At 27.9% G+C, this 144,179-nt stretch overlaps 1 protein-coding gene across 1 annotated transcript; it reads right to left on the minus strand.

Annotated features, from left to right (window-relative positions):
- Window positions 1–4,136: 4,136 nt before the first annotated feature.
- On the minus strand, window positions 4,137–97,103 carry LOC107452961 (cell adhesion molecule Dscam1). Its single transcript, XM_043045027.2, has 27 exons — window positions 96,938–97,103; window positions 75,426–75,746; window positions 58,438–58,599; window positions 57,318–57,464; window positions 52,972–53,265; window positions 47,185–47,457; window positions 44,757–45,167; window positions 43,084–43,251; window positions 41,907–42,197; window positions 37,705–37,824; window positions 36,426–36,599; window positions 34,721–34,868; window positions 31,775–31,923; window positions 30,477–30,608; window positions 30,235–30,396; window positions 28,173–28,243; window positions 20,698–20,932; window positions 20,489–20,587; window positions 18,176–18,361; window positions 14,044–14,337; window positions 13,031–13,198; window positions 11,811–12,040; window positions 10,645–10,708; window positions 9,034–9,139; window positions 7,324–7,436; window positions 6,213–6,321; window positions 4,137–4,345 (listed from the first exon to the last, which is right to left on the minus strand). Exons 1-26 carry the CDS (start codon window positions 96,987–96,989, stop codon window positions 6,251–6,253), a joined length of 4,641 nt encoding a protein of 1,546 aa, XP_042900961.1. The 5' UTR covers window positions 96,990–97,103; the 3' UTR covers window positions 4,137–4,345; window positions 6,213–6,250.
- Between the last annotated feature and the right edge of the window lie 47,076 nt (window positions 97,104–144,179).

Below are 144,179 nucleotides of genomic sequence, written 5' to 3' on the forward strand. Positions count from 1 at the left end.
AAACAGGTGCCTCAGTTGCCGATGCCGCTCTCTAGCTTTCATAAAATGATATATTTTATTTTATTTTTATTATACAGTACATCTTACGAAAAAGTATATTTCCTTTTAAAAGTATTTTACCAGTATTTTCTTTATTTGGCGTTTAAAACTTATCAAGAAAGATGAAAAGAAAGATAAAACAAAGAAACATTATAGACATATAAAAAGGGAGGGGGAAATAATAAGTAAAAAAATAACAAACAACAGTTTAAAAAAAAAAAACAAAGAAGAAGAAAAAAGGATGAAATTTTATTTAAAAAACCGGAAAAAAAATATAATCTCTTCATCAGCCCACACGATTATATCCGCAAAACAGAGTGCTTTCTGATATTGTATCAATAAAGCCAAAGCAAAATATATTAATACAGTAGTGTGAGGAGCACTCAAAATTTTTTTATAAAAATTACAACAAATGAAATAGAACACAAAAAGTAAAACTTTTACTTTTTTTTACTTTTTGTGTTCTATTTTATTTGTTGTAATTTATATATATAATATATATATAATATATATTGTCAAATTTCGATCCATCGTTCAGCCTATTTCATTTTCCTGTATGTGTCGTATTGTTTCAACGGTTCGATCGCAAATGACAATATCCTATAATGATAATCATATCCACTTAGNTATATATATATAAATTGCGAGAGGGCCAATTTTTTAATCGAAATGGTAAATTTCTGTACAAATAAGTTACTAGTATATAAAACTGCTGAGAACTAGATGATTTTTAATGAAAGTGTCAAATGCATGCATTTCTGAATTTTATAAGAAAAAGTAATTAAACATGATACACATCTTTTCTTATTATAAGATTAAGAATAAATTTACGAGCACGCTTTTATGGCTCCAATAAATACTCGTAAACAAAGAAATTCATTGCCTTTCTTTTCCCAATTTAAAAAAAGCTCACTTTGTCACTTGCTTTGTACTAAATAATGATCTTTTTTTCCCTATTTCCTTCTAATTTATTGAAATCTTTCTCACAAAAAAGGACAATTTTATTAAAAAATTATTCTTTTCTAGTAACTACGAAGAAGGTACTTTAAATTTTGTATGCAGTTTGTTAACGTTAAAATGGAATTTTATTAATTTAGCGACTTCCATACAATGATGACAGGCGTTTTCTTTTTCCCTGTAAGGAACGAAACGTCAATTTGTTTAAAAATTTCTACCCTTAACGAATGTCATACGAAATCAATTATCGTTCTTATGAGGAAATAAATCTTTCATTTTTAATTTACTTAAAAATTCCCATTATTTAAAGCTTTGTAATATTTAATATCACTTCCTTGTTTTTATTCCTTTTAGTTCTTAGGTTTTAGTTTTCCTTGTTTTTTTAATAATGGTCATTATTTATATTTATAGATGTTTTGCTTTTTTTGTATTCAACGCCATTTAAAAGTAATTTCGTATACAAATTTGTCCTTTTTTTATATATTTTTTGTGATTTGTAAGCGATAATTGATAAATAAATTTTCGTTTGATTTTATTCTTTAAAGAGAAATATAATTAAGAAAAACCATAAATCGCAGATAAATACCAAACAAAATTAATTTTTCTAATAGAACACATCCAGTAAGTAATAATTAATGCAAAAAAAAAAGATTTTAGAAAGAAGTCCCTCACTCGTTTTTAATAAGAAAATGTATTTTTCTAATTTGTAAACGATAATTGATAAATCAATTTTTGTTTATTATTCTTTAATAAGAAACATGATTATGAAAAATCCTACATCATAGATAATAAAAAATTATTACTTAACAAAGAAAATAAATTTCTCTATTAGTACATATTCAGTAAGTAATGTAATGTTTAATGCAAATTAAGATTTTAGAAAGAAGTCACTTACTCGTTTATAATAAGAAATGGAACAACAAGTTTTAGTTATTGAAATAAAAATGTTATTGTTCGTTTTTAATGCCTAATTTAATTATCCTTATATAAGTGATTCTGTATTAACAGAATCACCTATATAAGGATAATTAATGAATTTAAAGAATTTAAAGAATTATTTTCAGCAGAGAGCAAATGAAAGAAATTAAAAAAAAAATTTAAAATTTGAAAATATAATTGAATTGAAAAATTTATTGATATGAAAGAATATTTTAATGAATTATTCGCTTACATTTTCAGAAATAAATTCAGAGATTGAACCAATAAATCAATAAATATAAAAAAAAATTAAATTAATAAATCTTAACATTTTTGCGTAAAGTTTAAATATTTAATGTGATAGTGTTTCTTGTAAAAGTGTCACGAAGCAACATTTAATCATTAAGACGTTTCTTAATGATTAAATGTAGGTAAAAACAAATAACGTAATTCCAGTAAATAAAACCAATTAATTACTCTTTACCTAAAATAGTAATATTTATTTTATATTTTCCAATGCATATGTATATTTCTATTAAGTTCATACTCTAATAAATATTTTCGAAGGCTACTTGGAAGAATACCTGTATATCATTATTTAACATTTATTCCTAATATTACCTTCTTCTTTTATCTTTAAAACGAGAAAAAATTACCCAACCAATTTATGAAAAAAGTAGTTGTAATCTAGTATCTAAACACTTCGTATATGTCAAGAGGAAAAGATTTGTTTCTTACAAATTTTACTGAATGCTAAATTTTTGATGATGCCCCTTTCATTTTGTTTCAGTTCTAACTCAGAAATGCAGTGCATTAAATTGATTTCCGATAAGCAAGTTGTTGTCAATTGCAGGTGTTTTAAACTACACTGTAATGCTTTTCATGATTTCGATCGACTCAACCATTTTTTTTTTCTTTTATGAGTATAAACGAAGTAAAAAGGATACAAGTATTTGAAAGAATATATTAAGAAACATTTTTTTATCTATAGATAAAAAACAGTCTCGATTGTGTATAAACAGCAATATTATGAATCGTTATTTTTGTATTCATTTATCTTAATTTAACTAAAAATAAATTTGTAAATTTGTAAAAATATATTTGTTTTTAAAATTTAACTTCGTTGTGAAATGCATATTTAATTTTTTTTCCAATAAAGATGTAACCTGTCATTTTTTTTTAAACACATAAAATAATTTTTACCTTAATTAAATTTATACTGCATTTTGCTTAGACATTTTGTAGCCAACTTTAAACTTCAGACTTGACCTCAAACTTTCAGAAACTTTTGACTAATAATGTTTTATATATAGTGCTATTAGATTAATTTAAAAATTTAATCACAAAGTATAAATTCAAAATTTTTATAAAATTCGACATTTTTTATACAATCTGCAAATAAAAGATACATATTTGTATTATTGGGTGTTAATCATTCGAAATTTAACAAAACCACTGAGCAAAAAGTGGGGTAAAATTGCCAAAGTATGTTAAAATTTAGCGTTTTTCGGACTATAGGGGAACACGGCAATTTTTCCTGAAGCACTTTGGCAATGATTTTTGTAAAATTAACAAAAAAGGGCTTTATTTGGCGAAATAGGAGAAAAATTTGTCAAAGGTGGAAAACTTCGGTAACTTTCTCATGAGTTTTAGAGCATGGCATAAAAATCATTCAATCGGTAAAATTTACTTTTCAGTTTAGCATTTTTAACTATTTAAGCATTTAAGCATTTTTAACTAAATGATAATAGAATTTCTGGTATTTGAATACTTCATTTTGTCATAAGTACAAGAAAATATAATAAATGATACTTTTAATAGCGAAAATAACAATAACGAAATATATTTAATATTTGCAAAACTCGTATTTCATTAAAACTAGAAATAAAGATCCGAAAATAAAAGATTCGAAAATTGTCAAAACCGTCAAAAAATATTCGAAAATTGTATTTTTTGTTTAATTATAATGTAACATCGTATATAGTTTATTATGATAAATTATAATGCATAAACTGGCATAGTTTAAACAAAAGTTTAGTTATTGAAATTCAGACTCCTCTTTTATTTAATTACTGATTGATACTGATTAATTAGTGCAGTAAAGCTTCAGAATTCAAAAACGAAATGTAAACCTAGATATTTAAATTTAATACCTTACAGTAAATTAAAATGTCAATAATTTTCAACAACATTTTGGCTTCATACAGTTATGAAACTCAATATAAATTTTGTAACATTTATTAAAATCCTTTTGTACAGAATATCACAAATTCAACATGATTACTTCCACTGGAATTTTAATTAATGCCTCACAGACGTAATCATGCATTAATCCAATACATCTGCATATTTGGCTGATAAAATCAAGATTTCGAGGAAGAAAACTTTTGAAGAGGAAATTAATAAGCTCCCATATCAGACTTCCCATTTCCTAAAATGGAAAAAAATTATTATAATTTAAATATGAAGGTAATTGTAATATGTAATAAAACACATTTCAAACTAAATATTTGATAAATATTGATAAATGTTTGAGTTTATATAAACAAATATGAAGTTAGTTTCATGCAAAATAGATTTTTTTTTGTTTTAAAGCTACACTCTGTTGGAATTTTCATTCTAAAATTACAATAAAATTTCCGGCAGCAGTCTGTCCATCAGATTAAAATTTATGGTTGAAAATATTTTTTACCTATACGGGTTGGAAACAGTTTAGAACTGGTACAGTCACAAACTACTAGAACTGTTACCGTGGTTACAAAACTACTCGTGTTTGTAACCATTTACAACTAGCATAGTTTCTAAAACTTAACGGGACATTAGAGCTCTGTGGATGCTGGGTCATTTATGCGTGAATGATAGTTTTACTCTAATAGACCTGGATTCTGGAAATACCTCATGTATAGAAGAAATGAAATGCACATAGGTTTGAATGTAACGCTGGGATTTGAACTCCTATTTACCCGGTCATGAGATTGCGAGATTAGCCTTCTCAATATGGACAATATATACCCTGTTACATGGAGCAAAATGGCTTTATAAGGTGGGCCTAACTGGTGCGGATGGAATTCTGATTGTTTATCCGTATTATGAAGAAAAAAAACAGTCAATAAACGCTTTTCTTCACACTTAACAGTTTTAATATCATCTTCCTTATGGTTATTTGAATGTTTTGGTCGGCTTTTTTTTTAAAGTCCTCCAATTAACACAGTAAATATATTTTTGGAAGTGAAAAATGCGATTGTATGTCGTAGTTTGTTTTGAATATCAATCTGCGATTTCTTCTTAACAAACATTTAGATTTATTATATTATGAATATTTAGATTTTAATATTGACAAGCTAAGGATAAGAGGAGGTATTTCAGGTTCGACCACTATTATTTTACAATTAAGAGAAAAATAAGATAACACCTTATACCTTTTTTTAACATCAAACTGTGAATTTTTCTTTCCAAATAATTAGATGATTATATAGTGTAACTTCTTACTTAAATAGGATATAGTTCATACGTAAGTTGACACGAGGATATTTTTGGTTCGGTCACTATTTTTCTAAAATTAAGTGAATAATGAGATTACTTTTGTAGTTTATTTTTAACATCAAGCTGTGAATTTTTCTTTCCAAATAGTTAGATGATCATCTAGTGTAACTTTCTACTTGAATAGGATATAGTTTATACACAGGTTTACACGGGTATATTTTAGGTTTGGTCACTATTTTTTTCATAATTAAGTGAAAAATAAGATGACGTGTTGCAATTTATTCATTGGTTGATATGGGGTATTTATGTTTAGTTAATATTCCCCCATAATTAAAATATGAATAAATCCTAAATAGAGTATTTATAGTGAACACCAAGAAAATTTTAAAAATATTTTAAATGGTTTATGAATTGTAATAAGACACTTTGAAGTAATGATTTTTTTTATTTCAATTATTTTATTAAAGAGGCATGTTTTTCCTCTGAATGAATTAGCATCATTACAAGCTATATATTTTTCACTTAAAAGCTACTGCTGCTCATTCACAGCAAACGAAAAGCTTTAAATATATTAAACATTATTTGCTTAAATAGTCCTTTCAATTATTACCTAGTGCATTATTATTAAAATATATACATCAGTGAACCTGATATCAATAATTTTCGTGAATATAACAGTAAACTAACTATGAAAAAAATTCTTAAAATTACTATTTTAAGCATATTATGTGGTAAAATAACATAAATATATATTTCTTTAATTTTTAAAAGCGTTTTGTTGTGTCTCATATTTACAATAATACCAGTAACATTACCTCTTCCAAATGAAATCAGTCTAAATTTTATCATTTGTTTATGCAAGAGCTGTATGCTCTACGGACCACCTTTTATTGCTTTCGTAACAAGTGGCTTCATATGTTTTCCCTGTAAAAAAATAAGTAGTATAAGAAAATAAACTACATGTTTTTATGAATATATATTAAATAGAATAATTCTATCATTTTCTTAAAATCATTCATATTAATAAGGATATTTTTATTTAGTGTTTAATTGCTAAAGCTCATGATGAAGTGCGTTGTATACATATCAGAAAGAATTGCAAAGTAATTTCCATTTTTCTAATGAGAAGATAAAATTCCTTTTTTGTAGAATTTCAACAGAGCTTTTAAAATATGCAGCTGCATTTGCATTTTCAAAAAATTCTAAACATTTAAAAGCTGATAAAATTATATTTTAATACAAGTGTCGAAAAAAAATTTCAAATGCAGCCAACACACTGAAAAAATTCCTTACTGAATCACGGTTAAAATGTTCTACTAACCTGAGTGCAACACACAAAACATCCATTTAAACATAAAATTCAGTTTTATTATAAAATTACCTATCTTACTTTTTTCTATAACATTTATTTAATTACAGTGATTCAGTGATTTTAGAGTAAATATTACGGTTTATCAGATCATTTGTTTCATAAAATTTTACGATTAAAATTACTAGTGCAGGTGCTTTCATAATTTGATCCGTAATTTTTTGCAGCTCATGACTAACATAAAACGCCACTATAGGTACTTGATTAAGTAAAAAAAAATATTCGATGCAAAGCCAATATTGTTTGTAGTTAGTCCCTTTATGTGCCTATACATTTCCTTATTGAAAGGTAGAAGCTATGTAGGTTTGACAAAGTATCTAGGTTTGAAACAATAAAATTTAGATAGCAAGTTAGCACAGAAATCCAAAAATCACAGTAACATTTCAGTCATCAACATACGCTATTGACCCAGAAATCCAAAAATTTTAAAATAGTGAACATTTTGCTACGTGAAATGTTTGATACGAAAAAATGGGTAGGTGGATGTACACTGTAATGAAGCAAATATACTGATTAGTACATATGTGACCCAGATTTTATGCTTATGGTTTACATACACAGTCTATCACATTCTGTTTCTGACTCTCTTGCTTCTTCACAGATCACTTGATCATTTCGTGATTGAAGGGTATATAATAACTCAGCGCCTTCGGAACCTGAGCTTGAGTCCCTAGAACAAAAGAGTAAAACAGTTTTACTATTATTTTCAAAGAAATAAATATAATATATGCAATAATACGAATAACATGCATAATAAAAAATTGGCAAACTTAATTTTAAAACGATTTAAAAAAATAAATTGATTTTATTTTAGTGATGCAATAATTTCAGAATCCATTTTATCGAAAAAAAATTAGCGATTTTTCTGTTACTGTATTCTTGTTGAGATTCTTATTGTATAATGAATAAACCGCATAAAGCACAAGAAATACTTGTTTGATTAAAAAAAGGAGACAACAAGGAAGGAAACAGTTTTAGAATTATTATGCTAGTAAAAATGGCCATGTTAGATATAAAATATTTTTGAAAAATTTATTTTAAGATTGATTTGAAAAAACTAAGATTTTATGCAGGAAATGTATTGTTAGAATTAAAAAAATAATTCTAACATCAAAAATCAAACTGTACAGTATTTTAATGATGTAAATCTTTCCTTTATATGGTAATGTTTTCCAGTCAATACAAAAATTAAAAAAAATGTTGACCGCATAAATGGTTTTTATGCCATGCTCTATGGTATCATGATAAAATGACCACAATCACAAAATTTTATCACATATTATAAAATTATAATTTATTGTTAATTTTACCAAACTCATTACGAAAGCACTTCAGTAAAAATTACCGAGCCTTTTGATGAACCCATAGACCCAAAAATACGATAACTTTTACTACATTCTGGTATTTTATACAATATTTTTTTCCTGTGTGTGTCTAATGACGTAATAAACATTGCATGAAGCTCAAATAAGTAAGTAAATATAGCGAAACTGTAGTTATAATGTTATAGACAAGAACCTGATCTCAAAATTGTCCTATACCACAGTACTTGCTATTTTACTATTCGTTTGCCACTTTAACATTTTTATTTGCGCAACATAAATTGTCTCCTAATTAATATCAATAATTTCGAAGCAAATTAAACTTTTATAACAGTATGAAAAATATTTTCATCTTCACCGCTGTTAATAAAGTAGACAATATGCAGGGTTATAATTGAACCGCAAAATTTTATTCATATTTTTTTTACAAAATAAATAGAAACGTTTTTAATTTGGAAATTTTAAAAAAAATTTAAACTTGTATCTGGATTTAAAAGTTTTTATATTTGTATGCTTTGTATTGATAAAATTTTAATTAAAGATGCATACATGTTTAAAAAAAAATTAGTTCGTTGTAAAAATTTAGTGTATGTTTTTAAGTATACACAAGAACATAAACTATCATTTGAATATTATAAATTGAAAAAAACTACCTTTGCTTTTCGTTTCCAATTAAGTGAAGTCATATTTGGCTTAAATATTTACGAATTTAACTATCCTCATATCAAGGAAACTTTCTTACATACTATTTTAAATCCTTAAAATCTATTTACATAGAAAAATTTGGGCTTGGTTAATTAATGAGAAAATTAGTTAATGTGTTTGTATGCATTTTTTAACTCAATATCTAGGTGTGTTTAATTCACTGTGTGAACATCGAAATCAATCATTAGATAAACAATTTTAATTTATATCCTGATTTAGCTAAAAGTGATGTTTATTTACCCATCACCCGATTCTCTCCAAAGTCTTGCTGTGTTGTGAACTTTTAATCTTGCTCTATCTGGTTCTTCATAAATAGGATGCTCTCTTAGAGTTTGCATTTCTATACCTGCAAAAATAGTTAAATTTTCTTTAACGCTATTATTTTGAAAAAAGAAATATTATTGTGAAATGTAATTCAAAGTTAAATTTACTATAAAGGACTTCTATGTTTAACATAGATTATTGTAAAGTTTTTAAACTCTATAAACTACGTAAAATTAAGTTTGCTTCTCTAATAAGATCAAAGTACGCTACTAAAATCTCAGAAATCAGCTAAAAATTGTTCTTACACTGTATCTTGACACATAATTTGTAAAGTAATAAAAAAAATGAAAAACAAATGAAAGGAAATATGAACTTATTCAATGATAAGGAAGTAGTTGTTTGAAAACTATCAGATTCATTTCTATTTTTTAACACTTTATTAAAAAAGACTCACACATAGACAAAATCAATGCCAAAAGATATCTTATAAAAACCATTGCCAGTTTAAGATCCGGACATTTCAGGGGCATGAAAATCAACAAAGGTGGAGTAAGAATTTTTCGACCTTGTAACAATTGCCCTGATACGCCACTAACTCCTTTCCACGTCTTAGACTGACCTGCAATTTCATGCCCCCTGGCTCCCCTTTGGGAATTCTCTCCATTTGACGTAGAACGACTCCCTTCGAACAAGATCACCGAGATTGCTGCCTATGGGCTTTCAACCCATGGGAATATCTAATCTTCACTGCACACGACGACACCACCAACACTTTATTAAAATGTTTCATGCGCTATTTCTTTTACTTTAACAAAATGTTGCACCAAAAACTATGATAGTGAAATAATGTCTTACTCAAACAATTTAATTAGTCAGCAATCAGATTGATGAACTTTATAAAATTTTGAAATAAAAGATTTTATTACTTTTATCTTAAACTGAACATCTAAATATAGTAGCTGCGAAGTCCAAAGAACAGATATGTATACAATTCAAATTACTCCTCTGAATAAAATTATCACATTAATGAATGTTTACACTTTATTTAATCCATAATATTTTCATATGAGAAACATTAAACATAAACATTTGGAACGGTCATTTAAGTATAACACTTTTCAACTCATCAAGCAATACCAAATATTTTTGAAGATATTATGTCTTACTTAAAAAGTTGAAGATTCTTCAAGAAAATTCTGGAAACAATTTTATATTGTTGAAGGAAAACCTCATATATTATCATCACACCGTCATTGCAAGTTTTACATGGAGCGCAATAGCATACGCTAAATTTGCCAAATACTATATAAGAAGAAATATTAATAAAAAATTTGAGGCGGGATGTAAACAGCAATTAATCAAAAATCAATACGATTCTCCCAATTGTTTTTAAAAATATATACAATTTTTGTTAGCTTAGTGTGTTTTATAAAGTTGTCTTCATGAAGTTTCTGCCTGAAGATTATTATCAATATCTAGGTATACTTTTAAATAGTTATAGAATTTTTTTATAATAAAAATTATTATTTTCTTTCAGATTTTGTTACACAATACATACAGCAAAAATTCAAATTAAATATTCTTTACCTGTTTGTCTGTATCCTGAAATGTATATCATTGGAGATTCGTAAACACATTCAGCTTTTTCAGCCTAAAATTGCAAGATAAGCTTGTTTTGTAATTTGAAACGGATAAACAATCTATTCATTAAAATGTCAGAAATACTTTTATGGTTTATTTTTTTCAATGAAATATCAAAGTCAACAGTTATTCATTAGACTAATTTTAGCTACCGTCAACAGTGCTCTGAAATTGAATCCCTTATTCTTCGAAGAAAATATCAATTTAAAGAGAACGTTTTTTTTTCGCTTCATTTTAAACTCGAATATATTTTTTTTTTAATTTTTTGATATTGTAAATGAGAACAAGCAAAGAAAACGATGTCAAAAATCAATACTTAATATTCATGCAGATTCTTCGAACATAAAAATGGTATCGAAAAATTGTTAAATTAATTTAACAGAAGTAAAATTAAGTTTTTTGCAATTAATATAGCTTTTTAATATGTATAATACTCACACTGCTATACAAACACTGAAATAAGGTCTGAAGAGCAGTCATTCTAAATTTTTAATTGTAAGTCCATTAGATTATGCCATAGAGGTCCTTAAACACGAAAAATACTACTAAAATAAGTTATGTCACCGTCATTACATCATTTTCTTAAAAATGATCATAATTGCACATTCATTTGTTCAAAAGAATTTGACGTTATTGTAGTTGTTTTTTCCTAGTTTTTTCATGATCTTTTTCGAACATTTATTTGGCGCTGCTCAAAGTTTCAAACCGAGGTTTAAGTCCTTTTTTTAGTTTCTAACAACAGTTATATTTCTTAATTATTTCTCTAGCCCTACCATTCGTAGTAGGAAATTCATTTCTTATCCAGTTACTTTAAATTTATGAATTATTTACTTTTTTCTTCAATTTTTATCGTATTGTGCTAATGTCATTTGTAAATTGTTGTGGTTCAAGTAACTAAAGAAAACAAGCAAAGGAAAACCTTTCAGTGATAAAATGAAAGCACTTTAAAAAAATAAGATCAATTAAATTAGATTTTTAATTTCTTTTATAAATAAACTGAAATTTGTTTCGCATTCAGATTAATCTGTTAAGAAAAGGAAAATAATGAAAATAAAATTTGCCCTTGAAGTTTTCAGACATTCGCGCGAAATTCTGAAAATTGATAAACTTACTCGACGGATTTGATGTGAAGAACTATAATTGAAGCTACTTCTTATGCTCCCAAGCGTTCCAACATTTTGTTCATTATCATTTCCTGGAAGAATACAATGTTTTCTGTTGCCTCCTGTGCCCCGACTAGAAGCGTATGGAGTTGGTAAATAAGTTGGCTCATGTGTAACATCGTAAGTTACAGACAAGGGAAAATTTTCAGATTTGATGGGATCTCGATTTTCTCCATCAGCTAAAAAGCACACAAAATACGTATTATTGCATGTTAATATTTGTGTATGTTCAACAAAAACACTGTAAACAATTCCGGATCTAATTCCGGTAAAAAATATTTTTTTTTCCAAATATTTAAATTGAGTAAAAACGTCAAAGGAAAAGAACTGCATTTCAATATCTCCTACGTACTCTCACACATTTATGAGCCTCGTATGACCGTAAAAATAGGCTTTTAAAAATATTCATGAAATAGGTAATTACACTGTAAAAATTCCGGAATGAATTCAAGTAAAAGGTGCCGACACTTAGAGTACTGGTACTATTTGCCGTAAAATCCATTTTTACCGGAACATGTTACGGAAAAAAAGGTTTATGGTAAACCGTAATTTTTACAGTAAGTTATCGTGAAATTGCTAAATCACTCTAATTAAATAAATATTACTGTAAAAAATACGGTACAATATTTTACAGAAAAATTAGATTTTACGGATGCTGCACCTAAATTGCCTGTACTTTATTCCATAATTTGATTCGTAATTTCTAACAGTGTACTTACCGAAAATAGATAATAGGGAATATGCAGATGATACATTTTTAAGAAGCTCGGGATTTATTTAAACACATTCTAATCGTCATGTGCAATAGGTAAGTCAAAGGTGAAGAAGGTTAATGCGATTAAATAAGTTAAGGATATTAGAAGAAATAAAATATTATTTTATAACAATGAATGTAAATGGACATTATAGTAATTTTTTATGAAAATCTTGAATTTCTCTAACCAATAGAATAAAAGAAGCTTCTGGAAATATAAAATTTAAAAAAATATATTCAAATGATTAGGAAAATTTAAAAGACTATATTTTTTTAAATAGTAAGCTATAAATTTTCCATTAATTTTCTTTTAAAAATATTACTTGATTTTTTTACTTTCTATAAGATATTGTTACTTTCTAGACAAGGAATAAACTGGTTTTAAATAAGTAATGGTATAGAAAATTTTACCAACCATTTAAATTTCTTGCATTATCTGATGAGCGTCGTCTCGTAATGAAACACACCGCGCAGAGAACCACCATCAGAACTATAATTGAACTTAACACTGGAGCCGTTATTGTCAAGTGACGATAAAGTGATCCACTAATATCACTTACTTTTGAAGGCCTTGGAGGATATTCTATTAAATTCAAAATTAAAAACATTTACTTCTTCAAATATATTTCAATCATTGAACATAAAGTATAAGCTAACACGGAGAGAAAAAAATTCTGGCAAAATAACCGTACTGTATGGTATTGACATTTCTGGTTAAAAAAAATATAATTATTTTTTATAAAACTAAAATATAAGGTATTAAAATATTACATTTGATAGTTGTTCTACTCATATGGTAATAGTTAACAAGAAATTCTGGTTTCACAAACTTTGGATCTTATTGCTATACATGTAGCAAAAAATACAAAACTGGAAAATAAATTTAACTGAATAAATGGTTTCTATGCCATGTTTTTTTTCTTCGTATGCCTGTTTAGGCAGTGGGGTTACGATTGCTCATGTCTTTCAGTGGCGCCATCTATGGTCAGGAATTCGACTTCTGCAACGCCATTCACACAACCACAACCCGCTTATAGGGCGGGTCTCATTCACACACATTCACACACAAAATAGAAAAGACATAGAACACACACAGAGAGAAAGAAACATCCATGCCTTGTCCTGTATTCGAACCCAGGACCTTTCTGGTGCAAGGATAGCTCCCTACACAGGCTGGTCGGCTCTATGCCATGTTCTAAGGCAGTATAATAAAACTAGCAAAATTTACCATATCTGCCAAATTTTATAACAGATAAAAGAATTTTACCAAAATCATTACCAAAGAACTTCGGTAAAAATTACTGGTGTTCCCATAGTGCCAGAAATACAGAAAATTTCAACATAATATTCTGATGTTTTGACGGTACTTTTTTTCTCAGTGTAGAATGTGAAAACTGTCTATATATGAGCAATTTAAATAATATTTACCTCCTGACGGTGTTAAAGTAGCAAAAATATACTCTGCATCAGTTGAACCGGCATCGTTTTTCGCAGTTATCAGCATTGAGTACCAAGAACCAGGACTCAAATCAGTTATTGTGATATTCCCTTGCTCCGGGATAATATTGTTGCTAACTAAAGTCCATTCTTGCAGACCATTCGGCTTGTACTGGATTATGAAAACACTGATTGGACAACCTCCGTTATGCCAACTGTTTAAATTAATATTTACTGAGGTCGAGTTTACCGAGAGCATGAGACGTTTGTCAGGTGCTCTAGGTGCTGCAAAAAAGATGATTGAAATGTTTTTAAAAAGTTTATTTTTATATAAGTCAAAAAAAATGTTGAAATAACTCAGGACTTGTGATAAAAAATGGTTGAAAAGTAAATTATTAAATGTATTGTCTATTATCTACCCTTTCCTAATTTCTTAGGCTTACCTTGTATGGACCTTAATATCTTACTTTAACATTTTTCTTGTTACTTTAAGGTGCAATAAAATTTTGTTTCCTTGTAATTTCAAATTTTTTTTTACATATTTCACATGAGTGTTTATTCAGTAAAGCACCAAATAAGCATTTTCAAATATTCCAGACCATAATATCTTACTTTAAGATCGTCCTCGCCAATTTAAGGTGCAATAAAATTTGTTTCATTGTAATTTCATAAAAAAGTATACACTTTTTTGACATGGGTATTTATTCAGCACTGTACCAAATAAGCATCTTCAAAGATTCCAGCAAATTAGGTTGAATCCCCCGTAAAACCAACTTCACCTTGAAATCCATTTTTGCCTAAATTTTTACTGCATTGGTTTTTTTATTAGAGTAATTCAGTGATTTTACGGTAATTATTACTGCAAAGATTAATGAATATCAACGTTTTTGCAGCATAACATGTTAAGGTAAAAATGAAATTTACGGTAAAAAAAAACTGCTCCCTGATCTGAAAGTTCGGAATTAAGTTACAGTACTTTTTACTGTAATTTTATCTGGAAATTTTCACAGTGTTGAGATGCTTAGTTTAATGTTAATATGAGCTGAAAAAGGTACGGGTTTTTATTCGTAGAAAAAAAAATTAAAGATCAATTCAAACGCTGCGAAGGATTCCATTAAAATTAATTTTACTAAATTCAATTATAATGTCCCGCTAAGATTGTGTTATAACTCAATATAAAATACGCTTTAATAGAACAAATTTAGAGATTCGTTATGAAAGTTTGGGAGCTTGTACTTATGATACTCGATTATTTTTCAAGAAACCCATTTCTTTTATTTTAGCTAGGGGCTGAGAATGAGCCTAAAGGTATATTTTCCTCTCTTTTTTTTTGACATACAAATTCTTTTTATAATAGATTTTACATCTCGGGAGAGCGTACGATTTCCGATTTTTCGTTCCATATAAAAATATAAGAGTAATGGATGCTTCCATACTTTTTAGCTACATCCTGTGAAGACATTGATAAACGATAGTAATATATTTCTTTATATCCAAATCATCCTCTTTCTTCAGTACTAAATCCCAGTACAAATCCCATAAGTGACTCAGACGAGAATTGTTCTTTTCTCAGAATCGAGATAAGAATAAGAGAATATAATATGAAACTCCTTTTATTTTATAACCTAGTTTCTGTTCTACGATATTCGAAATAAGCTTAAGTGATGTATTGCGAGTGAAGTTTTTTTTTTATTCGATTTAAGGATTTAAAGACAAATCAGTTCTCCGCGATTCCAGTTATTTATAGTTTCAGGAATTACTTTTTATATTATATTAAGAAAGTATTTTGTTCTTATCTTCTTAAAATTTATATATAACAAAAATGAGAGAAAATAAGAATTAGGCAATTTATTGAAAGTTTCTGTTTTGTGTTAGATATTAGCAATATTATCGGTCATTTCTTTATTATTATACTGCACATTTCATTTAAATGTTTTGAGAATATTCTCAAAATATTTACAAGGTATATTTAAATATGATTCAAAAATGTACTCTGTCCTTTTCTTTTTACATCATTGCAATATTCATTGAAATGTTATTGAATTAGGGAAGCATAATGCTAAAGAAAATGTGAAGTGCAAGTGTTGTTCGTACGCGAGGGTTATAATTTATTTTATTTTTTTTTAATTTCATAATGCGTGTATCCCTTATTTCTGTTTTATATCCGGCAGTTATTCTCAGTTTACAGCTATCAATGTTTAACTCCGTAGCCTTGTAATTTCGAAGCCCAACCAGACGTCTTGGATGACGGATCTCACGGATTAAGTTCTGAGACCGATTAACCTTTGAGGAAAAATTTTCGTTTTAACGAACCGAAATATACTTTACATGGAGAGGAAAACCCCGAAAACTTTCCATTGTTAGTCCGACGGCATAGGAATTCGATACCAGGATCCGTCTATTACTGAGGATATTTATATCTAACACTGAGCACCCGGCTCAGCCCCGTGATCAGGGTGAACTGGTAAACAGAATTTTTAACAACCAGCCACCGCTAGGATTCGAACCTGAGCACACCTCTCTCCCCTGAACCTCAGCGGCCACGTGAGGGTAATACGTTAAATTTATTCGCAGCTATCATTTTATTTGTTTTTATTAACACTAGATTGCCTAAGGAAATCATTTTGACTGCTTTTAATTTCAATTCGAGGAACAATGATGTATATAATGACACAATTTCTTAGAATTTTGTACAACATATAATTTTTTTAGTGTTAATATTTACTAATAACTTGTTATATAACTGTAAATAATATAAAAACATTAAAAATTAGTTTTAAGCAAATTTCTTTACACATTATTTACACTTTTATAATTCAGTCATTTTGACTGCTTTTGGGCAATATAGATAGACTAAATTTCAGTCTAGTGTTAAGTGAATTCAACAGTCAACATAGGTACAAATTCTAATTCAATCACTCTCGGCATGGTTGCACTTAAATTCCATTGATATGAACCATCGAGAAACTAAAATTTTCATTGTCGAACAATATTTCAATTATATCAAAAATATAGTTAGAACATACGGATGCTGGGGAGAAAATTAGCAATCGGGAAAATTAGCAATGCATTTAGCCTTGAACGAGCTTGGTGAGAGGCGGCTCAGCTGTATTTCTGTCCAACATAAGGCAAACCTTAGTTCAACATACCACTAAGCAGCAATCACTGAAGTTGACGAGGAACCAAAATTCAATTGCACTCTATTATGAATGAATACTTCAAATAATATTCCAAATGAATTATACAAGTAATTTTTTTTCTGTGTGTGCTTTTCGAAAGATGTTTCCTCAACGAGTAAAATTCGAATTTTTAATGAAATTTTTAACCTGTGAATCTAAAAACGAAACATTCAGGACTTTAAATAGTTTCTCTAGAAAAGCGTTCAATGAACATTTGTGATCGTGATATCTCGATGAAAAAAATTTTTTACCTAAACTTCCATAACTCACTACCTCGAATTTTTTAATTTCAAATTTTTAGTATTTTTCAATTAAAAAAATCCGCATAAAATTCATTTAAACCGTATAAAATCCATTTTGTTATAGAATTCATTTTCACCCCAAAATATTATAACAGAAATTTAACTGTTATATTAATTTAATAAGGTATTTTATGGTAATTCAGTTAATTTATGGTAATTCAGGTAATTTATGGTAATTCAGGTATTTTATGGTAATTCAGGTATTTTATGTTAATTCAGGTATTTTATGTTAATTCAGGTATTTTATAGTAATTCAGATATTTTATGGTAATTCAGATATTTTATTGTAATTTATTGCTATAAAAATCACGATATATCTAAGTTTTTGTTCTGTATCATGTTCCGGTAAAAATGAATTTTACTGTAAAAAGTACCGGCACCCTTAGTTGCGATATTTTTTTATCGTATTTTTTTCGGAATTTTTTACACTGCATATTTAAATTAGAAATATAAAAAAATATATACAAATGACTTCCCGACCCACTAAAATAAAAGGGAGCTATGAAACATGTGACTCAAGTGGAAAATCATTTGTATAAAATTCTGTCAACACAATCATATATTTCAAATGAAACTTTTAAATAAAATACGAAATTTTTAATGAGTATCAAATTGAAATACAAAATAATATTTTATACTTACGACCACCGTCTGTTTTTGCTGACATAATATCACTATTATTCCCACTACCAGCGCTATTGAAAGCAACGAGATAAAAAGAATAACTTGTTCCACATTGTAAATCATGAAGAGTATAGGATGATTTTTCGCCTGTTAAATGTGTTTCTGACCATTCCTGACCATCCATTTTGTAGTGTAATATATAACCTAAAATATTTTACAGTAATATGGTAATATAATATACAATAAATGGTAACATATAACCTAAAATATATTACCATTTGAAGTTAACGAAATCCAAGAAAAATTTTTAATGGAATGAGTGTTCAAAAGTCAAATCTAGACATAATACTCAAATCTAGATAAAATTTTAAAATAAAATAAGTATTTGCTGATCTTTATAATGCTAAAAAAACAAACGCATTTTAAGAAATAAAAATCGAGATCTTTTTCATCATTTGCTCTAGTTTTTTTAAATGCAAAATAATAATAATAATAATAATTAGTATCCTTAGTAAAATAAAAAAAGACAATTATAATTTCTATTTTGATAAGAAATTGTGTAGCTTAGTATACATTATTTTTATACATTTTTACTGACAATTACTCGGGTTTAAAAAATAAATGCTCTTTTAAACAGCATGATGTATGCTAATTTAAAAATTTCATATATGTGCCAATAATTGTTTTAGAAAATATTGGTGTAAGAAATATTTAATCTAAGCATGCCTTAAAAATACATTTAATCGTGTTCCTCATATAATACATAAACTTGAATACTTTATAATGATAAATGAAATTACAGATGATTATTTAACATTCCCTTCCTTGTCAATCAAATACCACAAAATTTAAATTTGTACTTCAAAGCAATAAACTTACGACTTGCAAATTGAGTGATAATACATTAACTAATGATTCTTTATTCGGCAAACTAGGGCAATTAATTATCCCATTGTTTTGTATGAAGGCAAATTGGAATTTTACGAAAATAAACTTTCACCGAAAGGGAGTGAAAATATTGAGTCAAAAGCAAAATTAATACTTCGTCGAAATCCATGACTATTTAATAAAATAAAACTGGTGTTTTCGACTTATATCATTTAAGCCATCTTGTTGTAGTTAGTATCTTTCCAGTTGTTTCAAATAAACGTTTATTTCGTGATTAATATTTTATTAATTTATAAATATACAATTGACTTCTTGCTATTTGTCTTACAACTTATAAAGGCTCGTTTTACAAGTTCCGGGAAAAAGGCATTAAATAACCAAAGAATTAAAAATGATAAATGATTTTTTTTCCTCCTAAGTAAACAGCTAATACTGTCTAATCAAACTTTTACTATTTTGATCTGAAAGTAAAAGAAAATAGGACGTAATACTTCTCTTTTTGAATTCTTTGTTTTTGAAACTATTTTCTTAGTATTGCATCATTATTCGTCCATGTTATTATTATTATTATTATTGATATCCTTGTATGCTTTAAAAATATTTATAAATTTTTATAATACTGTTTTTTAAAGTTAACCAGTATTTTTGGACCACTGCATATGTAAAATTTTGTATGAATAAAATATTTTGTTTAAGCCGTCTAAACTTCTAATCTACTCTTAAATGGTTAAAACATATTTTAAGTGATTTCCTTTCCTTATTTTTTAAGTACTTGACAATAAAGTGAATTGCTCAATGTCATAACATTTTAGCGCGCTTTATATTTTCAACCAAGCAAAATTTTTATGGTATTAGAAGATCAAGCACGGAACTTTACGAAGCATATAAAGAATCTGATGTCATTAAATTTATCAAAATTCAAAGGATTAAATGGGCAGGCCACATTATAAGAATGGAGGATAGCAGGACAACCAAAAAAGTTTTCAGTGCCAGGCCAACAGGTACAAGAAAAAGAGGACGACCAAACCTAAGATTTTTTGACTGCCTTGAAAAGGACCTACAATTCTTAAAGATAATAAACTGGAGAACCTTGGCTAAAGGAAGAATGTCTTGGCATAGGCTTGTTGAGAAAGCCATGGCCCATCCTGAGCTGTCGTGCCAATGAGAAGAAGAAGAAGTATTTTTGGACCACATCATATGTATAATTTTGTATGAATCAAATATTTTGTTTAAACCTTCTAAACTTCTAATCTTCTCTCAAATGGTATAAACATTTTTTAGTGATTTCATTTCCTTATTTTTTAAGTACCTTATTTTTAGAGTAAATTGCTCAATATCATAACATTTCAGCACGCTTTATATTTTCAACCAAACGAAATTTTTATGGTATTACGCAATTAATATTTTTATGTCACAGAAAGTTACTTTACTTATTCAACGTACCTGAAACCGGTGCATTATGATGAATCCTGGGGTCCCAAGACAACTTCAAAGTTCTAGAGGTCGCAAAGTAAGTACGTAATATTGGGGCACTTGGCCTATCTAAAAATCATTTGATTTTATTTACTAATATTGGTAAAAATTTAAGGGAAAATGTTTTGAAATCAATGCATACTGCATACATGTCAAGAAGGTAATTTATAAAAACTTACCGAATTCTAATGTTCGTACATACACTTCTTCTGAGGGAGGCCCGGCTCCTCGACTGTTATAAGCTTGAACTACTATACTGTATTCTGAATTACGGTTTAAATCTGTAATTGCAAAATGGTGTAAATGACCCTGTTGATAGCTCGTTGGTTTAAAAGTATAAGGTTCTGGATTTCTCGAATTCTTGTAGCCAACATAAAATCCATCCATGCTGCTTTTCCCAGTTTCCACGGGAACCTGTAGATTAAAAAATTTACAGTAATACTTTTTGTTAAAACCTTTGAATAGATGAGAGTCTATTTAAAGTCAGTGGAAAATATTTGTCACGTAAGAGTTGAGTCAATTCACTCGTCTAGAAGTTCATTCAAATTAGTGTCCAAATTATAATTCCTTCCAAGTTATCTTAACTTGCTATCGCAGAAGTCGAAAAAAACCATGATGAAATTCAATACTTTATAAGTATTTTAGTTCTTAGTAATAAGTAGTTTAATTATTTATAGTTCGTTTATTTTAGAGTTAATTTTTAATTTTTCATCACATATTATAAAATTTTTGTCATCCTTTCACATTTCAGTTTAAAAAAGATCTATTCAAAAACGTTCTTAAAACTATTTAAACTTGGTAACAGGAAATGTTTTAACTGACGTGCTCTTAAATTTATACATGTAGATGATAAATATACCGGTTTTGTAGATATTAATAATGCAAGTTATCAATTTATTCCCAATTTTAAAACTCCATCCATATTTTCTTTGTACCAAACTCTAAATATCTTCCTCGCGAATAAATTTGCTACTGCGAGATAAAGGCATGTTCAGTTCACTATGAAACTAAATCTCTGAATAACGACTGTAGTTTCATTTTAATTTTGAATAATATCAGGAAAAAATATTCACTCTCCTTTGAAAAATATCACTTAAACACAAAAGCCTCTCTGTCAGCTAACGTAATTTGTGTTATTATTGTTTACCCATTTGTCATTTCGACTTGTTAGAAACAGATGTATATGCATATATATGTACACTGAGGTGACATAACAAAAGTCACAGAATAACAATATACAAATACACAGATAGCAGTAGTCACGCATAAAATGTATGTATGGGTAGTGCACTGATAGGACTTTTATTTGAGTTCAAGTTATTCATCTGAAAATGTTTCTGATTTAATGTGAGATCAAGACGAGAATAAATGGATTTTAACAGTGGAATTTGTAGTAGGAGCTCGATGCATAGGAGATTGAATTTTGATAATTGGGGGGGGGGTATTCAAAATTCCTAGATCTTTAACTTAAAACGTGTCCCGAGAATATATAATTTCAGGCATAACCTCACACTGCGGACAAAATAGTGTTTAAGCGCCTACATTTAATGACCAAGACCGCCAACGTTTACTTATTATTAATTGTGTAAGCAAGTAATAATGCATTAAATAACCGCAAATATCAGTTTGGGACGTGAAGTAGACGTGTCCGATAGGAGAGTGAGACGAAATATGTATGTAATTGGATATGACAACAGAATATTGACTCGACTGACTTTATTAGCAGAACAACATAATGTTCAGCACTTCTCCCGGGCGTGTGACCATGTGGACCCTAGACGGTAGGAAAAATATAGCTTGGTCAGATTAGTCACGATATCAGCTGCCTGCTGCAGACCCATGAGGTCAAGGATCCCACGCTGTCAACAAGGCACTATACAATCAGCTGGTTGCTCCATAAGAATCTAGGCTGCTTTTTCATGGCATGAATTGGGTCTTATAGTTCGAGTGCATCGATCTTTGAGTGGATATGGTTATGTTCGGTTATTTGGAAACACATCACTTACAGCGATTAATAGATTCCATGTACCCTAACAGCGATAGAATATTTATGGAAGACAATGCGAAATGTAACCGGGCCTTAATAGTTCGTGACTTGTTTTAAGAATATTCTGGCCAATTCCAGCGATTTATTTGGCTGCTTATATTACCCGATATGAATCCCATTTAACATTTGTCGTTGTTGTCTTGCATATGGAAGTGATAAATATTCTAAAAACATCGATCATTTATGAAATATAATTGAGAGAGCTCAAAATCCTGCAACCGCAACTCTTTCGCAATTAAATATTTCTAAAGAGATTGCATGTCTCACTATTCCTCCTAGAGGCTTCCAACTACTTGTTCATGCACTTCGTATAGCTAGACACGGTATTAAGAGATATTTCATGACTTTTGCTTCATCTGTGTGTATATTAGACAAAATCTGCATTCATTTTAATAGAATTTTGTTCATATTTAAAATTTTGTATTTATATTCATTAATTTGGAGTATTCCTTTAATATACATTAAGTGGGTATACATCTGAAATTGACTAAGTAACAATATTAGCCTTATATACATGGGATGGGAAAACGAAAAAAAACAATATTAAAATGATTTTTTTCTCGGCGTTTTTTTTTCCTTCATAGTTTAGAACAAGATTCTCATACAGAAATTCCTTAACAAAAATACTTTTAGACAACTTACTACCGAAATTTCAGTTTTTCTAGGCCGCATAAGCCCTCCTGATAGTATTCCTGCGATTAGTTACAAATGACACTATTATTGAGAAACGTAACTAATAACACTTTACTGTTCGACTCTTTTCATTTATGTTTCCGTTGGAATAACTTGTCAATGTACTTACCATTGAAAGTTAAACATTATTTTCAAATTTTTTTACTAGATTTTCAGTTTAATTGTAAAATAAATTATATTTTCCCGTAGTCTTTTTATATTTACATTATAATTTTGAAAAATATTCTCTCTTATTTCATTTTCCACAACTGCTTTTTACTGTAAAACTAATTAGACCAGCCACTAGAAGACCAATAGACATTTTTTTTTTAAAAAGTGTCAGAAAAATACATGATTAATTAAATTTTTCACTCATGAATTATTTTTTAGCAATAATTCTGACATTTATCTGCATTTCAGTCTATATCTAGAAAGACAAAACTGTGAAAACATAGCTCAACGATATCTACCTCACTTTAGCAATGCAAACTACTCTCGTAAGACAAAACAGAACAACTCACTGATATTCTTTTTTAGTTTAAATTTTGTAAAAAATCAATATGCGTTAAAAATTTTGGTTTCTTTATTAAAAAAAACTGTATTGATTTATATTTCATTAACAAATTTGTTAAAACTAATTTCTTAATTGTTAAACATCTAAATTTTCTTAAAACCTTTAAAATGATGAATAATATAAAGGTTTCAATATATATTTTATACTTAATAGTGAAACCATTATTTGCAAAGGTATATCAATCGATAAAATCATTCCAATTTATAATATCAATTATAATAAATATGTTACATTTGTAACCAATTTATATTTTCTTCTCCACTGGAGGTTAATTGCGGTCAGTGTGGACATATAACTATTTGCCCCATTTAACATTTGTACCATAGCCCCTGTTTGTTTAGGCTCAATGCAGATTGAAACTTTTCGGAGCAGTAGTTAAAACTAAAATAGGTAAAAATCATATACTACCTTATTACCATTTTTTGCTGAAATTGAAATAATTAAAACTGCTAACAATAGAGTGGATAGAAAATTTAAGAGCTACTTAGCAACAAAAATTTTTTGATCACAAATTCATAGTAGAACATTTAAAGGTATATCACATAACTTCGCGTTTAAGTGCGCTGAAAATCGACAATGGACCACTCGGAATAACTTTTGATGTAATGATCGGATCTTCACGTTCCAGCAAATATTCATATTGGTTCGAAAGGGTGATTTCAAATGTGCTAATTAATTTTTGTAGACGATATTTTAATTTACGAAATCAGACACAGAAACGTACTTTCTCTGAATCGACATACCTTTTATCCAACTGATTCAATTTTCTTAACCCTAAAATGTAGGGGATAGCCGTGATCTAGGAAATATGATCCCCATTGGACAGGAGCGTGATCTAATGCATAGACCTTAATTTTGATTTTATTTTTTGCGCATTTCACCTTATAATGAGAAATTTGTAAGTGAATTGAAAAATTTTGTATACAATTATAACAATCCTTTATTCAACGATTCGATAATGATATCTCAGGAAATTTTCAACCATTTTCGGTAAATTTAGTATTGTGCAATGTAAAAGTTTGTACTTTAAAATGATGTAAAAAATTTCATATCTTAGAATTTTTTTTTTTATTATCTTATAAAATAATAATAAGTAATAAATATTTACTAATTTTTTTTTTGCATTGGATTATTTTTAGATAAACGAATTACATAATTTTGTGCAAGTTCAAAAGTTATAGGGATATAAGCAAAACTTAAAATTCACATTAAGGGCTCCAAGCTTTGGATAGCTCTCCTGACTAAACTATGGGACCATATTTCAAGATTGTGGCTACATCCTATGTTATGGGGGTCAGAAAAGACGAATCTGTTAGAAAAAAGATATGTTTATTCAAAGGAAGTGCGATTTGTGTCTGATTTTGCAACTTAGAAGATCGTCTGCACTAATTAATTAACATTTTTGAGGTCACCCTTTCGAACCATTAAAAATAATTCCTAGAACGTGGACATTTGATCATAAGATCAAAACTTAATCAAGATTGGTCCTTTTTTTGGTGCGCCTTATATATATCACTAAATAAATTTGCCCAGTACAAAATTTAGTTATGTCCACTGTAACCCCATGCCCCCTTCCCTCCAACATTTTCGGACTGAAAATAAAACTAAATAAATAAATAAATATAATAAGCATCAATGTAAAAATATTTTTATTAATAGTCAATCTATCCCGTCTCTTTACCGGGAATTTACTTTGATAGATTAGCTTATATTTTATAATAAATAACTTTTCTAGGGGTAATAAAAAATAAACAATTTGGTTACTAAGCCTAACTAGGCTTACACAAAAAAAGTTTTTTTTTTTTTTAATTTTGACTCTAGTACTATTTTTTTCGTTAAAATATTTTATCCCTGTCTTAATTAGAACAAAATTTAAAATTTTCATTGCTTTTGAACCCCTTCCTTCTTGCTCCCGTGAAAATAACGGGGTGTGATTTCGCCCGCTATTTCTCGCTGCCGTGATATTGACGGGCGGGAGTGTTCAGTAGTAACGCGCCAATAAGAATAAAACTAATTAATTTCGTTGCCCGGAAAAAATTTTATTTCTCATTTTACACCCCTGATCGCAGTACCAGGATATTTTTAAGGAAATTGTAGATAGTTAGTTTATTTTAAACTAGTTGCATCACTAACCTAATACGTAATACAAATACAAATAGGTACTTTTGTGACCGTTTTCTTGAAATTCAACCGATCGTTAAGGGGCTAAACTGTTCTCAAAGTTTGTTAACAAAACATTTTTCAAATTAGACAATACTATTCAAATTTTATTAATGCTACTAATTTTAAAAAACAATACCTCATAAAGCATGTTTTATACTCTAGAAAATAACACTTTCTTTGGAAACCCTCTAATATATTTCGTTTTTAAAATACCAAATTTAAATGCAAAACTTCTATAAATTTTGCAAGCCAATAAATAATTTTAACCATTTTTAAAATTACATCATACTAAAATTATATATTATAATAGCATCTCTACATCTATTTTGAAAATATTTATCATGCAATGACATCCCAACACTGTTAAATTCCATAATCATATAAAATAAATTATCATTGGATTAAGTCAAATAAACATTTCATTTTAATTTCCCAAACTTTTCCTATAAATAATTCTTCCTATAAATATTCTTCTATTAAAAAAAATCTCGCTATGCCCTCTATTCAACTACTTGAATCCAGATAAACAAGTCAAACTCTTGAAAAATCACCTGGATCCTTTTCTAAGCTGTAAATGAAGTACATAAATTATAAGAGAAAGCATTAATAGCAATAGGGCCATGCAAATTTCATCTTTGAGTTCTAAACATCTTTTTTTTTATTAATGGCCCTGATTTAATCATTTACGTAATTCCTACTCCATTACTAGACATCATTCTCCTACTCCATCAATATGTTGTGAAGCTTTTAGTTAAATATACATTAGCCTCTCATAAAAGATTTATAAAAAAATACCCAAAAAAATGGCGTTGAGTTTCTAATTACTGGTATCCATCAACGCTAGGAAAACTACACCCTATTGAAGATTAGTCAATATTGACATGCTCGTGCGATTTTTCTCCTTCAGGCGTCGTTAGAGCGTTAATAAGTTTAAGAGCTTAAATTGTTCTTTACACTTTGAAGATAAATAGTCTGATGCATGCATTAGAACGTTCGAAGTTATTTTAAAAGCTCATGCGATCACACGTTAGTTACATAAAAAAGGTCAATAATGTATGAAGCACTAAATAAATGTTTTTAAATAGAAAAGTTATTGATTTTTAAGAGAACCCTGGGTATAAGACTTTTTAATAATTTATTAGTTTTAAAGAAATAGAGCATGGAGTATCGATTACAAGTATTTTCCATGAAAGAAGATTGTTTTTATGTGGGGTAAACACAGCAGTACAAGAATGTTGATTTATTATTTATAATTAAAATCCTTATTAAGGTTCATGTTTAATGAATTAAGTAAATAGTTTTATTGCCGGATGAATTTCTATTTCCCAATAGAATATAGGTCCAAATGAATGCCTTATACAATTTCATAGCATTTCTTAAGTTAGATTTTTAACACTATTACTTTAAAAGAATAGTAAATGCGATAAAAATATCATTGTTTATAAATAAACTTCAAATTTATGTACTTCAATAACTAAAAATTATAGAAAGACGCGGAGAAAGAGAGAGAGAATTATTTAAACAAGCAAAACCTTTATTTAAAAAGCAAATTTATTGCTCAAACCACCTGAAAAAAATTTATCGCCCACTTTTAGAGCAAAGGAAAATAGTGTTTTAGGTCAAAAAAAGCAGTTTAAAACTCGCAGTTACCACATAACTTCAAAATTAACAATACTATTCATAATTTCATTTCTTAAAGGTAGAATTCATCTAAATATAAAATTTTGTTTGATTGGCAGATGAATCTGGTACTGCTACAATAATTATTATTAATTTTATTTTCTTTCTAATTTTTTTGCACGCATCGCATATTTTTTTTAAAAAAAATCAGTCGATAAGCAATTTTTTTACACTTTTTTTTTAAATTTTTTATTTGGTTAGAAATATACATTGCATAAAAATGTAACACTCCAGTACTCTTAATATACCTTTCATTAAAAAAAATTATATTGCTATAATTATTTAATCCATTATGTAATAATTCATATCGGTTTATAACTCGGCAATTTTGGAATACATTTACAGCTCTGTGGTTGAAAACTACTGTAATTTTATTTAAAAGTTTTTATTTAGCAAAAATACTCATTGCAAAATATAAATATGGAAACGAAAATATTTGTTGAATGAAATACGAATGAAAATACTTTTTAAAATGAAATTTACAATTCTATTTAACTAAAAAACATACATATATTTACCTGCCATGTAACATTAATAGACTTTGATGAAATAGGTTCTGCTTTCACAAATTGAGGTGAGTTAGAAGGAGCTGAAAAACATGTTTTATATAATGTGATAAAGAATTCATTTTGCTTATACACAAAGTAATACATAAGATACTTAATTCTATCATGCAATTTATCTATACATTCACTGGAAAAATTATTAGACGCACTGTATGACTATGTAAAATCTTAATTATCAGGTGATGCGCTACAACTTTAGTGTTTTTTCGCGGCTGAAACCGGTTTACACTTGCTTATGTTCGTGTAATAATTGGTTAACATTGTAATGCAATACGTTAAAAATAAATACAAATGGGAAGCATATAAAAAATCTCCTCTACAAAAACTTTTTACATTTATGTTTAAATATAAGAGTATTGTATTTGAACTCGTGCAAAACATGCAATTATTAAAACACTACAGTTCATCTAATAATTTGGTTTAATTATTGTAATATACTAATATAATACCTGATATAATAAATATTCTATATTTATATAATATATCATCTAATTTATCCAAGTGTCGAATTTATAGTATATATCATCTAATTTCACCAATTTATACACGAACGTAATATTTACTTTATTAAAGTGACTTACTTTATTACATCCTATTATTAATTAGTATTACTTTATTACATCCTAAAGAAGTAAATATAATCTTTTATAAGTACATAAATCATATAACATATTAATGAGCTTATTGTTTGTCAAACTGCTATGGTCTATTCATAATAATATTTGAACATTATTGTTAATAAAAAAAATATATAATCATATACACTATTTGTTATTATAGTATATTTTAAATATTTATGACAGCATAAGTAAGATACTGTTAGATTATGTTTAACTTATTCATCGTAACATGTGTAAAATATTTTCATAAATATTTATTATAAGACAAGTAAATATAAAAATGACGCAATGTGCAAATGAACTAATATTTGCTTTATTAAATAAATAATCCAAAAGCAAACTGAAGCGTGTAAAATATTACTTGATTAAAATATTTCATTGGATTCAAAAATATGCAGATTGAAATAAATGTAAACACGTTTGAATGGATCAAAAATAGAAGCTAATTTTCAAGACAAGCCAGACGTGAAAAAGACAAAAAAAGCAAAAATAAACAAAACTGATTTGAAGTATAAAATTTTAAATTGCTTACAAAGAATTGAAAATAAAGGTGAGGAACAAAATTAGAAAAAACAAAGTGTTGAGAATGAAGCAAAATAAAGATAAAATCTTTGGAACAGTATTCTTGATAACTGACAAACCAGACGCACTATGAAATTTAGACTTAAGGATCGCGATAGATATGCCCGTTATCAAGAATGCGATAATTCATAGATTGTTGCACATTGTTGGAATCTTTCATATAAATTACATTCCAACAACGCCAAAATTATTTTTACTTCAGTCTCATCAGCTCAGCTTGATGCCTTGGAATCTTGTTTTATTCCTATGAATGATGTTTGAGAATCGAACCACCAGCTCTCCATTGCGCGTGGAAATGTATTTTACACTGATTCGCCCATTTCGACAACGTTGGGCTTGTTGTTGTTTTTTTCACTCTCAGCTACTACGGATTTTCCAATTTTGTTTACTACCTTTTTTCACAACTTTTTGTTCCCAATTTGACATTTTATATTTTAAATCACTTTTGTTTCTTGTTCATGTTTGGCTAATAGAAAAGAACTGGTGACTATTTTAAAGATTTTGAAGTATGTCAACCACCTGCACAGTTTTTAAGACAATGGCATTTTTTAATCAAGCAATATTTTTTTTCGTTTAAACTGATTAAAACTTGTTTTCTGTTTAAATAATAATTCCATTATAAATTATTTCATTTACATTACTTTTTATAACAGTTAGTAAAATTATACAACATATCTTTCAAGGGGGTATTTAATTTAAAAAAATCTTTTGAGCTTTTACAAACTTTGTACACGAAATTAAATTTGATAACCACTGACATTTCTACGAAGGAACAAGTGAAATAAAACGAATTTAAAATTCTCTATACCTACGTTCTTCCAATGTAGTTATAGCAACTTCCGCACCAAACTGACTTTCCCCTAACATGTTCTCACACTTAACTCTAAAGAAATATCTCGTGTTCGGTCTTAGTCCTCGTATAATTAGAGTTGTTTCACTTCCAGGAACATGGAGCGGTCCTCCAGCTATATCACCTGTAGTATTTACTTTAATTTAGTTGTAAATTGCATAGTTTATAATGAATATAAATTAATTAATTAAACTTATTTATTACCATCAACTTGTCTCCACATAATAGTGTATCTTGTAACAGGAGAATTTCCATCAAAAGGCTTTTTCCATGTTAAACGTACACTTCTGCTGGCTACATCATAAATTTCCAAGTTTTGTGGTGCATCAGGAATATCTAAAATATGAAAGAAATGAGTGTAAACGAAGTAAATACTTTAAGGAAAGTGCAAAGGAATTATGTCCGGTCATTTAATATGCTTTTTCTTCATAAAGTAGGAACTATTCACATAAAAAAAATTTACAGCAAATTCTAATATATTTAATATTGCTCATAAATATTTTTTTTTCAACTGTTCACACGTAAGTAGATAGTTTAAAACATTAGCAATTATTTTGTTTTTATTCATACATAAAAAAGAATTGGGTATTCATTGTACTACGGATGCTAAAGTAAGAAAACTGCTAACAAAGCACAAATAAAATACGGAAAAATGGATAGACTATAACTTAGGTTCTATAAACACAAACCTTCCTCGATGAATATCAACTAGCATCCGAAAAATAAATAGACATAGAGAAAACTAAACAGAGGGACGATCTTGAGCAAGATAGTAAAAAAAATAGGAACGATTCAATTTATACCCAGCTATTGATTCTGGAACAACTAATTCTGTTACAATCTAATCAGCTGTTTGCTGATATTAATAACACTTAATCTATTGTTGATTGACCCTATTGCCGCCTTCCTTTATTATCTTATGCAGGCTTGTTCCTACTGCTTAAATCACTTGTTTATCTCTTTATTATTCTACTGTCATTTGGTGTTTAGACACAGTAGAAGGTTCCTGTTTATGGAATCAAAACTATAGTATGTCCATTGCTATACTTTATTTCTTGATTCAAGTTGTTTTTGTTTAATTTTTAAATTATTTCAATTTTTTCTCCATTTAATTTCAATGCTCTTTTTCGTAACTATAAAAGCTTGCAATTTAAACTTTTTATTTTACAAAAGTTTAAACAGCCTGTCATTTGGTGTTTAAGCACAGGGGAGGGTTCCTGTTTATGGAATCAAAACTATAGTATGTCCATTTCTATACTTTATATTTTGAATCAAGTTGTTTTTGTTTAATTTTTAAATTATTTAAATTTTCTCTCAATTTAATTCTGATGCTCTTTTTTGTAACTTTAAAAGCTTGTTATTTAAACCATTTTATTTTACAAAAGTTTAAACAGTGTTCTTCATTTTTCTTATTTGGTTTGAATATGGAATAGTAATAGAAAGTAGTTCGAAATCATTGATATTAATTATAGTTATTTATTATATATAATTATGCATGTTACCTTGAACTGTTATTTGGATGTTGATCGAATCTTCACCAAAACTATTTGTAGCAGTACAAGTCATTAAAGCAGAATCTTTCCTTTCTGACTTTTCTATGGAGAATATTGATTTCAGACCATTTTGAACATTTTCAGCTGTTTGAGAATAGCTGTTTTGAGTAAATGTTTATAATTATTGCTCAGCAGTCTACGCTATAACAATCAAATAGATAAAACAATCGATAATATAATAAACAAATAGATAAAACAAATGAATGTCATATGTTTAAACATTTTATTTTATCTCATAACCGTCGTTGAACAGCCGACCCAATTTTAGGTTTACGACTAATTTGAAATTACAAGTTTCATTTTTCACTATAAATTAGGAAGAAAACATTAATTTAACACATTAATTTTCAGCGCATAAAAATCAACGCCCATTTTTGTCTTATGAAAAAACTAAAAAAAAAAAAATATTAATTTAAAAATAAATAACCAAAACAAAAGAAGTTCATTATCAAAAAATGTCTCCGTTAAATGTGCTTCCTAATCTCTTATCGGCACTTAAATTAAAGAAAACCTTTAATACAAATTTCGAAGCTTAGGTTCTGAATCACTTAAATTTTCGTTTTCAGAAACAATCCAAATATGCTTCTTTATGTACCATTCAGTTTTTATTAATAGCATTTTCAGACAGAATTTGCACTTTATTTAAAAGTAATTGACATGTTCTACCATATTTTAAGATCATTTGAAACAGTTAAATTTCCTTTAGCAAACCTGATATTTAAATGAAAATTTGGCAAATAAAACCAGTCAAGTATTTCTTTTTTTTTCGAATACGACTAGTTTTCTGTGCTTGAATTAGTTTTAGAAAAACAACGATGAAAGTTTTAAAATTTAAGTACACTAACTAACACTCAACTAAATTTTACTCACCCAAATCCAATCAGATGTGAGTTTCTAAAAAGACTTTATAATAACATTTCAAAACAAAAAGTCAGATAAATTTAAATGAAATAATATCAACTTTCAAGTGCTTTCTGAGTGAAAAGAAACCAGTTGAGCACCACTAACTTATCTATTAAGTCATGAAAATTTTAAAATTAAATTGGACAAATATTGCTTCATTAAGAATTTAATTATTAATGCAGTTTTCAATGAAGTGTTAAAGAATCCCTATCATTATAAGTAGAATTAAAAGTGTTCTATTGAGAAAAATATCAAAATTCAAAAAAAATTTATAAATAAAAAAATATATGGTACATACACAAAAAAACATAAACTGGGTTCAAATACCAAATAAAGAGCTTGCAAGAGAACTAAAAAATAGTTTCTTTTGATTTTTTGCTACATTTTTTTATCCCTTTAAAATTGAGCAGTTTTTCGTTCAAACTATTGCCCAAAGTAACTTATTTTCGTTTATTTATGTTCCTCTCTTAACTTAATTTTTTACTTGAAAAATAAACTTTCAGGGTCAGCGCTATTTGGACGCAATAATTATATAACGAATAAAAACGAATAGTTACTTTGTTAAGTTTGGGATAACTCTTTATCTCAGATTTCTAAAAAATAAACCATTTCCTTTCCTCAACTGATATTGACTGTTGAATTTTAAGCAAGTGTGTTCTTAGAGATACCCTTAAAATATATTTTATTGATATAAAATAATTTATCACTTTTAGTGCTTCAGAAAAACACTAGTTACCGTTTAAATGCGAGCATTAGATTGAAATCCAAAACAAAATATCGAAATTTAAGCAATTTTCACGCAATTCGTATTCGCAAAACTTTCACGGATTTTAGAAATAAAACTGTTATTCTTATTGATTATCAGTAAAATTCTCGCAGCAACAAATTCCAACTCCTATAAGTAATCAGTTTATTTTGAAGCTTTAGATTAAAATCATATTTCAATAGCTGTATATATCAATCTGTTAATCATTTATTAAAATTATGAGCACGAATACATTTTAATGAAGAAACATTTTAGGGGGTAAAGAATAAATAATACTCAAAACTTCAAAAAAATATTTTCACACTTTCATAGACGTCAAAACTTTGCAAAAAAAATTTTAGTTTAGTTTTTCTTTTGTAATATTTAAAAAAATAGTACTTTATAATCTAATTTTACTAAGTGCATCATAAAAGTGGAAGAACACCAAAAATCAAGTTTTTTTTAATTCCTTATTTTCTTAATATTCTTTAATATCTTAATATCTTTTTCTTAAATAATAATAAAATAAAATTGCATTTACATATTATAAGCTCTTAGTAAGGTCTAAACTCTATTGAATAAACTTATACACAGATCTATAGAAAGAATAGATTTTATTAAAACAAAATTGTCTGAGTACAAAATATTTAATGTTTTTATGTACAAAACAAATTAAATAAATATATTGTGTTTCTCCTAACTTTTAAAAGCGATACATGGAAGAAACGAAAATATATATTTCCTAAAAGTAATTAGTATAATTATTTTATCCTATAAAAAATTTCCACATTATAAAAAATTTCAATTCAATTTGCGAGAAGAAATACTGGCACTCAGGGTGCTGGCTCTTTTTAACCAAAAATCCATTATTACCGGAACATGTAACGGATCAAAAATTTGATATAGCCTCATTTTTGCAGCAATTATCCACTGAATCACTCTAATTAAATAAGTATTACTCTAAAAATTACGGCATAATGTTTTACAATAAAAATGAATTTTCGGTGAAAAGAATTTTACGAATGATGCACACAAAATACATATACTTTATACTTTCATTTGACCCTGGATTTTTTCAGTTACAACGATGACGAAAAAAATTTTATGTGTTTTAATTCACTCCATTACATATGCGTAAATGATGTTTATGACTGTACATAAGTTATGATATATTTCAATTTAGTTATTTACTTAATGGGAACAATATCTATAAAACTGAAATATATTCATTGTCTTTATTTACTCACCGTGGTTCCCTAATGAAATCTATAAGAGCGCCATTTTTCCTCCAAGAGAATGAGATAGGCTGGTCGCCCTCTGGGGAACACTCAATTACAGCCTTATCACCTCGTCTTACAGTAATGACCAGGAACTTTGTGACAAAGTGAGGAGCACCTAATAAAAATATATTAACAATTACCGTTTATTCAGAGATAAATTGACCAGCAGAAAATATCAACTTAATGAAATTTATGGATGCTTAATATAACAAATGATTTTTAACTTTGAAGTATTTTGTATTTTGGATCAAATTTGACACTATAACTTTAAGTTGAAAGATAAGAAAACACGGAATCAGAAAAATTCAACGGAGTTTGCTCATTTTACTAAGCATTAAAGCCTGATTATAATAAAATAGAATTTTACGGACGTTATGAATTTTATTTACAGAAAACTTAATTTAAAAATCCGAAATAACTCGAGATAATCGAGAAAACTTACAAAACATTTGTTTGCTTAAAGGGTTAATATAATCACATAATTACTTTCTTTTATATTTATATTACATCTATTTTCATCCATGTAATGATCGACTTCTATATATACTTATAAAGACTTTTTCCCAAACAAAAAAACTAAGTTCATTTAAAAAATTTTGAAACAATATATTAGATGTTTTTTGTCCAGGCAATATATTAAAAACAATTCAAAATCATTAAAAAGTAAGCAGAAGATTTTTCTTTAGGCAAACCATAAAACAGTTCTTAAAAAAGAAACAATTTGTATCATTTTGTAAAAAAATCATATTTTTGAGAACTTTGAAATTGTACATTTGAAATTGTACTTAAAGAGTTTTGACTTCAAAAAGTTTTGACTTCAAAAAGTTTTAAACTCGGCAAACTTTAAAATCTAGAGCTTGGAATTTAAAAAAAACTTAATTTCATGGTATTAAAAAATATATAAAAGATGAAGAAGTTTTTCGAATTAAGTGCTTGAAAATGAAATCAAACACATGAATAAACAAATTTTAACAGTATATATAAAAAAACAAATTCTGTCATAACTAGATACTTTTTTGTCTTTTTCTTTAGATATATCTTTAAAAGTGATATAACTAAAAAATACAGGATTTTAATCAACCTGTATTGAACAGGATCAACCTGTTCAATCAGCACCATTGCACATAAAATAAAAATTTTTATGTGAACGATTCCTAGTAAATGAATGGGCACTGTCGGTGATATAAAATTCAAGGTGAAAAAATTCCGCAAAATTTTGAAACAAATAATGAATCGATGAGGAAGAGTCCCGGACAAGGAATTTAATTGTGAAAAGTGAACGGATGGCTTGTAGATTTGAACATCCTGCTTGTATAAACGGATTATGACAGTAAAAAAACTAAAAAATCAATTTCATGAAACTTTTCCGTTTATCATGAAACGCTTTCCTTTTCCGTACGACAATGTGGGAAATAGACGCAAAATTAAAATTTTTGACTAATATTAGGTTATAGGGGATTGATAGATTGCAGCTAAAGTAATGAAAAAATACTAATAACTGCTTAATTCAGTTGTTTCCATTTTAAAGGGTAAATATTTATTTTTTAATGCAAATAAGCAAATATATTTTATGTCCTAAAGGGAACACAAATTTATTACTGAAATCAAATTATTTATACAAAAATTGAATGTTTCAAACTGTATCATGTTCTAATTACATTTGTTAACTTACTATGCACTGTCAGTTTAACGATTGCGCTAAGTCCCGAACCAACTCCATTGTTAGCTTCACAAAGGTAAAAGCCAGCATCAGAACCTTGGACACTTCGAATGTTCAATGAACCATTCATCAATATATGAATGTGAGAACTACTCACAATTGTGCGAAATTCATCAGGCAGTTCATCTGCAAAAGAGGAAACTTCATTTTTGATACATTCTAAACAATATACATACGTATTTTCTCTGGAAAAATACATACTTTATACATATACGTGAACAAGTTTAGTCTTTAGAAATAGTTTGTAGCGGGTACACTTAATACTTAAAATATATAAATGAGAATAAAATTATCCTAATGTATTTTTTTATAAAAACAATTCAGAGAAAATACCCAGTTGTTTTGTTCTTTTTTACCTCCATTTTATACTTTTTCAGATATTAGATTAACAGTATTCAAAAGCAGTGATTGTTCGATATATAAGTGGTTATTCTCAAAAAATATTACACAATAAGAAAAAATTTGAATAAATTCTTAAAAATCGATGATGACATATAAAACAAATTAACAAAATTCCATATTATTGTTTTTAAACAATTATTATAGTTTTTTTTTGTTTTAAGTTAATTGAATACAACTAATTAATGATTTCATACATTAAACGTGTAACATAACGAAACTGTAATAGCGTAACAAAATATTTTAATGTTTAATTAATTAGAAATATTATATTATTAACACTTTTTTAATGTTTAAATTAAATGAAAATAACTTGTATCACCTTGAACATAGTAAAAACCTCCGGATCAATTTACGGTAAAAAAGTACCGACACACTGGGTACTGATAAATTTCAACATGAAATCCATTTATACCGTGACATGCTGCAGAACAAAAAATCTGATATATCGAAATGTTTATAATAAAATTAATCAATCAAATAGATGTTACTGCTATCATTTTAAGGTAAAAATGGCTTTAATGGTAAATTGGATTTTACGGACGATGTACCAAAAGTGCTGTTACTTTATACAAAAATTTGATCTAGATTTTTTTGACAATATGAAAAGTGAAGAAAATTTTTGTTTTGTGCCTTTCTGTAGATAAATTTCTATAAATATACGAAAATTTGTTTATTGAATTATGTCAAAATAAGAAAAAAGAGAAAGAGTTTCATACAATAGCACCATAAGAGTTTTTTTCAGATTTTTTTCATAAGTTTTAGGCAAATATTTATAAAAAGTAAGTAAAATCGGGTACCTATTGTAGACAATAAATTACTAAATACTCACTTTGAGCCATTTTCCAGCGTACATGTGGTAAAGGAGCACCATCCGCTTGACAATCAATTCTCGCAGGTTTGTTGGCTACGGTTGAAACATCCGTTGGACGCAATATCCACCTTGGAGGCACTAGATAACTCAATATTATTGAAATATTTTATTTATATTTAAAATCCTATTACATTTACGAACAATATAGCTTCAATTAATACACTGTAAAAAAGACTGTGGAATTTACGTATAAAAAACTGCCAGCTGATGTGCTAGTATAAAATCATTAATTTAATAGAATTTTTTTTTATTTCCCATGAGCTGCACAATCAGTCTTCCCCATGAGCAGACCTTGTGCGTTCTCCAGAAGTGGTATCCTCTCTTTCAGGACCCCCACAATGGGTGAGATACCGTTGGCCATGTTAATTTGGACGTCTAGTTTCTGCCACACTAGATGGCAGCACCGTAACTCTATTTGGATGCTAAAGTGCACTAGGAATTTAATTTTGCCGGAAATGCCAAGAGCCAATAAGGCACTCCAGGGATCTTTTACATGCCGCATAATCATACGACATGGTCGTTGAGGATTTTCTGCATCCCGAAAATCCGGTGTCTGGGCCGGGGATCGAACCTGCAGACTTGGGCTCAGAAGGCCGACGTAGAAAAATACTGCTATTTAAAAAACAAATATCTGTTTTTTTTTTAAGATCGTAAGTGTTGCTATTTAAGCAAACAATCTCAGTTGATTTAACAAACAAAAACAGCTAATTTATCAAAAATTCCACAAAATAACTATGCTAGCATTGTGGTTGGTGTGAGCCGATAGCGTCATTCGTATTTACAGTCGAAGCTGTGATTCAAACCTGATATTAAAATTTTATTGAGAAGCGAGCCCTCTGTCTTTTGAACTGCTACAACTCTAGCATATCAATTTGAAGAAAAATAATATTTTTTTAGTTTAAAAGTGTTTCTTGTTCAAATAATATTTAAGTGTAAAAAAATAATAAAACTGTAATAGCCGTGGTAAAATATTTGGCAACTTAACTTACCAAAATATTTAAACTAAAGAATTATAATAATCAGGTTGACTATATATTTGACAATAACATTGAATCGCAGTTTTATTTATATGACGTTCAAAAAAAAAATAGTTGCTGAAAAATATAGTATAGAACAAGTATAGAATATAAAATTGAAATTAATTGAAAAAAATGTAGTTATTGTACTGGTAAGAAAAACTGCATGGCAAAAACTAGAATTTGAAGACTGTAAAAGAAACGGGAATTTTTTACATATCGTGGATAGCGGATAAAAGCAGAAACAGAATATGTATTTTTCTTTTAACAGTTTTTTTTTCAATGAAAAATATGTTTCTCTTCCGAGTAATTTACAGTAATATTTCACATTGCAGGATGTACAATTACAAACCATTCAACCCAGATTAGATAAATTAAAGTGAAAACAACTACTGTTACAGTTTTAACAAACATACAATTTATTATATTCTGTTTTGTTTTTCGATTTTTACAAAAAGTGTAAATAACTTATGCTACACTGGAGGTATGTATTTTTGACAATTATGAATAATGGTAATCTAGATTTTTAATTAGAAAACTAATATATTCTGATAAGAAATCTGAAAAATTGCAAAGATAAATAAAATTTCAGGTGCTTTTAACAGTATTTTAAAAGAATTTTTTTCAGTATGCATTTTAACTGAGGGTATGTATTTTTGTCAATTCTAAATGATGAAAATCGAATTTTTTAATCAGAAAACTAATATATTCTGAATAAAAATTTAAAACATTGCATACACATATAAAATTCCAAAGTATTTATAAAAAGATACTGTTTTTCAAGAAGAAAAAAATAAATAAAATATATTTGCTTTTATTTCAGTGAGTAAAATTACAGTTAGCTGAATATATTTAAAGCATTCATAGTTTCTAAACTGAAAAGCAAAGGCATATAACTCTTTGTATAATATGCATTGTATAATAAGCAACATATACTTTCGTATACGCTATGCAGCACAGCTAAGTCAAAGGAAGAAAGAGCAACTTTAACTGTATAAGTTTCTGGCTTAATGCGTTTACGCTTGAAGAATCTCCGGTCAATATTTTGCCAAGTCATGGAAAATAATTTGAATACACATAAATATGAAAAGTTTTAGTTAGTGTTTCTGCCTGACATCACAAATTCACAAAGATTACGATTGATCGGAATAGTTATAACGAAATGGCGGTTTGCGCTTCAATTTTGCTCGAGACATTTACGGTAGTTAGAAGTAAATAAGGGAGCATAATCATATTATAAATCATTCGTTTTATCAATGTTGTAACAATGTTTGTTTGAAAATGTTAGTTGAGGGCATATTAAGTAAAGTTTTCAAAATTCTTGAGCCGTTTTAATTAATATAGTTTAAACAGTTAAGATTTAAAAAAAAGCGTCTTAAAATAATGGCTGTTGACTGAAATTGTAAATGGTCTGATTATTTCGGCATCTTTAAACACTAGAATGACCTAAACGGTCATTTTGACCACAAGCGAACTTTGAGAGGTGCTATGCCCTAAAAGTATTGTACCAGTTCCCTTGACTTTCGTGACTTTTCCTTACTTTTTATGGTCTTCAAAGGTATTAAAATTTAGTAGGTTTTTTAATAAACGCATAAAATGATGTCTTACCTAGAAATACCGTAGCGGGTAAAATGACTGCTGTAGTGACTTGAGTGTATTACTTGGAAAGATCACATTCTTTCTCCACCATTGCTTATCTATTTTTTTTGATCATGTACTTGACTAAATTCACAAAAAAAAATTTTCCATGAAGAAAATCCCCATCCTGCCAGCTACCACTCACCCATCCATTGTAATTGCTTATGCAGTTCTTTTCTGATAGTTTCAAATTATGAGCTTGTGATTGGCTTATAAAGTTTAAAACAAATTTGTCTTTTCATTCGAGAAATGATAGTTATGTGACAAATTCTAGTTTGTTTTTTATAGTATGAAAACAACTAGTCAAAATATATTCAGTATATGAAAAATAGGCATTAGTAGTTCTAATTTAAAATACGTTTGACTGTGTAACTTGTCATCAAATATTTCTTGATCAGTTTGATATATCTAGAAAAGATACTCAGAGAAGTGACTTGGTGAAAATGTCGTCATGAAACTAATGGGTTCGTTTCTTTGTGAGAACAGAAATTACCCAACATGCATTGTTTCACATCCCTGAAAATTGCTCACTTTTTGAAGAAGAAAAAAGTTTTGCTACAATACGGTTAAATTGAAAGGAAATCCAACCTATTAGCAGAGCTAAAGCTAACTTATACTTGCTTTAATAATTATTCGAATAAGGAACTCAAAAATAATTACTATAAGCCGCTTTTAATCTAAAAAAATGCCCGTATCATAAGCAATATTCATAACTGTGAAAGTGTAAATATAGTATTTAATCATACAAAACTTTCTGAAAAAACAACCTTTTAAATTCTGCCAACAGCAGCTTGGATATGCTCGATCAAATAAAACTTTTCTATGCTGCACGAGGGATTTATAGAATATGGTCAGTTTTGATTTTTCAAACTTCCTAGATATTGCAGCTAAAAATTCGTGATTTTTTTTAATGAGAGAAACACATCTCAAATTTCTCGAAAGTGCTTTATTTTGAGTTTTCCCAGCATATTGACTTTTGCCCCTTTGACTTTTCTGAAATTACATTAAAATGTCACGAAATTTTCATTAGCAACTTTAATTTCAAATGATGTGCTAATGCCTAGAAAAATATGTAATTGATTAATAATTATATTATTTTTCAATGAAAGAGAAATACTTTTTTTTATGTAATAACTGATCGTTATCATATAAAATACTGCAAAATTTGAGTTGAAAATCAAATATGTATCATTATTTTCTCATTGCAGTCAATATGACCGCATTGATCGTTCCAAGTAGGTAAAAATTTCAGTCCTACTAGTGTTAAAATGTTGCGTTCCTTCATTACGACAGAAGTGCTAAAATTATATATGGGCAGACATTATTTCATGTAACAATATAATAAATAAAAAAATATATGTTTCGATTACTATTAAGGAAAGCTTTTATGGTTTGGCTTGTTATGTATTTTATTTTATAACATTCAATTACAGATAAAACCACTTATTTAAAATTTAAAACAATGTAAAACTCCAAAAATTCGTTTTGTAGAGGGTTTTCTCTTACCTTTAACAGTAAGAACAGCACTACTTGATCCAGAAGCAACATCATTTGTTACAACGCATGTGTAGTTTCCATTATGCATATGAGTGAGATTTTTGAAAGTCAAGATTGAAATTGACCCATCCTCTTCCTGTAATATATTGACGTTTAGCTTGTGTTCTTCAATCCGTCGTCCATCTTTAAGCCATCTTGTTGTTAATGGACCATCCCCACCTAATACAATGCAGTTGGCTACCGTTCTCATTCCTTCGTGTAAGTTGTCTTTAAATGAAAAGAGAGCCACTTTTGGTCCAGCTGCAAGAAAGTTAATGATCTTAAAAAAATTATATTTATATATATCATATACTCTACACATTAACAAACATTTGGATTAAAAGTAACAACATTTTTGTAAGAATTTTGTAAGAATTTTGTTAAAATTGTCTTCATACTTTTATACTTTTACTTATTTATTTATTATTATTCATAGAAAATTATGTTTCTTTTCCTTTCACTGAAATGTGGCGACAATACTTTGAAATAATGGTTTATTTGCATAAAATTGTCTGAAGAGAGGTCATTTTATGGAGGCCATTCAAGGTATAAAATATTTTCAATTAATTTAATAGAAAGGTTTATAATCAAATTAAGAAAAAACTGCTTTTTTTAATTTTCGTTATTTACCCAATTTTGCGTTTACTCAGGTATAGAGCACTTGTCTCTAAAGGTGATGACCCAAGTTCGAGAACCAGCTGCAGCCAGTTGATGCAAATTCTGCTCTTGTATCGCACCAGCCACGGTGCTGACGTAAAATATAATCAGTAGTAGACTGATCATGGGTCAGAATCCCCAGTCATATGACAAATCGTGGAAGGTTAGCGGGTTAGCTCATTCACTCCATCAAAAAGTCCTCCACAGAGGCTTGTTTATCCCAATGCTTGATAAAGGTGAACCCTTGTCTTCCAGGTTTGGTTAAAAACTACAAGGCTACGGGGTTGAACATTGATAGTTGAATAGGGTTAGCTATACAACGCTATAAAATATTTATAAGGCACGTATCCTATTTGTATTAAAATAGTTACTAAAATTAATTATCACGCTTTCGATGTGTTAACCCCCTGATAAAAGTTGCAAGAAGCGTGATTATTTTCTATAGATTGATTAACGGATATGGTAATTTGCAGTAAAAAGAAAAATTTACCTCGTATATCAAGACGAAATGTTTGCACTACAGGTTGAACTCTTTCATTGCTTGAACTAACTTCGCAACTGTATAATCCTTTGTCCTCCTCATGGTGTACCTCAGTGATAAGAAATGTACCATTTGGGAAAACTCGTTGACGCTGATTAAGAGGTAGAGGAATATTGTCTGAAATCAAACTATATATTCTTACTTTTTTTTCTCAGTTTGAAACTTAAATTCGAAACAAGAGAATAAATGTGTAAAGTTAAAGTATCCTACTGAGTAATAAAACGCGTAAGAATCGAAATATATTGTTACGACATAAGAATAGACAACAGAAATATTTCATTGTGAATTCCTGAGGAAAGGCGTTTGCTTTTGGATATATATATATATATATATATATATATATATATATATATATANTACCTTCTTAAATCTTTTAATATCATCTGTAATTTGGTTCTGAATAATCTGTATCACAAGACTGAATTAACTATCTATCATTGTGAGATTAACTATCATTGTGAGATTTTAAATTTAAGTTCTTGTGTACAAATTTCATCTGTTATAGTTTATATACTTGTGTATCATAAAATCTACTTGTTTAGTCTTCACCCTTGGTAAATTTGATTTGTACCTGGCAAAATGACATATTTTTTCATTAAAAAGTAAATTTCAATTCTAACTGAATTTTTATGTATATATATATATATGCGTGTGTGTGTATTTAAACAATAAAAATTTCAAATTCAATTACTTTTCGTAAAAGAAACGCATGTTTTATTTAAATGCATGCGTACATATGAAATTGATAGAAGTTTTCTGTTAAAAAAAAAAGAAACTGCCTAAGAGAATATTTTACTTTACTTTAAGATAAGATTTTACTTAAGTTTTTGAATAATCATAAATCATCAGTTTTCCCTCCATTTTGCGAGGCAAAACGCTTTAAATAGTTGACTATATTGCAAATTTACAATCCTATTAGTATCTATTAGTGGACTCTAATGACTCTCTCTTTATTTTGGAGATTTCTCTCTTGGTTGCAGTTGGTTGCAATTGTAATGCAAGCTTTTATTTCTCTTAAAATTTGTTACCTGAGCTAAACAAACTTTAAAAATTAAGTTTCTTTTTATTTACTTAAGAAATTGCAAAGCAGAAGAGTCGGTCGTTAAAAACCTCTGGATTGGAAAATCACAACCCGGTTGATAATAACAGGCTGAGCATAACAGGTTCAGTACAACAGGCTAAGCCCTGAATTTCAGCAAATTTCATGTTCTTTCAGAAGTAAAATTATTGAAGGGAAAAAGACAAACCAAAAGACTTTTGAAGCAATAGTTTTTAGCGACATTGTGTTTGAAACACAAGAAATTAATTCTGATGATTTTCTTCAATTTTTTTAAATCATTTTTGTTCTTATACAAGCAAAACCTTTCACAATTGTTAAAATGTATCCATTACCTTGCTCAAAATGACGTGTTCACTTGCTAAAACTAAAAGGATAATAATTAATAGTTGTAAAAATGTTTTTATTAAATTTTAAAAAAATATTGTCTATCTATTGTTTGAAGCAAATACATACATCAGCTTTTAAAGAGTTTTAAATTTTTTCGACATTTATAAAGCACTTCCTAGATTGGTAAATTTAAATTAATACACTTAAAACTGACATAAGATATTAGTTATTATACCTCTCTTCCATTTTATGACATCAAATGGATATCCACCAAATGGACAGGTCATCGCATATCCAGCTCCAGCCAATGCGGTCACATTATCTAATGGCCTTACGAATAGCAGTCCAAATACATTTAAGCGCTTAGAATGCATCACTTGACCAGCATCATTGATCGCCTCACATGTGTACAGTCCGCTATCTTTAACGTCTACAGATGTAAAATTGACGTAACTTGTTACGGCATTTTCAGAACTTAGATAAGTGCTTACTAAAATTCCTGGACGAGTTGCTACCGGCCAAATTCGATCAAGAAGCCAACGAATACGAGGTTCGGGATTTCCTGTTGCAATGCAGGTTAAAGATACGAAACTTCCAGAACGAACAGTCATTTCAGGGAAGAATGATTTGAGCTTTGGTGCTAAATCTGTAAATCAGTAATGCAATATTAAAATATATTTTATGTATTATATTGATTTCAAGTTCAGAAATATATAACTATATGTAATAAAAATTACACAGCAAAAACCATTAATACACTTAATTAAAGTTATAGTTAAGTGTATAAATATAAATAAAGGAACGGACTTTATTAGATAATAACAATCTCCTTAAATAAAAATTACAAATTAGTCTTGATGAAACAATTAAACATGAAACAAATCGTTTGTTTATTTTAATTTTTTACTACTATTAAATCAAAATTTTTATACCATTTAAATAAAATTACATTAAATTTTAAATAAATGTTTCATTGTTTCTGCCCTTATTAATCTTCACACAAATACACTGTCAAAAAATGGATACTCAAATTTCCCTAAACATTCTTCGTTTTTAACGATACTGTTTCCAGGTATGGATGTTTTGTCACAATTATCGTCACTTTTTCGAGGAAACGAATTTCGCCAAAAGTAAAGAAATATTTCGTCATTCTAGTTAACAATCTCCCACAATGTAGTGCGGTGAGGATCCGATTTCAGGAAACAGTTCTGTCATTTATTTGATAGTTCGCGATATGTCATAAATCAATATTAAATAATTTTCAAAATAAACGAAATCCAGCTAAATGATTGTTGAATCGTTGAAACTGAGAGTTTTGCTTCTAAGTGTGTAGAAGTAAATAGTATTTACTCCTTACATTTTACTATCGATGCTATTTTCTAAATCTATGAAAAAATTTGCTAATAGGATCCTATCTTGCTTGATCATTATTACGTCATTCCATCATTAAAAACCAACAAGTTAAAGCTAGCAAAATTATTATTACGAAATATGCTTTTCTTAAACTGTATACTTTATGTGTCTAAAGTGTAATTTTTTTCACAATTAGGCATTATTATCATTTTTAGGGCGATTATTAATAGAGTAGCACTTAGATCACATCTACAAAATCATCTATGGAGGATATTGTTGGGGTTAGAAAATTGTTAATCCTTTGTTTTAAATGTGTTTGTGGTGTAAAATTAACAATTACTATTTTATGAAGTAAAAAAATGCAGTAATCACCTTATTCTCATTTTATTAAATGTTTTAAGCAGTTATTGAGAAACAATCCAATTAATGATTCCAAATAGATTAAGTTTGCAGCGAGAAAAAATTTTATGGATAATACATAATTATAAAAAATTAAATGGAACATTTATTTCATTTCCTATGACAAAATTGGTAAATGTTTTTTATTTAATATTTTGATTGAAAGGCAAAAAAAATCATTTGCTCAAGTAGGAAAGTTCTAAGTATTTAAGTATCAAATATGATAACAGGGAAGATATGATACTACAAATCCAATCATAGCATTCTAAGAAATTCAAAATACTTTATATGTTTTATTAGTTAAGTAAAGTATGTGATTATTAGTAAAATAAATTACGTAGATGAAACATTATACAGAAAGAGAACACTGCAAGTGATTCCGGATAAAATTACGGTATAAAGTAATGGCACTTTGGGGGTATCATTCATGAATCATAAAATCCTTTTCACGTTAAAACTAAATTGTATCGTAAAATATTATATAGTAATTTTTATGGTAATACTTATTTACTTAAAGGGATTTTAGGGTAAAAAGTATGGTATGTCAGATTTTTTTCCGTAATATGTTCCATCAATAATGAATTTAGCCGTAAAATGTACCGGCAATCTGAGTATCGGTGTTTTTTACCTCAATTTGACCCGGAATATTTAATAGTGTAATAATTTCACTACGTTTTAAATTAACGACACCTAATTTACAACAAGGAGAATCACCAAAAACATATGTAATATGTTTCTTTCATCATAGGCATCACAAAATATTTGTAAAGATATTTAAAAGAAACCACTGTAAAATAAATTTAAAATATTCCATTAACTAATAACTGAATAAACCATATCTTTACTTTAAATACAAACATATTTAAAACATTTTTATTCTGAGGAAACTAGTTCGATATTTTTCTTCTCACCTCCGATCAATAACCTAGCTGAAGACTGAACTGAGTGAGACTCTCTATAAACAAAGCATTGATACATTCCAGAGTCTTGCCTCTTGAGCTGTCTTAGTTGTACCACAAACTGAGAAGGAAAAAATACACTTGGATTCGATGACGACAGTAATTCCATGTCCTTCCTCCAAACGACTGATCTCACAGGACTTCCTGACACGTTACAATTGAATGTCGCTGTCCGTCCTACATCCATTCGTAATTCTTTGGGTGTTACTGTCACTTGCAGAGGTTCTATTGAAAATATTTATTTGTGGTAAGGTACACTTGTAAGAATTTTATAAACTATTCTGTTTGAAAAATGACGTTAATTGGTACATAAAAAATACTTTGTATAATTTCAGGAAATAAACAATTCTAGATTGGTCTGTATAATTTTATAAACGGACAATAATAAGGAATTAAAACTATAAGTCTTGAAAATTCTAGATTATTTAATGTGTTCATTAACTTAACTGTCCATGTAATGTGTCAAACTTAGCTTCTAAAATGAGTCATATTATTGTAAAAAAAAAAATACCTGCTAAACGTTGATTACACAAATATATATTTAAAAACTGATTTGTCGAGTTTGGTTTCAAAAAACATTCAATTTTAATGTAACTTTAATACCGTATCCAGCTAAACCATAATTTTGTGAACAAATTATTGCTAACACAGTTTTCAGAAGTTATAATTGGAATAATTTCACCGATTACATTTTTAAAATTTTTTTACACATTATGATTTTAGCAATTTTTCGCAAATTACTATAACTTAGTTGATATAAGTTTTAAGTTAAATAGTAATTTTTTACTTTTACTAAGGCGACTTTTAGGAAGAAATGTCATGCCATAATACACCTATGCATCATTCATAAATAGTCTTTTTTGTTCAAATACACTAAATAAATCCTTAGGTAATTAAGTAGTAAGCATTCATGTAGAAAAACATGAAGAAAAAAAATTCTGCTGTAATTACAGTACTGTATGGTAATGACATTTCTAATAAAAAAAATCTAGTTCATAAAAGCAAAACCATTTATCTGGTTATTTCATTATCTGGTAAACATACATCCGGTATTTAAACCATACATCCGGTATTTAAACCATTCATCTGGCAATCTTTTTTTTCATATCGTATTGATTTGCAAGAAATACAAAATAAATACAAAACTGAAAAAACAAATTAACCGAATAAGTGATTCTTAAGCCATGCTTTAAAGTTGTATGATAAAATTACCAGATTTTACCACATTTACCAAAGTTGATCACATATTATAAAGCTGTGTTTTATTGCGAATTTTACCAAAATCATTTCTAAAGCACTTTGGTAAAAAATAGCAAGGTTTTTGGATTTCCAGTGGAGCCAGAAGCGTAATAAATTTTACTAGTTCTGGGAGTTTTCAAACGTAATTACTTTAAATGTATGGTTCATTCAAACACTTTATCAAGTTTTAAACAAATTTAATCAAAAGTATGGTTCTCGGTTATACTAATTTTTCTGAGAATCTATTATCAAACGAGAGCTTGATAAGAACTTCAAATTGAAAAGAAATATTTAGTGGATATTTGCATGAAAATGACCCATCTTCAAATAGGAGTGCTAAGCAATAAGGTAAATACGTGTTTTGTGATTATTATTTCTACATTTTATTTGCTCTTCTTTTTTGAGGAAAAAATCCTTATATTTCTAAATACTACAGTTTGTTAACTAATTTTTTTTTTAAAAATAATAAATAGCAACTAAAAGATACCAATTTATTTAGTTAAGTGGCATATATTTAAATGAATACCTAAGATTTTTTAAAATTACAAAAAAAATATACCGATTTCTTTAAATGGTGGCAATATTTTTGTTTTACCGTGCGACACATTTGCAAACATAACAAATTCAGAGCATTCATTCTGAAAAATTTTACACAAAACACTCAAGTAATTTTTTAAAGTAATTCCTTGTAAATTTTGGATTCAGAATGTATTTAAAAAATATTAGATAAAATATTGCAATAGTTTAAAATATGGTGTACGCATACAGAGAGACAAAATAAAATATTTAGAAATAAATAACGTTTAAAATCGTTTTTTGTGAACAGCTAAATTCCAAAATATTTTAAATAAGGCCTTTTAAGGAAACATGTCAAATAATGCTTTTATTTTGTTTAAAGTCTCGCCTTTAACAAGCAATAAGTTTTTAAAAAATCTAACCATTATTTTGGTTTTCCGCTTCTTTTCTTTTCATTTCAACTCCTTTCGTTGTTTGAGGATTGAAATAGCTTACAGTTTCATATATATTGCTAAATTCCATGCCTAAACACTTGAAAGCGTTTTGTTCCAAGTTACACATAATAAAATATTTTTAGATTGCACAGATGTTTTTGATAATAAGTACTTTTGACATTCAATGTCTTTATTCAAAAAAAAATTCTGTTATCATGGGAAAGATTTCTTAGAAATATTTGACAAAAGATTTTATTTTATCTAAGATGGAAAAATATTTCTGTAAATACAGATACAAACAGGCATCAGCATTTTTATGAAACCAAAGAATTGTTATTCAGTTTCTATTCTGTTCCCAAATGCCTTTTTTAGCATTTGAGACGTATGACCTTTTAAACTGCCATATCTATTTTTGTACTTTTGAAAAATATGTTTAGACGTAAGCACTTTACAATTTATTTTAAAAGTAAAAATATCGAAGTTAATTATTGTTGTTATGATTTACAGAAAAAATTAACTGTAAGCAAAAGTAGTGATTATAAAAAATGTACTATCATTATATTCGTGCTAAAATTGATACTGATTGTGCAATATTTGAGTTTCAAAAACCAGACACAGATATGCTTGGCCACACTATAGGCGCTAAAAACTAAGAGGGACAGTGAAAAAAAATTATAAAAAAGAATGCATATTTAGAATTATATTTAGAAAACCATGGAAGTACTTTGGGAAATATTTTTTTTCATTTAAAGTTAAACAATAATTTATATATATTATGTCAATTACTTAATAAAATATATTTGCTTTTATATTCCACAAAGCATGATACCAGAAAACATCAACGAGAAGCAATATAAAAGCTTTTCAACTAAAATTATTGAGTACCCAATAATGTTTTTCATAATTCAGATAGTTCTAGTAAATGAGTATCTCGATTTCTAATATGTGGTTCTGTGAATATGTGGTCAAATTTTAATTTAGCAAATCACCCAATGCTAGTAGCACGATTTCATGTAGATCGCGTTGTACGGCAACGCAATAGTTGGTTTTGAACTTTTTTTTTGCATTGTTTGAAATATTAATAGAAGGATTGTCCTAATGAAAAGTTTGAACATCAAAATGCAATAATAATAGCGAAGTTCTTATTCGGAGATGTTAAGATGTATGCACAACATACTGTGTGTACCTCATTTAGCCAATTCACATGAGAGCATTTAAAGTGATTGTCAAGTCTTCCAAAAAAAATGCATGCGTTACATTTTGTTTGTTTGTCTTGGGAGATCTAATACTGATTACTGAAACATGCTGGTTATGAAAACTATTGCACTAATTGTTAATAGCCGTTTGTTTTAGACAGTGCTCACTAAGAACAGTAACCATTTGATAATAAATGTCCAAATTACGCTCACTTTCTTTCACTAAAAGTGATTCTTCAGTGCATTGTTCTGCTCTGGACGAATCCATTCTAGCATGATTTTACATTTATTATAAATGCTCTAATTACAACGTACGCGATATGTGGTGCACTCTCCTTGTCAAAACTTAAAATACTGAAGAGTGGATCTTCAATTCCTACTTTAGAAGTCTTCGACAGTGTACCCTATATCCTCCTACGCAGGCATAATTAACAGTACACTTCCAGAAAATTCTTAAAATTCTATATAAAGTCCACTTTTTTACTTTTATTTCCTTTGATTTGCAAAAATATAGTTTCAAGATCTCTTATTTTATTTCGTCTTTTCAAATGTTCCCAAATAAAACTGTTTCAATTACAAAACAGAATTTATAACTTTCATTTACGTTGTTATATTTATGTTTTTGTTCTTTTAACCACCACTCCCAATCTTTTTAACCCGCATAGGGAATGAGTTTGCTGTTTGGAGGAAAGGAAATATTTTACTATCGTTTTTTCAAAAGGAAACAAATAAAATTGCTTCATATAAAATAAAGGAAGAGAAAAAAAAACTAAGCAAATCTGGATTTCAAACGATGGACTGAATTCAGGATAAATAACTGTATCGTCATCTTATCCCACCTCTCCTATATCTGACTACATGAAGTGTATTTACTTTTCATTTAAACAGACCTAATTTTGCAGAAATTTTTTTTTCTAAAGCAATGAAAAATTAGCATTTTTTTAAATTTATTCTTTAAAATTTAAAACTGAAGCGTAATAGGGTTCGTTAAGAGATAAAGCTTCCTTCCTCCATTTGTATATAATATTACTTTGACAATATTATTTTTGTTTTTGAAAGCGAAGGAAAATAAAATAAACACTGTTCAGTGCCTTACATTGAAGATTTCATAATTTATATGCCATCTTGCAGCGAAAAATTATTTGGGTTTTAGAACACACAAATCATTTAAAAAATTTAATAGTTATTAATCTTTTTTTTAAAAAAACGCCAATTTGGCAGCATTTTTTCACCTTAATGAAAATTTTCAAAATCACCACTTTATTCTCTGGGCTTGCAAATTTTTATCAACCCAAGTAAGCACTAGAATAAGTTTTAAAATATCAAAACTTAGGCTACAAACGTCTTTTAATTTTCACAAAACTGTGGTTTTTTCCATATTGACACTTAGCTTCATTTTCAAACTCACTGCAAACTCACAGCAGCTACGAAAATGGCATATTATTCGCCAAAAAAACATCATTTCATTTGACCACGGATCCTTCGAAAAACAGCCTTATACTAAATCAAAGATGCTTAAAATGAACTGCATTCCAAGACTTTCGTATTCAAAATTTTGAAGTTATGAAATTTAGGACATTATCTCAAAGTTCATATTGCTTGCCTTAATGCTGTGTTATCTAATTATTAAAATGCCGACATTGCACAATTAGTGAAGACCCTTGTAATAAATTCCAAATTTAAATTGATTTGTTGCAACATAATTGGATAAATAAACATCGCTAACAAGTTTTAACGATATAAATATTAAGCTATTTGTTTGAGTAGATAATATGTTGTATCGCACTGTCCTTATTGTACTTTCTGTAGACTTAATATGTTGAACATTTTGCAACACAGTGCTTGGCCTTTTTAAAGAAAATATTCAACATAAGAAAGGAAAGTATTTGGTGTCAGAAAAGATAAGTGTTATTGATAATAAAAAATTAGGTAATATCTAAGCGATTTGGTTTGGTTAAGTAAAATGCATAATACTTAGCTTTTTGAAGCCTTAGACTGTACTTTCTGCAATACATTCTTTGAGAAATTTTAATACTTAAAAAGGGAAAAAACGAATTTGCCGTTAGAAAATGTATCTACATCACACTTATCTTTTAATCAAGTAACGTTTTGGCCTTCTTGTTTTGGTTATGCAAAGTGTATAACACTCAAAGTGTTTAGCACATTTTTCAGGTGTAATGGGTATTATTATATTGTTTTTGTTTGGTGAATTTAGTATTTTTTGTACATAAATTTAAAAAAAAACATAGTAATTATTTTTTTTACACTGAATTGTTTTATTACATCAAAACTAACCGCATCTTAATACTACTCAAACTATTCAATATTTATTTATAGAAGATTTATTTACATACCTTCAACTATTAGTTCAATCTGAACAGAATCTTCTCCCATGGTATTACTAACATGGCAAACATATAGACCGCTGTCGATGGGAAGAGGTTTGTGGAATATAAGGACACCGCCAAATAGTTTAATTGATGAATTATCATGGAGAGAAAAAGGCTGGTTTCTAACAAGTTTATGCCAACGGTATCTAGGAACAGGATAACCTTGAGCTAAACAAGATAGCGTTGTTTTTTGTCCAACATCTGTGGTTACTATACTTGATCTTTGCATTATTCTTGGTGGTTGAGCATGATGTGGCTCTAAAGAGAGAAAATAAAGTCGCAAACAAAGTATTACAGTAGGGCTTAAAATGAAATTGACTGAGAATATATAAATGTCTTTCTAATGTCTTTCAGATGACATTGGGGAACAAATGTCTTTTGCATTTATACAAGTACTTGATCTTGCCTAAATCGGGTGTGGGTATTTCATATCTGAAATTACAGTTACAGAATACAGCTACAGAATATTTTTAAAAATACATATCAGTCTGTTTTTTGTCACAATGTACAAGTTTAAAAACGTTAAACATAATGAGGGATCACGTAAATCTAGTGGTGTTAATCTTCTTGGGGTGTTAAGACACATCAACAGCATTAAAATTGCATAAAATATAGCAGAATTAAAATAGTCGTCGTACCTGACTAAGGGCGCATCCTTATTAGGGTCTATTCAGAATCACATGAAGAAACAGTGCAAAATAGAGAAGCGACGCTTACAGCTTTTGACGACATTCACGGGCATGGGTTCCTACTTAATTTTAATCTTGATAATATGCTTTAACTTGAGAAGCTTTTGCATCATTTATGTTACCCCCTGTTATAACGTTTTTAAACTTTCACATTCTGATAAAAATGTCATTAAAAAAAACAGTTACAGCAGGAGAGAAACCAACAGCATATTTGAAATCAGTGACGTAAAAATATCCAATATCCATTGAAAAATTTCAATCAACAGAAATAAAATGTTCCCCAGTGTACTTGTTAGTTAAGTGCAGATATAACCGAAAAATGGATAACAACTTTCCAAAATTAAGAAGCAAATGGAAGCATGGTATGTGTGCGTATTTTTAATAACAGTATATGATAATAGTAACAATATAGTGATTTTCTTTTTTAAAAAAAATTATTAAATTGTAAAAAAAAAAAAAAAAAAAAAAAAAAAAAAAAAAAAAAAAAAAAAAACATGAAAATCTTTCCATGTACTCATGACTTTCTTTCTATATAAGAGCACAAATCAATTAACCCTTTGCTTACTGTATACTATGTTGTACTATCACATGTAGTCCAGACGTGTGCAAAAGTTTAATATGTCATGCGTAGCTGACGAAAGTTTCCTACATCAGATTTTCTTAGAAAATTTGAAAAAAAAAATAAAATAAGGAGTACAAATACCTCAATAGTTGAAACTTTAGAAAAACAATATTTATTGCATATTTCTTTCATTTTAGAATGAATAAGTTTCACAAAGTTTATTTTTTAATCGCTAAATGCTTATTCATTAATTTAGTTCACTAGTGGGCTGCGCCCCCTGCTCGCTAACGCTCGCCATCCCCTGAAAATTGTTACGCAATCTTATATGGATTGGTTCACAAACCGAGCTCGTTTTGCTCGCTACTAACGTAGGTGCATTGTAAATGCACAAAATTCTAAGAATTCAAAACAATCATTCAAATCCATATAACAACTTTGTCTTTTTTTAAAAATTGTATCGTTTTAGCCAATACTGAGTCATTTAAATAAATTTGAATTCAAACAAAGACTAATTGACTGAGACTCATTTTTCAATGAATACCTAATAACAATAATAGAACAAATAAATTCGTGATATAAATCAAAAATCGTCAAATAAATTTGTAATATATAAATTCGAGAAAAAAAGCTCTTTCGACAAAATACTAAAATAGAGATCTATCGACAAAGACTACTCACTTCTGCCTAGCTTAATAGTATGAGATTNATTCTCTGAAAGTTTACCTTATTTTTTATCGTTTAAAAAAATATCAAAAACGAGTAAAACTCTCGCACCCTTTCCCATTATGTAATACCTATTTTATAGCTTGGTGGGTATTCGCGATTTACCATAAAAAGTCATCTGTAATATATTTTTAAAAAACACCGTAATATCTTTTAAAGCTACTTGTACTTGTTTGCCTAGCTGATAATTATTATATATCTGTTTTAGTGATCACATGACATTTATCATTTATATTCATTGACTTATATTTTTACATCAATTAAGCTCAAAAATAAGGTAGTTTATGCCTCGTTTGCACTGACGATTCTCTGAAAGTTTACCTTATTTTTTATCGTTTAAAAAAATATCAAAAACGAGTAAAACTCTCGCACCCTTTCCCATTATGTAATACCTATTTTATAGCTTGGTGGGTATTCGCGATTTACCATAAAAAGTCATCTGTAATATATTTTTAAAAAACACCGTAATATCTTTTAAAGCTACTTGTACTTGTTTGCCTAGCTGATAATTATTATATATCTGTTTTAGTGATCACATGACATTTATCATTTATATTCATTGACTTATATTTTTACATCAATTAAGCTCAAAAATAAGGTAGTTTATGCCTCGTTTGCACTGACGATTCTCTGAAAGTTTACCTTATTTTTTATCGTTTAAAAAAATATCAAAAACGAGTAAAACTCTCGCACCCTTTCCCATTATGTAATACCTATTTTATAGCTTGGTGGGTATTCGCGATTTACCATAAAAAGTCATCTGTAATATATTTTTAAAAAACACCGTAATATCTTTTAAAGCTACTTGTACTTGTTTGCCTAGCTGATAATTATTATATATCTGTTTTAGTGATCACATGACATTTATCATTTATATTCATTGACTTATATTTTTACATCAATTAAGCTCAAAAATAAGGTAGTTTATGCCTCGTTTGCACTGACGATTCTCTGAAAGTTTACCTTATTTTTTATCGTTTAAAAAAATATCAAAAACGAGTAAAACTCTCGCACCCTTTCCCATTATGTAATACCTATTTTACAGCTTGGTGGGTATTTTATTTTTAATATTGATTATTCTTTCATATTTTTGTTTATAATTTTTTTTAAATTTGAGCAATTAAGTCCTATAAGATTTGTTACACAACTGAAGATAATTAGAGAGCAGAAATTAAACTATAACATGAGGACTGAATACGTCGGAAATTATTTTTTTAAATATGAATTAAATATATTAAAATGCAAACTACATTTATTATGAATTATAGTTAAACTTTTTTAATTCCTATTTACGATAAGAATATTTGTATTTGCAATTACATGTATCTGATTATTTTGTATTCAGATGTGTTAGAATCTGATGACTTTCAGCGGTTACAATATTAATTTCTTCAAATGTCCAATTCAAGTGTCAAATCTTATTTTCTCCTACATAACCATAAAAAAATATATTTATAAATTAATTAGTTATCATGAAAAATACTAATATTACTTAATCGAGAAAGCATGTCTTGCATAAATATTATAATAAATGTAACAAAACCACATAAAATAATTCAATACTATTATCAATACACTTCATAAAATATTGATTGCATGAATATAAAAGCCTTCAGGACTTTAAAATCCCAAGAAAATATCTACTAATTATAAAAATTTAATTAAAGTTTTATGTTAACGCTTTGCTTTATATCTCTTTAAAAATAGAACGAAATCAATAACAAAATATAAAGGACTTGCTTGCGAAATTTATCTAGACAAAAATATGATAATTGAAGAACAAACATTGATAATAAATTGGCCAATTCAAATAAAATATGAACAATTAAATAATTCCTTCGGCCATATTCCTTTTCAATTATTGTTGCCAATTAGTAATTATAATTAGATATCTGAAGTTGACGTCCTCGAAAGTAAATCGTGGCATTTTTCGCTTCAGGAGCCAATCAGGTTCGACTTACACGCATGACGCCAATTACAAATTTCCAATTAAATATAATTTAAATTACATGATTTAAATCACTTCACTTTTTCTCCAATTGCAAGCATCTAATTGGAAAGGTATATTTCAGGAATAGATTGGCAAGTCCTATAGGATATTTTGTAACGCTTCATTGCTATATGGAAATATTATAAATGGGACTTAAAAGATTTGTCAGTGCATGAAGAGTTAAATTAAGCATCATGGATATTAGAAACAGGGTATTATGCTAATAAGAAAAAAAATATTTCAAAAATATAAATTGGACTTTTCGGATTTTTTACTAAATACTCTGCGACATTTAATTATTTATTTATTTTACAATACAACTTTAAAATACTTAAATATAGTTTACCTGTTACTATTACCCTGGCATAGTTCATACTAATTTTCTTTTCATTAGTAACCGAATTTTGTGTGTAACATCTGAAACTTAATGAATCACTATGATCTGAAGTGTCTAAAATGTACAAATCTCCGTTTTCCATCATGCCATATTTTCCTAGAAAAAAATGAATGAACATTTAAAATCTAAAATTAACATTTCATAAGTGACATTATAACTAATATCATGTAAAAGAATATAAATAATAATACTTATACTAAAGCTACTAACTTGTCTATATCATAAAAAAAACTAATATTTAATTGTAGTTATACCCTATTGTCAATTGAAAAATGTTTATTTTATCTCGTTTCATTATAAAATAATGAAAAAGACCTTGATTTAACAGTAAATTTACAATAAAATAAATATGGTCTTATTATGTCTGATAAATTATGTTAAATGCGGTGAAATTCGGTAATTCCATCAATTCCACTCCTTAGAACATGGCATTAAAACCATTTATTCTTTTAAATTTACAGCAATTTTGTAATTTCTTTCCAAGTATGTGGTAATAAGAACTATAACAAACTAAACAAGTGTAGTAATCAGAACTAACCCGAACTAAACAAGTGTAGTAATATGAACTATAACATACTAAACAAGTGTACTAATAAGAACTATAAGAACTAAGACAAACCGTAACCATATAAACGAATAAATTAGCAAATGAATGGTTTAAATACAGTTTATTTCGAGTTTAATTACTAAAATTGTATTTAGTTTTGTTTTTTTTTAGAAATATATTTACTATACAGTTCGGTAATTTTTCCAGAACATTTTTATCTGTATATGATCATTAATTGAGTGATTTAAATTTAAATGTTCCTCAAATACCTGAAAACAAATGTCATTGTTCATCATAATGCTAAACATTTAATTTTAATGCAAAAAGCGTCATCGATAAATTTTATAACATTTTATTGTCGTAGGGGGGTGAAAAAAATATAAACAAAATATGAGAGTTACGAATTTAATTAAAATAATCCACTTTCACTTATAAAAGATTCACATTACACTTAAAAATATTCTAAATTAAAAATATTTATAATAGAAACGTAAAAACGCATATCATTTATAAAACACGTACCATTCACAAAAGCTGAAGAAATCATTAAACCATCAAATCTTTCCCATGATACAGTTCTAACATAATCGCTGACAGAGTTTGGAATTGGACAATGGATGAGTGCCATATTTCCTCTTAAAATGAATTCATCAAATAGTCGTATTTCATAACTCTGGAACACAACTAAAAGCAGATGAAAATTTATACATTAGAAGAAGAAAAAAATTATATTTCATCATTGAAAATTTAAAGTAACAGCAACATTTGCAGGAACAACGCTTTATTTCCTAAACAAAGCGTATTAATTCATTTTATATTAATTAACAACATTCATTGATGGGTGGCAAATACAAATGCGTGCTTTTTAACCATGAGGTGCAAATTTTAGGACCATGTTTAATATAACCAGATAAAAATGAAGTTAATTGAAACAAATCACAAAGGAAATATTGTATTTATAACTTTCCCGAAAAAGTTACGGTCATGCCATTATAACCGTTGCATATTGCCTACCATTTATATTTTCCCTATTTCACTCGTTCTATTGGTCCTTTTATTTAATCCTTATTAACCTCTCCTTAAAAAAATTAATAAGTTTATTAATTTTAATTCATTTTTGGAAGGAACTAATTATTGCACATAACTAATGCCATAACTCTATTCGCAATCCTTCTTTTTTCAAACACACTAAACATTAGCGTATACGTAAATAGTTTTATTTCAATTTCTCGTGAACGTCTTTCGCCTTAAATCTTCAGCCAAATAATATAAAAAATTAATATAAGATACCGTGGGGTTGGCTGAATTGGCTTGACTTTGGGCAGTGACTTTGCTCGATAACGCGCATAGAAAGGATTTCTTCTGTACTTCGAAGTGCCCCCTGAGTAATTCAATATTGACTTGAAGGATTGATTGAAGGATGACTTTCTTAATTGGCTTAGGATCAGGCCACCCATGGCCTATATCTAATTACATTATTATTTAGAATTTATTATTTTACTTGAAATAAATATTATTTTTTATTTCGCACAATGAGCTCTACTACTAAACAATGTTTTATTTTGATTATTATCCACCTTCACCATCTACTTCAATTAGACATCTACCACAACTTCTATTATTTCTCTCATAGTAAGAATTTGCTAATAATTATTAAATTTTCAATTCTAGAAATATTTTAAAAATTATCAGCCAAAATCAATTCAGATGGATATTTTCTTTCAACTTTAGTTTCTTGTAATTTGATATAACTTTATATTACCTCATGGTTATGAACTATAATTAGATACGATTTACCATAATTATTAATAATAAAATTATTAAATGAAATTGAATTTAATATTATATACATTCTCAACTTATAAAACTACTGCGTAATAACCTAGTTTCTAAATATTTGCCATATTTAATTCATTGAAAAATTGGATTACATTTGTAGTTAAAGAATTAGGGAAATAAGGTGCTATAAGACATTCTAAAAGCGAATTTTTCTTTTCTGTTTAAAACCATGTTAAGTTAATTTAAATATAAAGAATATTAAACAATTACAGTTTTTATATAGAAATGTGTATTGTTAATAATGAATAAATGTGCATTTTTTAGAGCTGGTGTTTCTAAATTAACTAAACAGGCACTATGATTCTTCTTCTAAAATGTAAACAATTTTAAACATAATTTCTAATAAAACATTAAAAACATTTAAAAATTAAATACATTAGTTAAAATTCTTCTCTTTTATTACTTCATAATTCAAAGAATTATGAAGTCATAAAAAAAAGAATTTAGAATAAAAGAGAAGAATTTTGATTTGCATAAAATCTTCAATATGAAGATTTTCGACAAATCAAATTCTAATCAATGAAGACGCGGATCATCATATAAAAATATCTTACTAGAATAATTTCGTTGTCAGCATCAAGAAACTACATATAGCTCGATCTTTTTTTTCCCTTCATTTTTGTTGAAATGGACTCAATATCTCTATAAATATATTTATATTTCCCATTTCTAGGAGTAAGAAACAGATTCTAAATAAAAAGATATTTCTTTCTTGTTGAAATAAAAAGAGAATACCGTCTTTGCCCTCAGTACCTGGGGAATGTTTGGAAGTGGATTACACAAATCTATTCCTGCACTTTTACGTAACGAGCTTGGGACATCGGGTAAATATGGCCCCGAGATTCGCAGAAATCCGGAATTCCTGTATTTGAAAGAAAATGTTCAAGGACGTGATTCTCTCTTATAGTGAAAATGGTACAAGATTAGATATGTGGGACTTTTTATTTATTTCTTTTATTTTTGTAATTCATGTTAAATATATTATTTATTATTTTTTAAAAGATGATCTTTTCTCTAGTTTGCTACGAATCCCTAGCTAACTTTGTCTTGCTTGTACAAATGTAACATATAACGTAATTGCTTTATTTTTGCAATATATATATATATATATATATATATATATATATATTTGTNCTGTCTTGATGCAGTTTACTTTAATTATTCCATTTTTTATTATTACTGTATATATATGTAAATGCCTTGGTTACCATTAATAAAGTCAATCAAGACATTTAATGATATGCTTATTCTTTAATGATAACATGAGTCACACAGACTCTTAAATAATTATGATCGAACCGCACAGATTCCCAGTTTCACACAGAAACAAACTTCAATTAACTAATAAACATAGTCACATAGACTTTAATCACTAAGATTATCAGTTTCACTTAGATTAGATTATCAGTTTCACTGCTTCAACAGACAATTCCAACTGACTAACTCCTCATTTGAATCGAGAAAGTTCTATACATTTCCTTCAGACGAGCGACATCTGGCGGGATAACATAGAGGCTGTTGTCTCGCTTATTACATATATATATATACCGAGTAGCCATTACGTTATGACCACCCTGCTAATAACATGTAGGACCACCTTTAACCCTCAAAACTGCTAGCACCCAATGTGGCATTGATTCCACAAGGTGCTGATAGGTAGTCTGAGATATCTGGTACCAAGCGCTCAACAACTGGTCCTGCAATTCCCTCACATTGCGAGGGGGTAGCGTTGCAGCATGAATCTGGTTTTCCAAGTAGGACCGCAAATGCTCTATTGGATTAAGGTCAGGTGAATTTGGGGGCCAAGACATGACTTGAAAGTCACTGGAGTGTTCCTCGAACCAATCCATGACGATTCGACCCTTATGACATGGTGCATTATCCTGTTGGTAAACACCATCCCCCGCAGGAATAACTTTTGCCATGACGTCAGGGATTTTTCTATGAGGATTATGGGTCCATATGTGCCCCATGAAAACAATGTTCCTGGGCGAGAAACCATGAAACCCTGGGTGAGCCCATTGTTATAGGTGGAGGGTGGTCATAATGTAATGGCTCTTCGGTATATATATATATATATACATATATATGTATGTATTTAACATTGTGCAAAAAGCCAAATCATGCAAAATCGAAGTGCTTTATTATAAATACGGAGAAAAATCTTGCAAGCAAATTCACAATGTCGTTAATAAAGTCACAAGGTAAAAAAATAAATAATAGGAATGTATTATAATTTCAGATATTATTTAATTGATTAAACATTTCAAATATACAACATGAGTTAATCTTATGAATTTATATTTAACTGACGGAAAAATTCCATTTTATATATTTTGAGAACAGTTAGAATTTTAGGTTTTCGAAGTAAGTGTAGTTTTATTTTCGAAACTAAACACATGAATCTTGATTCAAAATATGCATTAATTGATGCAAAATGACTCCCATTAATAATTTCAGTAAGAAGTAACTGAACAGTGAGTAAAAATTTTTAAGTATATGTCCAAAAAAAACCATAGCTAAAAAGCAATATAATGTTTTTATCTTACTTGAATAACATTGTAGTTACATGATTTAAATTTAGTTTTGTTGCAACTTAAATTTGAATAAACAGTTAGCAGCATTTAAAATTTAAAGTCTCCAAGTTTTTTCGATAGCTCTCCATCGTTGTTTTTTAAAAAGTACATTTTGAGCAAAATATCTAAAAAGAGTTAAAAATAAAACTTTTAAATTTCTTTAAAATTTAAAGACAAATAATTTCTTAAAATTTTTTTTACTAATTGTTTTCAATCAAGGAAATTATAGAATTGGAATTAATTTATTAACGGAAAATATTTAATTGTAATATGTTAAACTGTAGCATGTTGAACTTTTAAAACACTTTTAATCTTAATATCTGTTATTTTTTAAGAATTTATCCGTGCTTTAAAATATATTTTTATAATACGTATTTCAAAACAGTTTTCCTTAACAAAGATTATTTTTCAAGAAAATAAATTTTATTTTTCAATCTTCAAGCGAAACGTGCCATAATAACTTCCAAACGATTTTAGTAACTCTTTTTTTAACTATGAAAAAATCACCAACAATTCGAAGACATTTTAAGCTGAATTGTTCTTGAAATGTTGGACAAAGCTATCACTTACAAAATTATTTCTTTGCGTTATAAATCAGCCATGTGGAAAGCGAGAAGCCGTATCAGCTCCCTTAATAAAGAGAATGCTTCCTTGATAAATATCTTTAACAACTAAAATGCAGAAAAACTGACTTTCATCACTTTTCTTCTACGTAATAACCTATTTTACCAAACTGAGTTCGCCATTTTCTTTAACGTCTTTTTTCTTTGTCAATTCTGGATTCACTATAGTGGGGCATATTTGTCCACTTCCAGAGTGGTTAAGGCTGCAGAGATGAGATAGCCCAGAGGAGAAAGAAAGAGATTTTTTTTTTCGGAGAACTTCTCTGTAATAGTTGATTACATGCAGCTGACCCAAAGGGAAAAAGAAATCCGAATATATTCTATACCTAAAAAAAGCCCTATATCCACATATAGGGCCCGTTATAAATAAAATCTTTACTTATTCTGTGTGGTATTGCTTAAAGATTGAATATTACTTATTACACAAAAATATCACTTATTAAATAAGTATAATTTTGTATTATTTTTAATGCTCAGCTTTTCCTTTAAATTCTTAGAAGTTAATGTTTATAATCATTTTATTTTATTTTTAATTATTTATGTCTATAATCATTTTATTTGCGTTCTTCAAATATATAAAACCATTAAAAAGTAAGTAATTAAATTACATCCAATTATTCAACTCAAAAAAATTTAGTTTGAAAAACAGATGGTCCTCCCCAGAACAGAAAGAAAAAGATTTTTTTAAGAACTTCTCTGGAATTATTTACATAGTTTACATGACCCCCCCCCCAAAAGGAGAAATAGAAATCAGAATTTATTCTATACCTAGAAAAGCCTTTAATTCGCATATAGAGCGCATTATAAATAAATCTTTACTTGTTCTGTGTGGTATTGCATACCAGATAACTATTTTTTTAAGACCAGAATAAGTGATTAGGGATTTTATTAGTTTCGACTCTTTTTTAAAATATTAATATAAAATTTCAAGAAACTGGATTGTTTATTTTATTATGCGTTATTATAGCTAAAAAAATATCATTATTATCATTTTCTTCTTATCTGGTCCATTTTAGGTAAAAATAAGGCAAATTTTTGTCTATACACTAAACAATATAGAAAAAAAAATTAACGCCTGAAACAAAAAATCGCTAGAGGACTTTATTTAGGAGTTCATCAACTATGTTTTGAACTATTATCCTTAAAGCAAGTAAAAATACTGCTGAGTTAGAGATCAATGCAGTTAAAAAAAGTTTTTTTTTCTGATTCCCGCACTTCTTAGTGAGTAGAAAATATGTGTGCTATAATCATAAACACCCATCAAAAATTGTAGACAATTATTTTAAAAACAATATGAGATATCGTGTTTAAAGTTCTGCAAAATGTGAAAAAAAATTATTCCAAGCTTTTGATAACGCATTTACAGGCTTAAAATCATTAATCTATCAACTGTTATCAATTAGCATGAAAACTGCTGTATCTTAGTAAGAAAATAAAATACAAATAAAAGTAAAGCATTATTAAAACGCTAAGAGTACAATGATTCTCAATTTATAATTAAGTCAATTTCGAAAATTTTGCTTAAAATCATCCTTTTGCACTAGTCAGATACCTTACATTACTTTCAATTGTTCAACTCAATAATAAATATCAGAAAATAAGAATAAATTAATGACAAAAAATTTATAATATAAGGTCAAAATTGATTATATTAATTAGGTAAACAAAGCAACACTTATATAAATTTAATGCAAATTAATTAATTTAATTTATTTAAAGTAAACCATTATGGAGTTAAAATTGCAATAATATAATGAAAAATTTAAGCATTAAAATAAAAGAAAAATTTATATTACGTACGTTATAAGTAATAACACTTTAGAGACAAGAGTGCACTCATTCGACACAAGAATGAACTTATCTTGTTTGTAAATAATTAATTCGAATAAAATAAAATTATACTTTAAACGTTTTACTGTCCTTAATAATATATATTTAGAATAATTTCAGCACATATTTAAATATGTATTAACTGTTTGTAATTTTCTTGAAGCATTAAATAGGTAAAAGTTAAAAATTCAGAAAAATTAAATAATGCGTTATCATTTCGCATCTCATTTTTAAAGGTGACTATTTGAATTGAGCATTTTTTACTTTTAGAACAAGCAATTCCTTCTTTGTAATAAGTAATAAAGATATTTGAGTAAAGAAAAATGGCGTTTGTAGAATTTTTTTATCGATGTACTGTCATTGTGTTTGATTATGAAATTACAGAGATAAACAAATGCTGATATTTCACTTATTTAAAACAAAAATGTTTTAATGTGTATGTTTTTGAAGTATTTTTGTTTTACTATTTCATCGACTTTTTAATTAATTTTTCGAATTGTTTAAAACTGAGTTGTTTTCATAATTATGATCCTTTTTAAGGATTTGTGACTTTCTATACAAAAAATAATGTCTATTTTTTCAACGGAAGTGAATTAAAAATTATTAAGAATAAGATTTTCAATTAAGCAAAAATTAGTTCATTTTTACTTATTTGAAAATTTTGTAAGCTTTATTCTACTTTTTGTAAGCCACTATGATATTTTTAAATAATTATACTTTGCCCAATATTATTTAAAGAACAACCAATTTTGAACTAAGCATAGGGAAGTTTATTGCTTAACATATTAGTTATAATTTCAAAAGTTCGGATTCAGATATAACTTTTTTCAAGGTGATAACATAAAAATTTATTGCAATCGAAATGATATAGAGTTTGTTCGAAAATTAATGTCATAGATTTTTGTTCTAAATGGAAACACGTGGCAAGAATGGGTCGAAACAATACCTTCTAGAAGAAAAAAGGGCTCAGCACGGGTTAATATAACTTAGTAGCTCGGGTTCACATAACTTAGTAGGTAGAGCGTGGTGAAATCTTTCTTAATCTTAACCTCCACTGCGCAGTTTATGCTCATTACATTAAGCTACTAAATTGTTTCGCGCTGAGGCCTTCTCTCTTCTTAGGAGAATTGATGGAAATCGGTAGAAGGAACTGTCAGCTTCCATGACAGCTCAGTTGCTTCCGAGTAACGCTTGGCAATCTGCTATGTTGTACTTAATAGATCGCCTTAAAATTTTGCGTGAAATCGGAAAGTCTTCAGAAGAAAATATTACTATAATATAGACAGCTCTTCGTTTAATATTTTGTCGGTAGGAAAGATTTATCGGTAGCTTAAGGGATCTTATGAGGCTCTGAAGGTGTCAGCAATTTATATTGATCCGGAAAATCACCAGCAGGCTGAAATATGACACGTGTTTTTCTTCATCTCAGTCTGACGTTTTAATGTTCGTATAATGGCACAGACATAAAAAAATTAAATGGCATGACATGACTACGCATACGATTGCCATTACACCAGACTTCTCTTTGCTACCGTTTTTGAAAGCTCTCATAAAATAACATCTTCTTAAAACAATTAAAAAAGAAAAGGGTTTTCTCAAAATTCTATAAATAGTTTCGAGGAAAGCTTATTTTTACTTGACTTACCTAATATCTTAATATCATGCTGGAAGTAATGTATTGTTGCAAGAATAGTCTATTTCGGAACCTTTTAATTTTTACTTACAGTACTTTTCAATATATAATCATTCTATCAATCGATTAAGTGACGTTACTTTTTCAACTTATTCTCTATTACCTCTATCTTACTTTACCCACAGAGCACATACGATCGTGAACATGCTTCAATCTATCCATATTGTAACAGTTTCACTGCAAAAATTTTCAAGAAAAAGTATATTGTGCTCATGTGACGTACACATATGTGTCGAAAGTATGAAAACTATATTTGAGGCATCGAGATAGAAACTTCAAGTGTGGTTTAAAATGATGTGGCTGAAAAAAATTTAATTCATTGTCATTTTTTCTATCAAATATTTTACTTATCTATGAAAAAGAAAATGCAAATGCTGCCTTTCTTAATAAGGATATTTATGAAAGACAACATTTGCATTTTTTACAAAATTTACGACATTTGCATTTTTACTTAAATTACACAATTATAGATCCAGATAATAAAATCAAAAAAACGTAAATAATTATTTTTAAATTTTAATATACTAAATTACTCTAAAAGTAAAATACATAAATCATTAATCAATTACAAGTGATTTTTTCTGGTGTGTTTTTAAAAACAAGGTTTAAGATTTTTTAAAGTTTGAAATTTTAAACCTATCTGACAGGTTTACAAGTAAAATATTATTAAATGATTTTTTAATGAATCGCAATGAAAATAAATTTACAAAATCTTTGCACTAAGCAATTCTTTTCAACATAATTATTTATAAAGAAATAAACTTGCTTCCTAATTTTTCAAACGTATAATGCGAGAATAATTTTTTTTAGAAATTCTATGCCATAGTGTTTTTCTATCATAATTCACTGAATAAAAGGATTACCTTACCGAAAGATGTCGCAACATCCAAAAATATTTTATTGAAAAATTGATTTTAAAAAGTCAAATTTTGTTTTGCCTCTAACAAACTTTTAAACGATATTTTCTTTTTAAAAAAATCCCTTTATTAACAACCGACAGTGACAATCACAATGAAAAATTACGTTTATTCAAACGCTACTTAAGTAACTTTATTGAGAAATAAGAAGAATCCTTAAAAATACGTTGTCAAAGAACAACAGAAAAGAGAGAGAGATATATATGGGGGCAATCATAGTATAATTAATTTTAAGACAATAATCCGTTTAAAGAAAATATCTTCATAATATGAGCTTCAGCATTGAAAAAAATCCGAATGCTACACTTTATTTTACAGTTTATCTTTTGCGACTGATATCGAATTTTATAATACCATGTTTTAAGAAAATAATGTTAATGCATGTTTTAATAATCAGCAATTTTTTAGTAAAAAAGCTTTTTTTAAAGTCAAAGACACGAAATAAAAACATAATTAAATGAAACGAGCAATCTTTAGAAAGTAAACTGCACTCTTTCTTTCTCCGTTAAATTTATTGGATCAAGGCTCAAATGCGTTGAGCTTAGCTTTTCTCTCTTGTTTTCTGGATAAAATCCTAGTATTCTCTTGAAAAACTAAGTTATTTAAGATAGCGACATAAAATTCTCAAAGCTACCGTCTGGGGAGCTGATTTTGTTGAAGTATCAAGCAAGAAAAAACGAAAAGAGCAACTGGAAAAAGTAACGGTTCTTTATTTAATGCTCGAATACCTACACAGAAAGTTAAAAGTATCAAGAAAATCAAAGTCTTTCAAGGAAATTAAATTTACACCTCCTATTGAATTAGATGGAATTTTTCAAGAGTTCTTTCTCTAGTTTTCCTGTTCTTTGTCGTTTAATTTGATACACACTTCTCATAAAAGTGAGAATCCTCTTACTTTTCCTTCACGGTTCATGGCAGCGTAGAGTGTTTTTTCTTCATTTTAAAAAGTTATATGCAGTGTTTCATATACCTTTCTAACAGATAATTCACAAACTTTGAGTAAATGTGTAATAACCAAACAATATATCATATTTTTCGTATACCTATATAATAAATATTTTAGATATTTTGAGAAAGCGTTTAATAACCCAAAAATATACACTATGTTTCGTAAACCTATATACTAATAGATGTTGTAAGAGAGTAAGTGTGTAATTACCAAAATGCATGTTCCATGTTTCGTATACCTATTTAGTAGCTATTTACATACTTTGAGTAAGTATGCATAAGCCAAAAAAATTTCTCCAATGTTTCATATACATATTTAATAGATATTTTTCATACTTTGAGTAAGTGTGTAATGACCAAAAAATATATCCTTTGTTTCGTATACCTATTCAATAAATTTTTTACATACTTTGAGTAAGAGGGAAACAAAAAAAGTATTTTGGTTTCAAGTAACTTCCAGGAATTCTAACTCTTCCAAATTGTGAGACTAAATTTTACTTGGTGCATATCAGTTTTATTAAATTACTCATTTTAACAGAAGAAAAAATGTATCAGTTTTACTATATTGCTTATTTAACAGAAAAAAATAAAAATTTCCAGTTTAAATAAAGAAACTTTAAAACTTTCCTATTTCAAAATATAAGTATATATTTACAAACGCGAAATAAGAAAGCTTTGAATGTATGCATTTCTGAAGAAAAAAAAATTTAGTTGATGAAAAAACTCTGTATATTTTCACTTGGTATAAAAATGAAATATTCATAAAACTAAAAACGAAGAAATTTTCATCAAAACTTTTTTATTAGTGCTTTGAAAAATTATTTTTCTCTCGTTCACTGAATTCTCAATAAAACTAAATCAAACTGTTAAAATAAAAAAGAATTCAACTGTTTTAAAAAAATCTGAAAAGTATATGTTCTTTTTGGAGAGGAAATAAATTATTTTAAGTAATTTAGATGAAAAATAATATTTTTAATCAATTGAAGTGAGCCGCTGTTTGCCTAAGAAAGAATAAGCACAGATATAATAAACATAAAAAAGGAATGAACTACCGGTATTTTCAAGTTTACAGACATAAATAAGGAAACGTCTTGCATAGTGCACAAAAAGAAGAAAAAAAACTGCCCATCCTAATTAACTTTTGATCTAATGATCAGATCTTCAAGTTCTAGGACTCATTCTTAATGGTTCAAAGTGGTGATCTCAAATATGCCATTTAATTAGTGCAGACGATTGTTCGATTATTAAAGTTATGAAATCAAACCCAAAAACGTACTTTCTATAAATAAACATAACCTTTTTCGACTGATTCGGATTTTTGATCCCTAAATATAGAGGGTTGTCTCCACAATCTGGAAAATATGATCCCAATAGTTTAGTCATTAGAGCGATCCAAAGTTTGGACAATGTTAATTGCGTATTTCACCATATCTTCACCATAACTTTCTAAATGAATTTAACAAAAATTTGCACAAAATTATAAAATTTGTTTACCCAAAGATAATTCCATTGAAAAAATAATTTCTTCTAAATATTTATCATTTTATAATATTTTATCAAATAATAGTCGAAAAGTTTTTGAATTTTAAGATATACTATTTTTGAGCGACATCTGAAAGTATGTAATTTTACACAGCAAAGTACAAAATATGAGCGAAATTGGTCTAATAGTTTATGAGAAATCGAATTTTAAATATACAACTTCTATAAAATTTGATTTCTCAGGAGCTTTTCAACCACTTTCGCTCAAATTTTGCATTTCGCCATATGAACATACTTTCAAACGACACTTAATTTTTCTTATAATATATAAATTTTTTATGTGTTTTATATAAATTTTTTTACAATATTCTTATACCTTCAATTTTTCTACTATTATTTAATAAAATTATAAGAGAATAATAAATATTTACTAAGATTTATTTTTTGCCTGAAATTATTTTTGGATAAACGAATTTTAGGACTGAGAGCAAAAACTTTATAAATCGCTTAAAAAATTCTCGAGATATGGCGAACTACGACAAAAGTAAAATTAAAATTAAGGTTTCCAAACTGTGGATCTCTCCTCTCCAAACAAATGTGACCATATTAATCATATTGCAGCTATCCTCTATATTTGGGGGGGGGGGTGTCAGGCAACCGAGACCGTTGAAAAAAAACTATGTTTATTCAGAAAAAGTACGTTTTGGCGTTTGTTATAAAGATTGTCTGCTCTAATTAATTAGTATAGCTGAGGTCACCCCCCCCCCGAGCCATTAAGAATGAGTCTTAAAACGTGAAGATCCAATCATTAGATCAACAGTTATTCAGAGTGGTCTGTTTTTTTTTTTTTTTTTTTTTTTTTTTTTTTTTTTTTTTTTTTTTTTTTTNTTTTTTTTTTTTTTTTTTTTTTGAGCACTATACTTTAAAAAGTGATTATTTGTGCCACACGGCGGAGGAGTTTTCAATTCAGTATGTGTAGTTGATACTTGGTTCAAAGAGTAATATTTACTGTGCTGGTGACCGTTTGCAGGTTTACCAGGTATGACTGAAGAGCATTTGTTTGATTTCTTTTTCGTCACTGAATAATTTCTTTTAATTATTTTGCTTTGTAAAACAATCAATATAATTTGCTTTTTTAAAGCAGAAGAAAGATTAATGTATACCAAAATCTTTGAGTTAAAATACATTTTTTTTCTAAAATACTATTTTTCTTTAAAAAAAAAATTAGAAAAAATAAATAAGTATAAAAAGCTTAGGCTTGATGTATCTTGGATTTCTCTAGTATAAAAAAGACTTCACATAGGAATTACATTATTTGAAAATCGTATAATGCATTTCCACGAAAATTTCGAAAATATTTCAATAGTCTTTTTTTCCACATAGAAAATAAAAAGGCTTTTCTAGTCTTAAGTACAACAATTTCTTTTTTAATAAAATATGAATGATGAATTCGTAATATATTGTAAAAATGCATTTTGATAAACAAACTGTATGAAAGTCATTTAAGATTTTTTTTAACTTCTCGGTTAAGTAGTCATTATAAATATACACGTAAATTTATTGGAAATTTTCGAAGATCTATAAAAATGCATCCGATAATGTAATTGTAACGTAATTTAAAATGTAATTTTATTTTATTTTTACTGACTTGGTTAAAATGGCAAAAATGGTTATTTTACCATATTTAACAAAAGCGGTCAAATAAACATAAAATAGATGTTATTCAATATGCAAAGGTGAAAGAAAAAAACGTTTATTGATTGGTTTTTACCTAATACGGTTTAGCAACCTGAATTTGATCCACGCCATCTAAGCCAATCATATGAAGCTATTTTATTCGTGTAGCTCGAAGAAAGCTAATAGACCAATATCATGACCGGCTGATCAGGGGTTCGAAATCCAGTGTTGACACCGCAATATTTTTTTTCTATTCTTTCAATACATTAAGAGTTTTCAGTGATCTGCAGTCTGCAATCGGTGACTGTGGACTATTAGAAAATTGAAACTCTCATCCACGCAATAAATGTCTCATCACCCAAAGAGATCTAATGTTCATTTAAATTTAATTTTTACGATTATTATGGGTATAGAAACAATGTTGTTCGTAAATGTTTACAAAATAGTAGTTTTGCAGTCATGTTTTTTTAACCGTACGTGTTGTAAACGGCTTAAAAACCGTATATTAATTTAAAAAAATGTTCTCAAATGTTTCCGAAAATGGTTAAATTATATAAAAATGTTTCTAACCATAATTTTTTTGATTAATTGGGTGGACAAACTACTGTTGACTATCTAACCGTAATCTCAGGATCTTAAAAATGTAATAGATGAAAACTTGTATGCACTAACAAGCAATCTTAAAGGTTTTAAGGGCAAACGGTGATATGGTAATTAATGAGAGCTTTCTTTAGGTTATAAAATAATCAAAAATTCATGCTCTAAATACGAGTTATTTCTTTTCGAAGAATTCAGGTATTTGATTCTCGACATGTAGTTTTTGAAAGTGGGATAAGAATGCAAAGCTTACTTTTAAGTGCTGACAACAGCTACTTTTAAAACTAATTATAACATAAATCCCATTGATTCCAAATAGCTGTTACAACTAATAAATAAAGAATAAATACCAATTCAACCAGTTTTTTACTGCAATAGCTTTTGCAATATTCATAAGAGGAAAATGACAGATTTCTTTCATTCTAAATTTTTATCCAGACTTCTAAGGTAAAAAATACATTTAAGTAAAATAGGTTTTTATCTTGTTTCACACATTTACTTTTAAACGCAGGAATAGAAATATTTTACAAAGCATTCATCAAGCATTTTAAAGATTTTTATCATTGGAATTCAAAAGACTTTTTTTCTTTTTGTATAAACCACACAGATTTCTCTTTTTTTTCCAGCTGTTTCAAATCCCATGAAATATTTATAGATTTTATTTGCATATTTCTGAGAAATATAAATTTTAAATATTCTTCGAAAACTAAGCATTTTGCAGGTTTTAAGGTAATCCTAGGATTCTCTATAGTCATTATTTCAGCTGTAATGGAATCATGAATTTTTCCTATTCCGATAAAGAAGTATTAACCTTCTGTCCGTCTGTTGAATATTAAATGAAATTTATGCTCAGAATGATCTTCATTATCTCCATCTTCCGTTTGAGCTCATTCTCTTTTCCTTTTTTTTAATGGAGAATTTGCGTATTCATGCATGATTCATTCGTTTTTGTAAGATTGCTTTTTCACGCAAAAAAATCTTCTACATATTTGAAACCGTTCCCATAAGCTTCCAGAAGAATAATAAGCTCTGGTATTGTTTAAAAAGATTAAATACTTCCATTCAGTGTTTAGAAATGGTGGAAATTATTCAGAAATTTTCAGAACTTTGCTTTATTTTTAAATGTATTAAATCTCAATAAAATTTGCACGCAAAACAGAAAGGACTTTTTCCTGAATACAATATTAGCATTTTAAAAAGATAAATAAATGAAATAAATTAATAATAAATATAATTTGAAATTTGTATTAATATTATTTTCGTATTCATCTATGGGTGTAGGCTAATTAGGCTTTAAAATACCTACAAGAGATTTACTTTATAAAAATTTAAAATATGTTGTTTCTTTTGAATTTGAATACAGCGAAATAATCATGCTTCATTATATACAAATTGTTCATTTCTTTTCTTTAACATATCATTAAATTTTTAGTATCTTTTCTTGATCACTGCATTTCATAAAGCTAATAAAAATTGCTCTACTGATGTATTATTTTGAAAATAAAACGTAAAAATCTCCTTAATTTTGAACAATAAAGAGGGTAAAGCTAGTCCTATGTATTTTTTTCCAATCTTTGCTTGCACGTGACATGTTTGAATTACTCAGCTAAAGAACAAGGAAAACTGGTATAGCATGCGTATTCAACTAACAGATTAGTGCAATCAATCAGAATAGCTCAATGTGGTCGGCAGACCATGTATAAGAAAACAAGTGTCTGCCAAAGTTGATAGTTGCAAACATCTGAGGAGGGAGATGAATCACGGGGATCAACGTGCAAATCAATCTTCTTCCTTTCAATTACTACTACTATTTAGACAAAGTGTAGGCGTCCCCTTGGCTGCATTCCTGTATGTTACTCTTTATTTTAAAAGACAGGGTATAGGCCGCATAGGGAAATATTCCAAGTTGAAAATATGCAAAATTGATAGATCGCTTCTTTCTGCGATCATGACACGTTACCAGGATTTAAGAGAGCTTGAATATCATATTAGTGTCAGGGCTGCACAAGAATTGCAGCTTAAAAAAATAAAATAAATATAAAGATATGGACCAAAAACGAGTGAAAAGAATCATTAAACGCTTAAACACGTGCAATCACTACTATTTCCAATGCAAGGACATCAAAAAGTGACATTGTGCGAGCCTTTTTACGACCACGACTGGTATGAGTCTTAAAATCTAAAGATTTACTAATGTTTCGTATAGCTGCCTGAACAATACATAACTTCATGCTTTTCCTGGACTGCTAACACCGCTATTGGGCTGTTAATAAGCGTAAACATGTTACTGGTCTATTGAGGTCCGTTTACCTTTGTAGCCTGGTGGATGGACGTGCATAGGCACTGTGACATCCTCTTGAACTCATGAACATTATATGTCAAAAGGGGGGATTGAACTAACGGATGCTTGATTAGTTGACGTGACATGACATCTAGATGTGTCTCAGATACATGATAAATACGTAAGTGTCCCAGTCTATAAAAAGCAACTTTAGATTTTAGATTTGTGGAATGTCATTAGATTCATGTTGAGAATTGTCCTCAGCATGCCTTCAAAACTCATTCGAGTTCATGCCTTGTCGTGTCGGGACACTTCTGCATGATTGCGTGGGTCATACTTTATGTTTGGCTAGCGTACTGGTTTCTTTTTTTTTCTTTTTTCTTTGGTTCTTTGGTTTCGAAGTTTTAATTTTGACTGTAACATTCTTCATGTTCTTGAAACTATGAATGTACAAAAGGTTATCAGAAGAAGAACTTGAATTTTTGTTGTAACGACACCATCAGATTGATATGCATACATTTTCTTACATTTAGTTCCTTTTTACGATGATCATGAATATATTTAGAAACATCGTAAGACCATTCGTTACAGTGAAAAAATTATATTTATCTATTAGGGCAATTACAAGGTTTTTTCTCCCACATATGCATGAAATGAATAAGTGAATTTGTCAAAAAGATTATTTTGTCAATATGTATTTAAGATTGAAATATCTTAATATTAATTATATTATTATATATTATCAAGAACACATAAATATATAATTTTTCGTATACATAATTTAACTTTCTTATTCAAATTTTAAATTTTAACATTTCTTTTGGCATGGAATTGCCCATTATAATATTTATGACTATATTCAAAATTAAATTAGATGTTGTCATTGTGCAAGTTGTGGAATACGGTAGAAAAACTAATTTAGCCATTTATGCATTATTTAAGAATAAATGTACTTAAATTAACGCAAATATACGAACACGGAATAGTAACCACTGTAAAAAATAAAAGTCACATGAGTTGAAGATGGAGGGTGGTTAGATTTATTACCTGCTCTAACTTGAACGTCCCTGCTTCCTATAGTTCCAACCGTATTGGAAGCTTCACATCTGTATGTAGCAGCGTGAACGTCAGCCCGGTAATCTTCTGCAGCAAAAGGTAGAAAAACAAGAGATCCATCGTGGCGAACATGACGAAGGCCAGGAAGATCGTGGATAAGCTCTCCATCATTCTTGACCCATGTCACGAGAGGTCTAGATCTGCCTTCTGTTAAACAAGATATGACAGTTCCGCTCGAATTAGAAAAAACCACTCGGTTTGGCGGCTCAATAACAAATGATGGACTTTTGGTGAGTGGATCTGTTGATAAACCTGTAAAAAATAAATAGCTTTTGACATATCAAATATGTCTGATTAGAATTTTAGTTATATAGTTTTGAAAAACTTACTATTCAATTTAAATTATTAAAGACTGTATTTTAAGGCATTTTCAAATTTAATTGGTCAGAAAAATATTTACTTAGTATTCAGTTTTAAATTGACAATCGATATAACGAACTGCACCGCACCATCAGGATTAAAATTAGTTAAACAGAATTTAACCTAAATTAAAGTAAACCTAAACTCAAATGTAAATCAACTCATGGAAATTTTCCATAGTGATTAAACGATTAACAAACATCAATAATTAGATTAGTCACTTCTAGGAACTTTTTGTAAACTAAAGAATCAGCGATCACAGAGTCATGCATCTGAATGTTCCAAAAATATTTTCCGTATAAGGACATTTTACAAGGCCTGACTTTATAACACACTCAGATCATAATTAAGTTTTTAATTTTTTTTAACAAGTACTTTTTTTGAAACATTTAAAATAACCCACTTGACATAATTGTAATTATCATTCCTTTAAAGGTAAATTTTCATTAATCTAAATTACTGTTCACATGAGGGTAGCAAAACATTTTATGAGAGTTTCTTCTTGATTTGATACATATTGTCACATATTTTTCACAACTGACACTTCAATTTTGATAACAATTAAATTTATCTATGTAGCAAAAAAGTATTTGAAACAACCTGATATACAACCTGATTGATACAACCTGATGAATGTGTTTTTTTACAAATTGAACTCGTTCGGCATCACATGTCATGAAAATGACGCTAATTGACCATGAGAGGACACTAATTGTTTGACACACTAATTGCTTCCTCGACTACGGAATTAAATTTTCTCAGAAGCTGGAACCCCATAATTTTAAGGAAAACCTTCCATAACGTGACTATTAATCCCCATTCATTTCTGGAATTTTCTTTTTCCTGATCTAACACATAGGCTAATGTTTTTTCATCAGGAAAGTAAAAATGTTTTCATTAAATCAGATCAGAAATGTGCCACACTCGTTGTCAACATCATTTAACAATGGTAAGAAAGAAATGTAAAACTAATAAAGTATAAAACTTTGCAGAAAAACTAACTAGAGGCAATTAATAATTTGCGAAAAAGGTGCATAATTTTTTTTCACTATTGAAATATTAAAGGTATGAATAAAGCTAATTAAAATATGTACAAAATTTTGCTAACTAAAACCGAACAATGCATCAACTATCTTTCTTAAAAACAGAAACTTACTTTACTTGGGCTGCAATCTATCAAATTATTTCAATATTATCAAAAGAGCCGTGGTGGCTCAGGGGATAGAGCGTTCGACTTTCAATGAGGTGAACCGGGTTCTAACCCCAGGGATGACTGGCCGATACGAGTTCCACATCCACTCGCACCGGCCGCATAGCTGATGTAAAATATCCTCAGTGGTAGACGGATCCTGGGTGAGAGTCCCTTTGCCTTTAGGCTACCCGTTGAAAGTTTTTGGGTTTCTCCAATCCATGTAAAAAAATGTGGGTTAGTTTTATCAAAAAGTCATCCGCGAGGGCACATTTCACCCAATACTTGATCCAGGAGTTTCCTTGTCTTCTGGACTAAGTTCAAAATTTCATGTTACTTTAGAGTTGAACATTAGTAGTCGTAAACTCAAAATTGGATCAACTGTTCAACGATGGATACAAAATATAATGTAAAATATTATCAAAAGTAAAACTTTTTAACATGTGTTCTGTCTGTCAAATTAAAAACGTATGCTCAAAACCAATATAAGACAATTAATTAAACTCAATTAATTAAGAATACACTAAAATTCTTAGAAAAAGCAACTTTAATAACAAAACAAAAAAAAATCCAGTTTAAATTTTAGGAAAAAACATTAGAAAAATAATCCAACATTAAAAATAAATTGTAAACACAGCTATTTGTATCATTAACACAGAGAAGTTTTATTCTTGCATACACCTTCGACTATCAACAAACGTGAAGCAATCTATATCTTTTTTACCATATATCACAAATCTAAACCATATATTTAGAGTGACATTCTCCATTCATTCAAATGTAGTTAAAGACACTTCACGATTACTGTGCGGTAACATTAAAAAACCAAAAACGTTACCAACTGACTTCAATTGCTATATAGGAATAACGGTTCCCTATGCTCTTTCTACTGAATGTTTGAATAACATTGAGCCTATGGAAAACACTGTAAAAAATTCCGGAACAAATTACGGAACAAATTAAAATGACTTTTCGTAATTTTCGCGTCGAATCATATTTGTTTAATTAGGGCGATTCCGTGATATTACGGTTATCATTAATGTAAAAATTACCGTTTAGCAGATTTTATTTGTTTCGTCCCAGTAAAAATTATTTTTAAGTTAAAAAGAAGCAGCAAAAATATAAGTATTTATTTCAGGAATTTGATTCGAAACTTTTTACAGTGTAAGAAATGGGACTTTTTGCATATCTGGTTTTATTGGAAAAGACTCAATACCGAAAAGTGTAAACTGCATATTTAATATTCGGAATCCAGTAATGAAATATTTCTTACTTAAGATTTTATTTCTCTTTCTTTAAGAAAAAACTTTTTTGCTAATACGTTTTTCAACGCATTAATCAAATGGTAAACTCTTTTCAAGGATCGACATTTTATGCAACTCTTCGGAAACAAATAACAAAAAAATGAAGAATCAATGATTTAAAAAAATGAACAACACTTTTTTTTTAGTTAAACATTTAAATTATTACGTGACTCTTAGAGAAAGAATAACTTCAGGAAGCAAAACATCATCCAGGAAAATAAATATTTCAAAAATAAATCCTTCTTGCTCAAGGAAAAAAATAATACTTAAATTTTCTTAAAATAATTCCTTTTCAAAATTCATTTCAGTAAATCACGTTCTTTAAGAGCAAATGCTTGTATTTTGATTAAGAGACTGCAAGAAACTTTAAATTACAGTTAAAAAGTGATCTTCCATATTAACGTATTATTATCCCCCTTTTCTTCTTGTTATTGGTTTTACAAAAAGAAACATAACTCTCATTTTTGGTGTTTCAGAAATATTTGAACTGTATTCACTGCTCTCAGACAGTAGTTTTGTCACAAAATCATGTGATTTTGAAAAACGTAAACTCTCAAGCATTTAACGAAACTGCCTTTTAATTTGTTCGTCTGCATTATGGGACTTTTGTGTTGTTTCTAGACTAATTGGTAATTAATCTAGTAAATATAGTTTGTACGATGAAATTAAATTCTTATTTTATATTTTTTTAAACCTATCCTGTTAACCGCGACAAAAGTGTTTTTATTTGAAAAAAATGAACTTCTTTTTTTAAAGAAAATGTTAAATAATGCAATAAAATCTAATAGTTTGCTATTTCAAAAATTCTGCTAAATGTCTGATCGAAAATGAAATATATTGTAATTGAATTGATGAGAAAAAAATAATTTCAACTTTTGAATTACATTAAATAAAATTACTCTGAAATCCTATTATAAAAAGAATAAACTATTCATTGTTACTAAATAAGTAATTTTAAAAGAGAACTAATTTATTTTTAATGGTCTTAAATTATTTATTTAAGTTTGATTTGCATAGTTTTTGTCAACTATACCTAAGACGTCTGCATAAGGGGAGGAGAACAAAGAAAAATATTCTTGGAAACATTTCAAATATATGTCTAGTTTAATTTATTTGCTTATTTTGAAAATTGGAAAAATTCCTAATGGCATATCGGGATTTTTTCAAATAATATCAATAACTAAATTAATGTTACTAAACAAAATTTTTTTGTAACGATATTTAAACTCTTATGAATAAAACACAGTATAATATCATTTTGATTTAATTAATAAATATGGGGAAGGTACCAATTGAGGACATTCTAAGAGCTGCTCTCTATTATGTGTTCTGATAATCCATGGACGCGAAAACTACAACAAAAATGCATTAATATTCTCTGCAATTCTATTGCTCTTTCGATTTTGTACAAAATTATTTTTTTTATTTTTAAAATCTTACGATTAATATATTTATAATTACCGAGATATTATTGAATTTGCAAAAATATAAGAATATATTGGCCAGGATCCAATATTTTCAACTGCCCATCTGACTTGATCTACAGCAACCATTTTTTCCAAGGTGCGGCTAACCTCCTATTTCGAGAACCAAGAATTCAAGCACGTCGAGAAAAATATGTTTATCGAATGATTTTTTGCATCTGATTTCATGACTTAGTTAGCAATAATTAATTAGCATACTTGATGCCAACATTTTAGACCGTTAAGATTGGCGCTTAGTCCGTGAAATCCGATCATTAGAACGAAAGTTATTTCGGATGAAACTTTCTTATGTTTAATACAGTTAACCATTCCACACTGTAATTATTATGTTAGGGTAGTGCAGAGATATTGGTTTTCACTATTCGATAATTCAAATGGTGAAAATAGTAAAATATTACAATCAAATATAAGAAAATAGAAAAAAAGTATAATTCTGAAGACAAAACAGACACATGTTCATTTGAGCTCTACATAATCATTTTTTAGTCTGGGGAGAATATAATAAAATGCTAATTTAAGAAGCTCCTACGAAATTCAATAACCTAATTAAATATATTCCTTATTGGCATCCAGACGCTTTAATTTCTGTAAAACTTAATTTAACTTCATTTATTTTGAAAACAAAGTTATCAAAACTGTTTTATAATAATTTCTTCGATCCAACTATTTTTATGAATTTGTAATTGTTTTTAAAAATACTGTCTTCTAACCGAACCAGCTGTAACAGTTTAATGAATCTAATAACCGTTTAGCGAAATTTAATTAAGTGTTCCGCGAAGACTAGCGACATTGGGTTTGAGAATTTTACTTAATTAAGCTTTAGATACTAAATTCAGAAATTCTGTGTTTGGCATAAAGGAACCTCTCTAAAGAATAGAGTACCTTTTGAGTTGTTCAGGAATGTTGCGTAAGCATCGAAAATGTTTATTAATTAATACAGCAATCAGTATTTTCATGATCAAACAGCTTTTAAAAGGAAAGTATACGCATAATGATTCTTCGCTCATTAAAGATCAAAAGAAAGTTTAATGAAGCATTCTGTGGGAATATAATGATACTTCCCTACTTTATTTAGAATAATTATTGTTCATTAATTCTGTGAGCTATTAGTTTTTGTTTTCTTATTTGATGGTATTACGATTACTGTAATTTTATTTTTAATGCAATTTAGTTTTCATATTATTTTATTTGCACAAATTATCTTCTTTTTTGTTTTGTTAATATAGTTTCACATCACTATGTAAATTCGACGAAATATCAGTAATCGAACATATTGTCTAAATTAAATATTCATCTACTTGATAGACTTTAAATGTTTGGAAATAATACAATATTGGAATTTTCATTCTAAAATTACCATAAAATAACTGGCAGCAGTCTGTGCATCTAATTAACTGCAAAGTTTAAAGTAAAGAACATTTTTCACCTTTACGGTTTTGAAACCATTTATAACTGTTACAGATAATAATAAACTTGATAGACTTTAAATGTTTGGAAATAATGCACTGTTAGAATTTCCATTCTAAAATTGCGATAAAATAAACGGCAGCAGTCTGTGCATCCAATTAACTGTAAAGTTCACATCAAAGAACATTTCTTACCTTTACGGTTTTGAAACCATTTATAGCTGTTACAGATAAAAATCCATTACTATACGTTACATACGTTGCATACAATATATTATCAATATAAAACTATACGGTTTCTCAACCATTTGCAACTAGCATGATTTTAAAACAGTAAAAAATAAATTTAACTGGACTTTAGAGCTAAGCTTCTCATTAGGTGAAGGGCATATGACTTAGGTAGTGGTTGATTTGTGTTTTATCAAATGAACCATGGAATAGGGTTTAATTAGCTTATCTGGTTGCTTCACCTATCGTAACAGATGGGAAATTTTATACTTTATTGCGTCAAACAGCCTTTGGTGCTGCAATCAATGTGCGAGAATATCGTTTTCTTATAATCCAGAGTCACACACAAATGAGCAAAAGCAGGACACTGGAAACTTCATATATATGGAATGGAATGGAAAACTACCTTTCTAAGTAACTAAAAAATGTGACAACAACTGTGAACCACGGTATTACTGCAAAGACTATGGTATGTCATACTTTTTGTTCTGTAGCATTTTCTGGTAAAATGGATTTTAGGTAAAAGCACAAACAGCCTGAGAGCCGGTTCTTTTGCGGGTATGAGATTTGTTGGAAAGGAAGCTTTAAGTATAGTAGTAACAAAATCAATTCAAAGACTTATTATTGATTCCATTTTCTAAAAATATGGTCCTATATGAGGCCGCTGCCTGAGTAATTGATTAGAGATATAGTTTTGGGAAAACTGTAAATTGCTTAAGAAATGTGAATGAAGCTTAATATAGATATATGTACCTTGATGGCTCAGGGGATAGAGCATTTGCCTTCGAATGAGGTGAACTGGGTTCGAATCCCAATGATGACAGGTCGATAAGAATTATGCATCCGGTTTGCACCGACCACAGTGCTGATGTAAAATATCCTCAGTGGGAGAAAGATCATGGGTTAAAGTCCCTTTGCCGTCAGGCTAACCGACGGTGGTTTACATGGTTTTTCTCTACATGTAATGCAAATGCCAGTTAGTGCCATCAAAAAATCTGCCACAAACGCAAATTTCTCCCAATAATTGATCTAGGAGTTCCCCTTTCTTCTGGTTTGGGTTAAAAATTATAAGGCTACGGCGTTGAACATTAGTAATTGTTCAACGAGGGTAATAAAATAAAAATGAAATAATATGGATAAATGATGATGACACCTTTTTCGAGGTGAGCTGCGGTATGGACAATTTAGAACTTACTGTGGGGTGGAGGCAAAAGAGGATAAAACTTAAACTTTACGATCTAGACAAGTGACATATTGTTTAAATGCATTTTTTTACGCTGAATCGAATAAAGTCTCACCCAAGTGGATACAATTATTATATCAAAGGTAATAAAAGTATTTATGGATAAATAGTACAGAAAATTTCTATACACACAAACAACGTTTTAAATCATTTAAATTTTTTTATGCTTAATCAAATGAAATAAAACCAAGTCAAATGAGAGCATACCAAATTTTATATTTTATTTTATTTTAAAACCGTATTTGAACAGTCGACCCGGTTGTTTGGGTTTACGACTACTAATATTCAACGCCGTAGCCTTATAATTTTGAACTTAATTCAGAAGACTGCTTGATCATGTATTGATAGAAATTTGCTTTTCGCGGAGGTCTTTATGGTGGAACTAAGTCACATTTGCGTTACATGGAGAGAAAAAACACGAAAACCTCCCACAGCTAACCTGACTACAAATGGACTCTAACCCATGATCTGTCCACTACTAAGGGTATTTTACGTCAGCTGTGGTCGGTGCAAGCCGGATGTGGAATTCGTATCCTCCTGCCATCGCTGGGAACCGAACCCGGTTCAACTGATTGGAAGGCGAATGCTCTATCTCTTGAGCCATCACGGCTCTTACTTTTTTATTAACAATTTCAGAAATATTTAAAAGCTTTTTTTAACTCAGTAACTTCTCATTGTTTTATTTTGTACTGAATCTAATAAATATTTACGCTAATAAGACGAACAGTTTAAAAGCAACTTAAATTGTATTTTAAAATTACTTATTCGACATATACATATTAAAATTTTGACATAGCTATGTAACCAATTAAAGTATTAAATCTCGTGCACAATTTTGTTTGCATAGATAGAAATGTAGATATTTAAATAACTGAAAGTGCCTTCCCTACATTAAACCCTTTTAAATCTTTTGACATCAAAATTATTAATTCTATTAATTTGGTTTCAAACTCATTCTATTAGGAGTAAATTAAAACAAATGTTCAACTGCGTTACTTATTTATACAGCAATGTTAAACTCGTTACTAAACATTTGTAAAAAACGGTACTTTTTCATCAATAAAAATGCTTATAATATTTGAATTACTAATTGTTTTATCAATTTTCTTGAAGTTCCATTTTATTCTGCTTTCTGAGTTTTAAAAAAAATCATCGGGAAAAACATTTCATTAACCTTAAGTCGATACATCGAAGACAAAACCAGATAGTAGGATGTAAACTAAAGGAAAGTGAAAAAGGAGCCAAGAGCATTAGTGAAACTATAAGCCCAATTACACAAAAAGGTACTTATCATAAACATAACTGCAACCATTAACTGATTTTTATTTTCTACTTTATCGATACTTCTGGCCTGAGGCTAGTAATTGAAGTTGTTGTTTCAAAACATATTAATAGTTCAAATTAAGATATTAAATTTTTTCTGAAACTGTTACTTTGGAATTGATATTTTTTTTTTACTTGGTTTTATCTGATTTGATTAAACCTAAAAAATTCCATAAGATCTAGAATTTTGTTTCTCTGCACAGAAATGTGTTGTTGTATTTACTCATAAAATTTTTTAAGTTAATCTATAAGTTGTATTGGCAAGAATGAGGGTTTATTCGATTCAGTGTAAGCCCAGCCTTGCAAAACTCTCTCCTCCCTAAATAAATTCCAGATTGAAACTGCAGCTGAATTCATTGGAAGATGTTTACTTCAGATACTAATGTTAGGTTCAAATCAGATATTTGAGACAATTTAAAACATTCCAATAACTATATTTGTATTCAAATACTCAGGTAAAAGTCTTAAACTTTAGAGCAATATTAGAAAAGAAGTTGGATAAATAATCATAGGTCTGTGAACTGATTTTGTTTGGCTATACTTAAAACTTCTTTTTCAGCTAATGTCATTCTTGTCTAGTTTTCGATAATACAGTTAATGATCTAAAGAAGTGTGTTTCAGTTTCTTGCTGCTTTAAGGTCAAGTCAAATATATACCACACATGTGTTCGTTTTCTTATTTACTACTCACATGTCATACTCACAGAAATATATACTCATATTCACAGAAATAAATACCTTTGTAGTTCATACTCTTAGTACTACTAGATTTATGCGGCAAAAGTCTAAGGAAATGTTTTTTTTTCGAAATTTTCAAATGACTTATGACCTTTGATACAAAAATCCACTGAAAATATTTGCATCTTAACAGCTAGTGTGAACGTAGTAGAATATTAAATAACGACTAGTGCCATGATTCACTTGATTCGCAAAAAGGATTGTCCCTAGTAATTTCATGTGCTCTTCATAAAATTTCAGACAATCTACAGTTTCCTCAGTTCTAAAAAAATGCTTTATTGTTTTACCTAAAGAATATATCCTGAAAATTTCAGTAAAATCACAAAAGTAAAGCATCCAATTCTGCCTGACTCTAAAAGAAATTGTTTCTTAAGCAAGCACCGCTAACATGCAAGATAGGAGTTTTAGTTCAAATATAAGTTTCGTATTAGTTGAAAATATTTGAATATGAAGCATTCAGCAACAAGCATATTTATTATTCCTATCCTATTAACATCTATGCCTATTACTCCTTATAAGTTAGGTGAAAATGTTAATCTTATATTCAAAATGTTATTGTAAGGTTTTTTTTTAATAATGTGGTAAACGTTTGAAAAAACGTTTTCCACATTATCTAACGAAAACACATAATAAGATATTTAAATTCCCATTTTTACATCACTAGATATTTAAAATTTCAAGAATGTTAATATTTATACCGGCAGGCTGGAACCTTAATATTTATAATCTACAGGTAAATTTACATAAATAAAAATAATGACGCAATAGTGTCATTAAACAAACACTGTCTAGAGTAAATTTTTAAAAAAACTCTTCTTAAAATGTTATTATTTTATTAGTTTTAAGAAATCTCGTATACTTAAGTTTTAAATTTCTTTTAAAAAATGCATCAAAATATTTAAATTTACGTAATTATTTTTTATCTCTCTCAGTGAAATATTCATTTTAGTAAACTTAAAGAATCTTGAGGCATTGAGTATAAAACAGATAAATATATTTTACTTTTTTTTTTAAACTAAAACTCTTCATGAACTTATAAAGTAATATTAACGGCGAGTGAGAGTCAATATTTGAGAATGAAGCGAAACAACAAATTGCACCAAACTTGGCGGTTAAAATGAGATTATTTCGCTGTGAGGGACTGCAAAGCAAACTGAAACTTCGATTTCTTAGTTTAAAAACTGGGACACGTCCAAATATGCTCCGAACACTAAAAGCGGAAATTTTATAACAGTTATTGCTCGTTAAATGACTGAAGACATTAAATAATCATTAATAGTTGAAAAAGTTTGCTGAAAAATGGAAATGGATGTAATTAAGGATTTTGAAAGCAGAAGAATGTTTAAATTTTTCTTTGTGTACAGAGGCTGATTAAAAATTGCTGGCCAAATTTTAAGGGTATATTAAATTGATGTAAAAAATTTAAAAAACCAGGCGCGTTCGAAAAGGCAGCGTAAAGGAGAATATCTCATGACTTGTATCCCCGATATACCTCATCATTTTGCATCAAGTCTTGCTCGAAATGCTGTCCTTTGTGCCTCAGAGCATTCGGAGACATATCTGGTTTCAGTATGATTGAGTATCGGTACATAGTAGTTCAAATATTAAAAATTCCCTGAGTGCTACTTATCAACTATAGATAGGATCCTGGTCATCATGATCACGTGTTTTGTCTTCTTCGAGTATGGTTTCTTTGGTTTTTTTTTCTTTTCTGTGGAGTCACTTATAAGGCAGTAATGACGTTGACAGATGGATGTGCAGGACATGGCTGGTTTTCGCTCCGATGTTAAACGATCTATTCAACGTGATGTTAAGCTAGTAATATGGCTGATGGTTGTCTTGTTAGCATTTGCTATGACACATGATTTGATAAATAGCTTGGTCTATGCTGATCGGTGAATTTGTCAATCAAGTGCTGATCTGTCAATCTTATTAGCGACAGAACGGGAGTTCGAGTTCTAGTGTTGACAGCACAATATTTCCTCCATTCCCCTTAACACATGAAGAGTATCCAGTGTCCTGCACTCCCCTATTTTGGACCCTTTGCTTTTGGAATACGATGCTCTCATTCATGCATAGATGCAAGTAATTCACCTTAAAGCTGCTGAACTATCTCCATAGTCCAGTTAAAATCCTTTTACAAGTTTTTGAAACTATGTTAATTGTAAATTGGTTAAAAAACTGTATAGTTTTATATTCATTATTTTTTAAACCTCACTAGATGCAAACGGTTTTAATACCGAAATGGTAAAAAATTTTATTTGCTGTAAATTTTCCAGTTAATTGGATGAACATACCGCTGGTTATTTTACCATAATTTCAGAATGAGAATTTTAATGGTGTATCAATAAAATAAAACTACAGAAATTTACAGTTAAACTACATTGTAATCTGTCAAAGGGGGCATTTTTTCTGCTAACAATTAAAATCTGTAACCATTGATACAGATTTTATCTGTTGGTTTCACATTTTTTTAGCTTTTCACACGTGGAGAAAAAAAGCCTCTGTATCAAAGAGGCAGCAAATAATTTAATACATTGAAACTAATGAAGATAGGCTTGTATGGAAGTCAAGGAGTTTGCTTAATACTAGGAAGGTCTTGGGTTCGAATCTCGCTTTGAAAACTCTGAACTTAGCGATGGAAGAAACTAACAATTGTACGACAATTTTTTCAAACGTGATTGTTTTCGATACTTCAAAATTTGCTGAAAGTCACGCAAAAAATGGAATACTTAATAAACATTTGATATATGTTTAACTATGCAAACCAGGGAGTATACAGCTTTTTTCAGATCAAATTTCTTTGCAGTACTTACTGTACCTGACCTATCGGAATTGTCTGATGATTATAGAAACTTTCTGTAGTGTTTTGTTACAAGAAAATTTTGATTACTTGCTCTTTCCGTAGTTTATGTAAAATCTCTGACAATTTTGTTGACACGGATGTTTCATATTATAACAGATTTTTTTTTATAGTTAAGCTTTATACTTCTAAATGACTTTCTTTTAATCATCATTCAGTTTTTCTTCTTCGAAATTTCTATCTTAAATAAATTAATACAAATCCGAAACTAATTCGTTGAATTGGCGAGTCCAGGTTTTGCTGTAAAGAATAATTTATTAGTCCCCTTTAACGATATCACTTTTCATCTCATCGAGAAAAAATGCGCTCTTTTTAAGACTTAAAAGCATTCTCTGATCTTCAGAAAATTTTATTAGCTTTTATCTAACTACCAACGCTTAGTTTTGGCATCAAAGCGAAAGAAGTATCCTTAATGGAAATAAATTTAAGAATGTTTTAGGAAGCGGCGTCTTAATCAAGGGTTTCAATAAGAAAAGTAAACAACTTTGTGAAATAGGAGAAAACTTTGCTTCATTTTATTTGAAATAAGAAATATATATANGCTAATCTTGGGATATATATAGATATATATATATATATATTTATAGCGCTTATAGTGCAATTCTCTACTGATATTTTGAGCTAGTAAAAATACCAAAACATGGTAAAATTGAGATCCATTTTATGTAACCAGCAAATGAATACTAATTTTTGGTGCGCCGTGGATCGGAACATAGAATATTCTCTCCATAATATTGAAAGGCAAAAAAACTATTTCCCGAAATTTTACTTGTTTACTATTTAAAGTATTATTATTTTAAAACAAATACTTATAAAATCTAATATCTTAAACACAATTGCATTTATCTTTAATACAATTTAATCTTTAGTTATGATGCAAATTTATTATGCATTTTAGCGAAAAACAATACTGTGATTCATTGAAAAGAATCCTGATATTTAAATGATTTTTTTTAATATCTATGTATTAAAAATTCATTTGTTTTTTTAGTTTTTAATTTTTAATTTGAATTAAATTTAAAATAGCTCCTGAAATGAATCTTATAAAAAGCTAAATTCTGAAAAACAATAATGTAATACTTTTCTTCGGACACATATGAAAATACCGGGTGGATACACATGAAAATAATAATCGATTGATAATTATTACTGTTTTCATCAAATTTACTTGAATATATGTTAAATTTACTTAGTTTATTTTGCTTTTGGGAATATTATTCTATTGTGTTTATTTTGTTTTTCATTTGAGATGTATCAAAAAAGTTTTTTAAATATCAGGATTAATCAAATCACAATTAAAGAAATTTGTGTGACAGAAATCGTCCCAGTAATACCTATGCACTGTAAGAAATTTTGGATCATTCTACGGTATAAAGTATTAGTACTTTAGTTGCATCATCCGTAATCTTCATTTTATCATAAAATATTATGCCATTTTTTTTATTTAATTCGAATAATTAAGTGATTTTATGATTATTGAAACTCTAAAAATTATGGTATATCAAATATTTTTGTTTCCTAACAAGTTTCCGTAAAATAGACTATAGGGTATTGTCACCCTGGGTGTTTGTACTTTTTACCATAATTTGTACAGTGGGTTGTAAAATTTTCAATCAAATTGTTTAAAAATAGAAAAGTTGTCTAGTCAGAGACCATTAAAAATAGTATTTAAAGCATTTAAGCAGCATATTTTGAATTTCATAATTGATACAGGCGTAAGTTACATTTTGATAATAATTTTCGAATTATATTTTTATGAAAATGTTCTAAAAAACCATACTTTTGTGTTATTTGTAAATAAAAAGTCTGCGTTTTGAAACATTTTTTGTTTATTTTGTTTTGAACAGTTTTGTTTCTCTCTTAATTCGTATTTCGTTTCGTTACGAATTTTAATATTATTGCATTGATCATCCATACAAAGAAAGAACATAAAAGCATAGACAGAAGGAATAAAAATGTTGTATAAACAGTATTGAAATAACAGGATAATCAACAGTATAGTTGAGAAAGAATAAGCAACAGTATTGAAAACGACTGTTATCATCTGTAAATTTAGAACAGACTAATGCTAATTGTAATTTCAATGCAATCCAACGTTAACATTTGTAAATTTATTACGAACCAACATTAGCACTCAGATTTATGTAAGTATATCATATTGTATAATGATTAAAAGAGAATCCAAAAAGAGGGATAAAGGGTATTAAATCGAACACAGCAATTCTAATCAGAAAATGAATTTAATTTACAAATACAGAAAAAGACAAAAATGTAAATTAACAATTAGAACATTAAATCAAATTTGAAAAGTGCCTAAAGCAGCTAAAACCAAATTCTCTTTATTATAATTAAGATATTTAAAAAAAATTAAAGCAGGTAAAAGCAATAAAAAGCAGTAAAATAAAAGATATGTGTTAGCAAGACAGCACTTCATCAGGGGACACACTGCCTGCAAACACATAGGAGCCTTTCTGTTGTCAGTGGAAAAACCAAAACTGACAGTGACCCAAGGCCCCATAATGGATAGACAAATAAGGGAAAATCATTACAAGAATTGAAAAGCACAGAAAAATAATTAACCAGCAAACACAACTTAAAATTACAAGTAGTAAGACTTAAAAATGAAACGTCCACTAATAGATAAAAATAGTTACAGTTAGAATAACCAAATCAAAATCTAATGTAAATTGCCAAATCAGTAAGAATATATTATAAATAAATCAAGTGCTGGTCCCTATTTGAAAATCTTGAAAAATGAAACAAAAAGATATTCAATGAGCAATTTTTATTTAAGTGCTGCCATCTGCTTTGGAAAATAAATCCTAGATTTCACCGCATAGGCCTATTTATGTGGGCTTCAATATCGGCCGAACTATTTGAAAGTGGTTAAAATATTTTAAATTAAAACATCATAATTATAGTAATTAAAAGGAAAATTATTATTCTCTAAGGTAATCCTAAAAGTCCATATACCTGAAAGAAATCTGTTTTATTATTACAAATAAATTTAAACCTAAGAATTTGACCATTGTTTATCGAAGAATTTGACTATTGACCTAAGAATTTGAATTGAATACAGCAAATGCACTTCAATAATTACAAATTGAAACTAGCTTCGATATTCAAAACATAAAATGTAATTTTGAAATATTGATTATATACTAGGAAAATATCAAGGTTTGCGTTTTAACAAAATCTTGGTATTTTGCTATATCATTTCCTGTAATCATCTATGTAATCATCATGTAATCTATATCATCCCTGTGAGAATTCGATTGGAATAATATTTAAACACAATTATCGCTACAAATGCTATCTAGTTTAAACAAACTAAGATTAGCATGTAAAATAATAACTTACAGTGACATTTTAACAAAATATTAGTAGTAGTATTATAAAAGAAACTTAAATTGAGAAAGTTTGATTCCACCAACTCGTCATATTATTACATTTCCACACACACATAGATAATTCATTTTTAGTAAACTGTGATAGAAGATTATCAACTATCTGTTAAGGGTGCGGTCAACATCTTATCGCGCATTGCCATATCTCAAATGTCACCACACCCACAGCCATTGTTTCGCTAAATAACTGCTACCTACTTTATTTTGAAGAGACAATGAATTATTTTCGGCTTCGGCGAAAATATTCAGTCATGTATTTGTAATTTGTGATATCAATAATTAATGAATTAGAAGAAATAAGTTTATTGAGAGAACAATGCATATTATAATACAGGGTAAGTCAAAATAAAAGTCCCAATTTCATGGAAGTGCTACGCAATATGTAACAAATATGTTTATTACTCAAAATTTTGCTTCTTGAAGTGGATTACCGCCCATGTGAACCTAGAGTTCAATGAAATAGCTGATTCCTTGGCTAAAAATGCCAGAGATCTCAATTAAAATTCAATCCCAACCACGTTGGCAGATGCAAATGCTTTTGCAAAGTCAAGACTATTCACACCTTTAAAAATCAAAGCCCACGATCAAATAACTAATCCTAACATCGATAGGAAGACAGCCACTACTCTCATCAGACTAAGAGCAAAACATCATAAAAACATGAAACTTTCTGCAGATGAGACTGGAAAATATCAAAACTGTGGAACTGACATCATATCATGTTTTTAACTGCCCTGCAGTCACTGCAGGCCTTCACCTCTTAAACTACCCCACAGAAGAGGATTTGTATTTATTTAATGCCATAGAAATAACAGAAACTATTCAAGCACACCATGAAATATGATTCAATAGAGGATACGACACCAGCCAACCAACTCAAAATTATAAATACCCACTATGTTAAAGTTTACATGCATGCAAAGGTAATTTATGGAATAGTCGCTCTCCAATTATCTCCAACGTCCTGCAATCCTGCAAAAGCAAAACAAACAGAAAAACACTTTTTCCACAATAACACATTATTACAAATGTGGATGGGTCGCATATCAACCACAGACAATGCACTCTCGCCTTGTAGCCAGCACGATCCCCAAATCTCACCCCATGCGATTTTTTGCGATGAGGTTCGTAGAAAATCGCTTGCTTGTGCTTCCACGTTCAAAAACATGACTGTTTTGAAACCTCTTGTCACGGCTGATATCGCGAGCATCGATAGCAACTTGAGACTTGATGCATGCCATGTAACTGTGATGCCGCAATTGGCATTACATATTTATTTCCTACCTTTAAAATATCTTTAATATTTAAGCTTATTTCATTAATCAAATTATACATTTAAAATAAATCAAAGAGTTAATTTTTTAAAGAAACATAAAATATTTTATTCCTTTCTTATCTCTCATTTTTTCTTCTTTCTTTTTTTTCTTTCTGCTTTTATGTTTTTTTAAGTAAAAATTTGATTCATTTAGCAAGAATTGATTTGATGAATAATTTAACAATGGCCACGTATAATATATAAATCAAAAGGAAAAGAAATACCTTAAAGGGATCGAATCATACACTCTCTCTAGAGAGTTCAAGTTAGCAAAATTATTAAAATTAAATTGTATTTAAACGGCTAGGACGGCTGGGACTGGTGTGCCCAAAGGGCACTCCTAGTAGCCACAAATTTGAAATTTAAAGTGAATGCAATCGTTCCCAGCGGACACAGGAGAAGCATGGGTAGGAGACCCAAGGTTGGTGATTTATTATAATATAACATAGCCAAAACATAGCCAACCCCGCAAAATGAATATGGGGTTTAAAAGTACCTTGGCGATCACGAGTCGCCAACAAATTTATGGAAATTATTACAACCATGCAACTGAAACATATTTGCGGTTAGAAATTTAAGAATCAAAAGTTATAAATAGATTTTTGTTTTCGATTAGGCGCGGCAGTGAATTAATGAGTCTGCATTAGTAATGAAATAAAAAGTATCCGTTGCATTGATCGATAAAAAAATTTATTATTTTATTTTGGCTTTAAAAGATTAACTCTAAATACATAATTTGATTTTAAATACATAATTTGATTAATAAAATAAGCGTAAGTATTAAAGACATTTTAAAAGGTGGGAAATAAGTATGTAATGACAATTCTGGCATCGCAGTAACAAAAAGAGCCTATATCGAATAATTTCGAGGAATACATTCAAAACTTGTATAGCCACCATATAACCTCTATACATAGCCTCTTTATGCATATACATTTTGAATAAATACATTTATCATACTTTGCGTTGAGCACCTATAAATTTGATTTACTCTGTATTTGATGCAATTTTTAAGAGTCAATTTTTTTATTTCTTTCATTGCACATTTTTTAAAAAGGAGTACTAGGACTTCTATAATTTTTAAATGATAAATTTCTTGTTAATAACGCGTATAAATATATTTACTACCAGACAAAATACTGTTTCTATGTTAAAATATGGCATATAAATTGGCTGTAGGGAAATAGGTTGTAGAAGTGGGAGAAAAAAAATTTTACGAATTTCATTTTCTTGCTTAGAAAAACTTTTAGTTAATTTAGAATTTATTCTGGCATTTTTCTTTTATATAAAATAGTTTAAATTTGCTCAAATTTATTTTCTCAAAATCATTATTTTTTAATTAATAACTTAGGCAAGTAAATTTTCTGGAAATTTTAAGTTTTTAGCTTCAAAAGAAATAATTTATGAACTAGACAAAATGCTCCATTTTATGTTGTACATGAACAAATGAATTTTACTGGTGTTAGGTTTTTTTATTGTGTAATATATATGCTTATGATAGTTCGTTTGAGTTCTAATCAAGAAATAATCAGATCACGGGCTCATGTGCAGCCATCTTTCTGGTCTCGGTTATTTGCTTGCTGTATGCTTTCACCAAACTTCTATCTGTAATCCTTGTTTTCTCGTGGCTGTCCGGATGACATTTTCACTATTTAGTCAAGGCTTTTGTCCTTCCGGGTAATTGTTTACCAGACTTTTTTCTTTTCTGGTGTTTGCCTATGTTCAGAGTATAAACCCAATTAGAACTTTGATTTTAACCAAATCCGTATTCGTGTGCTTACGAACTTTCTCTAATTTATTTTTCCATTTTTCCTTGACAACTGTACGTTTTTTATTTCATATCACTTTTGTTCCTTCTTATTCACGTCTGTCAAGTCTTAAAAATTGGTACATATTTTTGAAGCGCTTGAAAAATGTCGACTGTAATTTTCTATTTATATACTTTTGAAGTGAATGAAGTTTTTAATTAAGTAGTATTCAATGGTTATAATATTCACATCTGATAGTGCGTAAAACTCAATCGAGTCGGATGGTTTAAGACACTGGTTACAAAATCGAATAAAAAAGAAAGAATTAAAAAGAATTCTTTGCCCCTCTTACAGATATGCAGACTTTACATCATGGTGTCATGTTGGAAATAGAGCATTTTTAAAGTTCCTGTGGTATTTGGCTACACTCTCTTAGCAATCGTGTTTTTAGTCCTGGATTGTTATTAGGGGGAAACTGAGACTTGCTTACGCCCTCCCTAGAGTATCTTAAATACATTTATCCTTCCTTCTAATTTTCAGAACTGACCAATCCTGTACTGGTTGGCTAAGCTAGATATTTGCACTGTATATCGTATTCGATATTTTTAACTGCATTTAATATTTAAAAAAAATAACGGTGATTAGTTTCTAGTGATTACTTTCACGTTCCAAAAATGCTGGCCCTTATAAGGTAATACAGCCTCGTGTTACCGTCAATTTAAGAGAAATCAGAAGGACCTGCTTTCTTAAAAAGGAGAAAATAGAGCAATAAGACTTGATTCCTACACCTCTAACAGCTCTTTCAAATACACAGTTAAATGTCTAACCATCCATTATAACATGTTTGCAACAATTTATTGAAAGCATTTTCAACTCACAATTCTTCTCTGAAAGCAACCCAAAGACAGAAAATAACTTTCTTGAACGAGTTTAAGTAAACATCATAAAAGCTCATAAACATCCTTATTTGAAACCGCCTTATTATTAGTAACTGCCATATTTTAAGCCCTTAATTAATGAGAAGAGCACATATACCATTTAAAGAAGTTTTTCTTTAATGCTTTTACCAGCATTCCCACTCTGAGTGTTGCACGTAATCAGAGTGGTGTATTGGAACAAACAAATTGCTATATTTGCATTTTATAATTAATACAGGGTGCTTATCCAACAACATTCTATCATTCTACTTCATGTCGTAGTTATCTACATTAAACTTTATTTCAACTAGAAACGTGGGAATTATTATTACTTTAGTGGATTATTTTGAAGGATTAATTATTATTCGTATTTTAAAAATTTCTTAGGGTCATGGAATCCTAATGAATCCGTAATGTGTCTACCACTACAAAAATAACATTCCAATTTACTAGTATATAAGACGGGTTAACACGATTCTATGATGGGGTACCTTTTCATACATGAAGGTTGACATTGTCGATAACTACTATTAGCACAATCGTGACCTTCGGACATGATATGAACATGCCTACCTTGACGGAAACTCCCTCTTCGATATGAACACGCCTACCTTGACAGTAACGCCTACCTTGGCAGTAACGCCCTACTTCGATCTGAACTCGCCTACTTCTATGGATGGTCCACATTGAACAATTGACTTGCTACTGGAGACTGCGACATTATCCACCTCCTCACGCTGTTGCTACTCAGTCTCGATCACACGTCGGCTTACATACACTCGACTGCTAATAGCAACACAGGAGCAACAACGACCGTAAACCTAATACAATTCTCATGATCAGCGTTCAAAAGTACGGTGATCTTAATACAGCTCACCCAGCTTCTCACAAAACAGTAATAAATCAACTAGTGGTATCTGTTCATTGAATTCTATCGCAGCTATAAATCTGGTGGGGGAGTACTAAAGTGTGTCTACCACTACGAAAATACAATTCCAATTTACTAGTATATAAGACGTGTTAACTCGATTCTATGATGGGGTACCTTTTCATTTATGATGGTTGACTATCCCCACAAATCTTCTACTTTTTTCAACAAAATAATTTTAAATTTGTTATAAATGTGACATGCAGGCTCTCAAAACATAATTAATACGAAAAAGAGACTAAAACCAAATCTAATATCACATTATTTACCTTTATCTTATCACGTAATATCACATTATTTAACTTCGAAACTGCTGAAACTATTCAACAAATACCATTTAAATATAACAAATAAACCGTTTTATTGAAACCATTTAACAATAACAACTAACCAGAGGTTAAATCTTTCACTTTATAATTCACTTTATAATTATCTTTTATTTTTTTATCATCCAACATCATAAAGCACTAATTAACAACTTTATTCATAACCTATCAAACACTCAAGTGCATATTTTCCAATAAATTTATAAGAACACAAATTATTGTTTTTGACAGGAAAAAAACGTGTTCATTATCTATATCTTACAAATCGCAGTCGAGGAAAAGCGAATGTCAGAAACACTAAAACTTGCTTGGTTGCGGAAAGAAACGGAAAGGAGTCAAAAGACGATTATCATAAATACTTTCAATTTTTGACCTAAATTTAAATTAATTTTGATGTTCTGTACAACAACTTTCCTTAAATGTTATTTGCCAGATTTCTGTAGAGTTTAATATTTTCTCCTTTAAATATTAGTGTGTGACCCCTATTTTTGAGCAAAAAAGCATACATGCGATTGGGATCTCGAAGCAAATTTTCGAGGTCCATATTAAGGTTGGTCTTTAAGGAACACCCTTTGTGCAGCAAAGAACTGGGAAATGAAAGGTTTCATTGAAAATTTCAGTTCATTTCTTTGGAAAACAAAAATGAAAGAAAAAGAAATGCTTACCTAATTTGGCAACGATGACTAATGTTATCACATGAAGATATATCATTTTCATCGTTTATATTATTATTACACGTCAATGTTCTTTAATTTTAAAATTCTAAAAGTTTTTATCATGATTGGATAGTGGCTTCTCCTTCAATCCAAAACTTCAATTTGAATAGATATTTGTGCGGCCTGTTTAATGTTTATCAAGTGTAAATTGTTGATATAAATATAAAACATTGGCGTCAAATTAATACTATGCTATGAATTTTTAAAAAAAAGTTATATTTTTCTGTAAGCAGTCATACTTTTAAAACTTGTTCAAAATAGTACTGAGAAATTCAATGCTTTTTAACAGCAAATAATAAACAAATATATTTCGGTTAACCGGCTTCAAAAATCTTATAAATCTCTGCATAAGTCGAATATTTTTAAAACAACACAAAAGTTAAAATGTTTGAAATTGTTGTTTTTTTCGTGTCCAAGTGTTACATAAAATTTGTAATAATTTTTTTTTCTTTGCTGTAAAATTTCTGGATCAATATTATTTATAATGATAAAAACTTTATCTCTTTTTTTTAATTTTGGAATCTAAAACATTGTTACATGTTTGTAAACAACACGCTTAAAACTTCGCTCTATATACAAAATCGCAAATACTTCGGGTAAATTTCCAACATGTATATTAACTATAGCAATCAAGTTCATAAATTAAAAAAAAAAGTTTAGAAACAACTAAATTTTTCAATTACATTCCTTGCAGCATGCTTTAAAGTTTATATTTACTGCTATCTATTCACGTATTTCAAAGTTTTCCGGCTTAAATAAATCGAAATTTTGAAACTATTTTGTATCTGATTCGTTCAATAAAGAATGTTTCGAACCGAAAACTTTACGAGTGCCAAGCACACACGTGCCAGCAATGCGCAAATGTAAATAAATAATCCAGCCGCTGTCACGAGTTTCCTACTTTATCTGGATGTTTCGCCAGAAATGTCGATGCAGAAGAGAGGTGTCTGTTTAGTCGACTTGTGGCTACCGATTGAACGCCACCACAAATCCGCGCTTGCGTGTTCGCTCAATAATCTAACTTTGAGAACCTTGCTTTTTGACTCAGATGTCAGGAGAAAAGTTTGTTTATTTTTGCCCCTTATTTATCCAGTTTCCTTCGAGATTTCCAAAAGTTTATCCCCAAATATATTTGATTATACTTCAGATTTGAATGTTTTTTTTTTCTTTAAATAAGATGCAACAGACTGATATTTTCGGAGATTAATAAACATATATATTTATGATTAATAATAATTGCGGCAAATTTTTGTCTTGTACTTCTTATTCTTTTTGTATTTATTTGTTACAGTATATGCATAAAAAATTTTTAAGAAGGAAGCTGAAATTTTTAGAAGCTTGTTTATTTTATTAAAATAATTTTAATGCGCATTTATTTTCGTTGAGTTCTTTTAATTTGTAAAGTTGTTTACCTTCTTTTTATAAAAAAGTGCGAAAAATCTGATAAAATTTTGACGAATCCTGAATTTGGTGGAAATTAATTTATTTCGGTGGTACAAAAAAAATTACTTTTCTCCTTAATTAATGATTTCTATTTTATATCTTTAGGCCATGCTATGAAAGTAAGTGTGTTGTTGCAACAAAATGGAAAGGATCAAAAAGTTACTTTTTTTGTAGTCCAGATTCTAATGAAATTGCTTAAATTATTGATTTTTTCTAAATTACACCAATTTTAAATTGTTAAATTACGCAATTGTTTGTTTTTAATTTGTTTTTCTTCTCGAATGAATTTTAGGTCAGTAAAATTTAAAGAATTAAAAATAAGGAATTAGAAATTTTGTTTATCAAGGGACTTCATTGTTTAAAGATCAATTTCTTTGAAACAATTATTGTTAAATTAAGAATGTGTATTATTTTAAAGAACAACATAAATTGAAAGTAATAATTAATATCACATATCATTATGATAAGGAATACTTTTATGCGCTAAATAAAATTCATAAAAATTGCTTCAGTTTCAAAATGTTACATAACAATCAAATTTTTAAAACTTTTCAGTATTTTTGAATAATTCATTCTTATTTAGATTTAATTGTGTTTCAGCTAGAATAAGCTGAAATATTGCATAAAATCTTCACTGAAGTAAATGTTTAATGTTTTATTCTTAATGTTTTATTACATTTTCACTGAAGAGATATTTAATATCAATTCCATAAAATGTAAGTGTTTAACTAATTACTATATAATAAATCAAAACTTACTTTAAAAGAAAAGTTTAAAAATGCATTTAATAATGCCGCTGTAGCTTAGGAAAGTATACTACTATGTTTATTACAGCATAGGAAAGTATATTTGTTTAATTCAAAGTTTTTGCAGCTTATATATAATCTTTTTTGTCGGTTCGTCGGAGAAGGATACTTTTTGTGTAAATAAGAGATTAACTTCTTTGAAGATTTAAAGTAGAATTTAGAACTTTCAAATACATCGCACTTACTTGCTCTAAGGTATGTTTATGTTTCACGTCGGTCAAAGCTTTCTACATTAAATAGAGTAGTGTTATGTTTGGGTTTAAGAAAATTGCATTATAAATCATTTTGACTGACATCATTTCTTTTTTTAGCATCAAAGTATGTAACAGAAACTGTAACTTTAAAATTGCTTCGTAATTCTCTCAATATGTATGTGTATTATAAATATTAGATTCAAATTAAAGTTTTATAACTTTGCAATGATTTGATAAAAGTATGAATAAAAGTTTTTACGTACATTTCGCATTTAATATGAAAACAAAAATGTATCTTTGTATGATAAAATTTCAGGAAGAGATAGCACAAATAGAAGAAAAAAAGTAAGCATAATATATGATTTATTTTAAGAAAAATAAACACTCAATCAAGAATAGTATTGCATTTGAGTTATCAGTCACCAATTGAACCATCATTTCAAATCACTCATTTTTTATTCCAATGAGATCAAGGAACTCGTCAAAAATTGATAGCTGTTAACAAATATATTTTAATTATCATATTAATATATTTTATTTTTATTTAGTTCCTTGAATTTCGGGTTGGATAAAAACTTTCATCAAATATATAAATAAATTTGTAGTGTCTCTTTATTGTTTTAGAAACCAATCTGAAAAAAAATTAAAATAAAGTGAAAAATTTTAACCTTATTTATTAGTTATATAGCTTCTATAAGACGCATACAACTACATATTACTTAACTGTTTTTGTGACAAATTTAATTTTGCTTTATTTGTAAAGATAATTACTTTTTATCTTTTGATTATGATTATATATGATTCCAAATTATTATTTATGATTAAAGCTAATTATTAACAACTTATTACATGTTAACGTCAAAATCTAACGCATTTTTTTTTTAAAAAAACCTTCCTTTTAATACTTATCTTCTTTTAATTATGAATTTCATTAAAAAATCACGTTTTAAGTTTTTTCTTGCAGAATTATACGCATAATAACTTTTTACAGAATTTTAATCAAATACAAATCTAGCAAAAGTAAAAAAAAAAGAGATTCGTTGCTTATACCTTCAACCGGCCCAAGATTCAATACTGATAGTAGTCAAAGGTACAAAACGCATACACTTGTATTAATGAATGTATAAAAAATGAATTAATGCTCTTAAATTCGATATTTTATTTTAAAGAGAATGATATTTATATACCTTAGTTCTGTTTTCTCATGTAACGGTTTTATGCGGTTTTAGGGTAGAGTGTCGTCCCTAGGACAAGCTTTCACATTTAAATTTTGAGAGCTGGCAGTAACTATTTTAAAAATTTAGGTATTTTTTAGAAATTCCATCATATATTTATCTATTAACATAAATTTTTGTGGATAAAAAAAGTTTAAATTAAGAAAAATTGTTCAAAAATAGAACATGGGGCTTAACTATAGATCACCATATATTGAACTTGGACTCACAGTTACTGCATGGATGCCACTGATTTCAAGTTATATTCTGATAATCTTGTTAGCAGATTAAATTTGGATATTCATTCAATTAAAACTTTGTTTTTAAGTAACATATCCAAGTAAAATTATATTAAAGTACAAATTGCAAGTATTAAATAATATTTTTTTGAGATATTTTTAAAAAAATAATAATTATTATACTCTAAATATATTTAACATATTAATGTTCCAAGTAAAGAATATTATTTATCCAAAACGCCAAACTCATTTGGTAAGGTAACATTTCCGGAGAAGAAAATTATCCTTTGTCTCTAACTTGATACGTTCCAACGCACAGCGAACAGACTCTATGTGCACAATCTGAGCAATATAATAAAAAAAATAATGAACATGACAATAAAATGATAATAACAATAAAAAATGCATACTTTATTTTAAAAAGAATGACTTTATGGTACTGAGTGCCTTAGTAATGGTTTAAATGTAAAATTCATAGGGAGTATTTGAAATTAAACAGTTTGAAAAAAATTATTTCCCAACTACCAAACAAAAAAATGCTTTATCACATGCCTTGGGAAACTGCGTCAGCACACCAGATATTATTGATTATTATTAATTATTGCAAGTATTAGTAACATATACTAAATGCAGAAATTTTGCACTGATGCGAGCAAATACTTACTCTGGTTAAAGGTGCATGTCAAGATACTGTGGCAAAATAAAAAATAGACCACCCGGAATTACTTTGGATCGGATCTCAATATTATAAATCTCAATCTTAATAATTCGAAGAAGTGATCCCAAATATGCTTATTAATTAATGCATATGATATTTTACGTGACAAAATCGGACACAGAAACGTACATTTTCTAATTAAACATACCTTTTTTTGATGGATTCGGATTTCTGACCCTCAAAATATAGCGGGTAACAGCAACATGGGAAATAAGTTTATAATGGTTTGTTCAGAAGAACTGTCCGAAATTTGAATGACTTGATTATAATCTTAAATTTCGCATATTTTGCAATATATCGAGAACTTTTAAAGCAAATTGAAAAAATTTTCCACTTAATTATAAAATTCGGAGAAGTCGTATTTTTTAAATTTAATTTTTCAAGAAATATTCGAAAGATTTCGTTCAAAATTTCTTTTTTGCCATTCAAATTACATCCTTTTAAATGGTTAAAAAAAATTGTACCCTAAAAATCAAAATTTTTTTGACAATTAATGTATCTTTACCTACAATAAAATAAAGAATTCGAGTAAACGGTAGACTCTAAGAATACGAAATTCAACATGAAGCTGAATGACTACAATTGCAAACTTTTTATGAATCCCAATTTTCGATTTTTAATCAGACTTTTAAATACGGAGACATTTAAGAAATAAAATTTTCTCATTTGAGAAAGGGGAAGCCATTGTTTCAAAATAAGCCATTGACGATTCAATTTCATTAAATATTTTAAAGATATTAATATTAGCATTAACATAACATTATTGATTGTTATCTGGTGATGACAGCATAGGTGGATTGCGACTCCAAAGTAGTATTTCTAAGGTTATCTGAAACCACGTGTTTATTTTGTGTATCAATTTGTTTTAATATGTGTTTTTATAAAATTAAGTAATTTAAAAATTAACGGTAATTGTGATAAATAAATAACGAACTGAAAAGAAAATTTAAGGGAGAAATAATACTAATTCGTTGAGGATAAATAATAAAAAAACGCCAATATGGTTATTGACACTAATATAACACACATGTGCGACAATATGATTATTGACGCCAATATTATAAGTAGTACTACATCATGACAATAGGTGCAATAATAATAGGTACCAAATTTAGCCTTACATAGGTACAAAATATTTTATGAGGAAATTTGATGCCGATTACAGCTGCACCAAATACTGTACATTCTTATGATAGATTTTTCAGAGCACCACGAGGATATGATTAAAAAAAGTTCCTTGATTGCGGTAAATTTTAAATATCATGAGTTGCCTCGAGACAACTGTATTATGCCAGATGATTGTGAACAAAGTTAGTCCGTATTTTGATGGGATAAACTACTAAAAATATGTTTTACTTAATCTAATATCGTAAAGCCACCATGATTAGTAATCTATAATAAATAATCTATACATATAAGAAAATAAAGATGCGTGTATCTTTATCTGTGTGTCTGTATTGCGAGGATGCCTAAAGCTCTAAAAATAAGATATTCAAAATAAATCTAAAGGAATAAAATTGTAAACAGATTACAACAATTTCACATTTTTGACTTTTTAATTATATTTTAAATTTAGAGACGAATTTTAAAAATGAAATTTTCTTATAGTTGAAAATGAAATCTTCTCATTCTCTGCTGATTGCATATTCTGTTATACTTAATTATATTTCATTTGTTATGCTAAATAATTTTAATAATCAGCATTATCACGGTAGTATAATAAAACTACATTGCCAACTTATTACTTCAAAGGTTGCCTGAAACCACGTGTTTATTGTTTATAGTTATGCTTTTGAACGTGTTTTTACTGAACAAACGGTAAATGAAAAAAAAAAGTTTTGTACTAAAAAGTTAACTTAATGCAGAAATGGAACTAACTCGCTGAGGATAAGCATAAGAAACATTAATGATATTATTAGCACCAATGATAAATTTGGTATTTGTCACTGATTGATGTAAAATATTAAGCTATGAACTGAAAAGTAAAATTAATGGAGAAATGTTACTAATTCCTTTAAGAGATCTTACGAAAACGAAAAGTTATGATTGTCGTCAATGATGCTAAATTAATTTTGGTACAATTGTGTTTTTAAAAAAAGCTATAAACTAAAAGGCAAAATTCATGGGGAAAATGTACATATTTATTACGAGGAACCGTAAAAGGTCGCCATAGTGTTATTGACATCAGAGGTGCTTAATTATGGTAATATGCACGATTGGCATCTTTGTAAACGTTGCAGTGTACTTTTATAGATGCACAAAATATTTCATGATTAAATTTATTGCCGATTATAGCTGCACCAATACTATACATTTTTATGAAAGATTTTTTACAGCCTTTCAAATTTATACAGGAGAAAACTGCTTGATTGTGATAATTTTAAATATCATGTGTTTCATCGAGCAACAGCATCATGCCAAGTGATACTTAATGAAGTTATATTATATTTTTATGAGATGAACCAATAAATGCGAGTTATGCTTAATCTAATAATGCAAAGCAACTAAAAAAGGCAAAAATTACTAATAAATAATAAAAAAAACATTGTAATTATTTTAGCTATTATTTGTGTCAATATTTATCTTAAAGTTTTGGAGATCACGATTTTGGAGAACTTATTAATTGATGACAATTTTTTTTAAAATCCTTGCGGAAAACTTGTATTCAGCTAGCAAAATAAAAATAATAAAAAATTTTGAAAGTTATAATTTGTGTAGAATTTATTTATTTATTTTTTGGGGGGGAGGGGAAACAAATTGTATAACTGTATGCAAAAAAAATTTCAATTCACCTAAGCATTTCTCGAAATGTAGTAAAATGCGCAATAAGTGAAATGACATTAAAAGTACAAGCTTAGGACAGCTCTCCAGACCAAGCTAATGGGACCATATTTCACAGATCATGACTACCCCCGATAATTAGGGGGTCAAAAATCCGAATTTATCGAAAAAAAAGGTATGTTTATTCAGAGAAAATACGATTTTTTGTCTCATTTAGTAACTTAAAATATCACCTGCAAAATTTCATTAGAGCATTTGAGGCCACTCTTTTGAATCATTAAGAGTCCTAACACGTGAAGATTCGTTCAATAAATGAATATATTTAGGATGGTCCGTTTTTTTTTCTATGCACTGTACATGAATTCCATAAAAACAGGACTCTCTTTTACATACCTTGAATTTTCAATGGTTTTATTACGATTGTAACAGTTTTCGAACTCAAAATCAAAATTTTACAAAAACTAACACAGGTAAGAAAAAATTTCTTTCAAATTGAGCAGCATTTTTTCTTACAAATTTTATTTTATCAATTGGGTGATTACTTCAGTTGAAATTATTTATTCGTTAAGCATAAGTTTAAAAGAAATTAAAAATAAAAAAGGAATCAGCCTCAGGCACTCTTAAAATAAAATACTAAATTTCCATTTAATGTTCATTTAGTTTTAAATAAAATTTGTAAACAGTATAAAAATATGACTTTATTGCAAAAACATGCTCAAAGCATTGATTTCAATACCACATTTTAACTAGTTTCATTAATTATATCTATAATAATATCGAAGGCACATAATGAACACTCGAAATCATGAAATTTATCACAAATCATGAAATTATTCTAACATTTTTATTGAGGATATTTTTGTTAAAATATGTTTAAGATCCATTAAAAACTAAATGCACAATTCAATATAAGAACATATTTCTATATAGAGAAGAGCAGTCTATTAAAGAAAAATAATTATACATTAAATTAGGAGCATCATTTAAAACTGTTTTCGGAAAACCCTAAATGATATCAATTTATTTAGAAATCAAAAATCTATTGCTCATTAATTTTAAAAAACTACTTTAAAAATATTGCAAATGCTATAAATTAATAAATTAGTTTTTTTTTCTATGACTTGTACTTAGACTGCTCTAGATTAAAATTGTTAATTCCACGACAGAATGATAATTTTTAAGAGAAAAACACTAAACTAAATTTTGTCTATGCTTTACTTGAAAATATGAATCCTCTTAGCAAATGTGCAATTTGGATGCTTGTGAGGAAGCAATTTTTACACAAAGTGTAAAAATTGCTTTGAAAAATTTTGCGAAAGCACTATTTTTATTTTATTAACTTTTTGAATTTAAAGTAAACTTCAAAGTATTTTTAAAAGTATATCGAAGTGCGCTTCAGGTTTGTATGCTTTTATTGAGTTCATAAAGCCATAACTCATAAACTAAGAATTTTATTTGATTCAATTATAAAAAAATGATTTATCAATTATCGTTAGCATAGACTGATCTTAATTAATCGCTTAATTAATTTACAGCAGAAAAGTATAAGAGTTTCTTCAATATATTTCCCTTTAATTATTTCTCGAAAAGCTTCAAATAACTGAGAGAACATTTTGAAGCTGAAATATATTTGCTTTGCATTAAGTTTTATTAAATTAAAAAATGTTTTCGAACATGATTTCATTGAAATATTTTAATTGAATAGAAAAAACTTCATTTGATTACAATTTTTTTAACTAATTAAAAGTGCTTTTTTAAGATCAATCATTTTTTTTCCTATTAAGGATTTTAAAAAGATTTTTCAAATTATATATATATTTTTTAAGAAACACAATTTTTTTTATTTAAGAATCACTTTAAGCTTTGAAAATCATTATATTTTAATTAAATTGCTGAAATTTAAATATTATATTTGATATTTAATAAAAAAACATGATGATAGCCAATGACGTTTTAAAAACAAATTACTGTTAAAATTAAAAGGCTTTTTTTTCAAAAAAGCTGAAATGTAATTAAGAAAAATATATTAAATGCATGTATATTTTGAAAAGATATCCATGTAGAAAAAAATATCATAGGTATTTGCATACTCGTTGAAATTTATTATTTTGCTGAAAATATTTACTATTGATGTACTGATTTGTAACTTTATTAAGATGTGTATTTATTTTTACTTGGGTGAAATTTTATAATTTAAGGCAAAATTTGATGAAAGCAAAATATTTGTTTTCGTATTTTTTGGCAAAATTAAGCATAAAAATTGCAAACGTTAATCAAATTTTATTTATTACATTTGTTACGAATTACCTTAATAGAATTTTCGACTTGAACCAAGGTATTAAACTATATTTTAATTATTTGACTATAATTTTTTAAAAATCATTTATATAATGATTATACTTTCTTCAATTAGTAAGCTAAGAAAAAATTTAAAATCAATAAAAACCGAACATAAGCGGATTAAATTGTTTTATTATCATCCTATAGAATAAAAATTGTTCTTAATTCAAAGCATAAAATTAATTCTCCAAACCAATTATCCATCTTTTCTGAAATAAGTGAAAACATTTTTTCTTTTAAAAAATCTTAATATGATCCTATTAATCTTAATAAACTAAAACTGGAAAATGCATACACTTCTTCTTTTAGAAAATATAAAAATATGTTTGTAAGTTAGTCTCATGAATTAAAGAATTTTATGGTGTATATCTCCTCATGCCTATCTTATTATTATCAGTCTGCGTCGCAAAAATGCATACATTTTTAAAAAGTAAAAAACAGTAAGAAAAGTTTCAGGATAAGTGCTTCGCAAATTTTTTTCTACCACTAATCGATGATAATAAGCTGACCAATTATGCTTGTTGTCAATTATAGATAATAGTTAGTAAACATTAGCATATATTATTTACAAAATATTCCTGCATTAAAAAATGCTCGATACTCTAATTATACTAAAATATTCATGTCATCATTAAAGATAAAGATATTAAAAGCAACGCATCTCATATACGTATCACTCACTGCGTATAGCGTTTTCATCGGTACTGATGATGTTCTTAATAGATCAGATTTTATTATACATATAACATTTAACATGTCTTTAATTAATAATGTATTTTTGAATAATAGCTTCATCATGTCCATTTTATTTTAGATTCCAGTTTGAGAATTTAAGAACAGTTTTCGAACATTTGCCACTCATATTTTGAAAAGAATAAATCAATGTAGGAGGAGTACAATATTATGCATTAAACAATGCATATAATTGTGTGTTTCTTTATCACAATGTTATAAAATTGTCTTTTGAAAACTTTTTTAATAGGTATCAAATATCATTCCTTTAAAACATTTCAACTAAGTTATAAACTGAACAATATTATTATGCTGATAAGTATCCATAAATGTGACATTAAGTTAGGTGAAAAAGTAATATACTTTCTATTTAAAAATTCGAGAAAGAGTATTGGATGATTGTTACCTTTATATTTTTTTCTTTGACAGCTAAATTGTAAAATGTTCTGGGTCAAATTACGGTAAAAAGTACTGAAACCCTGTGTGCAGTATCAGTAAAATCAATTTTACTGTATAATCCCTTTTTAGTGTAAAGTTTGATACCGTAACTTTTACATTAACATTTATCTTATTTCTGAGATTCAATGATTTTACAGTAAATTTCAATACATGTAAAAATTATGTACCGTAGAACGTACTGGTAGCCTAAGTGCAGGTACTTTTTACCATAATCTGATTCGGAATTTTTCCCAATGTAGACTATACGCGTATAAAAATATAATTAATATAAAACTTTAAAAAAATACATATAAATATACAAAAGAAAATCCTCGCCACTAACTTGATGAATATAAATTTGATTTGATATTCTAGACTTTATAATTTTTGTACTTCACTGTGCAAACATATTTTACTCATTAAATAATATCATATAAGTAAAAAAGACGAAAAATATTATTTTTACAAATTCGATGCTCAAATATAGTTTTCCTGCTGCGATGGAGAGTTACCTATATAAGTTTTGGGCAGTTTTAACATACATGCACGATCCTTACATGTTTACTGAAGGAAAGTATTCCTGCGAATCTTTCTTAGGATACTTTAACTTATTTTATTGAATCTGTGGCTGATACTGCTCTGACAGAGTGTAGGTACTCATGCAAAGCTTGCTGAGGTGCCCCAATAGTGAAGAGTGTAAAAAAGAAAGGACTTTTTGTTCTTAATCAGCTATCAGCTACAATTCTCTGCTATTGATAACAATTGTGTTGTCTAGAGTATTTTTCACCAAAGTGCAGATTCAATGAAGTAAGAAAAAAAACTTCATAAAGCTCTTCATTACTCTTAAATAATGAATTTCATTGCTCCTCACTAAGAGTACCCAAGATAATTGCCTCATATCCTTGTAAAGCAGCCACAAGACAAAAATCCTTGCACCCCACATTTTTGCTTCAGAGATGGTAAAAAATTGAGTTTCATGTACTTGTCAAAATGATTTTTCATCAAAAAAAGAAACATTGATATCAGCTAGGGATGACAAAAGCAAGGATTTATGTTCTTGAGTAATTCGAATACATTATAGTCTATTTTTCAAGTATTTCTTCTCAGAATTAAATTTCTTGTCCAAATCTTTCTCATATTTTTTTTATTCTCCCCTCAAATGAATTCTCTCTGATTTCCACAGCTTGTAGTTTTTCCTGGAGAATTTCCGGGTATTTCTTTTCAAACTTCTACTTGACTGGCAGCAATTATGGCCTTCAGCTCTTCCTAGCTTGTGTCCATCTTGATCTCCTTCTCCTGCTGGATGGCTTTCCTCTGTTGTTACATCGCCTAAAACATCTCCAAAAGTTTATTGATATCAACAGTAATCACTCTTGTAATTAGTATTCACTCTAACATCATCTTTGACAAGAAAATGTACACATAGGGGTACGTTTGAAAATTAAACGAATAAGACTTCAAAATTTTACTTCCAAATTATTCAACTTCCAGAAAATATAGCTATTTACAGTGCATAATTACAGCTAATATTACAGCGGTATACTATAAAACAGCGACTATAATTCATCTGACGAGTCAATTAACTAATTCAGGATAGAACATTAGTGCAGCCACAAGTAGACTTTTATTCTACAACTAAACACACTCCTAAATGTGTAGGCTTGGCTACGCAATCCCAAAACTTTCGACACGATTCTGTACGATTCTTGAAAAACTCCGTAAATATTGATCCTTTCGCTTTGAAGCTCAAAATTTCCAGAAGCTGAATGTTTTTATCTCCAAAATGGTCTCCCAGTCACCAAGATTGTAGGTAAATCGGGAAAAATTACGCCTTCAAAAAGAAATACATTGTGTGTTATTTTTTCTTTAAATTACGTTAGAATAACTCACTTTTCTTATTACTTTCTTTTATAAGACTGATTATTTAGGGTACATCTACTATATTTAGGCTTCTAAAGAAGGAATATTCCCAAAAATGAACAAATATTCAGACATCGTAGCAATATACTACGTAGGTCAACGATATGTTACTCGCACTGATTTTCATTATAAATTTCTAGCTCTGTAAAAATATTTTTTCCTCACGTGTTTTTGAGAAGTCTTTTCTTCAATATTACTAAACTTTTAATATATTTTGAGCTTTTAGAGAAATACTGCTGACAAAAAGTGTGCTACTGGCTACTTTGCAAAATATGGCAAAAGTACTGCGTTATTTACAACATTAACTCTCTAGAAATAAATATTAATCACTGCTAAAAAATTGCTCTTTTTACTCAATTGGATACATAAGCATTATTTGCACCATAGATACTCATGAATGAGTAATTTTTTTATGTATATTTTATAATACAAACATTTCAAAAATCTTATATTTCCCGGTAGTCTTTATTAAGTCCTTAGGTCTTAATAATTGTAAGTAGGATTTTTCCTTATATTTTTAACTTTCCTTATTTCTTTTACCGACCGAGAATAATTTTTACGTGCATTTTTATGCATATCTGCTATCCTGTAAGAGTCTTAAAGTCTTTGCCCAACATGTGTTTCGATTTCAAATATTATGATTTAAAATAATTGACTGAAATTAAGTTGTACACGAATGAATTCTGTTAGCAAAATATTGAATGTAGACATGTTTATTTGCGAATCTAGAAAGACATATTATCCCTCACTTGACACTATAATCAAAAATATAAAATGTCTAAAATTTAAGAACAAAAATGAGTTGTCAGAAACTTTTTATAAAATTTATTTTATTTCCACTTTCAGTCATACATATTCATGAGAAATTATTGTCGCACATGTAGTGACTTTATAAATTAAGACGCACTTTCAATAAGCTTAAACACGAACAAAAAAAAACTTCTAGTCATGCAATGTCTAGAAGTAGGAAAATTGTTAAGAAAAAATTAGAGTAAAAATGTTTACTATTTTCTTGTTTCCAAGTTTACTAGAGCAAGTAAAATTGAATAAAAAAAATTTCCACTTAAAAACATGGAACTTCCCAATCTGAAAATGATAGCAAACTCACCGAAGCAGATTATTAAATCAGCTTACTGCAGCTGTTACATTGTTTTTATAAGAATACAAACTCAAATAAACTCTATTAAGTAGAAAGAAATCACATTAGTTTTGAATAAATAATAAGAAATCAGATTCTCTTTAATTATATTTTAGAATAAAGAGTTACAAAAAATCCAAAAGAGCTAATATTTGAAGGTTATTAAATATGAGCTCATATACATTAAAAAGTATACATGAAAAAGTTGATGCAAATATTTAGGTACTAAAAGGTTTTAAGTGCATTGTATTAAATATTGCAAAAAAAATCTTCCATCAACGGATCGTATTTATCACAATCAAAGCAGCAGAAACATTCGCACCTATTATAAACATATATTGATCTGCAAAGCAATGGCATAGCAATGGTTACACCAGCAAAAGCCATATTCGTATTTCAATTTTTTGACTACCAGGCAAAAATAAATCTGAGCATTATTTCTGTCACCGGGGACATAATTCACAGATAATTATAAAATGTTTATACGTTAAAAAAACATCCAAAGATAACCATTAGACTTACTCACGCTGCCTAGAATGCAATCACGTTAATTTTTTTGGACAAACTTCGTAGGATTCTTCTTCTTCTATTTTAATTATTATTTTGTAAAATTGTCAGTTATTAATTTTTGAGGAGTTGTAACAATAAGGATTTTAAATGAAGCTAGCACAAACTTTAATTTATGATTTTGCTTTAGTTTTAAACACAAAAACAGTTGTTTCCTTACTTACTTATAAAAAGAAATTACAAATCTGAAAATACATAAAAGTTCAGTTTTAGTGATTAAAGATAAGCACAGATAGGCTGATACCTCTAGCCACTATAAAACAATAATCTACGACTTGAAATTCACTATAAGGTAACTCAACTCTCGTTGGTGTCTCTAAAGTGCTAATTAATTAATGAAATGAAAACCAAGCAAAGTTGACAGAAATTTCTCAATGCGTCCGGCACCCTAACTGTTTCTTAGTAACTTACATGAAATGATAAGAGCAGATTCTATACCGGCATATAATATTTCTCTTTTCTTGGTTGTTCATTTGCTTCTGGAAGTTAGATTAATAAAACTTTTGACTACAATGTAGTATTCTTTTTTAATATACGAACATTTAAGACTTCCCCTCTGTAAATTTAGTAACGACTGGATGTTTCAAAAAGCTTTTACACCGTTAGTCATTTCTCGATTTATTTTACAATATTCAAACAAAACAGTCAAATAGCAATAAATAAGATGGTATTCAAACCATTAACTGTCAGAAAACCGTTTATTAACTACTTTCACCTAATTTGGCCAAGCAACCAAGATTTTATTGCACCAGCTCGGCCCACCTTCTGAAGCCTCTTAGCTACTTGTATCTAGGTACATGTTATAGCTAAGAGAGCTAATTTGTCACTCTCATGACAGACAGAAAGCGTCCCAGCGTTTACACCAAAATATTTCCTACATTCTCTTCAGCACATGAAGAGTTTCTAGTGCATTCACGAATTTGTGACTCTATTCGTGACTCGATTCTATTTACTCCAGTAGAATGCAATAGTTTCATTCACTCGTAGATGACAGCACCATAAATCTGCTTAATACAAAAAAGTCAAGTATTTCCCATACCTTACTATAGGCGAAAGAACTGAATAAACTGATTAAATCACATTCCATGGTTCATTTGAATAAAACTCAGATCAAAGAACAAAACACAACTCAAAGACAACCCAACTCTAGGACGCATTACCAAACCAAAACTCTTCTTTTTTACCGTTTTCAAACCATGCTAGTTGAAAATGGTTAAAAAACTTCATACTTTTGTATTCATGGTTTTTTTTTTAAAAAACTGCATAGTTTTGTATTCATGATTTTTAACCATGCTAGTTACAAATGGTAGTAGAATCGTAAAGGTAAAAAGAAATTCTTTATCTTAAACTTTACTGTTAATTGAACGAACAGACTATTGGTGGCTATTTTATTATAATTGTGCAATGAAAATGAAAGCAGTGAGCATTTTTTTAATGTTATTTCTAGCTATTTCGAAGCTGATTATAGACATTTAGAAATTTCATTTCAAGTGCTTTCTCAAAGTCACTTTGTGCTTTTTAATTAACGATATTTCATGATTTGTCTGGACATAGACAAATTGTTGCAGAATTTTACATGTCTGAACTTGAATATTAAGCGTTGTTTTTATTATATATATTTTTTTAAAATTTTCGTATAATATAGTGAAATTATTAAATTATTTCCAATTTCATATTTCAGTTTTTCAACAATATTAATGAAATTATTGAGAAATGATTTGCTATATCTAGGATGCTTATCAAAAAGGTGTAAATTAAAATTATTTATTATGAATAAAAATAATTTACAATAAATAAAAATAATTTTTTATGAATAAAAATAATTCATTATAAATGAAAATAATTTATTATAAATAATAAATTAAGTTTTTCTTATCAAGGAGAAATAATTATTAGAAACAATTAGCTAAAAACAATAAGAATATAATTAAACTTTCTAACAAAAACAAATTCTAATAATTCATTTTCTTACGTTAATAGATTGTTAGAATATTGATGCAAAAGGTTTCATTTAATTTGAAAACTACATGCCGAATGTTTCCGGCTTCTTTGAAATATCGTCAGTGTTTCTAAACTGTATTAAAGTTATGATTTTCAGAGTTCTTGTATAGAAAAAAATAACTGAAATCAAAGCTATAACCCGAAAATAAGGAATACAAACAACAAGTTTCGATGGGATCTAAACTTTCGTACTCAACTCTACGTTACAGAATTTAAATAGCGATAAATATTCGCTGCGGCAAAATAACTTTAGTAAAATAACAAGGTTATTCATTGAGAAAAGTAATGTTTGATAGTTTTGAAAGACAAGTATCTGAGTTTCGTTTGATGGTAGATAATTTCATTTTTTGACGTCTCATATTTCAAGTTTTTATTAATATTCTGGTGGAAATAGAATTTTATTTTTATTTTTTACGATAAAAAGAGTATTTTTAGATTTTCTTTTGCAGTTGTTTTATTTTCATAAATATTATAGTATCAAACCTTTAGTCGATCTTTTTTTTAGGGAGGGGGGGATTTTCACACCATAATATATTTAGTTTTACTATAAGTATTATAATAAGCTTAAGCTGAACAAGAGAATATGAAATCTATTTCTTCAATGCTTTCCTTCATACAACTGATAATTAAACAAAAATTACTTAATCGACATCAGTCCATTGACGCAGAATTTTTATTAAGCATATTTAATAGCTTTTCTCAATATTTTTCACTAATTCAGGTCAAAATAAGTGAAAAATATTATATTTAGTATTTTAATAACTTACAGTTATGAAATAAAGCATGAAACACCGGTGTTTTTTTTTCTCTCTTAAAAGTAAAATCTTCCAAATCCGGCTTACTTCTAAACAATAATTTATCAAATAAACACTTATTTGCTGTTATTTAGATTGAAAAGAAACTGTTATTCATAATTGAAATTTCTCTAGTTTGCGAAATCAATTATTGCTAAATTTTTTAATATAAATGAAAAACGTAATTCTAAGAACTTTTGCTTCGATTTTATATTTCTTTCAAATATAAGTCCGAAAATCTGAGAGTTTTTTTCTAACAACTATAATACTATTTTTTTATGGAATTAAGAATTACCAAGGTATAAATGTACTCGTAATTAGGGAAGCAGAAAAAAAAGAGACGCAGTTGTCCCTTTTGCGAAAAAAGGAAAAACCATATTTATCAAATTATGAATAATTTTTCAACTAAATAATAAATAAACCATTGAAAACTGTTTTATTTTAAATTAGCGTTAAATTTGCATCACGAGTTAAAAGAGTTGTTCTTGCATTATATTTAAGATGATTTAAAAGTTGAGGCAAGAACATATAAGATAATGTTTCCAGATTTCCAGTCAGGTTTCTAAATTAAAAATAACCAAATTTAAATTATTTTAGTCTAATATTTTGAGGGTAGTCGTGGATATTGATCTAAAAGTTCTCCTCAATCCTTTTAATGTTTACATCGCTTACCATTTTAGAGACAAAAAGAAATATTTTCATTGGTTACACAGTTTAGTTATTTCCTATATGACTATCATGCTAATTCTACCTTCACGTTTAATTTGAAACAAGAAAAACTTTAAGACATGCCCGAAAGCACTATGTAACGAAAAGCAACATAAATAGGAGAAACGATTCATTAAATTAGGCCTTTTGGTACTTTTAATCTTCTCCTATTGTTGTCATTAAATTTCATTTCGAAATGTGAGCTCATTTAAGTGATAGCTAGTGATTCTAGATTATCATTAGTACTCTAAAGAAATAGTTAAAGATGCCCTGATATGAGGCGATATATTGTACCTTAAACTGTTCAGAATCCATTAAATTTGATGATCGCAATTTTTGTACATTAAGAAATAATTATTTCTTTAATAATCCTTTCTTTAAAAAACATTCCTTTTTCTGGAAATTTGGTAGCGATTTTTTTTCTGTGGGCTTAAAAAGAGGGAAAAATTTAACTTGTAAAAAGGTAAAACCGATATAATACATATAATACGGAGATATATAGTAAATCTAAAATAGTTTTCAGTTTTTGTTTCTTCTCCTGGTATTTTGTCGAGTTTTTTATCTTAAATGATTATTGTGGTAAGTAACACTTTTTAAATAAGTCTAGCTTTGTAAATAACTATAAGTATTTTCTAAAATTCAGCAAAATTCCTCATACCATTTTTAAATTTATTTATACCATAAAAATATTTCTATGCTTTTATTTGGTTAAAAATTATATTGAGAAAATAAACAGTTTTTTGAGTGACACTTAACAGCAATAAGCATTTTGAATAAATAGACTTCCGTCCTTACTTAGAAAGTTTCCTTTCAGTTTCCTACTTTAGTCTAAATAAGGGGTAATGAGAACAAAAATTTTAAAAACCTGAATTTCCAGTAAAACATTACTAAATGAATGGTAAAGTTACTGATTAGATATTTTAAATACTTTATATTTTGGTTTTAGTTACCAGAATTATGTTGTTTTTTTTCTTTGGAAGAATTTTCAGTACGATAATATTACAAGATTTCTTTTTCTCTGCACAGATATGATTCAATAGCCTTGCTTATGCTTATTGCAAAAAGTCAATTAAGTCTAAATAACTCTTAATTAATATGAATTTCATGATTAATATAAAAGCATAATTGATATAATTAATATAAAAGCATAATTGATATAATTAATATAAAAGCAATTGATATAAAAGCAAGTAATAATCCTGAAATACCATTAGCATTTGATACCTGGATCATATAAAAATAATGTAACATTTTCCATTCATGCATGAGTTTCAAAGTTTAGCTGACATTTGCCTAGTCTGAGTTCACATTTCGTCTACAACGCCATCTCACAGGGTTAAAAAATGGTTGATTTTACCAGATAACGGTTTTTTTATTCAGCCACACATTTTTATTTAAAAAGAAAGAAGGTTAGTTTTGCTATTATTTTTAATCCTAATCATCTTAACTTCTACTCTTAAATATTTCCTACTAGAGTTGTATTTTTATAATTAAAAACTTGAAAATACAATTTTAAAAAAAAAGCATTGTTACATTTAATAATGTAATTTATGAAAATTAAGGATTTGTTTTCAAAACTTTTCATTTCAAGAAAGATGACTAGAAATGAAGAAAATAAAACTTTCTTTCTTATACTAATTTGCATATAGAACAAAACCATGAATACCAAATGAGAAACACGATATAACGTATTTAATTTCGAAACTTAACTTAAAGAGTTATACATCTTTTGTTTAACTTTCGCTACACGAAGTTTTGAAGAAATAAATAGTTTCTTTAGTTTTACTCAGACTGTATTTATGCAAATGCATCATTCAATCATATTCTGCCATTCTCATTTTTGCTTTTTGTAATTTTACCTCTTATCCAATTTTAAGAATGAGAGAATGTACATTCCAAAATCACCTTTAGATTCTTTGTATTTTTGTTAAGTAAATTTTTCGAATTCTTAATTAAAAAGATATGAGAATTATTAAAGCATAAAATGACCCTTAAGACTGCATACTCATTCTTATGTGTTTAAAGAAAAGTCACATTTTAATTACGTGATTAATATACAAATGAAAATTTAAAGAAAAAAATATTATAAGAATAAAGAAAAATCGAGGAACAAGAACTCGTTTGTTTCATTATAACGTTTCAAATCTAAGGGGAAAAATCGTATAGCCACAACATTTAAACTAAAATATTATTGAATACGCTTTATTTAGCACTAATGAGCTTAAGAACTAAACATTTTAACATATTTTCAGTTCTAAATAAAGGAAAAATTTTAAAAATTTTTGAAATATATTAAGATTAATTCAATCAATTTAATTTTAAAATTAATATACCAAGAAATTAAAATATGCCACTATTCTCAATATCACCAGAATCAGATTTAAACTAAAGACTTCATAAATGGAAGAAATTTGTTATTATATTATTTTAAAAATGAATGTTTAGCTAAGATGATAAAATTTTGTCTCATGTGCTCACATATTATCACAAACATGATTCGGAACCTTAAATAAATCTCCAATGAGTCATTGTAAACAAATAGGATATTCCTAATTAGAAATAAATGCAATGTAATCAGAATAAGCAAAAATTTTATTACAAAGGAAATATACCATTTAAAAAACTCTTTTTAATTCTAAGTCCACACGATTCCATTTATATACATTGTGTATATTGATTTAAAAGAAAATATATAGTGTTTAAACAATTTAAGTTTCCAAAGCTTAATTTTTAAATCCCAACCTTTAATACTTAAGAGGTTTCAAAAATAATACTAAGGTAATTGATACCGATAAAAAACTGAGACGAAAAGTATATTCAAAGCTACTATATTGCGGTAAAACTAGCTATGCTCCTGGCTCTATGGGACCTCAAAATGTTCGGTAATTTTAAGCGAAGAGCACTGATAAAGATTTTGATAAAATTGAAAAGAAAATATAATTCTATAATGTGTGATGAAATTTGATATCTGATAACATTTTGTTATTTTTTAACATGATACCTTAAAGCATGGCATGAAAACCAGTTATTCTTTAAAATTTACTTTTCAGATTTGTATTTTTTTACTAAATGTGTGGTAATAAGAACTTTAATTTTAAAAACCTGAATTTTCAGAAAATCATTAAAATATGAACGTAAAATTACTAAATTAATTTTTAGATACCGCATATTATCATTCTATTAACCACAATTATTTTTTTTCTTTTTACCATAAATGTCATAAGCATTCTGTGTGGTATTCTTACAACAGAATTCTTTTCTTCGTACAATAGTTATAATTCTTTTTTCCTTCCCCACTAAAAAGAATCTTAAGAATTTCTTAAAAAGATTTTTTAAGAATATCCTACGTTATTTGGCCCACTCATTCTTAAGATTTTCTCAGGAATATTTTCTGAAGGAAATCTTAGGAAAATAATCTGAAGAAAATCTTCAGAATAGAATCTGAAGAAAATCTTCAAAATAGAATCTGAAGAAAATCTTCAAGATATCTAAAGATATCTGAAGATATCTGGTATATCTGAGATCTGATCTGAATCTGATATCTGAGATCTGAAGATATCTTTAAAATATAGGTTTATGTGAACTAAATAACTTAAGATATTTAACTTATGTTTTATTTTAGATTTTTTAGAGAATAAATCATAATCATATTTTAGATATTAAATTGTTCTAGAAAAAAGTTTTTTTCGAAATATGAGCAAAATTGCTTAAGAAATTCCAAAAAGATTTTACAGACATTTTTCTGAGCTGTAACTCATAAGTCAGATAAATTTTAAAATAATAGTCAAATTTATTATGTTCTTTAAAAGCTATTTTTATTTAATGAGCATTATATTTCAAACTTAGATATTCAATACACAATTATATTTGAAATTTAGATATTCAAATTTTCTACTCCTTCAGCTAGAATAACTATTGATTTAACAAGAGTAAACGATATTTTTAAATAAAGTCTCAAAGTTTGGTAACATCATAAATATAGAATTAATTGTTTCCTATTCTGAAAAAAAATGGAATGCTATCTCTCTATATTAAACCATCCCTTAAAATATATTTAAATAATTTCAAACTGAAGTCGAAACCTCTGCTTAAAATACTGTGAATCTAAGATCTTTTGAAATTTGACTTGAGAAAAAGTATTCTCTCAGTACTAAATAAACTTAGAACCATCATCCTAAACGCAAGGCTAATCAAAGAACGCGTATTGTAATCACATGTATTCGGAATCATTGTAATCAAGAATAAATCTCCTTATTCGAAATTCAGAGCACGGAATAGGGAAGACACCGTAATGAAGGCAAGAATTTCCTTTACTAGACTGGTATTCGCTTTTAAACTTATTCAACAGCAAAACAGAGCTAGTTCAAATAATGTAAAGAGAATATTTGTATGCCTGTCGAGAAATTACCAACGATGTGATTCCCATGTTATTTAATTACGAGTTCACTTTGATTGCGCAATAAGTGAGTTACTCTCAAAGATTGCAAGGAATTAAACATACTGACTGAGAATAAATCAAGTTATTCCGCACACGCCTGTCAGTGGTTTAATTCAGATAAAGAATAATTAAGTATTTCTTATTTACCTATGCTTCCTTCTATCAGGGAATTACAACAGAATTTATGTTCCAGAAATTTGATTGCTTAGTTAGAAAGGGTATCTTAATATATTTGATTTTTCAACTGTTTCTTTTATAAATAGTTTTTTTTTTTTTTTTTTTTTTTTTTTTTTTTTTTTTTTTTTTTTTNTTTTAAAGAGTTTCTTCTTCAATGTTAAAATTTTCATAAGGTAGCAAATTTTCTTTCACATAAAATCCAAATTTATTATAATTTCTAACTTTGGGATAATTGGAAAAAGTAGAAAATAATTTTAAAAAATAAAATCTTAAAGAAGTTAAAAATATTGTCAAAAATTTTTTTGTACACTGTAAATAATTCCGGATCAAATTATGGATAAAAAGTACCAGCATTCAGGTTACCGGCACTTTTAACTGTAAAACCTATTTTAACCGGAACATTTTACGGAACAAAAATTCTTAAATGCAGTGTTGTTCACAATAATAATTACCATAAAATTACGAAACCACTCTAATTAAAAAATATTACTATAAAATTTACGATATAACACTTTACGTTAAAAATTGGTTTTATGGTTGATTCTCTTATAGTGCCGGTACTTTATTCCATAATTTGATCCGAACTTTTATGCAGTGTGATATGATACTTGACATTATTTGGTGCAATTTGTAGTGTCATAGATTTGAGCAAGAGCCTAGAAAACAAGATTGTCCTGATGCTTGATCAAGGAGTTACCTTGTATTCTGAGACGTATTCAATAATACAAGGTTATATTATTGGATGTGTTATTGATTGGATTTAGAACTCCTGTGTTCAAAATTGATAACTAAATTCTGAAAAAAAAAAACGGTGCTTAAGGCGTGATGTATCTCTCAATTTTGCCTTCCCCCCTAGTACAATATGATCCTCATGAAGTATACTAAAAGATAGAAATCTACTGCTGGAAATACTAGTAGAAATTTGTATTTCAAAATTTCAGATCAACACTGTAAAATATTCCGGATCAAATTAAGGTATATAGAACCTGCACTTTGGATGCATCATCTGTAAAATCCATTTTGCTTAAAATTCATTTTTTGCCTTAAAATATTACACCGTAATTTTTACAGTAATATTTATTTAGTTATTTTACAGTAATAATCAGGGACAAAATTACGTTTTATATTTTTTGTTCTCTAACAAGCTCCGGTGAAAAAGCAGGAAAATTACAGGAAAAAGTACCGGTACCTTGATTGCCAGTACGTTTTTTCATCCGGAATTTTTTACACTGTATACTTGTGATGTTTCGCATATAAATTTTCTGTGAAACTATTTTTTACATTTTTGGATTTTTAAGTTGCTTAATATTTATTACTAATTACCAAGAATGTTTACGAAGTTGAACACAAAACCTGAAAGCTGCAATCTGGTTTACGTGCATTTTTATTGAACGAAAAATTCCATTTTAGGATCCATTTTAAACACTTCAATTTCCATGAGTTTAAGGTTGTTATCAGCATGAAATTTATAAATTTTATAAAGGTATTGCTTTCCTGTAAAATACTTTTATCCCAAGTATAAAAGTATTTACAAGTGATATTTATTTTCCTATTCTACTCTGATTTTATTACCTATTTGATTTTGATTGTTTTCTTTCAACCAAAAGAGTTTTTGGAACTTAATTCTATGATATTACTTTTTTATGCTATATTTTATGAAAAACTCATTTAAATTGGTGTCTAATCTTATTAATCGTTTTACAATTGTTTTTCGGTGCGGTGCAAATTACTATAATATTGTAAATTGCACTTAGAATGAGACGTTAACATCAGTTTCATGCATGATGTGATGCAGGCACAAATTGCATTTAATATATCACGAAAAATATTGAATGTTGATTTTGGAAGCAACGAAATTTTTATTGTAGGTGCTGTGTTATAATCAATTTTAGCAATCACCTATCAAGAGGTACCTCAGGATATAATCGAGTCAACACATCTTATGTACCAGTGAATGGAAATTTAATAATTATAGTGGTTGTGATGCCACAATTGGCATTACATATTTATTTCCTATCCTTTAAAAATATCATTGATTATTTTTATTAATCGAATTATGTATTTAAAATAAATCAAAGACTTAATTCTTTAAAACGAACATAAAATATTTATTCTTTTTCTTGTATAGATCAATATAACGGATACTTTTTAGTTCAATACTAACGCAGACTTATTAATTCACTGTCACACCTAATCGGAAACAAAAATCTATTTATAACTTTTTATTCTAATTTCTAATCGCTGAATGTTTCAGTTGCATGATTTCAATAATTTCCATAAATTTGCTGGCGACTCGTGATCGCCAAGGCATTTTTTAATCTCAATATTGATAGCGGAGTTGGCTTTGTTTTGGTTATTTTATACTTTAATAAATCACCAATTTTGGATTTCTTACCTATGCTTCTCCTGTATCCGTTAGGAACAATTGTATTCACTTTTTAATTCAAAATTTGTGGTGACTAGGAGGCCCCTTGGGCGCTCCAGTCCCAGCCATCCTAACCGTTTTAAAAAATGCAACTCTAACAATATGTATTGAGAAGTTTTCTAACAAAAACTTCTCAATATCGAAGTTATATTTTCTTGATCCCTTTAAGGGATTTATTTTAAAAATTTGTAATTTTGTATAATGGCCATTGTTTATAATCTTCACGAATTATTGTTTAATAAACTGGATTTTTACTACGATTCATAATAATTTCCAGGATACTGTCATTTTGTTTCATCCATTCATAAACGGCCAAAAAGAACAATAATGAATTTATATATTTCCACTTCCACTATCGATCACCCGGCATCAAAATGGTAGTTGCACTATATTATGTCAAAATTCCTTTAATTTTAATTGTTACTTCAAAAATGTTTACTAAGTAAAACTATGCAAGTAATTATTATTATAATTACATTCACTAATTAATATTAATCTAATGATGAGGTAAATATTTGGATGTAAGAAGGAGTATCCCTAATGTAAACAAACAAAAAAATTTTTTGTATATATATATAAGCAAATTATTTAAGCCTTCGTAAATAAAAAACTCTAATGTCAAGAAACAACAATTATTGCGAATCAATCATCGGAGTCAGTGAGCGATACTGAACAGCGGGCTTTATCCGATAGCAACACATAAAAAATTTAATAAATATATTTTGATTCAGAATATACGTAATAAACGTAATACATGTACTGGCGATCTTTCTAACACTTTGAAAGTTTTCCCGTATAAAATTATTTCAAAAGTTAGGTGACAAATTATTTTAATTTTTTTTTTTCAATTTTGTAAATTTGTAGCAATTTAATGATTTTTCTGAATTTTCTACATGTATTTAATTTTTTGTTATCAGCGCTGAACCATTCATTTTACACATTTCTATGCATTGTCTTTAAATTTTGAAGCGTAATGTCAGAGATATATGGCGAGAAAACATGAAAGAATATTATTTCCACATAGACTGTGAAATTCAATATCTCTGTCAACATTGTTTGAGCCTTTTGCCTTGGGGTTCAATAGCAAAGTAAACATTTCATGACTAGTATTCTATATCAATGCACCCACATTAAGAAAATCTGCTCGTCAATAAGCCTGAAGATATCAATCTATTCCTCTAAATTCCATTTATAACATGGGGAGTGAAATAATTATTAGAATATATTTTGCAAAATGCAAACAAGTATTGGTAGCTTCAAACAGTTTTGAAATGATACAACTAATTAGCTTTTAATACCAATTTAAAAATAGTTTTACAAATATGAAAAAGGTGTAATAATGTAAAATAAATAGAATAAGTCAACAAAGCTTTGTAAAATATTTAACTTAAATATTGATGTAAGATGCAAAGAAAGTTATTTGCTCTAGTTTGTTTGAAAATAAAAATAATGGCATTTCATTTGGAAAGACATTTACATTTGAAAATAAATTTAAATAGCTTATATCATCACAGGTTTGAAAGTATTTAATGATAAATATTTGATTTTGTTCAAAAGAAAAAATATTTTTATAGAAGTTTGAAAGTAAAGATTACTGTTATATTTGCAAAAAAAATTTTGCAAATTTTCGTAAGTGTGATCTATTAATATATAATATATTGCAATTAAAATTAATTTTGCTTATTCATTCTATTATACCATATTGAAATTTATATTAAAAAAAGCTTCAGTTTCCTGATCGATTAGATCACCAACCCTTCGAATGCTACGCAGTCATTTATTTTGTTTCCTAAGGAAAAATTTAAATCTCATAATGATGCTCTGTTAACATTATATAAAAAATTGTCATTTTATTATTTTCGTCAAATTATCATTTTATTATTTAGCAATATTCTGTAAAGTTATTTCCAAACTTTTTTTTACAATTTTGTATTTATAATGTTAAATGCATATGTCGACTTGACACGATTTTTTACAAAGCTTGTAATAAATGTAAATATAACCTATTTACTAATTAATACTTGAAAATATTATTATAGGATTGATAAACATAATGATAATTTAATGTGATATCATAGGAATATTTTTAATAAAGGGACATTTTTTTGAAATTTTGATACACTAGTTTGTAATATTATCAATAATTACAAAATAGTTTAAAAAATGTTTCAAATTTAAACAGAATTTTTAAAATAATTTTTATAATAATTGCATTTCAGTCACCTTCGGCGCTAGTTTGGTCACCGTTCAAAGTTATCTTGCTCAACATCTAAAATTTAATTGCAACCATGCCGTATATTCAAGAATAGGTCAAGATCAAGAAAAGACCTAAATAATTACTTAGCAACTATTTTTTTTCTTCATAAAACTGTAAAATTACTTTAAATAAATATTTAACATGAAACTAACTATTCAATTCTACTTAAATTATTACTTAAGATAACCTAACAAAATTAATCTAAATATTTAACCCATAACTAATTTTTACACTACTTAAATCATTACTTAAGGCACCTAACAAAATGAATAATAACTCTATTGTTGCCGATAGAGAAATATCTTAGTTTATATTGCAACATAAGAGAAATATATAGATACGTATAGAGATGATACATTTCAGGAAATTATAATTATTAATTCAACTTTTTTTAATTGCTAATTTTCAAGGAAACTGAAGAGTTTTATTTTCATTTTGCATTTCCTTGCATAGCTAAGTGATTTGAATTTTTTTTCTTTCTTATTCTTCTTTCTTCGAAAGGTAGAACAAGAAAGAGCTTTATAACAATTAATTTAAAAGTTTCTGGAGCATTTGGCTGCCCTAAAAACGTTTCTATTTATTTATTTATTTTAGTATGTTAATTTCTTTGTAAGTTCCCTACATTTTCTTAAGCATTAAAAATCATGTAAGAAATATTTTGAAATATTAATAGATAATATGATCCTTTCTCTATTTAGGTTTCTTTATTTAAATCTAGAGTCTTCATTTAACTTCAATTCTCGAGCTTCTTAGAAATTTTTTTTTCGTATATTTTTTAAAACTCTTTGGGATAACTTTGCATATTTTTTATTATTTTTGGTATATTCTACGAAAATATCTTTTCAAATTTTTACATTAGGTTACTTTGAAATACTGACGTTAAATGTAAACAATAATAACATGTTATTACGTTATAAATTTTCTAAAATAAGCGTCATTTAAATCCTTAAGCTCTTATAAAAGAAATATTCATGATGTGGAAAGTCTTACAGGTGCACATTGTGATCACAGCTTAATTAAAAAAATTGTCCCAAATAATAAAAAAAATTTAAGCAGTGAATTTGAGAATACATTTAAGTTAAAAAGCTTAAATATTTCTGGTTTAGATGTTTATATGTTTACGCGATATTGTTTGATTAAATTTTGCAATATATTGGAAGGTTCAGTCATATATAAGTAATAATAAAAATAATAGCAATAATATTATTAAGCAACGATAATAGATATTACTAAAATATCACGATGTTTAGGTATAAATAATAAATTCTAATAAAAACAACTTTGTTTAAAAAAAACTTATAAAAGAACATGCATTGTGTTTGCTATTCATTGTTTATTTCCTAAAATTTAAGAAAACGAGTAAAGACATCAGTTTGGAAAGAATATAGTTAAAAATATTGATGAATAATCCTTTAAAAGAGCAAGTTCTTTAAGTAAAGTTTAAAAGTATTAAACTTTTAAAAATTTAAAAAATTAAAAAATATTGACTTCTCATTGCGTTTTATAAGTAACGATGAGATTATAACATAATTAAGTTACAAACTTTTATGTAACTTATAAATTTTACGTGATACGGATTAATTCATTGTGCCACTCAAATTAATTGGACCTCTGTTAAAAAAAATCCTTCGTTTCAGAGCAACTGCATATATATATATTTTTTACATTATTGCTTTATGATTTCATTCTAACTATATCGTTTTATGGATTATTGATAAATGCATTATGTCTTCCAGTAATAGAAATGAATTCTTAAAAATGCTTTGACATCGATTTTATATTTTATTGCATCTAATCGTAATTTCATAATAAATAAATCCGTCTTTAGAAGCATTATTCTGAATTTTCCGATCTAAGTTTCTAGTCTAATTTTAAATTATGACAATAGGTAAAGTCATGCTAAATTTTTATATCAAACATTTCTACGCATAGAATAATTTTGAAGCGTGAAATTCGTATACACCTGATTGAATTCATCGTGCTAACAAACGAGTGCATGGCTTACATCACCAATTGCTTAAAAACCAAACATATACCCTTCACATAGTGTTTTTAAAACATTTAGTTAAAAGAAACTTAAGAAAATAAAATTAGAAACACTAACTTTCGTATTGGGTTTAAATTAAAGCCGAAAAAATAACTTTTTAAAAAAATACATACAGTACCGCTCAAAAGTATCAGTACACCTAGAAACTTATAAAAAAATGGCAAAATTCAAAGTGTCATAACTTCTTTAAAATTGATCAAAAATGCTTCTGCTTTAGCTCATTTTGAAGCTTAAAATCTCTACTTTTATGTATTCTAATTGTTTTTAATTAAAATATTTTGCAACTATGTACAATTACACTCTAAACAATCATAGAAAATTGTATTAATTTTTTGTGAAGTTTGACGCGATGTACGGGCACAAAGGGGTTAGATATTGTTAATTTTTATTATACCATTGAAAAAATTGGACTTTTAGCTTTCATTTAAAAAAAAAATTCCAAAAAAACATGTTTTTTTTTCGAAGTTATTGTCAAATAAAAAAAAATTATAATATTCAGAATTTAAAGATTTTTCAGCAATTATAATGAATTCCGCACAGGAACTATATATGTTCGTCCTCCTACCTTCGGTCTTCGATCCATTAACCAGCATAAATCATATGTGGAAAGTCCTTCAAGAGCAGTGGCGAAAAATAGACAAGATAACATTAAAAAAGCTGATTGATCGGATGCATCGAGTGTGTGCTGCAGTTATAAAAGCGCGGGGAGGATATTTTGAAGAAAGCAAAATATGATGTAAAATATTTTTTCATTATTACATTTTTGTTTTCAAATTTTTTCTAAAAAAAATACGAAAAAATAAATTTCAAAATATTAAATTGTAAACGTTGATTCTTATTTCATTATTATATTTTCCAAAAAAAAAGTTAAAATTGCTATAATAAATTATGAAATAATATTATCAAGAAATATTAAATTTTAATTTATTTTAATTAAAAAAATTTCATATCATATTATAATTACACTAAAATTCATTATAATTGCTGAAAAATCATTAAATTCTGAAAAAAAACCTTTTTTTTTATTTGACAATAACTTCGTCAAAAAACATGTTTTTTTGGAATTTTTTTCTTTAAATAAAAGCTAGAAGTTCAAATTTTTCAATGGTATAATAAAAATTAACAATATCTAACCCCTTTGTGCCCGTACATCGCGTCAAACTTCACAAAAAATTAATACAGTTTTCTATGATTGTTTAGAGTGTAATTGTACATAGTTGTAAAATATTTTAATTAAAAACAATTAGAGTACATAAAAGTAGAGATTTTAAGCTTCAAAATGAGCTAAAGCAGAAGCATTTTTGATCATTTTTAAAGAAGTTATGACACTTTGAATTTTGCCATTTTTTTATAAGTTTCTAGGTGTAGTGATACTTTTGAGCGGTACTGTACTATTTTATAAAGTATACTTCTCATTTTTAAAGTATGCATATTTCGTTATGCGTGCTATGTTAATGGGCTTATTTGAATACATAAAACAATATTTTAATTAACAAAAATTTTAAATGTTTTTTTAAAAAGGAAAAAGTATGTCATGTGTAATCAAATCAGTTTATTTGAAACATTTATTAAAAATACATTAATATAATTTTTGAAAATTTTTAATTAATACAAAACTCGAATGAACTGTTTTGATATTCTTGAAGAGCATGCATAGTATATAGTTAAAACAACGCCATGAAATTCTTAATTGAAATCCGTTTATTATATGGAGTTAATAATTCTGAGCTATTAGCATAATTACCGTAATACTAGCTCCTCGTTTCGTAATAATCCTTATCAATGCAACACAAGATCTCTAAACTCTAAAAGATCAAATCTGAAACAAAATGCTTTCCATTAAGATAATGAATGAAAAGATGCATTACGCAAGCATATCTTACTTTTTTAAAATATGAAACTTATTACATAAAAGGATATTATAAAATGCCTTATCTTCCTTTCATCACTCTTTTAATCTTATTTGTCCTGAACTTAGACAAAATAATCTATTGAATGGACTAGATTTAATAGTTAGCAGGATAATTTAGATTTAATAGTTAGCAGGAAGACAATTTCATAGATAAATCGAAATTCTTTTGAATAACTAACATTGTTTTTTGCAATATAACTCCATTTACAATGTATTTACTAAAAATGAAACGAAGTATTCCAAATATCTCAAAAAATTTATGTTAATTCTCAGCTAATCTATATTGAATATAATTATCCATAAATATTGATTTATGTGTATAAATATGCAAGAAAATATATAAGAAAATAAAATAATACCTTAGATATGATAGCTATATGAGATAATAAAATAGTAAAATAGGAAAAAAAGAAACTAATAATAACGAATATTCAAAATTATGCAACTCATATCCAAAAACGTGATTTTTATTACCGATAACAACATTCTTCTTGGAGATAAGTCCCGAAAAATATTGTTTCCCATTGGTTCCAACAACTGGTTACGCACTACAAACCAAAAAAAAAAAAAGGCTTCTATAAGATTTATTAAACAATTTATTATATGGGTGAATTGCTTGCTTGCCGCTTTAATAATCAAAAAATAGTTTTTTTTAATCACATGCTTATGAATTATTTATCTTTTGTCTTCCATGACAGATTATCACGAGTAAAATTTAACTTTATTAAATTCGTGAAGTATGGTATAATATGTTCTCATTATCCCAGCACTTATGTTATTTTATTGAATTATTTGATACCAATATTATTTAATACCACCTTCAGTTTAGCATCACTAGCGTCAATAATAGTTTGGCGATATTTTTAGTGTGTTCGAAATAAATAAATATATTACCTTAGAAAAAATGTACAAGTAAAAAGTACGTACTTTTACTTGCACTTCGTTACTTTTTAAATTTAGTACTTTTACTTGTATTTTCGTAACTTTTTTTGGGAAAAAGTACAAGTATTTGTAACGGAAATGTCCAATGAAATCGTTACTTTTTTCTAAAACTCGGTAAGCTTTCATAAAAAAAATTTTAAAAAAAACCCAGCTAACTTCGTGTTTAAATACCTTGATCTTTTAAAATTGTCATTCCTGAAGGGGAAAAGACAGTTCTTTTGAAAAAGAGCTTCATAGTAACATTATTAAAACAACAGTTTGTAAACCTTTAAACAAAGCTCTTTTAAATGGAGTGCGCGAAAGGTTTCGCGATGTGAAATCGCAGGACGATTTATTGTTTGCTGCAGGTCTGGTACCTTGAATGAAAGCTAGGGAGGAGGCTACAAAAAAATTGGAAAGAATTGTCCAAGCTGAACACCCTGTTATAACTAAAAACTTAACAGAAAAAAACCCAAGGATTTTAAATTTTCTGAAGCTGAAAACATCATGCCAATCACTAGCGACAGAAGAATTTATGGCATGCATGAGCTCAAATGTCGAAACCGAAAGCTTATCAATTTTGAATCGATATCCAATCGTAAAAGAATTATATGTGAAGTACAGTACAGCAGTACTTTCTAGTGCTCCCGTGGAGCGCTTATTCAGCGTGGTTAAGCACGTTCTGAGAAATTCTCGCAGCAGACTCAGTGACACCACTTTCGAAATGCAATTATTTTGCAAAATGAATAAAAATATTAATTAGCAAGTTATTTTCATTCATTTTCGAGTTTTATGCATTTATTTAATACATTTTAAATAAAAAATGTTGGATTTTATTATTAAGTTTTTAAATTTTCTTTTTGAACTCACTAATAATACATTTTCGTCTTAATACATTTTTTACTAAATACATTTTTACCTACTACATTTTTTACTAAAATTATGTTTATGCCCGACCTTGACAGACAACGCCCAGTCAAATCTCTAAGAACTTCAGAACTATTTGAGCTATTGAAAACTATTATAATTACTATTTTAACTCTTGAAAACTCGAAGGTATTAATTTAGCCGCTGATACTAAAATTCGTTTACAAATTTTAATTATTCCGTTAGGCAGAAATGTTCGAAAAATGATTTTCTCGCATGACTTAAGCATTAGCCATTGTTACAAATAAAACTGTAGACTGTTCTGATTCAACTTATACAGCACATTCAATTACTTTTTACTAGCTCAAAGATCACAAAGCTATCTGAAATTCCGTGTTTGCTTTGTTTATGTTTATGCTTCTAAAGCGCGTTTCTACAGAGTAAAACAATTTTAAATCAATGGTAATTTAAATAAATAAATATAATAAACTAAAAATTAAAATCAATAGATAAAATTTCTTTTTCGTGCAAATCCATGAGAAGTTTGATATTAAAATTATATTTCACTTTAAAATTATATTATACGATTATATTATAAAATTATATTATAATATTCTTCCGAATTTAAAAATAAATTAATGTCCATAACTTTAAAAATTAAAAATAATTAAATAAATAAAAACAATTTTGCAAAAACATTAAAGAACATAAGAATATTATTCAATAAAATTTTAGGTTACTTAGAATTTTCGATTTCTTAGAAATATACTTTTAAATCGTTACTTTTTTGTTTAGTACTTGTACTTTTACTTGTACTTTTTACTCGTTACTTTTTGAAATAAGAACTCTTTACTTTTTACTCGTTACTTTTTTCAAAAATACTTGTACTTTTGCTCGTTACTTTTTAAAAGTAACGTTGCCATATATGAGTATAAGCAAACTAAACATTAATCATAAAGTAATGATTAAAATATTTATCCAGATAAACTCTTTAAATCTCTTACACTCAAAATACAGAAATTAGTTATTTTCTTAAAAATATGATTCAATATTATTCGCGATCGCAACGCTCGAGTACGCCCTCTATCGGGAGCCTGTAAATATCAGACAATAATTTATCACGTTTTAATTTAGTTCCAACAAAATCATCGGCCATGACGGACGCCATTTTCTTAGCGGCAAATAAAAATCAAACTTTCCCTAAGGAACAGCATTAGAACTTGAAAAAACTAACCAGAACATGCCAAACATTGAAGCAGAACACGCCAAGAATTTAAAGAACAATTTCTCAATAATTTTTACCTTTCTATTACCAACAACATAACTTACAATTTCATGATCACTTGCTGTTACAGATGTGTATATTATGGTAAAATAATTTTTTCTGTCTTCAATTCATTACAAATTATAATGAAGTCAATATTGCTTTCGTCATTCCAATAAAGAAATGTGAATTCAGAACGTCAAGAACTGCAATAGTTATAGAATTCTTCTTTGTTATAGAACAGTATATATATCTGTATCTATATAATTCGGAAAACAACAATAAAGAATCAACCAAATTACTTGAAATAGTGTCATTTTTGCTGATGATTAATAAATTTTTTATCGTAAGTATTTCTTAGTTTTGAAAGAATAGATAATTTCAACTAGAATTCAGCTGTTCTGTTTTTAAGTTACATATTCAAATTCATATCGAGATCTTACAATTATAAAATTTTGATGTGTGGTATGTTATCTAAAAGTAATAAAGGTATAATCTATGCACATATTATTTGAAAATAAAACTTTCAAACGAAGAACATTTCATTTTGAACTCTACGGATTTATAAAGAAGGAAAGTGTTATGATTTTTATAATAAAAAATTAGCTTGTAAAACTTTTTTTTCTTATTTGATGATAGTTCTCTACAGAATGGTTTCTTACGTCTGATTAAGAACTATAAGAATAATAAGAAAAGAAGCTATATGAAAGGTTTTATTTAAATGTAAAGAATTCTTAAAATCGTTTTTTATCCTAAGAATTCCTTATTTTCCGTTTTATAGTTTATAATTTTTTAATAAAAATTTTAGTCAAAATACTTTTCTTGAAAACATAAATGGTATAACATTATGTGTTTATGTATACTTCTTGCATATTCTAATGTTTCAAGTAATATGATTCAGAAAAGTATGAATAAAAATTCGGTACTTATGTATTAATTCTACAGCATCTACAGATTTGGCTGTTTTTAAGTGCCGCCAATCTACACCTAAAATTTTTGAGACAAATCATAAAACGAAACACTTTATTTAAAATCAAAGTAGTTTATCGGATTTCGGTGGACAATGGGCAAAATATTTCGCTCCAGAAAAAATACAATTGCATCTTGTTTTATTTTTGGCAAATCCCAAAGACGCATTTTCGTAGCACTAAAAAATGGTAGCAAAAATCGAAGAACAAATCATTTTAGAATTCTTCTGATTTATAAAGCAGGAAAGTGTTAATTTTTATAAAATAAAAAATTTTACTTTTAAGTAGTTTTTTTCTTGATGATAGTTTCCTATAGAATGGTTTTCTACGTCCGATTAAAAATCAAAAAAGAAAAAATATGAAAGTTGTTTATTTTAATATAAGGAATTTTTAGAATTGTTTTTTTTTGTTTTGTATCGTAAGCATTCTTTACTTTGCGTTTTTCAGTTTCTAAATATTGATTTTTATTAAAACTTAAAATTTTTTGATAAAATTACTTGTCAAAAAACTTTATTTACAAAATTAAATTACATAAAATTATGAAGCTTATGTATACTTTTTGCTTATTTTAGTGTTTGAAGTAATATGATTCTTAAAACTATGGAATGTAAAGTTTAAATAGGCCTTTCAGGTTATATCATTAAATTTAGTAAAACTATTTCTCAGGCATTAGGTTTTAACTCTAATAAGAAGATACATATTTTTTTCTGTTTATTTACAAATATTTTTCAGATGTGTTTTCGATGTTTCTTCTTTAAAAAAAAAAGAGATACCATCTTGTTTTCGGTTGCATAAGAAAAGATATCAAACATTTTTCTTTTTTAAATTTAATAAGCCACATTAAAAAAGGAACGTTACAATGCTACACGCTACATTAAAGACGTCTCCAGAGTAACTGAATGACGGTTCATATAGAGATCGCAGGTATGCGTCTCATACAACAACGAACCCTATAGTTCGTTGCGATCGCGAATTACAATAAGAATATTGGTATATTAATGCTTTTGCTGACTTAACATTTTAGCGTCAACCATTAAGTAACATTACATTTGTACATACACAAGAAAAAAAATCCCATAATATATATATTAAATATATTTCAGGAGTACAATTCAAGAGCTTAAAAAGTAGTAATAATTTTAATCTCAAAGCAGAATGAAGTTTAATAAAAAATTAGAAAAATTTACATTTTCAAATTTATTTTATGAGAATAAAAAGTTAAGTATTAAGTCTCGATTTTCTAAAACCTATAGAGAATAAGACGAAGGACATGCTCAACAGTAGTTATTTCAAAAAAATTGATTTTTGACTCTGAGATATGTTTAAAACTAATAATCTCATGAGGACATTTTTGATAAAAGACTACTTGTATAAAATTCTAGAATTAAAAATAACTCATTTTCGGAAAATGCAAAGTTATTTTCCGTATCAAAAAATAATTTTTTACAGAGAAAAGGATAAGTATAAGCACAAATTCCTCATAAAAATGTTATTTTGTAACAAAGTCTCTTAAACTTAAGCGGATTAAATGTGAATCTCAGTAATAGTTAAATGCAATACTAGTTGATATAACATACTAAAACAAATGTTTATTGGAATTAGTTAAAATAGAATTTTAGATTTATGCGTGTTTTTTTACATTACAACGCAAACAAATCTTATGGAAGGATTTTCCAGCCCAAAGATTTAGTTTTAGATAATGTTTCTCTTCTTGTGAAACAAATAAAAAAATATTGAAATAAATTGTGTATATATATATATATATATATATATATATATATATANAACTTTATATATATATACCCACTTTATTCTTATATATATATATATATATATTGTATATATATATGAAAAAATATTGTTTGAAATCCATGATTCAGTTTTTTTTCTTAAAACAACGTTATCTCTTCAAATATTTTTAAACTTAGTATCTTCTATAAATAATACAAGCATGCTTCGATTGTACACTTGCGTATAAATTTATAAAATTAAGAGCATTCCCGCAACTACCCGCTGTAAGCTCGGGGGGTCAAAGAGGTTAAGACCCTGCAATTTTGAGACCTACGGTATGATTGTGGCAATGTGGTCATAGTTCGTGGGCCGAATGCATTTATTGTTTAAATTCGTTCCGAAACTTTGGGAGTAATTTTTTCTCTTCACGAAATGATTAAAAATGTTTTTTTATTTTTAATTTTATAAAGTTCTCCAAGAAAAATTTTATCATAATTTAATGACAATAGATTATATTTCACATTCTTTACTGATGCATTCCTATTCGCATCCAATGAAACCATTGAATTATTTTTTCGCCACCAAGTCAACCAATCACAGATCTTATTCTCACAACCACAGGCTGCGTTGTTTGTAAACAAATCGAACAATTGTTGCATTGCATTAACTCTAAATTTATCGATTTCATTTAAGACACTTAGAACATATTTTAATTTTAATAAGAGCCAACTCTACAATGAAACAATAAATTTTACTTCTTGTTGGTAAATATTTCATTTTCGTTTCAAAATTCGAACTGTGCAATTAGTCTCAATGTGGAAAATTCGAATTTGTTGCTTGCATTCTCAAGATGATAATTCCGAAACGGAATTACAGCTTGATTTGCAATGAAAGTGAAAATCAAAATTTTGCACTTAAAAATATTATAAATATGTTAGAAAAAATGGTGTGATAAACAAATTTTATTTTGCAATTAGTATTCAGTCAGCCTCCATATTTTTTACAATTTGTTTTGGGTACCCTGTTTTTTACGCATGTATCACATATGATCAGATATATTTTGTTGAGTGAAAGTCATCGTACAAAAAAATTTTAGAGTGTGGAGTGTTAGAAATTTAAAATTTCCATGGAATATATATAATTAAACAAAACCTATCAATGTAGGGTACTTTTCAAATTATGAGCATGATATTTTACTTAAAATGTATGAAATTCTAATATAATCATATTGAAAATATACAGTATCATATTTCAATCCACAAGCTTAATCATTTTTTGCCTTTACCTTTATGACTTACATTAATACTCTAAGATACTTTTCATTTAAACTTTAATAAGGTTATATTAAATGAAAATACAATGCCACCTAAGATCTGAGATTTTTGACATAATGGTAAAACCCAGCTTTAAAACAGTATTGCGTCAACTCTGTTGCGTTCAGAATATTGTAGAGTCCAACTCATATTTTTTATTCCTAACATTTTAAATTCTAATGTATAATTAACATATTGTTTACTTGTTAAATGATGTATAAATTTTGAATTTAAAATAATTTTCGAAGTGTTATATTAGGAAGTAAAACAAAACTAAGTTTCCTTCTGGATTTTATAACTGCCCATTAGATAAAGACAAAACAAAATACTACCTAATCCAAACAAAACAAGCGAGAGAAATTTTACAAATATTTCGATTTCAACTAAAAAATATATATTGAATTTATAAAATTGTATGTAGCTTTCTTTTTATAAAGTAAGAAAATATAAATTCGACAAATAAATATTGAATACTTTCTTAAATAATAGTGTAAATTCAAATTCAATGACAAGATTTGAATATTTGACTTCAGATGTGGGTTTAAAGAAAATGTGATTGATGAATTTTGTCATGAGCACTGTTTATACCAAATACTTTTGAATTATTGCATATATAAATTGTTAAATTTCAAAGCATAAATAAATTTAGAAATGTACCTGCAATTATTTTCGTTTGCTTAGTAAAAATTTGTGAAGCAATACTTGTTTAAATTTATTTGGGGTCACACTTTGCTTATCTTTTTTGTATATTTTGTGCAATAACTACTTGAAATAACACATTAAGCTCTTTTTTATCCTATAAAAGCAATATCTTTAACTAGCCAAACATATTTACTCCAAATCTATCTCAATCATTAAAATAATAGCATTACTAAAGCATTAAAATTTTAAGGAATGAAAAACAAAATGTTGTTAAATTATTCAAATAATTTATGCAGCAAAATATTATGTTCTTTGTGTGCAGATGACACTGTTCTTTTCTTAATTAAAACAGATTTAACCCAAATTATATCAAATAATAAATATTTTAAAAAAATTTACATTTATTTTAAATCTTTTACAATTTTTATTTTTATGTGAGATGATATTTAAAAAGAATCCATTTGTATGACAAATGCTTACTAAAATGAAGGTGATACCTTTAATGATAAGAAGCACTTTAATTAATATATCGAGATATTTTTAAAAGAAAATATTCAGATAATTCTCAGAGTGATACAGCAATTCTTAAACAGTAAAAAAAAAAGCTTAATCAAAATATATAATTTTTATGGAATGGAAATATATATGAATATAATTTACAGAATTCATATTTTAAATACTTATACGGAAATAATTAAACTTTAAAATTATTGTTGATGAAGTATCATGTCCTCTTATAATGAAATTATAATTGTATAAACTTATATAGCGTTTATAGGAAAAAAGCAAAGCAGTTAATCGCAAATGAAACAATTACATACTAGACAGCCTCTAGAACAGACGCTATCGAATAAACACCTGCAGCTGATTGGTCGATTCAATTCAAGTCGATTCAATACGCTTCTCTTTGGATATTCTTGGTAAAATTACGAATTCGTGAAATTGAAATAGTTCCTCACTATTTTGATAACTGCCAATCAATCGACAGTTATATTTCGGAGAACTTTATAATTTTATATTTTCCAGGCAAGATAGTGTTCTATTTTGGAAGAATAAATCTGCACCTCTGGTGTCGGAACAAATATTCGTTTATCATGTCGCCAATTTACCTGTTTTGAACTGCTTTAGACTCTTCGGCCCATGGACAATCAGCACTGCGCTCAGACAGTCTTTACTTCAAAAAACAAGCTGGTACCCGTTGTTTTGAAGCTGGGAGAGCTTCAAGAGAGTGCTACCGGGAATATAACCCCAGTTCTACGATAAATAAGCTCCTTAACCACTTATCCATCGTGGTTAATATTCTAAAAATTCTTTTTTTTATTTTATTAAAATGTGCTTGAGAGCCCATCTTTTTCAACTTTTTCAACAATTTTTATACCATCTTGGACTTTTAGGCTAAATTTTTAATTTTTATTTCCTCCATGATTTTTCTTCTTAAAAAACTTTTGATTACTTAGAATCATTTCCTTAAGCAATGTCTATTAAAAAGATGGAAAGTAAGAGTTTTGCACACATTAAGAAAAATATCGTTTGAAAAAGTTGACATTAATGTAGTTTTTTTTTCACTCCAAAAATTATCGCAACAAATGCTGCCTTTCATTAATTCTGAATATTTAATTTTATACTTTACATTTATGTGTATTTAAGTGTTAAATGTTTGCTTTTACTTTAATTTAAACTGACAGAAACAGATTTGGAGAAAGCTGCAAGCATTTTAACATAAATCACTCAAGAATGAAGGCATTTTTCATTAAAAAAAACGACTAGTTTGACAAACTAGTTAGACAAAGGTACGAAACTAAATTACGTCTCTAAAAATGCTGTTAGTGAAATTTTAATGAAACTAGTTTGCAAAAACAAAATCAAAGTACCACGTGTTATGTTTCTCCTCTTCTGATTCAGCAACAACCTTGCATTTTCCGTATTCCTAATAAAATTGCAAATCTGCGAACATAAGTTTTGCTAATTTATTTTAAAATCAAATATCAATGATAAAAAAAAATATTTATGTCATTCAGTCACAAAACTGACCATCTGCTCAAATTTTGAAAATCCTTTTCCTTCCTTCCTTTAAGTTTTAAATAAACTTATCTATCAACTAAAAACAAGAAACTAGCATGAATTTGATCAAATCCACGTTCGACGTGCGTTTTAAAATGTGACCTCAAAACCCGTCAAATCCAGCAGACCATGAGTTTAAAAACCAGTCATCTCCATGTTTTCTAAATGTTGCTTTTTATCAGCAATTTACTTGCTACTTACTGTAAGAAGAAACGTGACGCCATGTGGAAAAATGAAATATAATATTATTACATAATTTATCACGTAGAATTAAAGTTATTTAATTAATAGTATTCTATATAATTTTATAACTATGTTTATTTTTAGTCCCAAGATTTAGCTTTTTTTTAAATCAAAATTGGTAACACTTACTGTCAGACGTCATTGAAATATTTCATCATAATATTTATTAGATATTATCATATTATGCTACTATCTGGCATTTCGTTGGTAAAAAATGGCAAATTCTCGATTTAATGTATGAATGGTATGACATTCAAGCAAAAGAAACAAACATGGGGTATTACTTACATTAATTATTCTTGAAAACATCACGGAGAAAAGCCATTTCGGTAAAGCAAAAAACTTTATTTAGCCATTCTGTAAACTTTCCAAATGAATTGGCTCTTACAACGGAAGTATGCATATCGAAAATTCCTATAAAAACAAAGTTAAAATTATAAAGAGCATGTTTGAAAACCTTGGATAAAGTGCATATAAGGCACCATATCAACCCCCTGGGAAAAATGCGCTCCCAAAAAGTTTCAGTTCATTTACTTTTAAACTAACAAAATTTTTTTAGCTGACGGGAATTCGTTGTGTAACGGTTAGACTGTTCACTTTCTACTAGAAAGGATCAGAGTTTGAATCCGAGCAGGGACGATTAAATTTTATCTCTAATTAAAAAGCTAGAAAACTATTTCATATATTTTATTCTATTTATAAATTATTATTTCTTAATTCAATTTCCCTTTTTTTTTAAATTTGCACTTCGCGTTTAAATTTACAAAAAAAGCTTAAAAGATATTTATTCTTATTTTTTAATTAAAATAGATTTATAATTTTTAAAAAAAATATTTAATTTAAAATTTAAATTAAAATTGTTTTTTTTTTCAAATAATAAAATAATAGGAATTTCACATTTTAATTAGAATATGTAAATTATTTTTAAAAAATGTAATTACAATTTAAATTAAAATTCTGTATTTGTTCGTAAATAATCCGTCTATTTTTCAAAAAAAAATATATCTATTGTTTTTTTCTAGTTTTGAAGAATTTGAATTTTGTAAAGAAGCTAGTTTAAATTAAAAAACGACATTTTATAAATTGAACGAAACATATTAAATAGCTATCAACCTTTTTTTAGAAAATTAAATATGAAATTAAAAAGGCTGACAGCCTAACCCTCACATCACAAATAGTGTGCAGCCGTGAAGTTCTTGTGAGTATAATTATTTGAACTGAATCTTTAATGGGTATATTTTACTCTAAGGTCTGGTGGCTAATTTGTACCCTATCCGAGGTTTCTGAATGGCTCTTCAACTGAAGCTTAGCTCTATTTCAATAGGAATTTCGAGGTAAGTATTTCCCTTTTTACTACATATCTTTAATATTATAGTAGTAGTTTACTTTTATGAAACCCAATATGCTAACTTTTGAAACTAATTTTTAATGACACGAATATATTTCTATAGCCGGGGAAAGTCGTCAGTTATCAATATTGAATTAACGCTTCCTAAACCAAAGAGTTCTGGTTCATGTCTCATCTTGACTAAACATTGCAGAAGACCATCTCTTCTTGAAAAAGTTCGTTTTGGATGTAGCCGGTTTTATTACTCAACTGGTCATATATTTCCACTCGATGCTTCTTAAACAGGTCAAATCATAGGCAAGAATTATCGGGCATTTTATGACAATTTGAAAAATTATTATCGTTATAGATTTGTATAAAGATTTTGACTTAATTTATAAATTTATAACTGTTTAAGACGCATGGATTAAAACTGTTTGGATTAAAAGGCATGGATTTAAACCTGTATGTCCACTCAATGCTTCTTAAACAGTTCAAATCTTTATACAAATGTATAAAGATCAAAAATTTTCCTCATCCACAAAGTAAAACATTAATAACCGAAAACTCAGAAATGGGTTGGGTGTTCAACGCCGGTTATAGAATAAAATAGTTGATATAGTTCTTTTTTAGTCCTATCACTGGCCTTGTCGTTACTGTACTAGACTACGAGGTCAGTCGTTGTGGGTTCGAATCCCACCGTTCGCATAGATAAAACTTTCTATTTCTCTATCTGTCTTCTATTTCCTTTCTTCTGTGTGATTGTGTTAATTTAACCAGCCCTAAAAATGGTTTTGTGGTTGTATGACGTGGGCGACGCTACTTTACCGCCATGGTTTAGCAACATGTGCCACTGGGTAACGATAAAGGAGTAGCAATTCTGAGATTTCTGAGGCCAATGGGAAATAGACTCATGAGTCCACCAATAGAAAAAATAATAAATCTTTTTTAGTGAGATTTCGTAAACAACATACACTCTGTATTGAGGATGTATCTTCGTCGCCATACGCTGTCTCCAATTTAACTTCAATCATCTAGCTTGTCATAAAATTTTAAAGGCTTTTTTTAGAAACTTGATATCAAATTAAAGTACTAACATATACTATACATTAAAATGTACAAACAAATACATTACAGTTAATAAAATGTAAATTGCGTACTTTTCTTTGCATTTCAACATGTAAAATCAATCATTTGAAGGAAAATTTACTTCTTGGTATTGCCGTTATATTACACCAAGAGCAATGCATCATTCTTCAAAGTTATTTGTCTTAAAAAGAACATATTAAGATTCAGTATTAGGAACTATTTCATAATTACAATATATGATTTTAAAAAATGTTGAATTTTTCTGTTTCGAACAAATCAAAATCGTATAAATACCTTTGAAACAGTAAAATAAAGATACTCAAATATAGAAATAATGAAAGTACTTACAAAGATTGAAAGTGCAATAAAAATGTTCAAACGACTCTAAAACGAATGTAGTAAATCTCCTGGCTGTTAGTACTACAGTTAAATAAATTAATGCAAATAAAAATACTGATCACAAAAAAATTCATTTCTTGGTATGAAGGGAAATAATAAAGAATATTATATAGATATATTGATTAAAATTATGTATACTAAGTATAACAGCACTGCTTTCTAAGAAATTAACTTAAAGTTTTAATAGTAAAAATAGTGTACATAGCAACATTAAAATAGTAAGTAGTCACCATTTAATTTAATCATGCTTAAACTCGGTTATACAATATTAAGGATCTATTTAAACAGCATCTACTTTCAATTTAACATTGATAAAAATGGATACTCAAATTTCACGAAACTTTCTTGGCTTTTCAGGAAACCGTTTACTGGTATATGTTCCGAGCAAACATTCCGTCGAAGTGACGGAATAGCTATCGTCACTTCCTTCGGGAAATAGATTTTGTCAAATATTTCATCATTATATTTTGTTCCAATGAAAAATCTTCTGTCACCTAAAGCCTTTTTCAATAATCACTTTATCGTGGGCACTCTATTAGGTGAATCAATGTTTCTCAAATAGCACATGACTGAAATAACAGAGAGATAAATTATACTCATGCCCTAAACAGGATTCGAACTTGGGATCTTCGTAAAGCGAGGTCAACTGTTTGACTGCAATACACGCCAGTCGACTTGATCGTCTCTTCATTTTCAACGATCTAGTCTGCATTCTAATTAACAATGTCCCATAATACAAGGAAGATGAGGTTTCGTAATTAAGGAAATATTTTCGTCATATATTAGAGAGTTAGTGTTTCGTCACAAAATACGTGACTTCGTGACAAAATGAATCTCAAAATTTAGGAAATGCATTTCAAGATTTGCTGAATCGTCAAATATGAAAGTTTTACATGTAAGAGTGTAGTTGATAATACATCGTACTGTCAAAAACTGATTAGACTTTTTTTTAAAGTGAACAGTATACTAAATAAAACAATTATTGATTAAAACTTTTTTTTCAGTAAAAGGTATAATTAAAAATTAGAATAGTAATTGTACCTAAAATAATGCATAAAATATTAAACATTGCAGTAATTAACATAGTTAGGTATAATATATTAAATCAATTGCAATTAATATAAAAGTTTAAATACAAAGAAAAGTATATCCCTTAAAATTGCTGTATTTGTTTCAACATTCCTAAGAAAGATAATGTTTGTTTTTAATTTTTTTTTCTTTTAGTTCTGCAACAAAAGGATTACGCTATAAATCAAAAAATAATTGCCTTCAGATATTTAATTACGAAAAGCATATTTCTTCGACCATGTTATTCCTATAAAAGAATTTTTGCTAATAACGCAAAGGTTTTATTGCTACAAGACTTTCTGAAATATCTGATGCAGTTAGATATTTTATTTTAAATAATGTAGAAAATATACTTACAATTTTCATAATTATTTAAAATGATCTATGACACAAAGAGACAGTTCTACACGAAAATAATTATTTTAAATTTACAGTACTATATAGTTACCGTACTGTGAAAAAATATCTAAATTTCAGGTTAAACAAATCAATATACCATATTTAAACCATTTATTTGGTAATTTGTCCGTTCTTATGGTAACGGTTTTCCAGAAAATCTGGTTTTGAAATGAATAGGTCTCATAACCACCTAATTAAAAGGAAATACAAATTTGAAATGTAAATTTAACCAAATAAGACTTTTATGATGTGCTCTAAGGTATCATGATAAAATTACCATATTTAACACATTCATCAAATTTTATGACATTTTATAAGACTCTACTTCATTGCTAATTTTTTTCAATAAAAATTCGCTTGGATAAAAATTGCCATAACTTTTTAGTCTGCCGTAACACGGTATAATTTATTGTATTCTGGAAGTTTTGACTACATTTATTTTTCTTAGTGTATAAAAATTGAAATTATTTTCAAACATAAATTTTGTATTGTGTACTCTATGATAATTTTTTTTAATAATTAAATACATACTTTTTATCATACTTTTGAACATACTTTTTTTCTCGGCTTATAATGGATTCAAAAATAAAACTTTGATGTAACAAGCGATTTCATGTTTTCTGATAAATCAGTTCCATCAAAGGAAGTTGCTTAACATAAAATATATTTCTGCTAAAAAATTTTAATTGAATTTGCAAGTATTACAATAACTGTACATAGTTCTCATAAATACCATTGGTGAGTAGCGAAGCGATAATATATCAATATCCGGCAAAAAAAGTACAAATAGAAACATACATGTAATTTAAAGAGAACATGTGATTCAAACAATATCGTATAGTTTTTAAGCATAGCTTTTTTTTATCAATAATTCTTCAGTAAGATATTATGTGAAAGAAAATTTGAAAAAAATATATTGACTTCTGAAAAATATTGTACTATACAGCTGGTTATTTTTCATAAAAAACAGAATTTTGAAACTTATTTATAGTATATGCAAAAAGTTTCATAACTTTTAAGTTTTTTTTTTAAAGTTTAGGAAAAATTAACAGTTTAGTGAAAATGCTGTAATTTTTATTCTATGCACTTATAATTTTCGTAATTTACTGCTCTGTAAAGACCACTAATATTTACTTTCAGTTTCTTTACCAAATTTTTTTCCTGCAAGGAGCCAATCCTTAATGTATATGATTAATTTCGTTTTCAATATGAATTAAATTTGTTCTATTGGTTTATCTGCGTAAAAACCACCCTTAATAGAATTTTTTAGTTCCTTTTCAAAAATGAAGACAAAAAAGTGCACAAATTCGAGGTCGTAAATAAATATTAAAACGAAAAAAAACGCTATTGTAATCTGGCTAGTCACAGTACAGGTGGCACATGTGATAAACATTAAAACAGACTGATATGTTTGATAAAATATGAGATGGAAATGATTGAAATGGGATAAGGTTGATAAAACGATGAGGAGTTGAAAGAATATCATTAGAAATACCTTCAACTTTCAATCTTCATTTTAACCTGTTTTGATGTTTATTGCATTTGCAATACTTTATTGTAATTTGTCGAATTTCAATATTTTTTTATGTTCTACTCATTTAAATATTAAT

The sequence above is a fragment of the Parasteatoda tepidariorum genome, chromosome 8 (genome assembly GCF_043381705.1).
Source record: "Parasteatoda tepidariorum isolate YZ-2023 chromosome 8, CAS_Ptep_4.0, whole genome shotgun sequence".
Lineage (NCBI taxonomy): Eukaryota > Metazoa > Arthropoda > Arachnida > Araneae > Theridiidae > Parasteatoda > Parasteatoda tepidariorum.

What these genes read in the sequence shown, in the direction of transcription:
- LOC107452961 (XM_043045027.2), bottom strand. Translation starts at nt 96,989, where the DNA reads ATGAAAATGATATATCTTCATGTGATAACATTAGTCATCGTTGCCAAA. An exon ending in GGACGTTCAAGTTAGAGCAG is followed by an intron (nt 58,600 to 75,425) that starts GTAATAAATCTA and finishes ATCTGCTTTTAG; the next exon opens with TTGTGTTCCAGAGTTATGAA. An exon ending in TGCTGTTCTTACTGTTAAAG is followed by an intron (nt 37,825 to 41,906) that starts GTAAGAGAAAAC and finishes TGAGTTATCTAG; the next exon opens with TGCCTCCAAGGTGGATATTG.